Here is a 124,171-nt window from a genome sequence, read left to right as displayed (position 1 = left end):
AGATACATAGCTTTTATATTTAGATATGCACTATGTTTAGATATATAGTAAAAGCAATATAACTAGAAAAGCCAAAGTGTCTTCTAATTCGAAATAACGGTTAAGATGGATGATGGAATATGGCAGACATTTGGATTCGTTACGGGTTCAAGGAATTTAGTAACCTTATAGGTATGGATAGAAAGGGCATTTTTACTTATGTATGCATGGATACCATGAAACCCTAGACTATTTGATGATAACAAGGCACAACAACATGAGCTGCCACATAAGCGAGAGATGAGATTAATTAAAAAAGAGTTGAATTCATCAGCAACCCTTAAACTTATAAGGGTGTCACACTTAAAGTCCATGAACTTTAAAAATACATTTCTTGGTCCCTAAGCTTATTAAGGGGTGCACTCCATGTCCATGTCAGCCACATAGGCATTTCATGTTGATGTGATACGCTAGCGTGACATATTTTTTTACATTTAACACCTCCCCTTCGCTCTTTTCCCTACTACAAGATTGAGCATCACCGACCATAATCTAGAGACCATATGTAATTTGTGGTCATCGGGTTCTATCGTGCGTCTAACCATGCGTTGTACAAGGATACCCGACGACTGATGCCCTGTTCTGCAGCACTACTTCAGCAATACTTTTCAGTGAACGAACGGTGTTTTCCTCTCACAACAAATCAGCATAAGGCTGTCTCCAACAGAAGATCCATTGCAGAACCCAAACCCAAAATAGGTCTCCAACACAATACCTATAGCATCCAACAGAGTATCTATATGGAAGACTCATTTTAGGTGCTAGGAGAGGCATAACCCAAATCTGAGTATCCTCGCTCCTGGAGACTTATTTGCAGAAAAGGTTGTCGTTTGGGTCTTGTTGTTGAAGAAGACAAAAAATAGATATTGAACCCTTTGCCTGTAGCTCTACCCAAAAAACGAATGGATCTTGTATTTTGGATCACGGTTGTTGAAGACCGTCTAAGCAGCAGCATAAGCCAAATTTCCGCACCTAAATTTTTGCCGGTCATTATCTAGCGCTTTGTCATCGTCGCTAACCTACTCGATCTATTTTACTGCTCCCCTCTCCAATAACTCTTTTGTTCCCCTTCACGATCTATTCTCCCCCACAAAGCCAAGGTCATTTCTCCATGCCAAGATCCATCGATTCTCTGCACAAATGTACTGATTTCGCCATGTGAAAAACGATCTGTTTCCTACTAGGTTTCTCAGACCACCACCTGACATAGAACCCTTGATTTCCTCTTGCCTAGCAGCCCTCACCCCCTGGCCTCTGCAATTTCGAATCCCCTCCGCCCTCAACGCCCATGCGCCTAGGTAAATCCCATGCCTGCACTGTGCCTACTCTCATATGCAAGAGCACGGTGGGTTCACAAGATTAGCAACATGGCACCTGTCATATGTAGTTTGTTGTGGATGGTGCAGGTATAAATTGTTAGAATGTTTTTTCATTTTTGTTTTGTATTCTCCAAATTATTCTTTCTTTGTTAGACATTTTTCCTTTATTATTTCTTGGTGTATTTTCAATTCATTCAACACACGTAGCAACACACGAGGATGTGTGTATTGGTCGCGATTTTTTTTTCCAAAAACATTCGGCTGATCTTTTTGTTAATTTAAATCTAATGTTGACCCATTAGGCTTGGGCTTCTTCTATACTACAATTTGGTACGGTGAACATTTGGCTCATGTTGACAAACGGCATGTATAAACATCGGATAAATACAAATGAACTAGCCTGTATAAACAACTAGGTATAATCGTTACCCGTGCGGCCGTGCCACATAATGAACCGGCATTTTTTAACATAACAAAATAGAACATGATGCCATATACCAAAGCGGCCCGTATAGACATCCGGCCTGCCTATTGAACCGGGCCGCATGCTGGGAAGTCCAACCCAAAGCAGGTAGTAGTAGCTAGAAACACCCGATTTCCCCTATAAAAAAAGCTAGAAACACCCGATTTTGCTAAAAAAAAACTAGAAACACCCGATCTTCTCAAAAAAAAAAAAAAAAGAAGATAGAAACACCCGACGTGTACTATTTGTCGGTTGTTTTTTCTAGCTGTAGCAACCGGTTGTTGGTGGACCACAATACACGCGAATGACAGGTAGACAGCCCGCATGACAAATATCATGCCCATGCAAAATTGCTCTCCACATGCGTTTGAACTTTTCTTCCTTCCGGTTGCCACGTAAAATCACCATTTTGGCAAGTAGTGTGTGCTTCCCTTTGCTTAGCCGTGTCGTGTTCGTGTGTCCATTTAGTCTCCGGTCTACTCCTGTCTCCTGGTCATCAAGCGCCCAGCCTGCAAGGCCTTGTTACACAAGGTGATGTCTGTGAAACCCATCCATCCTTAATGTTTAATTAGGTCTAGTCAACTTATTATTAGGCCACCTTTGCCAGTATATTTTATGGGCACCGATAACTTATTATTAGGCCACCTTTGCCGGTATATTTTATGGGCACCAATAGACACTACGCTAGATCTGAACATCACTGTCGGTTCAAAAACCCCCTTCACTGCCGGATTTTGAACCGACAGTGGTATATCGGCAATGATGAGGGGTTGACATCACTGCCGGTTTTTAAAAAACGACACCGATCATCAGGCAACAATGTTGGTTCCTAGCTTCACCCAACAGTGTCCAGTTGAACAACACTGTCGGTTTGTAGTCCCAACCGACAGTGATGGTTGCTTCAAGAGTGTCGGTTCTTGGCTTAAGCCAGCAGTATTGAGCAAGCCTACAGTGTCGGTTCATGGCTCAAACCGACAGTGTTATCGTAACCATCACTGTCGATTTATGGTTCAAGCAGGTAATGTTGATCAAGCCAACACTGTCGGTTTGTTTCTAACTGGTAGTGATGGTTACGACAACACTGTCGGTTTGTTTCTAACCGGTAGTAATGGTTACGACAACATTGTCGGTTTGTTGCTAACCGGCAGTGATGGCCCGTTCGCATTTTATTGTTTTATAATTTATTTTAATTTATATTTTTTGTGAAATCGGGTTTCGCTTTATATACGCTACGTAGACGACATATCTATCAATATTAAACATTACAAATGTTACGGTTACAGTTCAAATGTTCTTATCAAGATCTCGATCCCTCAAAATAAAAAAGAAATTATTCGATAAGATGAAGCATGCTTCTTGGACTTCTTAGAATAATCTAGCGAGCTGCTCTGGGCTATACTAGTCCTTGAACTTCACGGATTGTGCAATGGAAAATACTCCATCTTTTTCAAATACCTCGGCTAAGATGAATTTTGCCACCTCCGATTGCAGTGCGATGATCTCCATGTCTAACAGCCTTTCGTGGTTATATTTCTTACGCTGTTGTTCAAAAAAGATGATATCCAAAGAGGAATCAGTAAATCATTTTGTTAAATTATTAACAGACATAAATGAAATGGGGATTATACACACCAACTTATCGGCTTCTTCCAATTTTCCGCCGATGTAGCGAAGCATTGCCCACATTACATAAAACCCGCATTCATTGTTTTCTGCCGGCTATTTTAGGTACTTTTCCTCCATTTCGACAACCTTAAATGGGACCCGTGTCCCATCGATATGTCTTCTTCGGACACTGTACAACATTAAAAGGAGAAACATTAGAAAGCGGTATGTGTGACTAGAAAATAATATATTATTAGGATCACTTACTAATTCAGCACTGCCACCGGTGCATCCAGATGATGAAATTGTTTTTTCTTCGAGCCCCACACCTCGATCAGATTTTTAGCAAGATTGACATAAATGAAGACGAAATGGTTGCTGCAATCACAGAATCCTAATTATCGAATAATCTTAACGAAAAAAGAAGCATACAATTAAGTACGTTATCTTTTTCATTTCTTTCGAATACCTCCGACTAGCTCAACGGTTAAGACCCCGCAACTTAGCCACCAAGTCCCAGGTGGCTCAATCTTTTTGGTTTAATTTTATAATTTATTAAGCAGTCTAAAGGTCAAAAAGAAAAAATAAATTAGTCTTGGCACATATCCTATACTAGCGCAACGGTTAAGTCTCAGAACTCTACAGCTCGAACTTGAGGGCTGGCATAATTTTTTTTAATTTTTTATATATCACTACCGGTTTTAAAAATAAACCGACAGTGATAACCAACATCACTGTCAGTTTTTTAAAACCGAAAACCGACAGTGATGTTTATATATAATAAAAAAATTCTTTTATATACTGAATAAATAGAAGCATGTGTATTCCTATGTCGAAATGGCTTAAACTTTTTTTGGCAAGCTTGTACACCCAAATTAAGACCCCACACAGGATCTTAGGTTTTTCTGATTAGTTTTTTTATTTATTATATTTTTATGTGTGCTGAATGAGACAAAAGAGGGTGAATTTCATCTTGGACCCAATAGATTTTTTCATCGACCTCCACAAAATTCTTATCCCTAGGACACATTAGATCCTATATAAAAGTTTGGCAATATTCTGAATCTTTTCATGGGTAGACTCAGTTCAACCTATAATTAAATGGTGTCGTCGCGCGAAAATTCAATTAAACCTCAGAAAGTAGCAAACCATCTTCGGAAAATTCCAAACTAGGTGTTTTCTTCACATGTGGCACGTGCAAGCCTAAGAAAAAGTTTGAGACCAATACAACATCGGAATACGTATAAACCACAGAAACCTTGATAACCTATGTGTATAGTTATGGTTCGATGAAATGGCTCATGTACCTCTGTGAAAAATGTATACTCTGTCTATGTCGAAATGGCTTGAATTTTTTTTGTAAGCATGTACACCCAAATTAAGACCCCACACAGGATCTGTGGTTTTTCTGATCAGTTTTTTATTTATTATATTTTTCTCTGTGCTGAATGTAATAAAAGAGGGCAAATTTTATCTTGAACCCAATAGATTTTTTCATCGACCTCCACAAAATTCTTATCCCTAAGATACATTAGAGCCTATATAAAAGTTTGGCACCATTCCAGATCTTTTCATGGGTAGACTCAGTTCAGCCTATAATTAAATGGTATCGTCGTGTGGAAATTTAATTAAACCTCAGAAAGTAGGAAATCATCTCCGCAAAATCCTAAACTAGGTGTTTTCTTTACATGTGGCACGTGCAAGTCTAATAAAAAGTTTGAGACCAACACGACACCGGAATGCGTATGAACCACATAAACCTTGATAATCTATGTGTATAGTCATGGTTCGATGAAAGGGCTCATGTATCTCTATGAAGAATGTATACTCCGTCTATGTTAAAATGGCTTGAAATTTTTTTGGCAAGCATGTATACCCAAATTAAGGCCCAAAACAAGATCTGAGTTTTTTCTGATGATTTTTTATAAATATATTTTTCTCTGTGCTGAATGAGACAAAAGAGGGTGAATTACTTCTTGGACCCAATAAATTTTTTCATCGACCTCCACAAAATTCTTATCCCTAAGGCACATTAGAGCCTGTGTAAAAGTTTGACACTATTCTGAATCTTTTCGTGGGTAGACTCAGTTTAATCTATAATTAATCGGTGTCGTCACGCGAAAATTCAATTAAACCTCAGAAAGTAGCAAACCATCTTCGAAAAATCCTAAACTTGGTGTTTCCTTCACCTGTATCACGTGCAAGCCTGAGAATAATTTTGAGACCAATATGACACCGAAATATATATTTCTAGTTGTCCAACAAATATTACACGAATTACATGCATGATAATAATTAAACACACAAAGCCGTATATATTAAAATTAGAACCCAATTAAACCACGACCTTGAAAACCTAGATAAATAAACATTAATTACTATTGAAATCACTATCGGGATCAATCGGACCACACACACTAACATGCCTATGTAGCCATATATGGTAATTGATGTCACAGATTATGTATCCGCTTGTATCGATGAAAGTCAATGTCCGTATGAGTGTACTCTCTCGTGCTTCATAATACCGAAAGAATGGTCGGTCAAAGATGTAACCTACTGAACGACCACTGCCTCTGTTAGTAATCATTATGCAGTACTGGCGTCCTTCTATAGTGAGCTGGTCGAGGTTTTCATTGCAGAAGTCCCAATCGTACCCGAGTTGCTCCGTAGCTTAGTCTAGAACGGCCCAAAAGCCACATGCAGCATAGGTAAGGTCCTGGAGCGCAATCTGCATGCAGAGAAAAAGAAAAAATAGAGAATGTTATTACAATAATAAACAATAAATAACCACAACTCAGGCATCCACACGGTTGTAGCTCGAAACTATTCACTTGCTTACGGGACGAGGATATCACCAGCATTTAAAGAAAGTGCTTTGAAGTGCGAGAAATTAGGCACATCATAGCACATACGTCGAAGTGCCTCTAAACAGATGCGCATGGCACTAAATTGGGCGTCCAGGCTTTATCTTCCCGTCTCGTAGATATGGTTCCGATGATTTGCACCCCTCAAAGGGATGGAAAAACCGAGTTCACACGTCCATAGCCGACCACTTGCATTAGATGCCGTGTTCTCGACGATGTCCGAGATAAAGGACCAGCTAAGTGTTGTTCGCAGCCAATTTATTGGGGATATAGTTTGCGACATATATGTATGCAATAATGATATTAAACTAATTACACTTATTTGTTAGCATCAAAAAACAAAAGTTGTTGAAAAACATTTCATACAATATTGGAATAGGAAACTGTGGAATGATCATATTAGGAGCGAATGGCTCATCGCCAGGGTGGAAACCTAGTTCTTGTGGTGGGGGAGGTCCGTTGTTCATACCACCTAATCGATAAAATGCAAAAAAATATGAACATAAAATATATGCACAAAAAATTCTTCCAAGTAAAATGTGGCAACATAATTAAATATAGATCGAATGCAAGGAATAAGAATATATATAAATATAGAATGCAAAGAGACATGAATATAATATATAGATCAAATGAATATAAATAGAATATTGAAGAAGACAACATATCAATACCATTAAAAAATGCAGGAGCTATGACCAAATCACGTAGAGAGAGAGAGTGTGTGTTTTTTAAGAAGTGAGAGTAAAATATGAGAAATGAGACTGTGAGAGTTCGTGGATAGGTGGAATCGATGTATGTGGCCAACATTTTGTTTTATATAGAGGGCATGGACATCACTGCCGGTTTTTAAATAGAACCGACAGTGAAAGTGAATATCACTGCCGGTTTGTAAGTAGAACCAATAGTGAAGGTGCATATATGTAAATGATATATTTATTTAGATAGTATATTGGGAAAGTTTTAACAACAACGATATATTTATTTAGATAGTAATGAAACACATCAAAAAATAACAAAAATATTAGAAATAAATTACATATACGATAATAAAGACCTTACACTAAAATTCCATATACGATAACAAAGACCTTTTTGCGTACAGGTCAATGTTACAATCAATGTGCATCAACACATTATAATTTAACCACCTCAGTAGCATTCTTCTAGCACCCACTAGGGTCAAACAGCATCACCAAGGTGGTCTACGAGCTATACCGGTTGAAGATGATAAGGTGGCATCCATAAATCCACGCCTTGTCTGTACATGACCTTTTTCCAGATGCGCACCACAGCGGATGGTTCTATGAACCTCGTGGCATATCTAATCTTCAGCGTTGCCCTATCTTCAGTAGCATTCTTCTAGTACCTCTCGTGTGCACCATTTTGGTGGACTACGATGTATAATGATATCTGTGGTTTGTTGTGAGAGAAAAACACCGTTTCATAGTTGATAAGCCCTGACTGAAACCAACATGCATGGAGAGGCTCCCTAGGAGGGCGCCGTTTTATAGGCTAGCTGTCACGGTAGGTGAGAGCAGTGCTCCTGCTGTGGTGATCAGCGGGAGCACTGCTGGCCTATGAGGGAATATTCATATCACTGTCGGTTTTGTTAAAAAACCGACAGTGATAGGGATCATTAGTGTCGGTTTTTAGAACCGGCAGTGATTCCATATATCACTGTCGCGATAGGCCTGACAAACCGACAGCTTTTATTTTTTTGAAATCAGAGCCACGGTCATATCACCGCCGATTCAAATTCGGAGATAGGTCTTTCACTGATGTAAATGTGAATATTTTTCAAAAAAAAGTTTAAAAAAATCGGGTGACCAACCTCACTGGCTCACTATCCACGATACCGGCCATATTATTTAAAATCGTTTCCTCGCTGTTATGAAAGATAATATAAGTCACATGTTTTAATTTGTATCTAAATTATCCACCTCTGTTGCTATAAAAAATACCTTCCAAAACTAAATGTAAATACTACTCTAAGCTATTAGAAATAATAGTTAAATATCAAATTACACGTTTCATCACTGTTAAGTAAAAAGTAAGCATACTGCAATGCACAATGTAGACCAAATAAACATGTATACATTATGGTAGTTGCTGCCATCTAGTGCAAGCTCGGCATAGTCTTTCTTCACGATGTTCAACATGTCTTCACCATTATTAATTTATAGGATTAGTAAATATCAGTTATTCGTAATCTTGAGGATTACGACTATATGTAGTCGTCTTACTACCCTACAGGTTTCCTGGGTGTAATTAATCTTCTATAAATAGATGGAATAAATAATTTGCGATGAATAAAATGCAATAATTTGCAACGCGCTTTACGTTGAGGATATCAGACCAACATTATTTTTACGTACATTAGGTCATGTGTTTGTATGGCAGAGTAGACTTCGAGCCACTATTTTACATACTCAAGGGCTTTGTGTAGCAAAAATTCGCAGTAGGCCTAATGGAGCCCAGTTCGGCGATTCATGGGTGAGCCTGTTCGGCCCGAATGAGACCTGGCCATCCATGGACGTCCATCAGGATGGATTGTTCACGTTGTTCCTCACACAGATATAAAAAAGCTCTTCAAAATTCGGCCATCAGTTTGGTGATTCATGGGTGAGCCTGTTCGGCCCTAATCTTTCAAAGGCTTGTGCGGCGTCGGGGCTGGTGCACGTACGCATGTGGCCTGCTCAATCGTAGCGGCAACCTGCGCGGCAAGGTGACGGTGCAACAACGGCTCCGTAAATGTGTGCTTGAATAGGTGTGTGGAAGAATTGATTGGTTTTTTCAACTTTCGTACGCTTATCTTGGTAGGCAGAACATTTTATTAACGGGCAATGCTAAGGTACAAACTTTACTTCTGAGGAGGTAATATTTCAAACCAATCGGAGCCATTAATTTTGCACATTTTATATACTACAATAAATTAAAAATCCAGGAAAACAAAATAAAATCTTGCGACATCCCCTAATGACGGGAGGGAAATGCAGGAGATGCATGCCGATTCCCCACATGCAAGCCGATCCCCTAATCACCGACTAATCACGCGGCAGCGATTCTTTCCCTCTCCGTCCTCGCAGTACACACGCTAGCTAGCCGCGTCTACACACGCTGACCACGTACACGCTAGCTAGCCCCTTCCTTCCGTGGAGGTGTTTTAAATTTGAACATGCACAATTATTTATTCTAATAAAATAATAGATAAAGTAAGTGGATATTTGTTGTCTTCGAAATCAAGTTGATATCCAAATATAAATTTAAATTTGAACTGTTCGATTCATATACACATAATACGTGTGATGTTTCCAGTGAAATATCAATAAATTAATATAGTTTTTTATCAGTATTAGAGCTTGCAGCAATTAAACAAAATGTCACTAAATTAATATATAACATAGAAACTTTTATCAAATCCTAAAGTTACAAACATATTTTTTATCAAATTCTAAAGTTGCAAATGAAATTACGATACATGCACTAACACGTTACCCACTCACCTAACACGCATACACAGGCTAATAATATGCATGCATGTCACGTATCCACTCACCTAAAATGCATACACACGCTAACACAAGCACGCACGTGCAAATCATATTGCATATAAAACTTTAATGTGTCACACTAAAAAATTTGCATACACACCATAAAAATCATGTCACGTATCCACTATCACCTAAAATGCATACACACGCTAAAAATTTAATGCAAATCAAAACATATCAAGTCCAAAGTTATAAAATAAAAAAGATTTACCATATTAGTAAGAGATCACGCATGCATCAATCAAATCTAGAAAAAGGATTTTTATATCTAAAACTCTCCTTATTTATCCTATTTTATAAAATAAAAAACTAATAAATATATATTTCATCTATTACCTAGTTCATGGTGATCGTCCGATCAAAATCAATGAACGGCTCCTAGGAGGTAATAGTTCATCGTGACCGTCCGATTGAATTCTTCGCATACACTCAACTAGGTCTGGAACAGAGAATGGAGAGTAAGTGGGAGCCCGTTTGTATTTCACTTTTCTTGTGTTACATCTAATGAAAGCGACCTCCTATTTATAATGAGAAACTGTAGGAGGAGTCTAGTATGAACATAACACTTTCCCAATGTCAATGCTTAGACTTTCATCTCCATCTCGTTAATTTGGTAACTCTGAAAGTGTCCTTTTCATATCTCTTCAAAACTTTGATTTAACAATACCAACAATGTGTGGTTGGGCCAGGGTGGCTTCTTTTATGAGGCTTTGTGGTTTCTTGCGGCGCGAGTGGTATTGGCCTTTGATCTCCGAAATAATTTTATAGAGATGGTGCCATTAAAACGCCATCCCAGAAGTTAAAATTCATTGGCTCCTGAAATTGTTTTTTAAAGATGTATATTGAATTTGGCACGTTAAAAAAAAAGATGAGGTAACACTTTTCCTTGTAACACATTAAAAAATTGTAATTCTTTTCATATGAGCTCATAAAGTGATTAACTTTATATGAACACTGTAGATCTCAACGTCATCCATAATTTGTAGAGGCGTACACCTATATATATATAATATAGCCGCCTGCTGTATGCGTTGAAATGCATGTGCCCTGTTGTTCTGATCTGGTAGTGGTGTGCCCTGGATGTCCTCAGCACCCAGCTGGCAGGCATCTTCATACAGAAATGTATATGTAGTTGCCACCGCTACCAGAGCAGCAGCAGGTGAACGCTTCTTTCTCATTTTATAAAGTACTGTGCACTGTTAACGATGACGACTATCTACCCAAAGCACGTTAACGATGGTTGTATTGTATGCCTGCCATTTCACTACCCAGAATCTTTAACATCACTGTCGGTTCAAAAACCCTCTTTACTGTCGGATTTTGAACCGACAGTGGTATACCGAAAGTGATGAGGGGTTGACATTATTGTTGGTTCTTATAAACCGACACTGATGTGAAACCGGCAGTGATGTAGAAAGCCAAAAAATACACTGAAAAAATAGAATTTTTTTTAATATCGGGAGAGGTACCACCGGGCAGCAGCAGCAGGTCAACGTTTCTTTCTCATTTTATAAAAAATGTGCACTGGGTAAGATGACGACTAGCTACCCAAAGCACGTTTGCGAGCCTGACAGAGATCCACACTTAGGGCCTCTTTGGCACGGCTTCGGCTTCATCTATTTTACGTAAATTGAGGCACTGTAGCGTGAGGCCGTTTTGTAAGCCGGGGTTAAAATGAACTAGAAGTCGAAAAAAGCCAGTTTTTCTGGCTTTACCGGCTTTGGCTTCACCGGTGAAGCCGTTTTAGATGAGCCATGCCAAAGGGAGCCTTAACGGCAATACCACATGCGCCGATGGTTTAAAATTTGTTTCGTAATGTAAGTACATATGATGCATTATTAGATATGATTTTTTTATGGGAGCCAAGAGTTGACTTGTCGGGTAGATGTGCTGGGAATTTTTTTTATTTTTAACATATTTTTTAAACTAATTTTAAAACTAACATTGTTTTTTTAAATCTAACACTTTTGGCCGCGCATAATCGCACGGCGTGGCGAATTAATGCTGCCGCGCCATGCATGGATTCTATGTGTGGTATCTCAAGAAGCCCTACACAAGATACAAGTAGTACGAGTTACAAGTGGTGTCATTCCAACAATCAAGTGATGTCCATAAAAAATACAAGATTCAAGCCTCAACCATCTACCCCGAATGCATACCTTTGCATCAATGAGAAGCTCACCTTTTATGGAATTTGATGACAAAGAGGGAGAGATTGTACAAAGATATAAAATCTTTGAGATTGAGATTGTACAAGGGGGAGAGATAAGATATAAAAGCTCAAAGAAGTAGAGGTTGGACATGGACAAAGAGGGAGCAACATTGAAGAAAAGAGATAGATCAAAATTCTTGGACAAGAGAAGCACACAAGTAGGGGGAGCAAGCTCATGAACTTTGATTGATTGCATTTGATATGTGCACATTCATGTGCTTGCTTGCATTGTATAAGCTTTCAAATTCAATATGCATGCTTGTGTGGTGTATGCTAGTTGTAGAACTTGAATGATGATTTAATAACTAGCATGTATAGGATGATAGTTAGACACTTGGTATGCTTTTCAAGTAATGCTAGTACCTTGCTTTTAATGTTGATCTCACAATGTATCTAGTGCTTTTATTTCCAAGTGATATCTAGCTAACCATGGTGCTAAGGATGAACTTAAAGGTGCAACTCCGATTGGTACACGCTTCAAAGGTTTATTCTATACACCTTAACATCATTTAGTAGTAATTACTCTCCCACAATTTTAATCTATGCATATGTGCGAGCTTCAAATCAAATACTCTAGCACATATATAGGGGGAGCTAATACTACCATCTCGGGTTTGTGGTACTTGTCCGAAATCATTTTCACATGTTAAAATTGCTTGGGCAAGCAACATGAATCCAAAAGAGCTTAATTTCCACATCTTTGTAGAGTTGTCATTAATTACCAAAAAGGAGGAGATTTAAAGGTCCTTGTGTGGTTTTGATAATTGAGTGACAACCTAGGTGGACTAATTGTGTTTATATGAGATACACAGGTGATTAGTCCACATGTACATATGTGTGAGCAACATATGCCGTGAAGGTGAAAATAGTTTGGAGATGTTGCAAAGCTCATACATGTGATGATGAAGGAGCTTATTGCACATGAGACATGATATTGAGTCATGTGATCAAGGTGGAGAAGATCAAGATAAGACTTAGTTTGATGGACCGGTTGCAAGCGTGAAGGACAAGTCAGAGGCTTTGGAGCGATGGACCGCGTGGCGGTGAAGCTTGAGCAAGACTTGGCGCCGATGGATGAAGGCAACGGTGAAAAGTAAGTGAAGTCAAGATCGATGAACCAATATGAACACGTGATGATATAAAGTGGATCATATCATTGTTGATCATGTTGGTGCATGTGTTGCATCGATATTGGAGGAGATGGAATGGAATGCGCAAGGCAAAGGCATAACTTAAGGCATTTTATTCCACCGATCATAGGTGTGTAGAGAAGTTGATGACCGAATTTAGAATAGATGGTCGTACTATCAAGAGGGGCAAACTTGTTTACATATCGGTCATCTAGTGCCACTCGAGTGATCTAACTTTGCATCATCGCTAGGATTGAGTGGCGTGGCAAGTTGAGTGGCTAATCCTTTGGAAAATGATTGTGAAAATACTAACACACATACACATGATGGTGTACACTTGGTGGTGTTGGCACATTTATAAAGAAGATGAAGTTGGAGTTGATGTGGATCAACTCGGCGATGAAACGGAGGCGAGAAGGGTTAGGAACTCCACCGACAGAGTGTCCGCTCGTAGAGTACGGACAGTCCGATGGTGCCATCGGTGCCCTATATAGAAAAGATAGGGTCTCATAGAGTGAACCGGACGCTGGGGTCCTACGTCTGGTCAGTGGCGGCAGAGAGCGTGCAGGCGTCGGTCTTCGACTAGACGCTGGCAGGGTGCGTCCGATCAGGCTAATGTATGGTGACATAGGCGACGCAGAAAAGGTGGAGAAGGACCGGACGCTGATGTTGCGTTCGATCATGATCGACCGGACGCATCCAGTCGCGACTGATACCTTACTAGAAACGACCGGACGCTGGGGTTGCTGCGTCCGGTCAGTTTGAGCAGCTACGTCCGGTCATCACTTGACCATTGAGATCAAGTGACTGAGGTTGAATGGAGGCGACACATGTCGAGCATCCATTGACCGGACGCTGAGGTCCTACGTCCGGTCGATACAACCGGAGCGTCCGGTCGTCCCGAGTTTTGCCCAGTGAAGGGGTAATGGCTATTTTAGCCCGTGGGGCTATAAATAGAAGGGGGTCTCGGCCATGGCTGGTGCTGAGCACCTTGGGGGACTTTGTGTCCATGCTTGAGAGTGCTTGGGAGCCCTCCATCTCACATATGCTTGATAGTGATCATCCGATTGTGTGAGAGAGCGATTCTAGTGCGATTGCATCGTGAGGTTGCATCGAGTGGCACTAGGTGATCGAGTTGCAAGTCGGTGGTGCTTATTACTCTTGGAGGTTGCCACCTCCTAGATGGCTTGGTGGTGGTCTCCATCGAAGCCCGCAAGAAGCTTGTGCGGTGCTTCGGAGAAGAGCTTTGTGAGGGGCATTGTGCTCGCCCCGCAGGAGCCACGAAGAGCAACTCTAGTAAAGCGTGTCATTGAGATACCCTCACTTCTGGGGTAGGTTCTTGCGGTGCCCAACGTGCGGGCTTGGCGGGTGATGCGAATTAGCCGCCGAACCACCAAGTGAGCGGTTGACACAACAGGGACTAGCGTGTTGGCAAGCACGTGAACCTCGGGAGAAAAATCACCATGTCAACCTTGTTCTTCCCGTTGGGTTGCAATCCCCTTTCACAAGCTTGTATTTATATTTCATATACATTGTGCTTGTGTAGTTGCTCTTGTAATTAGTTAGCTTGTGTAGCTTACTTGTTACCTTCTTGCTTGTGTAGCATAGAAGTAGCTCCCTTGCGTGGCTAATTTGGTTTGTGTAATCTTATTAGTCACATTGCTTAGTTTGTGTAGCTAAGTAATTGCGCTCTTTAATTTGGCATTGGTTGCCTTGTTGTTGAGTATTGCTAGTGAACTTAGGTGGCTTTGTGCTTTTGCTTACTAGCTTATGTAGGAGCTCTTGTGTTGCTTGAAGTACTAGTGGCATAGGTTTGTGTCACCTTGCTTCTAGAATTGGTTATGTGATCTCTAGCTAGCCCGACACCTTTGTTGCTTAATTAGTATCTTTGGAAGATGCTAAAGAACATGGATAGACGGGTGTAGTCCTGGCTAGACCGATAGTTTTAATTTCGCACTTGTTTCAGTTAGCCAACGTGATTAATTTTAGAAAGGACTATTTACCCCCCCCTCTAGTCCGCCATCTCGACCTTACACTTACCTCTCCACCAATGTCCTTATAGAACATAGTATTGACAGTCCTCCAGTTATGCTCATCGGTGGGGTGCCTCATCATTGTATCTTTCTTATGCTCTTTCCCATGCCAGCGCAATTGCTTGGCTAACTTTGCACATGCAAACAACCTATGCATCCAGGGAGCTATAGGGAAATACCAAATGACCTTTATGGGACCTCCTCTGGTCTTGGTACCCTCATCTGACGGCCCTTCCTTGTACCATGGAGCTTCACACTTGGGGCACTTGTCCAAGTCTTTGTATTTTTCTCCATGGTACAATATGCAATCATTGGAACACGTGTAGATTTTTTCAACCTCGAGGCCAATGGGACATATCATTTGCTTGGCCAAGTATGTCTTTTCTGGCAACTCGTTTTTTCTGGGAGCATTTTCCTTATTATACCTCACAACTGATTGAAGCCTTTATCGCTTAATTCGTTTGTTGATTTGAACTCTAATAGCATGATATCGGCTTTCAGTTGCTTATTGGACAATTCCTATACAATGGTGTTTTGCCATCTTGTCTCATTTTCTCTAGCTTTCTTAGCTGTCTTTCACTAAGACATCTGGTCTCTATATTACGCAGCATCTGAGAAATGCCATCGTTATCCTTGGTGTCGTCAGCTAGCGTGTTCCTAAACACATTATTAACTGTGGCCATAGATTCCGTGTTGATACCGGGTTCCTCGTCAGCATCGTGGATGGCTACGTCAGGCATGTCCACATCATCATCGTTTTCCTGCAGAACATTCACACCAACCTCGCCTTGCATAGTCCATATCATATAGTTTGGCATGAACCCCCTGGTAATCAAGTACAATCGTATAGACTCAATTTGATGAAAGTTCCTTTGATTCTTGCAACCTTTGCATGGGTAGAAGATAAGGTTCCCATTCCCAGCATGGGCTTTGGCATCGGTGATAAACTGGCTGACGCCATGCATGTACCGCTTGTCTGTTTGGGACAGATGCATTCACTCTCGATCCATCTCTGCACAAAAAAATACTAAGATAGTAATTACAAAGAATTAATAAGAAATCGAGCTTCATGAATAATAATTGTAGCTCGAATGTATCATTTTTGGAAAACATTATTGTACACTAATTATTGGAAAATTGAAATTGGTAGCCCCGGCCCTATAAATTGAAAATCGTAGTAAAAAACAATTATTGCACAATAATGAAGAACATCTATTCTACTCTACTTCTAAGAACTAATTATAGCATCACATACTAACAATGATGATCTTGACCACCATGGAATAATTAGCTAGGAATTTAAATGTGTTCATAGACACCAACTTTTTGGATGATGGATTCACCACAATTTAAGCCTTGCACAAATGTCTAATTAGAAAAGTGCTCTCTAGAATGGAGAAAGAACTAGAATGAGAATCAAGCAATGTAGCCATCAAAACGAAGCTAATTAAGCAACAAAATCAAAGGAGTGGATGTTTGTTACTAACCTTAAAGCAAAAGGATCAAGCCATTCTTCAAAATCCAAGCGCTAGCTTCATGGTGAAGAGTAGACGCAACAATGGAGGGAAGGGCCCAAGCGCGCGCCTCTGTTCTCGGGATGGAAGAGAGGAGGAAGAAGAGGACGGCTACAGCCTTTTGTGCTGTAGGCTTATCACCGTCGGTTCTTAGCTAGAACCGATAGTGATAGATCCAAATCATTGTTGGCTCTTGGCTTAAACCGACAGTGATGAGTGACCGCCAAAACACTGCCGGTTTAAGCCACAAACCAGCATCCTTCACTGTCGGTTTTAGCCCAGCTCCAATCATTTTTTCATTTTCAAGCTCATAACCGACAGTGAAGGTACATCACTGTCGGTTGTCACAAATCCGGCAGTGATGTGCAAATTTGGGGTAGTGAGAGCTTCCCCACCAAGCTTGAGATATATATAATCATCTTGTGACAAACATTAGCCTTCAACAACAACATCTCTACTGGCATGGTTCAACCAGCAATATCGTATTGAGGACCATGAGAGATAGAGCGAGGCAGCTCGGTGTCGGGGCCCTACTCCTGCTACTACTCTGTGTGGCCGCGTGCTTCCAAGGCGCTCACTGCATTGGGGGCAGCGTCGGTGGAGGAGGCGGTGCTGGGGCCGATGCAAGGGGTTGTGGTGGAGGAGGAGGTGGTGGTGGTGGGGCTGGCACAAGGGGTGGCAGTGGAGGAGGTAACAGTGGGGCTAGCGCATGGGGCAACACCAGAGGCGGATGGGGGAGCGTTGGAGGGTCCGGAGCCATGGGAGGAAGGAACCCATCCTCTGGTCCTCCACACAACTCTACCGGTGGGTCTAGAGGGGTGGGCTCCGACGGCTGGAACAACGACTACTACGATGGATATGAAGCAGGAGGAGCGCAAGGGCACCAAAATGGCCGCAGTGGAGTTTGGATGGTCTTAGGTGCTGCTGTCGCCCTTGTGGCTGCCACACTCTTTTAGTCTGATCCCGATGATCGGTGGTGTAAGAGCTCCTAAATGCTATTCCTAATGCATGTTTATATCTATCGGGGACCAATACTAGGGTACCCAAAGAGGAGCTAATAACCATCAACATTGATTCGTCTGAGCAGTCAAAAACACGACTATAGCTCCCACCGACCCCTGAGGGTTGGCTCCGCCTCGCCCGATCCCTGAGGGCAGCCTCCGTCTCGCCCAACCTCTAGGGGTGGGCTCCGCCTCACCCGACTCTTGAGGGTGGCTCCGCCTCGCCCGACCCCTGAGGGCGGGCTCCGTCTCACCCAACACCAAGGCCACGGGCTCTGCCTCGTCTGACCTCTAAGGGCTGGCTCCGCCTCATCCGACCCTTGGGTTTGGGTTCTGTCTCGCTCGAGCCTTGGGTTTGCACTCCGCCTCGCTTGGCCTCTGGGGAGGAACTCCGCCTTGCCCGACCCCGAGGCCGGAGGCTCTGTCTCGCCCGACGGAGATCCATACCGTCGTCAACCACTCCAGGTCCAAGCATATGGCCCTGGGTCAAAGCTCTGACGTCAGGGAAGAGATTGGCATGCCTCGATGTAGCCCGCGACCCACAACGGGCCATACCTAGGGGTTCACGTCAGGAATAGCGTCGGGCGTATCGGTGCTGTTCTGTCTAACCCCCATACGAATACTGACGGGTGCGTCAGTTCGCCACGACGTCCGCCAAGATGGAGTGGAGGGCCATGACCGGCAGACAACGCCTGCACATGGCGCCAGTGACAGATAGGGCTGCGATGAGAAGCTGACCCTGTTGACGTCTACAGGGTTGGCTGGACTTCTGCTCGTTCTCTTCTCTTCCTCCACTGTAACTCGTGCTCTCCCTTGACCTATAAAAGAGAAAGCAGGGCGTCCCACAAAGGGGACTCGAATCGATCAGAACCCATCACACCACACCACAAGAGACTTGGGACCTATCCCTCTCTCGACCGTTTGTAACCCCTACTACGAACTTTCAGTGCTAGTAACACGAGCAGCAGCAACGAACTGGACGTAGGGACATTCTGGCCGAACCAGTATAAACCTCGTGTCCTCTAAGCACACAATTCAAGGCAGACGCGCAATATTAGAAATTTACTTGTTGGTGGTAACTCGAAACACCGACAATATCCACCTTTCGAATTTGCTGCCATTATTTAGATTTTTAGCCATGGTATATAACTACTATGTTTATATTATATAAGAAACTACAAAGAAAAAATAATAGAGAACAGAATTATCATGTCACCAAGTGGCATAGCATTCTGTATTTGGCTTTGCACCATTCATCTGGTACGCCGTGTGATGACAAGGTAGTGCAAGAACGGACGGACTCCGGAGTTTCTAGCGGTGTTTTACTGTTCACGTTTTTCTACACTTATTTGTTTCTGTTCACACAGTTGGAATAGTTTGGTGCATGCCACTGGCATCAACATCCAAACTATCACGTCCGTATACTGGATGCAATTGAGCGGAGCCAATCTGAGACAAAAGAAACAAAAAAGGTCACATAATTTTATTTTTTTGATTGATGAACTAGTGAACAAACGTACGATGGACACATTTTTTGTAAGATATATTGATTCATAGGGAAAAATACTAACAATAAAATTTTCGGAAAACAACAATGTACGCACATGTGCGAGTGCGACTAAGGAAAATTTCATATACAGTGGGCAGCGCGTTGCGAAGACCACGCGTATGCCACAGTGGCGCGGTGGTTGCGTGGAGGCTGCCTGCGAACAACGGCGGCGCGCAGGCCGCACGCGTGCTATGGTGGCGCGGCAGGGCAATGCAGAGACAATGCGTGTGCAACGGCGGTGCCGCTTGGGCAGGGTGGCGCGGAGGTGGCTCGGCAACGGTGCGGGGGCTGTACATGGGTGGTGGCGCGTGGTTCGCTTGTGCTCGTGCGAGGGACAGCTCGTGGCGTGGAATGGAGGCGGCGGTTTAGGAGATGCCGCAGCGTGGCACGGTGGTAGCTGCGCGAGATGGTGATGCAGGTGCGGGTAGCGTTCTCGTCTAGCCGTGTGGCAGGGTTGCTTTAATTAGTTGGCCGCGTGGTGGCGCCCACGGCAAGAAGGCACAAACAACATTCACGCACAATGGTGAGTCTGGTGGATCGGTTGAGCTGAGAGAGCTGGCATCGGTGGAGGTGGAGGTGGAAGGCCACCTCGACGAGGTCAGGGGGTGTTTGATCCCCGGCTAGAGTTGAACCCTTGTCACATCAGATATTCGAATGCTAATTAAAAGTATTAAATATAAGATAATAATAAAACTAATTGCAGAGGTCGTGACTAATTCGCGAGACGAATCTATTAAGCCCAATTAATCCATCATTTGCACATGTACTGTAGCATCATGTTGTCAAATCATGGACTAATTAGGCTTAATGGATTGGTCTCGCGAATTAGCCCTCATTTATGTAATTAGTTTTATAATTAACCTACGTTTAACACTTCTAATCAGCACACAAACATCCGATGTGACGGGGCTAAACTTTAGCCCCCTAGAGTGACAGATATTGGATGATTGTAGGATGGTGTCGTGTGTTAGAAGCACCCGCAAAGTTGGCAAGAGGACGGTGGAGTACGTTTATGGCGGTCAACACAAGTACATTATTATTGTGGTTTTGCGTAGGGACCTATTGACGCCGGAACATACACTAGCAAGGGATCGCACATCCGGAGGTTGCAAACATCCTATCACGCAGCAAGAAGCTTCTAGAATCAGCAAAACCGATCTAAAAATCAACTAGGCCGATTTAGAGCTCGTTCTTTGCCGCAAAGACTCAAGAAACACCTCTCGGGAGTACCTGTCGCAAGATACACGCCGGAGGTTGTCCTAGGGTCAGCAAGGACACCTAGAACGCCATAGGATCTCGTGGAGAGATGCAGCGAACAACAAGAGATTTGGAAAATAGGGTAAAAGGGGTAATAGATGTAAAAAAGACGATTGAGTGTTTGATCATTCAACTGGTCGTGATCCTCTAATATATATACACTACCAAATCGCCAAGGAAATAGTTATTGGTAGTCAGCCGTCAAGCATGAACCGCCAAGGATGGATGGCAAGGAAAATAGAATTTCCTTGGCGACTAGCCCTCAAGGAAGCTTTCCTTGACCGTCAACCACTAAGAAAAATATGGACATACACTAGATTGCCAAGACGATAAGGAAATGAGTCGGCGGTCAAGAAAATTCATTTTCTTGGGGGTGACTAACCACCAAGGAAATATGTCAACCACCAAGAAAATATGTCAAAAAAAGTTCAAAAATCTCAAAACCCTGCAGCTACTAAGTTTCGAACTCATCACAACCTAAACCTTCACATAATTACTTCCTTATCACTGCACCTCAAAATCATTTGTAACTGAATAGCTAATGCAATGCTTTTGTATTTAGTCTAGTGAACTTTGTAATGTATATTTGACACCCTAAATTAATTCAAATAAAAAACATTTGAACAGGAAAGTTTTAGATCTTTTTGAGTACTATAACTTTGGTTTAGGCCATTTCTCCATCCAAGATCATTTGAAAAAGTCATAAAAAATATTGATTTTTTTAAAAGATGTTTTGCTTGATGGTTTGCAACAGCACTCAAGGAAATGGTGTTTTCCTTGGCGGTTCACAACAACACTCAAGAAAAGTTGCATATTTCCTTGGAGGCCAAGTGGAACTGCTAAGGATGCACATTTCCTTGACGGTTTACTACAACCCCCAAGGAAATGATAAATTCCTTGGCGTTTGGATATTGGCACTCAATGAAATCCTGGACCCCTAAGGAGTTCCATTTTGGTGTAGTGTATAGAGGGGGTGGTCTTATCTCAGTAGTAAACAAGTCCAAATCATAATCTCCACATTTCCTACGGCACAACGTGTCCAAAAAACCGATTTGGAAAGTGATCGGTTGAATTCAGCAGGGAAAGCGGTCTAGCCAAGTCCCAAACTGGCCAGCCAATTTTGTTGGGCCAGAGGAGATCAACAGGGCACGCAGTGAAACCGGCCAGGCCGGTTTTGTCGGGGGCTTGACCGGTTTGGCAAGGTGAGTGTCTCCCTTTTTCATTATTTTGCCTCCGAGCTCCAAATGCAATTCTCCAATATATTTTCCATGATTATTTTATTACCAGAAACATGGTCACAAGACCTTTCACGCCTTGGTCATTTTTTATAACCAACATATGATCCCCTGTTTTTAGGCGAGGTTTATACAAACCTAAAAACACAAAAGCACTAAAATAACAACAATGTCTAACTCATCGATCAGCTATCACACCCGATTTTAAGGATAAAATCGAATGCACAACATATGTATGCTAGGATCAGTTTATTCATACATTCAACGATAATATAGTAATACATTGCAGTGTTTATTACATAAGCGATAACTTTATTACAAAATGGTCAGAGGGTCTAAAACAAAATTACACAGAATTACACAAATGACTATAGCGGAGTAGAGTCTTCCATTATCTACAGGCAGCCGATCGGGGTACACCAGCCTTGCTCAAGCACTGCCTTCGCGAAGCTGCGTCTTCAAGTTCTAACAGCTGGGTGGGATAGAAGGGGGACATAAGGGAAGGATGAGTATATCAAAATATACTCCGCAAGTGTAGGAAAGTATGTTCCTTCAAAAAAGTGTAGGAAAGTATGACATGGGGCTTCAAACAAAGAAACGCTTCTGAGGTTTTGACACCGGTCCTTAAACGACACATCCTAGTTACCTTAAATCCTTAGTACCTATTTACTAGGTGAAAACCACAATCTCCTCATAGAACCAAACCACACCAACACTTAGATTTCATCCCAGATCTCATTTGAACCAACCACAAGGTCCACCCATATGTATTAGACCTCACGAAGCACGCATAGAAGCCATCTTCTGTTCCCATGTCACCATGAGACTAATATCCATACAAGGATTCCCAAAGATCCTTTAATCACAAAGAAGTTCAGGCCGCTATTGACCGTGAGCACAGCTGATATATCAGTTTTACACTCTGCAAAGGTTGCACCCTTTCACCACGAATCATGTTTCTTAATCACACTAAAAACTGCCCGGATGCTCAACAGGGTCACACTCCAAGGCCTTTACAAAGCTGTGGTTCCTAACTCTATGTATTTCCTAAGGATTGGCCGATTTAGGCTCGTGCCATGCTTGCTAATTAATCAGCCGAATGTAAACATATTTTCATTCGGTTATTTATTACTATTATTATATCTTTGATTGAAGCAGAGTGCAGGTCGTGTAAACTTATTTTCATACGGAATACGTTGTAAGACTAGGGCCGCATAGCTTTGAGTATCGGCGGGTCAGCGTAGGGCCCGTAGAGCCACCCCTCGGCGACGTATCGGTTGACGGCCTCCGTGAAGTGCACCCCGTCCCAGTTTACGTACGCCGACGGGTTGGCGCAGTCGGCCACCCCCGGCATCCCGCACACGGCGCTGGCGTTCCAGTTGTAGGCGCCGCCGGTACCGCAGCACGCCTTGAGAACGTCACTCACCACACCTGCACGTACGTCACAGAATCAATTATTTCACACGACGAGTTCATCAGTGGCCGCAGGAGGTCAAGTGTGTGCACGAATTCTACACCGAAGCTGAGACTACTTCAAGTAGTCTTACCGAATTGGCTGGGGTTTTCGAGGATTTGCCGGACCGGGGTGTAGAAGTCGGCGAAGATGATGGTGGCCTTGGGGTGCTTCGCCCTGAGCCCGCCCACGGCCGCGTGGAGCAGCGCGTTGTGGTGCCTGGCCACGTCGTTGACGCCGCGCAGGCAGCCGATGCGGTCGTAGTCCGCCGCCGCGCTGGGGCTCCTCGGCCGGAGCAGGGTGAGGAGCGCGGGCGAGCACCCGATCGGCGGGTTCCCCGGCACCACCACGTGCGCCGCGCCGTCGCGGACGATGAGCCTCTGTCACGGTCACGGTCACGGTCACGCATCAAAGCTCTCGCTCCATTATCACTCGATCGACGCGGAGAAGGAATGTGCGTGCTGGCTGGTACCTACCTCGACGGCCGAGGCGATGGTTCTCACAACTTTCGGCACGAACGCCATCACTTGGGATTTGGTCTTGTTCGCCATCAGAATGAAGGTGTAGTCGTTCACTCCAAACTCCCCGACGACGAAGAGCGATTTGCTGAAACATTCCCCACAAGACCCTGCAGCGATCGTCGATCAGTTTCTATCAATGCAGCCTCCTGCCTCTCATACTAGTATTACAAATATTTAGAGCGCGTGGCAGCATGCATACTTTCCGTGGTGTTGCAAATGGACGGCCTGAGGTCCTCGAACCAGCCCAGCTGCACGTCCAGCGAGTTGTTCAGCAGCTTGAACGGCACCAGCTTGTTCCTCTCGAAGAAGCCCACGTCGATCGCCGTCGCGCCGCCCACGGCGAAGTTGACGCCCCGCGAGACGTCCGAGCTGTTCCCAAGTGAAGCCGGGAGGAACGGGAGCCCAAACGCCTTGGCTAAAAGAACAAACCGTCAGCGTACAAATTTCAATTCAGGTAACTATTTGCGCACGCATTTAACCATTTAATTTACCCATGAAATCTATGATGGCCCTTCCGTCGCTGGTGCGCCCTGTGGGGCGGCCGAAGAAGGTCATGCCGTAGGGAGGCTTGTCGATCCACACCGGGATCACCGGTGCCGCCATGATCACGAAGTTGCCGGTGTCGATGTACGAGTCCCCAAGGGTGAACATGGAGGTGAAGTTGAGGCGTGGCGAGCCTGCAGATGAGCTGCTCACCACGCTTGAGAGACACAATGCCAGGAGGAAGATGACAGGCGTGAGCGCCATGGCTGCTGTGCTGCACCGTGCATTTTTTCGGCGTCGTTGTATTTATCTAAGGAGAGGAGTGGTGAGGGGGTATGTACCTAATAACCTGTTGCGTTCTGGCGCAAGGCATTCAGTTCTCAATTTCTCATCTGGCGTTGACGAATAGTAACTATATACGTACAAGAGCACGCGATAATGATCCGTTCTGAATTCCAGATGCAACTGCAACTCAGCGAGGGACTGGTTGACTCTGGTGTATATGCCGGCCACCCCACAATCAGTACGGCCTGAGGTCTAATCGTGAACGTAGCTATTATTAGATCGTGCTCTCTCGTCTGGACCTTCAAGACTTGATTGCAAATTCCTATTGGCCTTATCCTGAACCGGACTTCGGACCGTATGCAAGAGCACTACTACTGCCTGAATTAACGGCCTGAACGATCTGCGTCTGGTAACATTTTTGGTTTATTTCGAAGCCGACGTCGATCGCCGTAGCACCTACTGTTGGACAGTGAAGCTGGGAGGAACGTGGAGTCAAACGCTTCTGAAACCATGGGAAACAAAGAAGCGTTATTAGTGGTACTCAGTTCGCTGAAACCGCACGAGGTGAAGTGGCGTGTGCTCAAGGCAAATCTGTCGCCGAAGACTCGGCATGTCGGCATGGATCGGTAATGGGCGGCAACCTACGGGTACCACGGTTGCAACAATGGTCAGTCTCAGTCGGCTCATGAGAAACACGGCTCTGTTTCTGTTAGCTAGACAATTTTATTCAACACAAACAAATGGTGCTACATCTGTTAGCACGTAGGATTAGGAATTGGGAATGCGTAAACAAATGAGTTTCTGATCGATGCATTCTGTAACCTTTCGTTCTTATTCGTTTTGATTTTGAGATATTGATGAAGACGACTCCAGACCATGCACAGGGAGACTGCGTAAGTTGGGTGAAATACTCTGCGCCAGCATTTTTTGGATCGCTGTTTATTGGAGCTTCAGTTTCCGGCACTTACGGCATACGCTATGCAAAGCTAGACCCGTAGAGTGGATAACCAAAGATCAGAATCGGGCGATGATAAGAGTAGATTCAGTGTTACCGGCTTAAAAACGTTACAACAAAACCAGCACGTAGCCTCAAACAGGATGGAGCAAAGGCATCTAATTACTGACAGCACTAGGTAACATTTAACTGGTCACAAGCCATGTTCTTTTAGTTTAGAGTACGCATAGCCAAAATAACTGATTCGAACTAGACACACGCACCGACACAGTTCACACAGCACGGGCACATTATTTACATTAGTCAACGCCAATAAGGCGCAAGCTTATTTTGGCGAAAGTTTTTACCATCCACCACTGCCAGTATCAATACCCTTGTTGCCGTTCCATGCACCATCTGCCGCTTTATCCGCCGCTTTATCCCAGGAACTGCCACCACCCCCTCCTTGGCTCTCGCTCCCCTGGCCACCTTTGCCCCATGGATCGACCTCAGCTTCTGACCCACCACCCCATGAAGGCTTCTCTTTGGCTGATCCTCCCGATGAGTTCCAGTTATCCTCGTTGCTCTTTCCCCAAGAACCTCCGCCGCCAGCTCCTCCACTGGGAGCACCCCAAGCGCTTGACTTGTTAGCATCACCACTTGGCTTACCCAGGATAGATGGAGATGATCTGTTCTGACTCCAGGAGTTGTTTGCATCACTCTTTCCTGCCTGATCATCTCCATCAGAGGTGTTTTGCGCTTCCCAGCTGGGCTTGCTTTTCGAATCACTTGGCTGACCCAGGATAGATGGAGATCTGTTCTGACTCCAGGAGTTGTTTGCATCACTCTTTCCTGCCCGATCATCTCCACCAGAGGTGTTTTGTGCTTCCCAGCTGGGCTTGCTTTTCGAGAAAGCTTTGTTGGCATTCCAGTCGGAAGACTGAGACCAGCCACCACCTTGACCAAAGGGCTTTCTTTCATTGTTGTCGTTCCAGTTCCTGTAACCACCGCGGCCACCATCTCCCCTGCCAGAGCCCCAGCTGCCACCATCTCCTGACCCAAAGTTGTTGTCTTGATTACGGTCACCTCGCCCAAAGCGACCTCTGCCTCTTCCTCTGCCACCATCAAAATCCCTTCTGTTCCATAGCTCTCCAGACCTTCCACCACCTGATTCATCATTTCTATTGCCTTCATTCCATGATGATCCACCACCATCCCCAAAATTCCTTCCTCTCCCTCTGCCTCGATTTCCACGTCCAAATCCACCTCTATTATTTCCATTGTCATCATCACCAAACCTTGGGTTGTTCCAAGTAGGTTCCTGATCACCCAAAGAGAAATTAGGTTTGCTCCAAGAAGATTCCTGATTCCCACCTGACGATCCAGCACCCCAGGTGTCAGTTTTCTTGCTGTCATCATTACCCCCCTTACTATTCCAGGGATCATCAGCCTTTTCCTTAGATGGAGTGTCCTTTGATGTCGTGTTCCAGCTACCATTCTTGTCATCAGCACCCACAGTAGAAGACATCTTGCTGGCCCAAGGATCATTTTCTTGTTCTTTACCTACAAAAATAAATAAAAGCTCAACAAGAGACCCAGAACAGATAACACTGCTGTTCAGCTTAAAATGGTCCAGCCGAGTGACCAATGCCAACCATTCAGATAGTCTCTTGAGTACCTTCATTAGAACCAATCTTGTTTGCCCATGGATCATTCTGTAGTCCTTCACCTACACATGACAATGTAAATAAGATCTATGTAATAACTACATCTACAAGTACGTAGAATAAGAAATTTGCTTGGCTCAACGCTACCAGCATTTTCCCACTTACCCCCATCATTGCAGGAAGAGTCTTTCACCTTGGTGTCCCAGCCACCACTGGTATCCTCAGCACCACCAGAAGTCATCTTACTTGACCAAGGATCATTCTGTTGTTCTTTACCTGCAAAGAGCCCCCAAGACAGCAAGTGAATTACGAAGCTCAGAGGAAAACTACAGATAGAACCACTAAACAGAGAGGGGAAAAAATTTCTCTGATTGCTTCTCAATCACCTTCAGTAGAAGACACCTTGCTTGCCCAAGGATCACCTTGTTCACCTACACAAGAGTAATACAAATAAATGCTATGTAGCATAAAATGGACGGTGAGAATGACAATTATTTGATTATAATATTGATAGCTCTCAGCTTGGAGGACCAGTTTGTGCTTTGCACAAATTTAAAATGTAATAAAAGAAGCAGCTGGAGCCTTAGGCAAATCAAGAAATTTGAGAAGCATGTTCGAGTTGCCATTTAGAAATAGTCGCTTGAAGCTTTAACAGGGAAACTAGAGGTACAAATTAAACAGGTTTACTGACCTACAGATGGTTTGTTATCCTCTGAATTATTCCAAGTCGAAGGCTGATTTTGACCATATGACTTGGTGCCTCCACTGCTACTCCAGGGCTGGTTACTTGGTGGATTTATAGCGTTCCACTTACCTCCACCACCCCATTTTGGTCCATCACCACTGTTCTGTTCCCTTCCAAACACAGAATCGCTTCTATCACCATTTCTCCAACCATTGTCTCTCCCTCTCCCTCGTCCTCCATATTGCCCCCTTCCTCCTCTTCCCCTTCCCCTATATCCACCAGAATCTCCAGCTTCATTGTCTACCTGATTATCAGACCTCCAAGAGGGTCTTTCAGCATTGTCACCACCCCATGAATTCTTCCAACTTCCTTGATCATTTCTGCCATTGAAATCTCCAGATTCCTGGCCCCTACCTCTCCCTCGTCCTCGCCCAAAGCCACATCCACCTCCAAAATTTCCAGGCCTGTTCCAACTGCTATTCTGATCATCACCCTTGTTCCAACCATCACCACCAAAAGATTTCGGTTTATCCCAACTGCTGTCACCAGCTTGGTCTGAAGCTCCGGCTTTGTTCCAATTTCCAATTTCATTGTTTGTTTCTTCAGATTTAGCAGATGACCAGTTTCCTTTGCCCCAGCCTTCATCATGTGCATCAGCCACAACAGATGATTTATTCCAGTTGGCAGCAGAAGCATCCCAACCTCCTGCGCCACCTGCTCCATCACAAGTGCTGTCTTTTGACTTGCCCCAGGTACCATCTTCAGTGACAGGCAAAGAACTGCCCCAAGCCCTATTGTTGTCCACATCTTTAGAAACATTGTCTTTTGTTTGGTCTTCAGTTGAGTTGCCCTTAGGTCGGCCCCATCCTTGACTGACATCCTCCAGCTTACTGTCTGGAGGCACTGTAGCCTTTTCCCAGCTATTTGGTCCTTCCATATCTACTGCCTTGACCTTGCTTCCCCAAGGGTCTGTGTCAGCTCCAGTTCCCATGTCCATAACCCTGCAAGACTCTCCCCAGTTGTCACTCTTTTCACTCTCCTTATTGACAACCGCTCTGTCCCAGGAGCTGCCAGCAGCATCAGATCCACCAACTACAGCTTGTTTGTCCCATGCATTGCCACTAGAACCTTCCTCTTGAGTGGCACTAGTGTTCCAAACTTCAACAGCTGATGATGTTGCTTTCTTACCCCATGGATCAGAATCACCATCAGCAGAAGACAACACTTTCTTACCCCATGGATCAGAATCACCAGCAGCAGCAGATACCACTTCCTTACCCCACGGATCAGAATCACCATCCGTTTTCTTACCGTATGGATCAGAATCATCTTCAGCAGAAGTTTTCTTACACCATGGGTCAGCTTCTGATTCTCCACCTGAAAATTCAAAAGTTTCACACCCAGCTAAACTGTGAAAACCTCAAATACTGGCAAATGCACTTAGCCTATTTAATAAGCATAAATGCAAATATCTGCAATAGTGCAAGAATCATCGACCTAAATTTCTTTTACTACCTCTGTTTCGTGATGTATGTCCAGGGCCTCGGGAGCATCCATTTCGCAATTTAGGTCCATGTATGATGACTGCTTTCATGGTGCGAGTTCTGGAGGGTATAACTAATCTAAGTAGGACATTTAATTTACATTTGGAGTTGTGGATTGACTTATTGTTTCCTTTGCATCAATGTTCGGTTTCCTTGGTCTGTTCGCAATGGTGGGCATGGACAACTGAACATAACATTGATATCAGTAGAATTAAATCAATAACTTATAATTTTGCGATACTTTTTGGTTAATGTGGGCACTTGTTGGGTCTCATCTCTAACCTATCCCAATTTGTTTGGGTAAGGATTCGTTGTTGTTTTTACAATAAACCTTTACTGAATCCAGAAATGAAAAGATGCAAAAGTCACCTATTTCAACAAGTTGCAAGCTATACGTGCAGCAAATGTCTAAACCAAACCCACAAGAAAAGTCTGAACCACGTTAAAAGTTATCATTTGTATACACTCTTTATAAAAGAAATTCAAAAGCTTGTAAGAATTCTTGATTAATAGACCACGCCTCTTTTTAATCCCACATTACTTCAATCCTCACCATCACCAATAAATAGAGTTGTTCCATCGTTTCTTTCCTAGTAGCATGATCCACTAAAGCAGTTTTTTTTTTTTTTTTTGCAGATTTCACATAGCAAGCTTCTGAACAGATAGTAATGCAATGCCTTTCCCTAAAAAATGATGAAACAAAAAATACCATTGCGATAAAGGCGCAAAAAAAGAATGGTGACACAAATAAATAACTAATTATTACCTGCATTCTGGACTGGTACCGTGGAACTTGAAAAGGGTTGCCAAGAGTCACTGCAGCCCATCAAACAATTTGGTGAATAACAAGATATATAATAACAATAAAGAGTAGTTCAGAACATCTATTCCTCCAAGTAAGGGGAATGAGACAAATAAGAAAGAATTTAGCATCTTTGTTCTGTTCAGAAATTGTACCAGATACAAGAAAGGAGTTAAAACGGAACTTATAAAAAGAATTCCAAAGCCTGGCTGTTTTATAAAAAGAAGTCCTAATCTTATGTAAGACATAATCTGCTGCTAATCTCTCTCTCTCCTGATGCAGCAGAGTTGGCATTTGGTCAGCTCGGTTGTCCAGTCTCTACTGCTGTAGCAGAATGGCAATAGGCCACCTCTGGAAAATTAGTTGGTAGCTATTACATCAGCCATGTCTTGGTAGTGGGCTGATCTAAACTTTGTACTGCTAGTACTAGGAGTAGTTGGTGTACCTTAGGAGTAGATAGTTGGTGTACTCACCAACAACTATGTACCTGGTAGAGGTACTAGCGCTTGTATATATATCACATCTAAGGCAATGCAAAAGAGCATTTTAATTTGCCACATCCAGAAGCAGAGCTTTCGGCCAGCGCTGGGCTTGTGCTGTGTGTGTGTGAGCTGTTCTCAATATCTTCTTCTACCTCTAGCCATAGTGAGTGAGTGTGCTGGTAAGCTTACTGCTTACCTGTGCAGGGCAGTCGAGGGACCATCAAGTGGTATCAGAGCCGTACAAGCGCCGTCGCCGGACTAACAGCAGGCGATGATGGACGGTTCGGAGATGGACGACAGCAGCGGCGTTGTTGTGGCTGCCCAGCCACGACAGGAGGTCGTCGTGCGCACGGTGCGGAAGGTCAGCGGCACCAGTTAGCCGACGCTGACTCACACCAACTATGGCGAGTGGACGGTGACCATGAAGGTCAAGCTCAGAGCCCGACGGCTCTGGAATGCCATTGACTCACCGACAACGAAGAAGACGACATGTCAGCGTTGAAGGCTATCCTCGCTGCTATGCCAGCGTAGTACAGGCAGCTGCTGGGGGAGAAGAACTCTGCTGAGAAGGCGTGGGAGGCCATTGCAGCGATGCGCGTCGGCTCCGACCGCGCAAAGGCGGCGACGGCCTAGCACGCCAACCTCAAGTTCAAGGTTGGTGAGTCGGTGGAGGACTTCTCCCTTCGCCTGCAGTCGCTCATCAGCAAGCTGAGGAGCCACGGTGTCACCATCAACGAAGAAGAGACGGTCTCCAAGTACCTCCACTCCATGCCGGTGAAGTACATTCAGATCGCTCTCTCCATAGAGCCGATGCTGGACTTGTCCACCCTCACAATTGAGGATGTGACAGGCCGTCTGCGAGCGGTGGACGAGCGCATGGAGCAGGCCACAGCAACGACATACAGCGGCAAGCTGCTGCTGACAGAGGAGTGGGCTGCCCGGATGAAGAAGTCCGAGGAAGCCTCCTCGAGCTGCGGTGGCGATGGCAAGCGCCGCGGCAAGGCTTCTTCGGAGAAGAAGGTCGACCCCAACGCCTGCCGGCGCTGCGGAAAGACGGGCCATTGGGCAAAGGAGTGCCCAAATCGCAAGCAGGAGAAGAAGGCTGAGGCTCATTTGGCGCAGGCTGATGATGATGATGAGGCCACTCTTATGATGACGACGTTCTGTGCACTACACGACGTTGAGGCCAAAGAGAAGGGAGAGGTGATGGCGGTGGAAGGGCACGGGAAGGCTCTGAAGGCTGTCAACCTCAACGAACCGTGCACCCAAATCCACCTCGGACGTGCGGGCGGCGAGCAGGAGCAGCGGTGATACTTGGACTTCGGCGCCAGCAACCACATGACAGGCTCCAAGGCAGCCTTCTCCGAGCTCGACGACAACGTGACCGGCACGGTGAAGTTCGGTGACGGCTCAAGGGTGGCGATCCGAGGGCGCGGCACCATCATTTTCAGGTGCCCGAATGGCGAGCACTACGCGCTGACGGATGTATATTACATCTCGCAGCTGCGTTCAAGTATCATCAGCATTGGCCAGCTGGATGAGCGCGGCAGCGAGATACTAATCAAGGACAGCGTCCTCAGGATCAAGGACCGAGAGCAGCGGCTTCTTGCCAAGGTGAAGAGGTCCCGGAACCAGCTGTACCTGCTCGACTTAAAGGTGGAGCAGTCCATTTACTTGGCTGCACGGCACACGGAGGAGCCGTGGCTGTGGCATGCCCGGTATGGCCATCTCAGCTTCGACGCTCTTGGTCGGCTGGAAAAGATGGTAAGTGGGCTGCCTCATATCGAGCACGCAGGCAAGCTGAATGACAGCTGCCTGGTCGGGAAGCAAAGAAGGCTGCCGTTCCCGAAGACGGCGAAGTACTACGCGGCAGAGGCCCTCGAGCTGGTACATGGTGACCTTTGCGGGCCGATCATACCGGCGACGCACGGTGGGCGCAAGTACTTCATCTTGCTGGTGGATGACTGCAGCCGGTTCATGTGGCTGCAGCTTCTGACCAGCAAGACCGAGGCAACGGAAGCGGTCAAGAAGTTCATGGCGCGCGCGGAGGCGGAGCGGCAAGAAGCTGCGCGTGCTGCGGACTGATCGCGGCGGTAAATTCATCAGGGTGTGGTGCGACACCACACCGCGCACTTCGGTGGAGTTCGCTGCGTACTGCGCGGATCAGGGTGTGGTGCGACACCACACCGCGCCGTACTCGCCACAGCAGAATGGCCTTTTCCCTCTTGCTCTCCTGTATTTTGATTGACACCACACCTCTTCACGCCGCGAAGCTGTCCAATCTGGTATGCTCCCCTCTTTTTATTCCGTGTCCTTTTCCCTCTTGCTCTCCTGTATTTTGATTTTGACAGCTACAGCCTCCTGTTCCACGCCCGACGACTGTAGTGGTGAGCGGATGGAGCGATTCGACTGGTACGCCCTCATTCCCCCGGTAGGGAAAAAGGCCGTGGGCCGGTGTCGCGACGCGGAGCTTTCCGCCTGTTGAACGGCGGCGGTTTCCACCAGCGCCCAGAGGTTCCGGTGGATCGCCTGCTCCTAGGGGTCGACAGGCTCGGGAAGGCCGTGCAGAAGCATCGCCGCAGCGACGATGTTCTGGTCAGCCCAAGCAAACTGTGGGGGTCGTTTTCTCCGTCCATGATGTTGCGATGGACCTGATGGGCGCGACCCCAGGCACCGCTCGCCGGGTTACGCGCGCGTGGCGCAGCGTGCTGCACTGAGCGCATCGGCGCAAGTGGCGGCTAGCTCTACCGCCTTTGTCGTAACTCCTCGCCGTGCTCCTACGAGCGCGAGAAGGCCTCAGCACGAGGGTCCGGAGGGGTGTGAATCTGTAGAGACTCCGCTATCACCGATGGCTGTCCCGAAGCATCCGCCATAGCGCACTTCCGGGACAGAGGGGGGCTAGGTGCCACGACGTCGCCGATGCTGGAGCCATCGCTTTCAACCTCGTCATCCACGAAGTCGTGAAAAGAGGCGGGAGCGTAGCCCGCCATCCCCACGAATTCGGATGTGAGGGGGCGGCGTTAGCATCTTTCGGAGGCCCCGCACGTACACGTTTGCGGGGGACGCGAGGCCGTAGGGGAACTGGTCGCACGACGGTTGCGGTGAGGACAACAGGGTCCCTCCGGAGAGTCGGCAGAAGATAGTAAATAGAGAGTAAAGAACAATATGTACGTTACTCATAGTGGGGTTTGAGCCCAGCGTGGGCTTGGAGCGGAGCGCAGGTGTCTCGTCGTTGAGGTCGCCGGGTGGCCCGGATCCAACGGAGGGCTCTCCTCCGACGGGCACCGGGACAAGTGCCTCCTCGCGGAGACAAAGCATGCCGAGCTGGTCGGCGATGAAGTACACGGCTCAAAGATAGGAGGAACCCACATCCCAACAGGCGAGAGCGTGGGAAACTCCAGCGAGCCGAAGCGAATCGTATCGCTTGAGCCCGTCATGCCGAAGATAGCGGAAAGGTGGGCCATCCGATGACCAAAAGCGTGAACGTATGACATTCTCCCCACGGACGACGCCAACTGTCGGTGCGAAAAGTGACCAACAAGTAAATATTTGTAGTTTTACCGTACGTTGTGATCGGATGTGGCCTAGCACTTAATGACACAGGGTTTATACCGATTCAGGCAACGTGCCCTACGTCCAGTTTTAGTCGGTCGGTGACTTTATTCCTGAGATCAGGTGCTCGAAGTTTGCAGTGGGGTTACAAACGAGTGGGAATGAGAACGAGGGTGTTAAAGGTCCAGTCAAGCTCCGAACCGAAGGGCCAAGAGTGACGGAAGCTTCAACATGCGCTAAGAATTGAAACGTACGCTCTGTGTAGCTTTAGAGTTCTAAAATTATGGAGTTGCTCGAGTGCTCAAAATGTCTAAGCTAAGTGGAGAAAGAGTCGGAAAAATGACCGTCCCTCTTTTAGGAGAGAGTGCATCCCCTTTTATAGGTGAAGGGGGCGGCCTTACAAGTTAAGAGAGAGAGAGAGAAAGAGAGTGTGTCCTAGTCTTGTTGCCCACGCCGTTGGGTACAAGACAGTTTGTCGGCGCCCACAATACTGTTGACGCCCAGACGCATGTGGTAGGCTCCATCGTGTTCTTCTGGTATGGCAAATGTCGGCACCTACCATACTGACATACTGTAGGACAAATGTCGGCGCCAACAACACTGTACGTGTTCTGACATGTCTGAAAGATTGCAAAGCACCCTTCTGACATGGCCTAGCGGTACTGTCCTACAGGTGTGCAGGGTACAGTCCTCGGTATTGCGGTTGACTTAAGCACCTTGCCTTATCTGCTCCGTTTGATTCTTAGGTCCTTACCGAGCGGGCATCCCTGATTGGTCGTTCCCAGTCGGCTCCGACCGCGCCGGTCGGAGAAGAGACGTAAGCAAAGGTTCGGTGTATTCCCGGTCGGAAAAACGGGTCGGAGTCGGAAGCGAGTGTCGTCCCCTCCTTGGCCAGGCCTTCCGGTCGACCTGTCGTTAGGTATCTGGGCCGACCCAGGAGTCGCGCGTCGTTGTGATGCCGTTTGCTGGGCCGAGTTTATGATGGGAAGCGGGCCCATCGGGGACCCCGGGTTTATGAACCCGACAAGTAGACTACCCCAACTTGATTGGGACTAAGAGACTTTATTGTTGTTGTACCTGTGTAGTAGGAAATCCGCCCCAGTGGTTCGATGGGTAGGAGGGAGTGGACACCAGCAAGGGAAAAACAAGGATTCTATATGTACGAGTAAACAGCAAAAAGGTGAAGTATATAAAACAAACCTGCCAAACGATGGCAACCCATTGTCCCATGAAGTTTTGCCAGCTTCTGAACCTAATAATCAATGAAAGTAACAAATCCAATAAGTTTAAACATCAATCCAGCAGTATAAGAGAACAAAGAACTCGAATGTTGTAACGTATGAACTTTCTAAATTCAGCTTTTCCATTAAAAGATAGCAACTCATCCCTCAATGGAGCACATGGCTTTTTAATATACAGCAGTCAGCAGGCAAGCAGTAAAATATTTGGAGACTTTCCCGTTTATACTATAGAGACTGATCCAAGAACGAAAAGCCCAAAACTCTACTCCAAAAAATTTGTGCAAACATAGTCAAATTTGGAGTATTAATCTCACACTTACCAAAGAAGGATGTATCTTGACTTCCAAATTTACTAGCTGGAGCACCAGACAAGTTATCCCTGGTAGGGCATGTAACATAATAAGAAGCTAATATGGAAGTGATACCATGCTTTGGCATAATGATGGTGCAATTGCATTACAGGATTTACAGCATAAGTGGCAAAGAAAACAAAACTAAAACATGCTTCAGTTGCTTACCCCCTATTAGCTGGGACAGAGAGAAGATCAGCTTGTACTGCACACATGGAGAAGTCAGTCATTGTTCAAACAACAGCTCCAACAATATGTAAGCTAACCAACCTGTAACAATTTTCAGTAGAGAATCTAGCTTAACGGTCACATCATTCCGAAATAACCGAACTACTCGACAGAGGTAGCCCTTCAAAGGACCCTTTCTAATACGCAGCATCTGCCCAATAGAGAAAAGTTGTTCTCTGGTGCTCCTGTAAGGCCTTTCTGCTGTATTACGAAGGAAATCAGAACGATAAACTTACATGCAGGAAATATTACAGAAGAAACCAAGAAACACTTACTGTCCCCATGCTCATTTTGCTCATAAGTAGGTTCAGAAAACATGGGAGTTGGAAAGTCCTGATACATAGAAAGCAAAGTGACACAAAGAACATTCTCAATTCATTGACAAGTAGATAGCCATATCTACGTACCGAACTTTCAGTAGTAGAGCTTCCCAGACCCTTCCGTATCTTTTCGCATGACCCGCTTTGAGCACAGAAAAACCCACAGTTCTCACTTTCACTCTCATTATAAATGAACAGTATTCCCAAGTACAAGTGTTTAACGACCCCTTGCTTACCCTGCAAATATATTTAATCAAACAAGTGTGCTAAATGGAAGAAATGGTATTCTTGAATACTCCAAAAAGACAAAAAAAATATTGGAATTCAAAAGCATGCTACATGTTACTGCAATAACAGTGCAAATGTGCAATGTCTCTTAGATAAGAACAATGTAGCACAGTAGCAATACTAGTACATGCACAATGTTAAAACTATCATATCATTGCCAATACTCAGTGAAAGAATCCACACCACGTTTTTTAAAATATCTCAAATGAATGTTTCCTTGAAATAAAAGCAAAAAACAAAACACATAAATTCTCATACTGCTTACAAAATGAGAGACCAACAGCAGATTCCTGTCAGATTAATAGTTCCATTTTCACCTGAAATGGCCCTTCCACAACATTAACAGTGTCGTTAATGGATATTGTCTTCTTTTGATGATCGACAGCTGTAAACATTTTATCTACGCAGACTTTCTTAATATCCTGCTTTCTCACTGTCACCGCAGATCCTTCAGGACCACCCTTTAGTATCTACACGGAACCCATTCTTCTTAGACAAAATTAAGGATACAAAATTGAAGTGTGCATTATAAGATTATTACCCTAAATCCACCTTTCTCAACAGCAATGATCACACCAAAATCTTTTCGCCTGCTCATTAGGAAATAAAATATAAGGATGAAATCCGTAGTTAGTGGACAGCGATTATAAACCATATAACACACACTCACCCATAGAGTACAAGATCATGAAGGTTGAATTCATCGTTATCATCATAATTTTCAGTAGAAGTTGACGCTTTAAGGTCCGATGTTTTGGAGGATTTTATTTTAGAAGATGATGACTTCATATCTCGTTCTGCTGGAAGGTTCCTTTTCTTAGAACCATACATGCCGGAGAGCCAATCCAAGTCATCAGCAGAAGCTCTATTGGTTGGACTAGAAGAGAACTTCAAAAGCTCCGTTTCTGTCGGTTGTATCCCCCAATAAATTAAAGAACTAAGTGCAACCTTTTTATACAGAAATCCATCTTTGAACATCAGACCATCAAGTACTTCAAAAACTTCACCAGTCTGACGATCGCGCTTTATTTCAATATGAGGCCTGAAGAACCTGCATGACAAATGACATTTTGGAAATTGTGTCAACTGTTAAAATAAAATAAAAGTTTAATGGATGTAGGACAAGGAAGCTTCAGAAGTAAGAAAAAATTACTCTAGTTCTTGGGAGCTGATCAACCGTGGAGCAGGAACTGCAGCTTCTTTTAGTGAAACTGCACCACCCTGCAAAGACCAAAGCGTGAGATAAGTTAAGTAGTTAGCAATCAGGCTGCTGCCAAAACAAGAACTGTGAAAGGAGAAAGGTGGAAACAAATGGTTGTTCACAAGCACATGGGAGCCAAACAATATTGTGGGCTGACAAACAAGCAGTTATATAATCAGTTGATCAGTCAAGGGAATATACATTCAGTAAATAGAACCCCACTAGCATTCTATCCCGACATGCAAGCTGTTCACCTCAGCAGTCCACTATCACATGCAATTACAGCTCATTAGCACATGCAATTATGATATCCACGTCAGCGAGACACATCATCCACTAACATGCTTTTGGTTGCCCACATCAGCGTGCCATGTCATTCACTAACATTATTTATAATAGTTTATCGTTTCATATAAGTAATTATATGTATTCTAATTTCATATTCCTGCAGCAACGCGTGGGGTTTGCTTCTAGTTATAGCTACTGTAGAACACAATACTATATCTAGATTCCAGAGATGTCTCACAGACAGACAAAAGTCCCCCAGATACCAGATATCTATATCCTACTTAATCATGGCCAGGAACAAAATAAATTCGAGTAGCTTGGATAAATAGAGAAAGCAAATCAATTCAATAACAGTCATTTTTAATGCGGGAGTATAAGAGCATTACAAATTTTTTCGAAATAGCATGGAGGTCAACTCTGGGTATAATTTTTATCATCACTTTTTTGCGTCCATCATCCAAATTAACGACCTAAAAAGTCACAGGAAAATAGTGATGTAAGAACATAGAAAATGAAAATATATGAAGAGGGGCATCATATGAAGAGGGACGATGCCCCCAGAAAAGAAAAAGGCACAAACACATCATACCATACCTGTGCCAGATCACCTTTATAGTTTCCATTCTTCATGCGGACCCATGTACCACGAGAGATTACAAATGGTTTCGTACGGCTGGATAACAAGCTAGGAACTTCAGCTGCAGGAACAGAAGTAATTCTGCTCACGTACACACTACAAAACCCTTTGCAAGCCTGTAACATGGGATGTCTATGGTCAGTGAGCCATTTTACAGCCAAAATACAAAGCATATACATAGAGATATTAATAGAAAAGAAAACATTCTGTTTACTAAAAATAGTTTTTACAAATTCATTAAAAGGTTCCTCTCTTTCCTATGAAGTAGTAAAACTTGGAGTGCGTACAAAATGAGAAAAGCAAAGCTAAATTATGCCACATAAAAATATAAGGTTTTTTAATCTAAAATATTACATTATACTCCCTCCATTCCAAATTATAAGATGCTTTGGTTTTTCTAGATATATGTAGTTTTTGCTGTGCACTTAGATATACGTCTTGATACATAGTAAAAGGAATGTATCTAGAAAAGAAAAAACACCTTATAATTTGGAATGGTGAGAATATATTACACAAAACAGCTATAGCATAATAAGCACTGCCCTACATGTCAACCAGCATGCTCTTTCTAGTATGCATGAAATTTTTTTCTCTTGCTGTAAAAGGAACAGATTGTGTACCTCTGTAACATCACAGGCCTTCTCCGCTTCAACAAAAACAAACCCTCTTATGTGATCAAGTGCAAATGCTGTGATAATTGGCACTTTGGTACCAATTTTTCGCAGGTCAACAAATTTTTGCATGAAGCAGAAGGCCATTTGGCGCTCACGCCCAACCTGGAAAGCAGTTAAACAAATCAGCACATGCACAACAAATGCTAGTCGAGCAATGTCAAGTCAAGGGCTTGATAATCACAAACCATGCATTTAACTCTCCAAATAGTAGGCTCTTTGAGTGCACAATCATTGGGGAAAATGTCATCGTCTTCTCTAGAATAGCTCCGATCAGCAGCGTATTTCCCACGATTACTGTATCGGTTCTTGATGAATTCCTCAAGTTCATCGCCGCTAAGCTCCTCTTCCTTTACAAGAAATGGAAGAGGGTGTGACCTTTCTGTTCTTTTGTGACTCAGATTTTGTACATGTTCCCCACCAGTAAAGAAACCTGCAATTGACATAAACAAGATCACATGAGCAGAAGATTGTGAGAATCACTAGGCAATAAAACCTTCATATACATTTATGGCCAAAGAGTATGGGATGAAATGACATTAGTGCAATGATGAGTATAGAACATAGACCCTAGGCATCCAGATAATTGATGACAACATGAAGTCAAAGTGCAATGGCAGTTTGCTGTAAGGCGTAACTCGTTGATGACACTGACAAAGGTCAAAAAAAGAAACAAAAAAAAAACTGGAGATTGCTCATGGAAAAGTAGAACAGCACATGATGGAACAGGCAAGAAGAACAAACAGCTTACATCCAGCATTGCATGGACATGGATGTTTGTTTAGGAGACACACCAAATAGCCCTTGGAATCCAAGAGAGGTGTAGGAATCTGATGCCGTTGCGGGGGTATCAGACTCAGAAAAAAATTAGGACACGTGTCCAGGTAACACTGCTTATATCCGAATTGCACAATAAATGAGACAAAAGAGCATAAGGCAAAGCTGATTTTGGATGGCATGAGTTCTGATTTCATAAAGATAGAGGTAACAATAAAAGACCTTGTCATTGATGTAGGAGAGGAAATTTACAGGACTAATTCATTTTGTGCAAAACGTGTTCTTGAAAAAAAAACCAACAACTGTTCTGAAGGTTATGTAGTTTGCTAGTGCGTCACACTAAATGCACCACATTGTAAAGATGTATTGTAATAATAATAATAATGATAATAATAACCACATAAAAGCACGACCTTGGGTAACAAAGGTCAATCATCACATTTTGCCCAAGGACTCACTCCAAAACCAAAACCAACAAAATCGAGTTTCTATCTATTAGCACATAGGGATGATTTCGTCCTCGTGCAACTAGCAAACTAATAGAATATCGGATTCTACAACTTTTAGTGAAGAGGTGAAATTTCTACAGTGCTGTATAAGGGTTCCTGTCGTTAATCCCCCTAAAACCCCCATCAATCAACACAGATCAAAACCTAGATAACAGATACAAGGTAAAAAAATATGTATCCCGAAATCATCCGCCCAATCCGCATTGCGGAAAACACAAACCCCAGATGGATCCCCTCGACCCATCCACGTCTCACGCAAGCCTCGGGGACCGAACCGGATCCGTACTCACCATCATCGGGGTCATCCTCGGACTCGAGCTCGAGCTCGTCCTCTTCCTCCTCATAGTCGTCGTCAACGCCGGCTACGTCGTCGACGAACTGGAGGACCCCGGCGCGACGGCGGCGCTTCGCGGCGGAGGACGACGAGGGCCCCGCCCCCGCTTCGCCAGTTGCCTTCCGCCGCTTCCCGCCGGACCCGGAGGCTCCTCCGGCGCCTGGGCCAGGGGATTCGGTGGCCACCTGCTTGCCCTTCCCCTTCACCGCCATGGCGAAGGGAGCAGCAGCTAGTGGCGGAGTGGGATGGAGCGGGGAATGGAATAGAGGGAATGGCTTGTGAGCCATTAAAAAAAAAACGTGACACCAAAAAAAAGTTCAGCGTACTTGAGTGTTACTGTTTTAACTTTTTTTTCCCCTCTATACCACTACAGTTAGATTGAGGTCTAACAGTGTTAGACTACAGATGTGAAAAGTCGAATATACCCTTAGGTCTAAATATACCATTAATTTTTCTAATATCTTAACGACTTTAAATAGAAAAACTCAAAACTAGAAACTTATAAATCTCGTCGAGATTTATAATTTTTATATAAAAATTATCTTCATTTAATATCGAAAAAATATATGATTTTTCTAAGATATATTAATCATATTAAATCATATCTTTTTTGCATATTAAATTATAGTAACATTAAAGTTCACTAAACTTTTTTTTAGTACATAAAAAATTATGATCTTTTGTAATGGCTCACGAGCAATTTGCCCAATGCAATACGACGCGACTCGCCCGGGGTGGAGGCGGCCTTTAACCACTCCCGGCCAGGGCCTTCCGAGGAGGCGAGGAGCCGAGGACGCAGAGGGGCGTTTGCAGATGCCCCCTTAAAGTAGTATGGAATTACTTTTACTTTATTTTTTTTACCACCGAACGCAATGAAACGAGCGGTGTGTGCCAGTGTGGCGATACAGGCATCTGGCATGGCCCGATGGCCGCATCCGCACATGGTTTCGGGGGCGGAAGTGAGAATTTTCGTCTTTCCAAGGGTTTGATTTCGAAAGGTGCGAGTGGGTTGGGCAGCTGGAATCTGAGTAGAATGGGCTAGAATCACACTATGCTGACATGAAAAAAATAATTTACGGCATGTTTGATGCTCCCTGTCAAAAAAAAAATGCACATGTAGGTTAGGCCCTGCTCGCTTGAACTTATCAGTCGTACCATTTCAGCGAAATAACAGTGTTTCAGCGAAATAACAGTGTTTTTCTTTCACAACAAATCAACATCAGCATCAGCCGTTTTCCAGCCATCCAAACAGGACCTACGAGCGTTCATAGCCAAATTTTAATTAGCAAAACAAATTTAGGCAAACTAAAATTTTCACAGCCATTTAGTTTGCTATTAAAACTTACCAACATCTCACAATTAGCATCCAAATCAATGGCAAAAAAATTTGCATTAGTTTTTGGCAATTTTTTTTTATCAAATCTTTGGCATAGCAACTTTAGGTAGCCAACCAAGCAAGCCCTATGTGCTATTTAAGTGGTTTACGTTTAACCAAATTTATAGTGAATGGTATTCGTACGACGCTAAACCAATTTGTATAGAATGATATTAAATCAATTTATTTATGACACCCAAACCCTGAGCAGCCCGTCAGTCAATTTATTTATGACACCCAAACCCTGAGCAGCCCGTCAGTGGCAAGGAGGTGGAGGATTTGGCACCTTTTTCCCTTTCTCTTCTTCCCATAAATCTTTTAGGCTTCCTTTGGACCAAAGAAAACTTTTCTGTTTTCTACGTTTTTCCTATAAAAATGAACTGATTCCTATGAAAATCTTGTACAAATCCCGCGAAATTCTTGCGTACTAAAGGAGCCCTTAGATGTTCTATTTTTTATCTCTTAGCTTGAATGCTGTAACTATGATGTTGAACTAATTGACCAAGGAAGTTGAATAATAGATGTGCATTGAAGTTTAATCTCCGATTTCAATGTTTACTATTTTCTTTGTGCTGAAGCTACTTTTAATTTTGATAATAGAGCCAAGATACCATGACGAATTCTGTGCTACAAGCCATGTTTCATCAGGAAATTTGTCTAGGTTTCTTTAGCATATCTTTTTCGAAGTAGTATTTACTTACTGATGCATAGTAAATTTACCATTCTAGCTCGCACACTGCATGATATCACAACAATAACATGTTAGAGAAAATTTCCTATTTGACATCAGAAATAATGATGCTTTTCTATTTGACACCGAAATTAAAATTCTTTTCTATATGTCCTCCACTTAAGTTTTTCTTTCCTATTTGACATTTCCGTCAGTTCTGTTAGCAACTAACGTTAGTTGTCCAAGTGAGGCAATGGGAAAAGACCGTTATGCCCTTTGATGGAAGCAAATGAACTCGTAGTCTCCAGGAGTCGTGGCTATTTGTCCTTAGGGCTGGCCGTCGTGGACACGTAGGCGGGCGCCGCGACCTCGAGGCCGGCCATCGCGGACATGGTTGCGGCCAGCGCGACCAAGGCCTGCGCGAGCAGGGCCGGCGCGCCGAGGACACAGCACCAACTCACAGCAGGCCGCCACGGGAGAGGCCGCCATGACCGCGTGCCTGCGAACCCTGAACATCGGCCGCGAGCTGTGCTCTGTTTTGCCCCGGTGTTTCTTTGCTTGATGTCATCATGACGTCATACGCGTTATATGGCTGTTTTCCTTTAGAAAAATAATCTCATAAATTCATTATATATTATGAATACACGTACGTGTCTCACACCAGCAGCAAAACTGAGCCATCCATCTCGTGATCTACGGCTAAGATTAAACGGATTGATATTGAACTGATATAATTATAAGTAATTATATAAGATTATGTTCATTCCTTTATTTATTTTATAAAAGCAAAAAGAAAAATATAGCAGTTCGAGATAAAAACATTCAAAAAGAAGATAGCAATGTCAACCATGGAATGTCATGACTGGTAAAAAAAACTCCAGGGGTAAAACGGACTTTTCTCCTAGGACTTAACACCATTAGCGGTCCAAACTGACGGAAATGTCAAATGGGAAAGAAAAACTCGAGTGAAGGACAGATAGGAAAGAATTTCAGTTTCAGTGTCAAATAAGAAAGCAGCATTATTTTCTGGTGTTAAATAGGAAATTTTCTCAACATGTTATTGTAAATTGTCTCAACAGGTCTCTAATAATTTTGTTCCTAGAAGAATGTATAATTGTTGGTAAAGGGAGTGAATGGCTCCATGAACACGCTATCAACAATTGGGCTGCCCCTTTGCATCAAAGCTTGCCGCTTCATGGGGACTCGAGACCTACGTGCTTTACTGATGTGTATCTGCTCTATAAATACAAAGAGATTTGTTTTGTCAATTTATAGTCATGCATTGCCACGGCACAATCTCTTTTATTCAACACGCTTTAAATTTATTCAGGAATCAGGCATCAATGATGTCCTCGTCACTCGTCACTCGTCACTCGTCACCGGAGAATGCTTTAGCATGCTCTTGAAAGGTCCTTGTTTGGTTTTGGTAATTGAGTGACAACCTAGGTGGACTAATTGTGTTTATGTGAGATACACAGGTGATTAGTCCACAGGTACATGTGTGTGAGCAACATATGCCATGAAGGTGAAAATGGCTTGAAGACGTTGCAAAGCTCACACATGTGATGATGAAGGAGCTTAAATGCACATGAGACATGACATTGAGTCATGTGATCAAGGTAGAGAAGATCAAGACAAGACTTAGCTTGATGGACCAGTTGCAAGCGTGAAGGGCAAGTCGAAGGCTTTGGAGTGATGGACCACGTGGCGGTGAAGCTTGAGCAAGACTTGGCGCCGATGGACGATGGCAACGGTGAAGAGCAAGTAGAGTCAAGATCGATGAACCAATATGATCATGTGATGATATGAAGTGGATCATATCATTGTTGATCGTGTTGGTGCATATGTTGCATCGACATTGAAGGAGATGGAATGGAATACGCAAGGCAAAGGTATAACCTAGGGCATTTTATTTCACCGGTCATAGGTGTGTAGAGAAGTTTATGACCGGGTTTAGGATAGATGGCCGTACTATCAAGAGGGGCAAACTTGTTTGTATATCGGTCATCTAGTGCCACTCGAGTGATCTAACTTTACATTGTCGCTAGGATCGAGTGGCGTGGCAAGTTGAGTGGCTAACATCCTTTGAGAAATGATTGTGAAAATGCTAACACACTTACACATGGTGGTGTACACTTGGTGGTGTTGGCACATTTACAAAGGCGGTGGTGTTTGCAGGGTTGAGATGGGTTTGGGTCCCTCTCTCCCTCCCGCCGAGCTTGCGAGGTGGGATTCGACGCTTTCGGGAAAATGGAATGTCTATTTTCTATTGCACCAGATGCAAATTCTTGTGGTTAGCACACTTGAGCAAGGGTGAAGAGAATGGAGAAGATACTGGCGTCGGTCAACTGACCGGACGCTGGATCTGAATGCACCGGACGCTGGAAGGCTGCGTCCGGTCAGGCTGACGTACGGTGACGCAGTAGCTGGAGAGTGACCGGACGCTGGCTGTGTCCGATCGCGTTCGACCGGACGCGTCCGGTCATGCTCGGGAGCTTACTGGAAACGACCGGACGCTGGGGGTTCAGCGTCCGGTCAGTTGAAGCTGGAGCGTCCGGTCAGGTCAAGTGACCGTTGGAACCGAGACACGTGGTCGTCTGCGAGCGACCGGACGCTGAGGTCCAGCGTCCGGTCAACACAACCGGAGCGTCCGGTCGGCCCGACCGTTGCCCAGTGAAGGGGTAACGGCTAGTTTAGCCCTTGGGGCTATAAATAGAAGTGGCCCTCGGCCATGGCTGGTGTGGAGCACCTCAAGGGACTTAGTGTCCATGCTTGTGAGTGTTTGGGAGCCCTCCATCACACACATACTTGATAGTGATCATTCGATTGTGTGAGTGAGCGATTCTAGTGCGATTGCATCGTGAGGTTGCATCGAGTGGCACTAGGTGATCGAGTTGCAAGCCGGTGGTGCTTGTTACTCTTGGAGGTTGCCACCTCCTAGACGGCTTGGTGGTGGTCTCCGTCGAAGCGCGCAAGAAGCTTGTGCGGCGCTCCGGAGAAGTGCTTGTGAGGGGCATTGTGCTCGCCCCGCGGGAGCCGCGAAGAGCAACTCTAGTAAAGCGTGTCATTGAGCTACCCTCACTATCGGGGTGGGTTCTTGCGGCGCCCGACGTGCGGGCTTAGCGGGTGATGCTAATTAGCCGTCGAACCACCAAGTGAGCGGTCGACACAACGGGGACTAGCGTGTTGGCAAACACGTGAACCTCGGGAGAAAAATCATCGTGTCAACCTTGTTCTTCCCGTTGGTTTGCATCCCCATTACACAAGCTTGCAATTACTTTTATACATATTAAGCTTGTGTAGTTGCTCTTGTAATTAGATAGCTTGTGTAGCTTGCTAATTACCTTCTTGCTTGTGTGGCATAGAAGTAGCTCCCTTGCGTGGCTAATTTGGTTTTAGTAACCTTGTTAGTCACATTGCTTAGTTTGTGTAGCTAAGTATTTGTGCTCTCTAATTAGGCATTGGTTGCCTTGTTATTGAGCATTGCTAGTGAGCTTGTTAGCTTTGTGCTTTTGCTTACTAGCATGTGTAGGAGCTCCCTTGTCACTTAAAGTACTAGTGGCATAGGTTTGTGTAACCTTGCTCCTAGAATTGTTTAGGAGAGCTCTAGCTAGCCCGGCACCTTTATTGCTTAATTGTTATCTTTGCAAGGTGCTAGTGAACATATATAGTGGGGTGTAGTCTTGGCTAGACCGTTAGTTTAAATTCCGCATTTGTATCGGTTAGCCGACGCGATTAAGTTTTAGAAAAGACTATTCACCCCCCCTCTAGTCGCCATCTCGACCCTTCAGCTCTTAAAGATGAATTTCATAATATACATAGTGCGAAGACATCTCCATACATTGGATGACTTTTATTATTGTTGATGATATTGTTGTACTCCCTCATCCCTATTTAAATGTGGTCATGGCAGTCAATTTTAACTAAGTTTATAGAAAATATTAATAATATTTTTATCTACGAATAAATTTATTATGAAAATAGATCCAATGATCTATCTAATGATACTAATTAGTTACTATAAATATCAATATTTTATTTTATAAATCTAGTCAAAGTTAAGTAAGTTTAACTTCTCGGGAACTAAGAACGACAGATAAAAGAAACAGAGGGAGTACATCACATCTTCATGAGGAATTATATAGAATTTTTTTTGCGTGCACTATGAATTTTTGATATGCAATTTACAATTTGCAGGATTTGAGCAATCAAACGGGCATTGGACTGGGGCCAGAATGAGTATTTTTTGGGCTCGTAATATGTGACGATGGAATTCACTTGAAAGTTGTCTAAAAAAGAAGCCTCAATCGCATGGGAGAAAAGTTTTACATGTGTGCCCCGCCACTGTGTGCGGAGTGTCGCCTGATGACAAGCATCTTGACTTTGCAAACATCATCACGAAAAGTACACGTGCAGATTCAAATTATCGTGAGATTATTTTTTTCCGTTACAACACGGGCATGATCCTAGTTAATTTTAAAATAAGGAGTATATGAACTAATATAATTACCACAAAATTATGGTTCCAATCGTGGTTTGATGGTTTGTTATTGTAACTGTTGTTTGGACTTTACTGGCCTCATTGCTTTTTTTATCTTTCTTGAATATGGGTATATTGAAGCATGAGAAGTGTTTCAAGTTGTGTATTTATAAACACAAGTATATTGTAATTTCTATGACAATATTACCTGATTATGATTTGAACACATGTATTGATCGTGATTATATACAGATAGAACACTATTTAATTCAAAACACCACATGCATGAAGAAAATTATTTAAATACAGATTATACGTGGTATAATTATTTTTCAATCTAGACCTAGGCCAACATAAAATCTAATTTTCTAACTAATCCTATATTTTTCTAGTAGATCTAAATCATTAGTCATCATAATAGCGTATTTTTTTATTAATCTTGTATTTTCTACATTCTATTGATGCCATTTTAACACGATTATAGAGGTGGTGGATCAGGATTTTTTTTTTAAACAAAATCCTAGCCATCGACCGTATATATGTCCAACGACCAAGGCCCGTTGGCCCAGTGATAAAAAAAAGGCCCGTTGGCCTCTCGACCAAAAACCCCAACCGCTTTGCTACCTCCCGCCTAAACAAGAACCTCCTCCGCGTTCCCCTTCCCTTAGCTCACCAAATCAAGAAACGCCACACCGTTCTTGGATTCCTGATCAGTCCACCGCGCGCACGCAGACGCCGCAATGGAGTTGTTTGCGAACGCGCGCAACGTGCGGCTGAAGAGTCACCTCGGCGCATACCTCTGCGCCGCCGACGACGCGGAGGCCGTCTCCCACGGCTACCGCCGCAACTCCCGCGGCACCGTTTGGGCCGTGGAGCCCGCCGGTGACGAGTACGTCCGGCTGCAGGGCCAGCGCGGGCTCTACCTAGGCGCCGCGGACCCCGCCGCGGCGCTCGACGCCGCAACGCCCCGCTGTAGGGTCGTCCAGGGCGTGCCGTCCACCCCCAACGACAGCGCCTTCCTCTGGACGCCGCGGCGGGAGGACGCGGAGCGCGGCGGCGCCGGGTGCCTCACCCTGTCCGGGCCACTCGGCCGACTCCTCCGCGCCAGCTTCGGGGATACGCCGCGGGACAACGCCGTCACCCTCGACTTCGAGGTCGGCCCGGAGAAGAGCGCGTGGGTGGCCGAGGCCGTCCCCGCGGAGCAGGCGGCGCGCCCGCCGCCCTGCCGCTCCCAATCCTGCGACGCTCGGATGCAGGCGACCGAGGCGACGTCGGACACCGCGTCCAGCTCCTTCGTCAGGTTCTACTCCGCCAAGGTATCCGAACAGAAGCGTGACCCTGATTTGTTTCCTTGCTTCGTTCTTTCCATATCTGATGCTTCCGGTTCTTGCATTTTTCCAAGCGTGTTCCCGTCGGTTGATTTCTTAGAGAATGAACACCTCTTGTTGACTCGCTAAGATTCATTCTAGCATAATTGGCAGCTTGTTCGCGCAATTAGTTAATTGGAGGTAAAAAAGAACGCTAACTTGACTGGTATTTGGATAATCGAAGCTTGTTCTTGGTAGTTCTGTTCTGAACGAGCGCGTTCTGCTGAATTGGTTCATTTGCTGGTCATGTTATATGAGCTTTGTGGTTTTGATCAATTCGTATCCAATGCTAAGAAGAAATTCGTTATGATTTTTTTTTCCCAGGAATCCAAAACCAAGGTCGAGGAGCCGCCATCAATCGAGGAGCCTCTGCACATGCCGGCGCGGCGCACCATCTTCCACAACACGGCCAGGGAGGATGGCGCCGTGGACGACTTCGACGAGGGGACGTGGAGGTACTTCACGTTCGACGAGCAGAGCCTCTCAGCACCGAGCCGGAGGCTGCAAGAGGAGATCAAGCACAAGGACTTCGTCATCTGCCGCAAGAGCAGCGACGCCGCGCCGAGGCTGTTCCCCGTCGTCCTGGACCTGCCGCCCGGCAACGACGAGATGGAATTTGTCCTGGTCCTGGACTCCTGGTGCCATCTAGAGGTGCTACTATTACCACTACTGGAGCTCATGGCTCTCCTGAATATATTCCATGCATTTATGCTAATGTTGTGCATCACCTGTAACTGCAGCGGCAAATGATCTTCAGTGGCCACAGGGACGTGACCTGGTGGTACCTTTGACAAGGATGGAGAGTAATTTGTCAGTTTGGCAAGAACTGAACATTTTTGTTCTAGTGTATAGACTGTAGAAGTCTAGAGCAGTGCATAACGGAAACTGAACTTTCTTGTTAATGCTCTGAAATTTCAATCGCCTCGGGGGTTCAGGAAGCTCATTTTGGCTTCGTCCTCTAGTTCTGGACACTGAACTTGTAGTTAGCTTGAAACAGACTAGCAGATGGACAAAGGTTGTCAGGAAGGTGTGCTGAATTGTGTTCAGGAATGACCGTGGAGATTCTTTTAGTTAATACATCTCTTGTGAGTTGATATACTTTATTTCTGATGCAGTGATTTTAGTCTGTCTTTGTTGTCAGATTTGGCTTTGCCTCAGCTGAAATCGTAGTTAACGATGCTTGAAGCCGAGCCGTTTCAATCTTCATTTGAACAAGCCAAGATCAGAAGCGATCAGTTCACAACAGCCAACTGTATCCTGTACAAGTTCAGGACATGCACGAACATTTGTCCACTGTTTGAGGAAATCTGAACCATTAAATGATACAACATGAACCAAAACCACACTATCCTAGAGGGAACGCTTTGCGTCACCCCAGCTATATGATATCTACTGATATCTATTTCTCACTGTCACATCCCCATCCCCCGCACCCAGTATATGAACAAAAACTTCTACAAGGGTGACACTGACAAGATAAAACCATGCAGAATAATGCATCAACAAGCCATTTGGTCCCGGAAAGTTGCTATCTCCTCAAATACAGGCAGCCTCCTTGACCTGAATGGCGTCCACTCATTCATCACAAGGTCTAGTTTACCCATGATCTCTTCATGGACACCGAGGCCAACTTCGAATGGCGATGAAACACACTTCAATGGGTTTAGTTCGCGGAGAAGCTGCTCAGCACGGGCGACCACCTTTTCATCTTCTGATCCATAGATTCTACGTAGTCGAACATCCTCGAGTGCTTGCCGTGCCTCCTCATGCCTACCCTGCTTAATCAGGCACAGCCCAAGGTTGCACGCCCTGTTGGCATCAGGCTCAATAGTTTGTACCTTGCGGTACACCAATTCAGCGGCTTCGAAGTTGTTCTGCTGCACGTAAGCCCAGCCAAGATTGCCCTGTGACATAAACAGGAAAAAATTTCAGTGAGCTGACTAGCTGTGTGCAACTGAAAACTTGATCGACATGCAAATAAATTATCAGTATGGGTAACCAGGGAGCACAAATGGTACCAGAATGCGAGACGTCTCTTGTTGGATTGAGACCTGAAACTTCTTGCCATGGGATCGTGCTTTCTTTGTCGCCTTCCCATTGAAGGCCTCACCAAGGTATATCATCTTCAGCTTCTGTTTCAGAAGCTCAATCTGTTCCTCAACTTTCCCGCATTTCTGAAAGATGTGACCAATCAGATTAGAATGTAGGAACTCTTGAGCACTTGTGCAAGATTTGCAGTGGCAAAAAAAGCATACCTTGTAGAGATCGATGAGGAGGTTGTCGAGGGATTCCTGAGCCTGCTTGGAGCAAAGGTGCCTGAAGGATCTGATGGCCTCGATTGCCTCCTGTGAACGATCCTGCTGCTTCATCACCACGGCCATGTCCTTCAGGGCACTGTCCACCCTGTCCCCTGAGTTGATTGCCTTCCAGAACCACACAATTGCCATATCTGGTTGCTTCTCCACAAGCTGATTCATGCAATGAAATAAATATCGTTCAAATTAGCAATCAAGACTGTTTCAGATGGAATTGAGGAAAATCTTGTGTAGTAAGCATAATTTAGGCTGTCACGATTAAGTGCTTAAGTACTTAATTCTAATAATCAGTCATGAATCACATCATTTACTGGACCAGTGATTAACTTATACTATCCGTTAGACCACTCCCCAATCCCCATCTCAGACAACCATGTACTCGACGCCCAATATGGTAGTAGTACAATAGAGTGGGTCAATGAAACAGTGTATCTAAAAGCATAGAACCGAATAAAAAGGCAATCTAACGGTAAACTTCCAAATACACGATATCAAGTTTCTACTGACGAACAAAGCGAAGACGCTAAGATATTGTAATATAGTGATTATGAAGACATGGTTTATGGCAACAACAGCGTCTACTACAAAGGTGAATCGGCATGTAGTGCACTTTTACTCAAGGAGGCACCTAGAAACAAACATATGGCACTTGCTTTGATGCAAAATATATTGAGGCTTTTACATGTGTGCCATTATAAAAATTGGTAATTATCTACAAGCCATTAAAAAAGTTGAGTTCTGAACCGCGGTTGTGAAAAGTCCAAAATACCCTCAGATCTGAATATGCAATTATTTTTTTCGGGCATCTTAATGACCTCAAATAAAAAAACTCAAAACTAGAAAGTTGTAGATCTCGACAATATTTACAATTTTTGTATAAAAATTATCTTTATTTAATTATGTAAAAAATATAATTTGATATTATTAATGTCTTAGAAAAATCACATTTTTTGCATGGAATCAAATGAAGATAATTTTTATAAAAATATTGTAGATCTCGACGAGATCTACAACTTTCTAGTTTTGAGTTCTTTCATTTGAGATCATTAAGATGCTAAAAAAATTAATTACATATTTAGACATGAGTGTATTTTCAACTTTTCATAACCGCAGTTTGACATCGTTAAAGCCAAATCTGAAGTGACATGGAGGGCAAAAGAGTTTAGAGCCGTGGCCCATGTGAAAACTCCATTTTTTTAATGGCTCGTGAGTAATTGCTAACTTTTATAATGGGCACACAAGTAAAAGGCTCAAATATATTTGCAGTGTCATATATACATAAGCTAACAGTAAAGCTAGGGGTACTGCCATGACGATGCAGTTTTGTTATTCCAATCTAGACAGGGATAATTGGCAAGAGCAGTAAGGACTGTAACCTGGAGGTGCTTGGCTATGACGTACGGGCTGTCACCGGCGGGCACCTTGTGGACAACATGGAATAGATCCTTCTTGTCCCCGCCGGCAACACCTCCGCCTCTCCTCTTTGAAGAAGCCATGGTTGGCTGCGGGGCCGGGGTCGGCTTGGCGAGAGATGAGAGAGAGAGGAGCAGAGAGGTGAGCTGATAGGCGGTTTCTTGTCGCGGTTTGCGGGATCTGGGGGCAAGGAAGAGGGGACCGGGAGGAAGGAAGATGAGGGGGGTGGAGTGAACCTGGACGGGAGGGCGTCCAGATTCCGGAGACGGGGTGGATGGGGACATGGCACCCATCCAGCTGAGCCGCGGAGGCAGGCGGGTGACGTGTGATGATCCGAGGCCGGGTGCAACGACGTGCTTGCGGCGCCTTGAGGTTGATGGCGTGGGGGAGAACTGACCTGAGTGGTGATGGACAGAACAAGAAGGTAAATTACTCCGCTCACATCAGCACTGAACACGTGCAAATGTGTTTGGATCTGCTGCATTTTCTAAATGCATGTTGTTTGATCAGCAGAGTTTAACTGGGAGTGTTCCATGTGGATTTTATTTGTTTACAATTCAATACCTCCTTATAATTAAACATATTTTAGGCATCAAATTTGACTTTTAATTAGCTATTATGGGTCATTTAGGGTTGTTTGGATCCATTACCACTAAACATTAATAGCTAAATTTAGTACTAGTGGATCTTAAAAGATCTACTAATTATTTATTAGGTAACTGCTAACTATTAGTTCCATTAGCTAGTATGGAGTTGCTAATAGATGCCAATAGTTCATATGCACCTTTAAGTCACTATCCAACCACATGTTAGCAGTTGGATCTAACGGCCTCAAAAACATTTTAGTACTAATAGATTCAAATAGGCCTTTACTTATGAACGTAGGCAGTATTTTCCTTCGAGGAGTCTTTTGTGTATTTATTTTATAGCAATTCTCCTAGTATTTGTTTGCAATACAAAATTTCAAACCTATACTTAACTTTATTCATGATGTGTGAATTGTCCTTTTGTATTTCTCTCTATACATACATAATTTTCTACTCCCTCCATTCCAAATTAAAATGTGTTATAGCTTTTCTAAATACATTGTTTTTACTATACATCTAGATATAATGTATATTTAACTACATGACTAAAACTACGTATCTAAAAAAAAAATCTGAAACATCTTATAGTTTGGAACAGAGGGAATAGTATATTTTTAGTTTTGTCTCTCTCATACAAGGTCAAGCTTGGTTGAATATTTGTACAGAAAAATAATACAACCATGTCTCTCTCGTACAAGATTGACCAGGACCTCCACCGGCTTTGCTCCTCCCATGCGTGAGCAGCGAGGGTGTCCGTGTGGAGAGTACCGTCGCCGACCGCGAGAAAATGAAACCGGATGGAACAACAAAATGGATCGGGTTACTAGATTAGTTTGGACTGGAATTTGCGCTGGGCATGGGCTGGTTGCAGGCTAAGGGCTATCCGCACTTGTTTACCTTTATTTTTATTTTTAAAAAGAAATATTCTATTTTAGTCATCAAGATTCTTTACTCTATACATATTTCTCCCACACCCGTGTTATCTCTATCCCATACTCTATATCTACTATTTCATATTTTATTTCCCTCCCTTCCTCTTTCTCTCTCACACCAACTCTCTCTCTCCACTACACCATGATCCACTTTTCCCTACAATCATGTGTTGGTAAATCAATGGTTTTCCCAACGAGTAATGTGTTGGCAATTCTTTACCTTTTTAGCGTCACTTAAAGTGTCGGCAATAGTAATATAAGGCTACAGCTTATATGTCGGCGTTTCTCCTTCCAACATATAAAGTGTCGGCGAAAGTTTTTAGACCAAAAAAGTGTCGTCCTAGCCTACCTAAACAACTGTCGAAGTGTTGGCGAAGGGGTACACGCCGTGGGCGGGAGACCGCGCGCCAAAACAGTACTGTGCGCGGGAGCTAAAAGGCTAAGCGTTTTTTTTATCGAGAAAACGCTTCATACGTCTCTTGCCCTTCCCCTTTCCACTCACGCAGGCACCGCACGCCACCATAGCTCCGCCGCCACCACAGCTCCGCCGCCGGGCGCCGCCAGCAGGGCTTCGCTGCTGGGCACCGCCAGGAGCCGCTACCTCCCAATCCCGCCAGGAGCCGCTGCCTCCCAATCCTGCCTCCCAACCCCTGACGCCCAAATCGCCGCCTCCCAATCCCGCCGGCGCCACCTCCCAATCCCGCCGCCCAAATCGCCGCCTCCCAATCTCGCCGGCGCCGAAGTCATCCATGGCCGGAGCCCTATAACCTACAGCAGTAGGCCCCCGCCGTCGAATCCAACGGACGGCGCCGCCCTAGCCCCCCGTCGCCCCAGCCCGCCGTCACCCTAGCCCACCGCCGACCAGCAAGAGCGGTGCCGCCGCTGCATCCCCATTCCCCTCCACATCCAAGTGCGTCATCTCCGCATCCCCTTCCTCTCATCCCCATTCCCCTGTGTGCTAGGGTTTCAACACAGCTTACTTTTTTTGTATGTTTTTCTTGGTTGCAGAATGGAGTAGACAAAGGTGAGAAAGGCTACAAAGATTCAAGGTTTGGGTTGCTTCTCTTGCCCGCCATCTCTTCCCCTCTTTGGAGAATCAATTTAGATGTGTTGTTTACTGCCTTAGTTGATTTTGCAGAGGAACCAGTAGGATTCAAGATCTTGTACACAACACAATCAAGATCTTCTACTATCATTGCTTGATTGGTATGCTTTCCTTTTCTTATGAACTTTGTCTCTGCATTTGGCTTAGAATTGCAGGTTGTGTGTGATCTGTGATGTGATGCTTGTGGTGAGATAATTTTTTAGCATCAAGTGTGGTGAAATTGATTTAATTTGGACAATTGTTTGGCATGATCTTTATTTTTTGTTGAACAACCCTATCTGAACTGAATGATTTTTTATTTTGGGAGTAATATTTCACTCTTTTGACACTGCATTTTGTAAAAGGTGCGTCATGGATAAAACATGGATGGATCAGCCTAGGTACATAATAAACCTGTGACCATATACTAGAATCTGCATGCATAGGGTGTTTGGTCTGATATCTTGATCATCATTTGTAGGCAAACCCTTGTGTATAGAGAAGGAGTGGATATGTTTTTAGAGTTTGCCTTTAGTAATTCAGCAAAAGGAAATCATATTTTGTGTCCCTGCAAGGCATGCAAGAACTCTTGTTGGAGGGTCCGTAGTATTGTACTTGAGCACTTGATATGTGAGGGATTTACAGATGGGTATATAACATGGGTGAATCATGGTGAACCTAGTTCCAATTTTTTCACAAATAGCAGCCAACATGAAAGGGTAGAAGTAGGGGACCCAAATGAAGAGGATGACATTTCTGGTTTACTTCAAGACATAGCTGGGGGTTTAGATGTCCAGGGGGACTTAGAAGTAGACAACACGAAGCAGCACGATGAGGATGTGGAAGCTTTTTACAAAATGGTAGAAGATGCTGGCAAGGAGCTATATCCAGGTTGCAAGTACTCGAAGCTACGTTTCATTGTAAGATTACTGCATATCAAATTCGTTGGGCGATGGAGTAACAAAAGCTTCGACATGCTATTAGAGTTACTTAAGGATGTCTTACCTGAAGAGTCATCACTTCCTAAAAACTTTAATGCTGCTAAAAAAATGGCAAAAGGTGTAGGACTTGGTTACGTGAAAATTCATGCATGTGAGAATGATTGCATATTGTTTTGGAAGGAGCATGCGAAGAAAGATGTATGTCCAAAATGTGATACTTCAAGATGGAAATCAGAAAACAGTAGTCCTAGTGGAAAACATGTGCATAGGGTTCCTAGGAAAGTTCTGCGTTACTTCCCTATAAAGAAAAGGCTGCAATGGTATTTTATGTGCTCAAAAACAGCAAGTGACACAAGGTGGCATGATGAAGGACGCACACAAGATGGTTTGTTGAGGCATCCTGCTGATGCTCCTTTCTGGAAAGATTTTGACTCTAAGCATCCAGTATTTTCATCAGAGAGTCGAAATCTTAGACTAGCTGTAGCTAGCGATGGCTTTAATCCTTTTAGGACCATGAAATCAACTTATAGCATTTGGCCTGTTATTTTGATCCCATACAACCTTCCACCTTGGAAGTGTATGAAGCAATCAAATTTCATCCTATCCTTGTTGATCCCTGGACCTAAGGCACCTTGTGGTGATATGGATGTCTTTCTTGAGCCGCTGGTTGATGATATGGTAGAAATGTTTGTTCATGGTGTAAGAACATATGATGCTTCTAAGCGTGAACCCTTCCAACTACGTGCTGCCATAGTTTGCACCATATCTGATTTTCCAGGTCTAGGTTATTTGGTGGCATGTGTCACTTCTGGCAAAGTTGCATGTCCTGAATGCCACTTAGATACATGTTCTTTCCAACTAAAAAAGGGAGGCAAGTGTGTCTACATGGGCCATCGTAGATTCTTAGATGCCGAACACAAGTTTCGGTTTGATGTAGATTCATTTGATGGTACCACAGAACTTAGGCCAGCACCTAGACCTCTTAGTGGAGAGGAAATATTGGAGCTGACAGCCAATATATGCACAACCTTCGGAAAGGACCCAGTAACCAAGAAGCCAACCAAGCGTCAGTGCAATCCAACTACAGAGGAGCCATCCAAGCGAAAACGCAAGAAAGTTAATGATCCACCAACTATTTGGAAAAGAAAATCCATTTGGTTTAAGTTGCCATATTGGAAAGACCTACTTCTACGGCATAATTTTGATGTTATGCACATAGAAAAGAATGTGTGTCAGAATATTATTGACACACTTTTGGACACCGATGGAAAATCCAAGGATAACTTAAATGCTCGCTTGGACATCCAAAAACTTGGCATTAGAAGTGATCTTCATCCTGTTAGTGTAGAAGATAACTTTTATTTACCTCCAGCACAGTTTACAATGAGTCCTGATGATAGAGAAGCATTTTGCCAAGTATTGAAGGATGTGAAGTTCCCAGACGGTTATGCATCTGATATGCGTCGTAATGTGCAAGTTAAGGAGAAGAAGATAATTGGATTAAAGAGCCATGACAACCACATATTGTTGCAGCACTTACTTCCCATTGCTGTTCGGAATATACTGCCAGAAAGAGTAAGTGCAGCACTAATTCGTGTGAGCAATTTCTTCAAGAAGATCTACTCACCCACTATTCATATCAGTGATATGCAAAAACTAGAGGCTGAAATAGCTGAGACACTAAGTGTCCTTGAGACTATATTTCTGCCATCTTTTTTTGATATCATGGTTCATTTGATGGTGCATCTGCCTGCTCAAGCAAGACTTGCTGGTCCTGTACACTATCATAGCATGTGGGCAGTAGAGAGGTATTTGATGAAGTTGAAGGGCTCTGTTCGTACTAAAAGTCATCCAGAGGGATCAATTTGTGAGGCCTACAAATTTGATGAGAGTCTTACTTTCTGCTCCAAATTTTTGAAAGGCTATGAGACTGGACAAGTAGGAAATGGTGAAAGTATGGACTGTGAAATTTGTACTACACCATTCTTCCAAAGCACAGGGCAAGCTTTGAGTGGCAAGTGCACTGTATCCATAGAATACAAGACTTGGGTTCAAGCACATAGATATGTATTGTTCAACTATGATAAGATAGAACCATACTTGAAGTAAGCAATCCACACAACTTGGCACATTGCATTTCTCGTGTTCTTATCTATAAATTTCTCAATGGGTACCACACCTTTGCAGTGAACATGTGGAGTACCTTTCCTCAATTGGTCGCCACAATCAGCGACAAATGACTCGTATCCATCATGAAATGTTTCATGATTGGTTTAGAAAGCATGTAAGTAAAGGCGTGATTAACATGTTCTATTCAGATCTAATACAGTTAAATTAACTAGACATAATGTGATATTTACAGGTGGAAGGGTTAGTTGAAAGTGGTGTAGAAGTACCAGAAGAGATACATATTTTGGCAAATGAACCTTTCATGATTGCAACAACATACAATAGCTATGCAATTAATGGATTTAAATTCCATACGTTCTCCTATGATGAGGGTAGACCAGTTCAAGGTAGTGGAGTAGCTTTGGTTGCCCAGACCTCTTGCTTTGAAAATGGAAACAATGTGGACCTAGTTATGAGAAACAAGATATACTATGGCATCATCAAAGAAATCATTGAGTTAAACTATCGCAACAAAGGAAACATAGTTTTGTTTAAATGTGATTGGGTGGACAATCGCATTCAAGATAAATGGGTAAAAAAAGATCAATTTGGGGTTACAAGTGTTAATTTAAAGCATTTATTCAATACTGGAGAAAATATGTTAGATGAACCTTTTATCTTGGCATCACAAGCTGTACAGGTTTACTATGTTAAGGAAGGTCCTGAATCAGATTGGTATGCTGTTGCCCAGTCAAAACCACGTGATCTTTATGATATGGCGGTTGAAAATGAAATACGTAACCCAATGCTTGATTTGGATGCAAATGTTGATCTCAGTGGTCTTTTTGGAGATGTTGTACATGTAAGGACTGATATAGATGGGGTCATTGTTGCTGAAAGAAAGAGGAAGTAAGTCTCAAACACCATCAATTGTTGCTGGTGCTATGCAGAATTTTCTTTGACATAATTGCTTTGTTGGTCTGAACTAATTGTTGATTGCTTACATACTTGAACTACTGTTTTATGAGAATCCTGTACTAATTCATTTTTGTTTTTTTCAGGATAAACAATGTCAAAAGCAAGGGGAAAAAGAAAATCCATGGAGCCAACTGATTATGAAAATGGCATGGAGCCAAATGTTTATGAATCTGAAAGGAATGAAAACATCAGGCTAAGGGTGCAGAAAATGCAAGAACTGAATATTCAAGCTACTGCACAACAACTTAGCTCAATGCATCAAACAAACAAAAATTTGCTTTGTTTGATGCATTGAGCTAAGTTGTTGTGCATCAAACAAACATCAGGCTAAGTGGTGTGATAAACCTGTACTTCAAGATGCAGAATCTATTTTTGCTTCCTGCAATAACCTAAAGGAGTTGCAAATCTATTTTTGCTTGCTGCAGAATGCACTTCAAGATGCAATTAGAGATAATCCTGTACTGAGAGACAAGAGTATCCAGGAAGGTGATGCTTATTCCTATGTTTGTGGGGGCAGAGAAGAATGGATATGTTCGTGTTGTGGGTTTGGGGCCAAGTCCAGTAGATTTGGAAATGCCTGGAGCTAGAAAATACACATCAACAAGGCTTCAAATGGAGATAGAAGCTCGTCGGCAATCTGATAAGAGAGTGGAAGATCTAACAAATCGTCTGGACATAATTCAAGAAACTCTAGATAGATTGCTGCAGCAACAGAATGCCAATAGCACTCCCCATGGATCTAATAGTGCACCACAGGTGGTAACTGTTAACCTTTATCTCTTACATTTTTCTCTTTGGCACTGCAATAATTGTTCAATGGTTTTTACTTTGATTTAGAGCTTGAGGGCTGCACCAACCTATCATGATGAAGAAGTACATGAAGAAGAACAAGAAGAAGATGCTAGATCATATGTAGGGGATGATATGGCTGATATGCACTTATATGATGATGATGACTTTCTGAGTAGACGAGTGGTCCTTCGAGAGGAGCAACATAATGAGGTAATTTCCTTTGTGTTCTTGCTACGCCTTTAAGCTGAATCAGACCATATTGCATTGGTATTGGTAATTTTACCCTACTAAAATATATTTTATGCTTTAGGGTGGTAGAGATGTGATACTATATAATGTAGTAAGGCCCTATGAAGTTGCTGTGGCAAAGGCTACCGTTCAAACAAAGAACCCAAGGGCTATTGTTGGGGGTACTGCTCTTGGCGTGTAGTTCTGTGAAGTGGTTGTTAACCATGTGTTTATGAGGAGCGCTGTACTGCCCTGTCCATACGAAGGTGTCACCACCATTCTAGAGGCTCGTGGGAGATGCATTGCTTGGCCACATGACAGAGTAATGGTCTAACCTCTTTATATTCTTGAAAAAACGATCATTATATTTTGGTGATTAGTAATATATTTGCAGATGAAGGATGACAAGAAGTCATTGCAGCAGTCAAAAGGTGGTGGCACAGCTTGAAGGTATTTTACTTGAACATTTTGATGTATATATTTAGCTAGCAGAGGAAGCCATAACTATTTGTTAATTGCATTGGTTAATTGCAACTGTTCTTGGAAGTTAAACATGGTTCTAGTAATCTGTTTTGTGTTGTATGAACATGGAACACCTTGAGAAATGGCAACTCGTAGTCTCACTGTAGTCTGTTTCATAGTAGTCTCATGTCAAAACTGTTATAAACACAGAAGTCCCAAATGAATATTCTTTGTTGCCTTACCCTAGTATAGAAATCTGGAGGCAAAAACGCATCGAAATGAGTCTTGCTGAAATCCATGTGCCACCCATCTCCCATATATACTTTTACCTGCTAGGACATCACAACAGATTTGATTTAGGTATATGCTGGACTAGCTCGATTGAGAAAACTCAGTTGTCAAAGTCTGGACTAGCTCGATTTAGGTATATGCTGGACTAGTTTTCTTCACTGGAAAACTACCTTTGGGGTCGAATACTTCCCCGTTTGGACCTGTCATTAGCAAGAAGTCAGGTTTTTTAACATACCCACAGCCCCCATTGGCTCTGAAAAATCCTTGCATCAACCGGAGCGCTTTATCATGCCCTTGATAAATGAAAGCCCAACGTAAGATACTGTAGTTCCTTTTTCCCCCATTTTTTCACTTTAGATACTGTAAGACTACAGCATAACTAACACAACCAAAGCACCACTTCTTCACACAACCATTAGCATATGTACCTCCTAATGAAATCCAAATACTAGCTAAGGTGCCAAATTGGTAGTGTTTTCTCCTGGGGAATCTGACAGAGGAAACTATTTCCGATCCTTTTGGTACCTAATTTATTTTGGCTCACTCTTTTGTATTGTATATGTCTCCCAAAGCAAAGGTTCCATGCCCTTTGCTTTAGCTAGATTTGTTTCAAAGAAAGAACACAGATCTCGGAATAATTATGTACCCAAGAATCAGCCCAGCGTCACCGGGGCAATTTGTTACATTTTTAAGAAAACTTTTCCATAGCAAATGAAGCCATCTTTTCCATTTTTAAGAAAACTTGCATGAACTGTACATAGAACATCAAACACAATTTGTTACAATGTTTTTTAGTACAATATTTCTGGCTCACAACTGTTGAATAATGCACTCAGCTTCCTATGACGGTCCCCAAGCAGTAAGCACACTAACTGGCAGTCAACAAAAACAAGACATGCACACAACAATCCAACTCATGCATGAGTGTCAGCTGTTCATCCAAATTATTCCTTATTATTAGACCAGCACTGCACAAATGTAAACAGCATGATTCAAAGTTTCAAGCGGCCGGGGCCACTGGCGTAAAACAGAATAAGTAGATGCTACAGCTATATGGTTACAGGCAACAACCTTGAGGTCACCGACAACTTTTTCTTCTTCTCCTTTTAGGATAGGATAACCGACAATAGTTTCCCTTTTTTATGCCTGTTCCCATTGGAAAGAAATTAAAGTTTTTATCTTCTTTTCGGACAAGTGTACAAAGAATTGCAACCTTGGTACTGATGTTGGTGCAGAACCAATCCAGTGCTCCAGTCCCTTGTAGATGCCTTCTCCTCCTGAGTCCTGAGGTTGCACTTGCTCAAGCACTCTGAATGTGAATCGGTAGGTTTCAGTTTCAGTTCAATGCTGGCTGGAGACAATAGTCAGGTTTCAGTTTCAGTTGGCTGGAGACAATAGTCAGGTTTCAGTTTCAGCTAGTCAGAAGCATGGCTTCCAATAAGTAAACGCAAAGCACAGAAAAAAGAAAAGAAGCTGTAATATTCATACAGAAAAAAATATATGCATTTGCAGAATGAGACAAGTTCAAGTACAACCTTAGACTCAAAGATCTGTACAACAACATAATATCTTGATTCTGTTGAATTGGATAACACATTTAGTTTATCCGAAAATCTGGGAGGCGGCAGCAACAACGAAACTTTGCTCTCATGCTGCAAAAGCTCAATAATGTTTTCACTGTCTTCCAATTTTTTCTTAAGATAAACATCACATCCTAATTTGTTCTCAAAAACCACTCTCTGGAAATCATCTTCATTCAATGCAGAGTATGAAGAATCATTAGCTTTTTTCATGTTTTCAACAGTGTCCTGTTACAGTGTCCTGCCATTTTGTTTATCCTTAACTTTGAGGAACTCCTTGTACTCTTGTGGGGGTTTAGTCCAGATGATTATCCTTAACCTTTGAGGAACAAAAGTTGATATTGTATTTTTGTAACTCCTTGTCATGTGTCTTAGATTCTATACCATATTGCTTTGATCCTTCTGTTTGTGAGTACAAGTTTTAACTAAATCTGCTGTCAACTAGCTTTTTTTCCCAATGGCTTGTTTGATCATGCAATCCATAGCTGATAATACAATGCATATATCATGCCCTGCATGTGGTTATATGGCTCAATGCCAATTCAGCTTCCTTCATACTGGCATCATTAATCTGGAGTGTTTGCACGGTTATTTTATTTTTAAATCATAATAATGCCATTATTTGGGAATTGGGACAAGGAAACTATATGATAGACTCCAAAAAAAATTAAGTTTTTCTGTGCACACATAATTTTGGAATTTTGCATACTGTGCATTTCATATTAGGAGTTAATGTACAGAGCACATTGCACTGACATTTCATATTTTTTTCATGTTAGGTACTATGTGGTGTTGCAAGTATTTTGGATTGTCAACCTTTTGAGGTTCGATCAAAGAGCTGTTACATGTTCTGTAGAGTGGCAGCAACCATATGTGCACGAAGCTGGTGTTCAAGTATTTTGGAGTGGCAGCAACCATATGTGCACGAAGCTAGTGTTCAAGCATTTTGGAGTGGCAACAAGTGTCCAAGAATTGCTGCAGGATGACATGAATTGCAGTCCTGGTCTATTGATCACCTAGCTTTAGTCATAACCAATTAATACAAGACTTGTACTATGTCTATACTGTCTGTAACTGATCACTAATCTATATGGCTCTATGCACTATGATCATCACTTGACCTGCTATATATATATATATCAAGTTGGTGTATGGACGAAAGATCTAATATATTATTTATACAAAAATCAAGTGAATTTGTTCAATGTGATGCTTTCTATATATGAGCAAAAGTGGATTTGTCAAATTGTTTTAATTGTAATTATATATATGCAGTTCTGTCGATAGTTTTTTTTGTAGGGTATGGTTTGGAAAATAATTTGGAAATGGTTTGGCCAACATATAAACTGTCGGCAAAGGTATTAACTGTCGGCGTAGGTCTTAACTGTCGGCAAAGGGTTAACTGTCGGCAAAGGTTTCAACTGTCGGCGTAGGTAGATCATTTGCCTACACATAAAGTGTCGGCGATTCTATTAACTGTCGGCAAAAGTTTCGCCGACGGCTTCTAGCGCGACTGTTTGCAAACTGTCGGCAAAACTTTTTGCAGCAGGTTATCTGTCGGCAAAGGTGCCCTTTGCCTACAATAGAAAGTGTCGGCAAAAGTATGTTGTGTTATAGTGCTCCTTCGCTACAGTGTTTAGCGTAGATCAACCAAAACGCCGTAGGTAGCGATGCGCTGTGCGGCCGATACGCTGCAGGTGCGTTTACAGGCGCGTGGTGCGGGCTATCCAGGCGCGCGCGCGTGCTGCCGTTCCGCTTGCAGGCGTGCGGTGCGGATAGCCTAAGGCTATCAGCACCGCTGCCCTGCAAACGTGCCTGCAAACGCACGCACGCGCCTGGACAGCCGCACCGCAGCCCTGCAAACGCGCCTGCAAACGCGCGCGCGTTCCGACCGCACAGCGCACCGCTACAGGTAGTGTTCAGGACGTACATCGCTAAACACTGTAGCCAGGAGAGAGAGTTGGTGAGAGAGAGAAAGGAGGAGGGAGGGGAATAAAATATGGAATAGTGAGTATAGAGTATGGGATAGAGATAACATGGGTGTAGAAAAAAATGAGTATAGAGTAGAGAATCTCGATGACTATGATAGAATATTCCTTTTTAGAGATACAAATAGAGGTGGACGAGTGCGGATAGCCTAACCGAGCCGAAACGTGACCTAGATGGAAAATAATTAAGAAACTATTTAATTGCCGCTTTGAGATCCGTGTATTTTTTAGAAAGAAGTATACCAGAGCAGTTCTCTTAAAAAAAAGGCTGTGACCAAAACATCTAAGGACGATATTGAATTGTGTTGGTTCACGCAGGGCTTGACTCGTTGGGGTCACTTGAGAAAGAGTGTAATTGGGATTTTAACTAAGGTTTAGCAGAAAAATTTGCCAACCTTGTCTTGGGTGGTTTTAGACTTAGGATCCATACTATCCTCTACCTTGGTACTATCTCTTTTTTTTTCCGTCTAACAGTGCGTTCTTCAATCTTCAACAGGCAATGACTGATCAAAGAAAGAAGATGACTGTTTTGAACTTCAATGTACTCTTATTTTTTAGAGGTCTTTTTGTGTCAAGTTGTCGTTTTATACAAGCTATTGTTTTCCTTGATATATATCAGATATGAGACACTCTCTTGAGTGGCTTCCTCAAAAAAAATGCGGCAAAGCTCTTGACGTTCATTTTAAAAAAAAACTATCATTTGCCTTGGATCTAGTTGGTCAAGCTACTTTGTCATTGCCCTTTTCTCTCGATCTGAGTATGAGTAAGCATTGCATTCCCTGCTTCCTTTTACCTGTGAGCTCTACACCAACCATGACAAACATCGAGTTCTTCATCAACTCTGTTGTTTGCCAGCGTTTCTCAAGTCTTACACAAGTGTTATGCATGTTGAGCATATGCCCTCCGCTAGCAAGCATCTACAACAAAATCCTCGAGCGAAGATGTTCTACATTGACGATATGATGGCTCTAACCCAACCTCCACTCAAGAAGCAATGGATGCCCTCCCACCCGGACGCTCATGGCATTATCCCCAATAGCGAGAAGCTCGCTGGCTCCAATGTGGTTGTTCCGGGCGGTGTTGTGGTGTCCATGTGTTCATGAGGGCATTATGTTAGTGTCCAAGAACGCGCATCTTGGCAGTCGGTGCTAGGCCCAGGATGTGTTTGCCATTAAAAAATATATGGTTTCCCTTCAATGCAATCGATTCTATCTTTTCTTACAGTGTCTAACAGCAAGTTCTGTAAACTAATTAAGTAATGTCTACCAAACTGTGAATCAAATTAAAGGTAGTGGGCACATAAGGAAAGGCAAAAATCTAAATTAATGACAATGAAGAGATTCAAGAGAAAAAATCTATATCGGTGGCAACGAAACGATCTCTAATATTTTTTAATGACACATAAATGATGGCTATAGTTTTGATAGAATCGAAGGAATTTTCAAGTTTTATTTAAAAACACTTTGTATGCTGCTCTGCTTGATATCAACATTTTTTTTAAAAAAAGAACAGGTTGGGCATGCCTGTACCAGTTGCCGGTTCAGAGCCCCAAAGGGCAGAGGGTATCGTATATACACGGATATGCAGCGTATCAGTTCTTTTACAAAAAGATTGGAAGAACCTCCATCATCATCTCGAAGTGCGTAGAGAGCAAAGGAAAAGACACCTGATTTGTAGACGGATCACATGCATCTGCCAGCAGGGATATACTCACATATACGCGCCTTTTTAAAGGAACTACTATCTACTACATCTCCATCCATGCACGACACGAGCTCGCAATGAGTAGATTACACGGGCAGCTAAAGATGGCTGTATTTGACCGGCCCTTTGCGGCGAAGATACATCATGGTATATCCCTTATGCTCCCAAAGGCTGTGAAAGAAGGAAAGTCCAGGGTCTCTTTCGAAAAATCTCTCGGAATTAGTGACGGGGGGGAAAAAAAGGAGCCTGCGTTCACGCCCATTAATCGAACCCCTTCGCGTGGCCGCATGATGCGGTGGCCGCTGCCAGTCCTGCTAAAGAGCCAAAGAGGCATTGCACCATTGGAAATTTTTGGCGGTGCCTCCTAAAGAAAATGGTTCATAGACGTGTCTAACTCAAGATGAACTATGCTTGTGAAGCCTAAATTTATACACGAACACAATACTTATGTCTCTTTTAGGGGCTGTCTTTTAGGGGCTGTTTGGATGTAGTCGTATTCATCTCAATCCACGTGTGTTGCAATGGATTATGGTGGAACTTAAACTATTTTTCACTACAATCCATTCCAACACATATGAATTAAGGTGGATAGGAGTGTATCTAAACAAGGCCTTAAAGTACCTCTTATAATTGCTAGCCTGAGCTCGAATTGATGGACTAGTTATACCCGATAGAATCCAATTGAGATATTTAATAAGATTAAAGAATTTATTAGATGAGAACTCACTGGCTTTCTGCTTTCTCGTGTCTCCGTCCTCACCAATAGTGGCCATGGGGTGTGATATCATGGTCCCTGCTAGGGATGAAAAAAAGACAATAATTTAAATCGAGCCATTTTATGAGACACTTTACTTACAACCATTTGGTTTATACAACAATTCAGAGAAGGCCCACTTAGGCAGTTAGGCCACCACCAACGCTCCATGCTGGATGTTGGTTTCGTCGGGGCATGTAGGATCGGACGAAAAAAAGGTAAGGAGATAGTGTCCTCACAGAGTCCGATAGTAACCTGCAGAAATCATATAGGTCTCTCACCTAGCAAAATGTATAAGGAACCGTCAAAGAACGCGATGTGAGGAAAAGAAGTGCTCCCAACAATTGCTTTTCACCTGGTAAACCTGAAAGTTTATAGAGAGAGAGAGTTGTGTCAATATAGCTTGCGATGGGAAGGTGGTGGCTTCAATCACTCTACTCGTACGTGTAGTTTAGCTTTTTACTGAGGCTAACGATGGTATACGCTTGCGATGCACTTGCTCTTACTAGTTTGCTTAAGGGATAGCTAATCTTTTTCCATATCAACTTGGGAAATTTGCGCCATTTGGCATGACCGAGTTTTTTTTCCTCTAGAGGAAACTACATCATGCGATTGCAGGCCTGAACTTTTATGTATGAATATGCAAAGAGCCAAAGACCAGTGCATACCGCATACAAGATTTGCAAAAGTGGAAGAAAAAGAACTGAGATCAATTTGCGTTCTAAAGACTCAAGCTAATTGTAGAGAATAGATCGACGAGCAAGGTTTCTAGCTCGATCGGTTTGACCTTGATGATCATGGTGGACTGAACTGAACTTGCCTGGGGGCGCCATTCAATTTTAGGGTTTAAGTTGTCCACAGATCTTCCACGAGTGGAATTGTCCAGGGTTTGGCTGAGGAAGTTAAAGATTAGTGAGGTCTAGTTACTTACTTGTCAGCAAGCTTCCTCCTTCATCTGACATGAAATCTGATGCCATGCTATTTCCTTTTCTTTTTTCTACGTATGTGTGTCTCCTCGGACCGGGGCTGATCTTAGCGGTAGTTGTCTAAGATTAATAAAGCTTCCCTTATAAAAGAAACGATAATGCTTGGATGAGGGCGTCCCAACGAATGGACAGACCAACGTCGCGCGCGTGACGCCCAAGAAAAAAAGAGCAGGCGTGCAGTTACAGTCAGGGGGCCGCACCCATCCTTTTTCTGTGGATTAGTGCATGGGAGCGTGTGCGGCCACTTGCTCGGAGTGCAGTTCGGGGTGCATACGGCGCGTGGGGAACTGTGCATACGCATGACCACGGAGAGAGGCTCCCTACCAGGCCCTAGCCGCAGGCCTCCCCTGTCATGCCTGCCCTCAGTTGCCTAGCACTTAGGCTTGCTGTTGCTTGCTGCCCAGGGCAAGCTGCCCCTGCCGCGTGTTGCCTGCAACGTTGCTGCTTTGGCCAACCGGATTAGCCAGCTGTAGGGCCAGCCAGGCTGCTTGCCTATTTGTGAGAGGAGCGTGGGCCCACATCTGTATGCGTCGTTTGCTGCTTCCGTGACGGTTGACCGTTGGCTGAGTGCCGTCCCAAAATTTTCCACCACTCTATGGCATTGTTGGTATTTATAAGTGCAAATAGAATATGAAAGATTCTGTAAGCGCACATAATACCATTGTAGCATTTTATCGGGAGTATTACATGTATCGTTATTTATATTTTACCACAGAAAATAATGGAGTAAAGACTTATTGAGTAATAAAGGAATATCTATCAGTCAACATACCAGCATAGCTAGAGTAAGGGGTAAATGTAATGATAGAAATTTATATATAATGATACTCAGGGGATAGATCACTAAGATAATATAAACTAGTTAACTCAGAAGAACAAAGGGTGAGGTAGATTCCTATGATATTCTTATTACAGGATCAAAGTATATATATACCCGACTATAGCTAAGACTAACTCTACTCTTGTGCACTTTGGGACGCCGCTTCGATGGTAGAGCTCCACAAAAGATAACTCTACTGACACGATTACGGTCCTATAATTTAAGAACCTACTCACATAGGGTGGACTACAAAGGATAGACAGGGCTATCACCTCCCGCTGCTACCACACGGCTAGGGAACAAGGTGCACTCACAGGCAGAGCATCATATAAGCACCATGCTTACACGAGGCTCGGCTACTTAGCCCAACCGGTAAACTAGCAGGCTAAGTGCTATATGAATCCATACACAAAAGTAATGATAACATTTAACTAAGTGAAATATATATTCAAAGTAAGTATAGCCACGTAGATATGAATATGATAAATTGATAATAAGTCTTACAAGATGTAGAAGTGAAGATACAAGGCTTTGTCGAGCCTCCAAGATTCGAAACTTGAGCATGAGCCCAACTCGATCCTCACTCCCGAGCTACTAATCTACTACATTGGAGAGTTCTAGACCTAATCCTCCTAGTGTGTGTTGATTCGAATGAGAGATATGAATTAGGGTTTTCAAGATAACTTCAGGGAAGGGGGTACAGGGCTGTATATATAGGGGTAGCGTCAATTCCGGACCTGAAAGGATCAAGATGTCCAATAGGGGAGAGGTGAATTGGGCTAATTCTAAAATTCTTTGCAATAATTAAACCCTACGCTTAGCCCACTTCACCCCTTGTGCCTAGAATATGTTCCTAGTGTTCTACCACACAAAAGTTTTGCACTCTATGTTTCAACCCTACTCTAGCATGGCAATTCTAAGAATGTAAAGACAAGAAATGAATTGCTCAAATATAAATACTTAAAGTAAAGAGAGGAGAAGGAACGCGATGATGTTTTGCCAAGGTATCAGAGAGTTGCCACTCCCCACAAGTCCTCATTGGAGCACCCGTGCAAGGGTGTAGCTCCCACTTGATCCGCGCAAGGATCAAGTGCTCTCTACGGGCTAATTCTTTGACACTCCATCGCGGTGAATCACCCACAACCGCTCACAACTTGAGTTGGGTCATCCACAAGCTCCGCCGGATGATCACCAAACTCCCAATCACCACCAAGCCGTCTAGATGATGGCGATCAGCAAGAGTAACAAGCACGAACTCTCACTTGACCACAACAAGCCTAATGAGAAGGGTGGATGCACACTTGCTACTCTCCTTGCACTAATGAGGCCTTAATCTTGGATTCTCAAATCTCAATCACCTCACTAGGCTCTTGCTCTCCTTAGCACTCTTAAGGGAATTTCTCAGCTGAACAAATGGGCAAGAGACCTCCCTTGGATGAATAGAGGAAGTATTTATACCCTCTCATTCAAAATGAACCGTTAGGAGGTTGAGTCAGCACTCTGCGGGGTGACCGGACGCTCCGGTCAAGGTGACTGGACGCTCCGATCAGTTATCTCCGCCATAGAGCCGTTAAGTTTTGACCGGACTTTGACCTGCTTCCGATCAGCACTGACCAGACATGTCCGGTCACGAAAACTGCTCTCTGGAACCTTACTGATGTTGACCGGACGCTGGCACCTAGAGTCCGATCACTTCGCTGTTCAGCGCCCGGTCAGTAACCAGATCCTGACCAGCGTCTGGTTAGCACTGACCGGACACGTCCAATCAGGAAACTCTCTCTCTGGAACCTCTCTGGAGTTGACCAGACTCTAACACCCAGCGTCCGATCACATTTCACTCAGCGTCTGATCGCAACCAGACGACTCTAGTTGATCAAATAAACTGACCGGACTCACCCTTCAGCGTCCGGTCACAACTAGATCTGCGTCCGATCAGTCATTTGACCCTCCATTCACTTCCAACTGGAAATCATATGTGAATGAAGTTTGCTCCAATTGATCTTAGGGATACTCCTGAGTTACCTAGTGCTAGATTTGATAAGTGTGCACCACACCTAACCCGCTAGACTCACCTAGGTCAAGCTACTTGTCCATACTCCCTTCATAGTACGACCAAAGAAAAAACAAAGTCCTAAACTACTCTAAGTGTCTCTTTAACACCAAATGACACTTAGAATTAGTCCATCATTAACCTTATCGTCCATTCTTTGAAAACCGAAATGATTTCCATCATAGGGGCATGACAACCATGATTGCATGTAAGAGATTAGGTTTTCAACATGCTTGGTTCATATAAGCTTTAGACAATAAGAGTAAAGGAGTTAGACATGCTTATATGACCCAAGCCAACATGGTGTACTCAATAGATATGAAATAAGCATGAGTACAAGAAACAAAGCTCATTTGAATCAGAGTAAAACGTGGAAGCAAAGTAAATGAGCATAATGAAGTGACATGACATATATATAGATCAAAGTAGAGAGTACACATATCACATATCACATAAATATCACAATCACACATATGTAGTTCAATGCATGAAAGTAAACATGAATGCATAATAATGTATCACACATAAAAAGCCAAAAGTAATAAATCATAAGCTCCCCCTAGATATAGCGCTCCCCCTAGATCTAGCATACTTGATCCCTCTCCTCCTTTGGTGTCAAGCACCAAAACCTAAGGGTCGATCGGTGGGGCAGGAGCAGATGAGTCGGGCGCTGAGGTGCGGTGAGCGATCTGAAACTGTGTAGCATCATCCTCTGATCCGAAGTTCTAAGCTGTCTGACCCTCTATCGCTGGAAGTGAAGCTAAAGCAGCCTAGGTCTGCTCTGAGACTAGCGCGGCCTATGACTCTGCAAGTATCACTGTAGTAGGTGGCTCTGATGATGCAATAGACGATGGGAGCGTCTCTGTAGTCCCAGTAACTGGAGCGACTGTGGAAGCTCACTGAAAGTAGCACCGAGGCTCCTGGAAACTAGGGTGTAGGCTGCCCTGTAAGCTCACTAAAAGTAGCACCGAGGCTCCTGGAAACTAGGGTGTCAGTCACAAGCATCGAAGAACTCTTAGCCGGTGTGAAGCCCATAATAATAGGTGTGAAGTGCAGACCCTAGGCTGTCACTAGCAAAGCAAACCACTATGTCACCTGCTCTGTAGGTGAAGCAAACTGAGTAGCTGGCTATCCTTGACTCTGAAGCCCATTAGGCTATACAACTAGAGTCACTGAAGTGGTGGCAGGCTGGCTGAGCTGAGGTGTAGACGGTGGTGGAGCAACCCCAATAGCAGTGACAACATGCTGCATAAATCCAAGTAACTGCTGCTGCATGGTCTGCTGCTACTGCTGTATGGCCTACTGCTGTCTCTAGAACTCATCCTATCTGGCCTAAACCTATGCTAGTGCAGCTACGGTCTCTTGGGCCTGGCGTGCCTGATCCTGCCTCATCCGCTCAAGAATAGCTAGAAGAGTAGGGTCTATCTACGGTGGCTGTGGAGCTGAGCTAGAACCACTGGCCTCTCTGTCAAGTGGTCATGGAGGCATATGAGAAATAGCCTAATAATCATCATCTAAGCTATCACTAGGATTGCTCTCGACCGTACCCTCCTACTGTGCATCTAGCTCCTCCTCCTCTGTCGCTGCAATGCTCCTAATGATCTCATCCTACTAGGCTGCTATCTCTAGGACCGCTGGGCGACGGCTCGGCTGGCTAGGTGTCCTTGCACTACTGTGGCGGAGCATCTTAGTCATGTTATATGGTGGAAACTTAGTAGTGGCACCAGTATACTCTGCCATCATCTTAGGAGACTTCACTATAACTGCCTTGCGAATCAGGAATGTGATCTAGTGACCATAAGGCAGCTGTCGGTGACCTCTGAAACCCTCTGCAAGTGTATCTTCCATCTCTAAAAGAATAATATCCCAAATATCAAATACTGTCTGTCGCACTAGAGAGTTCACCAACCATAACTGGATGTGAGTCAATCCCTCACGATAACCCATCCTCGGGAGCAGGGTCCTCCTCATGATAGCATCAAGAAGCCGAGTTATAGGAGTAAGGTCCCGTGGTGTCCTACTTGACCCCTCACCGAATGGCTCTATGAAGCAAGGTCAGGCCAGATCTGTGGGTGGCACAAGCCTACCATGAGGATGTCTGGGAGGCTCTGTCTGACTATAGCAAACCTCATGAAGGTGAATGGGTGACTTTGGAATCCTAAGGATCTCTCTGACCCTCGAGCTCTACAGCCTGTAGTCATGGCCTCTGAATGCGAAGTGTATGAATCTGTGCCCTAGGTCAATCCAAAGTGAAGAGTAGAACTCACAGACCCATGATGGAACATATTGACCAGTCCGTCCAAGTAAGTCTGTCAACCTTGGTAGATATGAGAGGTGAGGGTGGATCTGCTCGCCTACTGCTGCTACAAGTGACTTAATAGTACACACTCTCTGTGATCTAAAAGCAACTCCACTATTCAGATATGCATGATAGAAATCCTCCTACAGTGGTGTATAGCAGTGCTCAGAAGCACACTCATCTCGCCTCGACGGAAACCACTCCTCAAACTACACGAAATGGAGCTACTATACCTGCTTGGCTATGGCTACCCTCAAGTCAAGGTGAGTCACCGGAGGTGGACCCTATGGTCTGGGAGGCGGATGAGAACCCCTCCTCTGTGTCTCAGGCCTCTGCATCACCGGAGCACGAGTATGACCAGAGCGTCGTAGCTATGGCTAAGGTGCCTACTCTATCTCCTTGGTCTACTCTGCCTGCTTAGTCTGCTCAGCCTGCTGAGTATCCTCTGACTGCACTGGTGGCTGTGTCTACTGCTCTGGCTCCCCCTAAGGCTGACTCTCCTCTAAGGCAACACGCCGTCCTCCAAGCATGATAGTCCCAGCTGGACTACCATGAAGACTCTCAACCCTCTCGACGGTGGCCCTCTGAGCTGGTGATAGCTAATCTGCAATATAGACACCACTTTGAGCTCCTACTCTCTCTGCCCACTCTATGGCGGCTGCAACTGCTGCTACTCTCTTAGCATTAGCATCTGCAAACTTTCACTTCTTCATCATAGTCTTCTTTGCCTTGCCTTTCCCCTCAGTAGACAGGCGAGGTGGAGGCCTCGGATCCTCATCACCAGGACCACCTTCGGCATTCTTGACACGTGCCATTGTTGGAGCTAAAAAGAACTACTGCGATAGACGAGAATCAACTACCAACTGACACTTGCGAGGCTTGGCCTCGATCCATACTCGTGGGCTTGGCCCCGAGTTAAATGACAACTGCCAAAGCAACCTCAAAAACACCGACTCGCTGCATGTGGGGGATATACCCCCGGGTACCACAAGATGGTACATGGGCCGCACCATCCGAGGTGGCCTGGCCCGTGAGATCAAGGCATACATGGCAAGATTACAAGTTGTACTAGATATTATAATAGTACCAAATTGGATACTTTACTTGTAACCTTGTCTCTTCGGAGTATATAAGGAGAGACAAGGGTCCCCTAGAGGACATGTCAATCTATATACATCTCAATACAATACACCAAAGACACAGGACGTAGGGTATTACGTCAATCAGACGGCCCGAACCTATCTAAATCATTGTCTCTGCGCCTTGTGTCACCATCTGGTTCCTGATTACACGCATCCTACCGATAATCTACCACCACGGGCACCCCCCTCGGTGGACTGCCGACCATATTTCATCGACAGTGGCGCGCCAGGTAGGGGTCCCCCTTTAGGGGTTGTGCGTGCTAATCTTCCGGCGAATCAGATGGGAATCTTCAATATCAACGACATGTTCTCGACGACGACCTTGAACATCCAGACGCTCACATAAGCCGATCGTCGGGAAGGTGCTCCTATGCAAGCGGGCATACGAGCATCGTTCAATCTCGGGCGGGTGTACTGAGAAACCTGCTCGTGGCGGAATCCATCTATGACAGCGTTCGCTAACGACCGAGACAGCACCCTTCATCAACCCGACCTGCTATCGGCTGACTGCGGCAGCACCCTTCGTCAAAATCAACATTGTATTCCCGCTGGGATCAATCTACGGCACGGAGTCTTCTCTCCCGTGTGTTTTCCTGTTCCATGGTGAATAATCGGCTACTTGGCATTAAGTCGAAAGCAGAGTCAAGTTCTGATCAGATCAGATCGGATTGGCTACTCGGCGTTAAGCCCACATGAAGCCACATGTTGCAGGGCTGAGCAGAATCGATCGATTTGTTGTGCACATGAATCAACCCGGGAGACAGGGCTGCTATCGCAACTATGACGAAACCAAATCCGGCAGCAACGTACAACTACCAAAATCAAGCACTCGTCCTAACGTATAAAAAACAAGGACGGTTTGGAATTTTGGCAAATAGGAAGATCTACGTACAGCAACATGCAAGATGCAAGATCACGATGACGATCTTTTGTTGTGCTACATCATCAGCAAGCTAATTGCGTACATAGACAGGAAGATGCATGCACCCTAGACACGCGCCTACCGCCGGAGCTTTAAGGAAGTAGTGCATGGACACAGGAGCATAAGGCCGAGTACCGTGCCCGTGGTACAGCCGTCGAGTGAGCCGAGCGGTACTTTCCAGCCGCTAAGCGAACCGTCAGAGTCATCATGCGAGCTACATCATCAAGCAAGCCGCGTTGAGCCGTGTCGAGCCACTGATCGAGCCGTGTCGAGCCATGTCAAGCCCCGCCGAGTCGCTGAACACGCCGTGCTCCGACCATGTCGACCGCATCTAGAGCAGCCCCGCCGAGCTCCGACCACGTCGACCACGTCCCGAGCGGCTCCGCTGAGCTCCGACCACGTCGACCACGGACCACGTCGACCACGTCTCGAGTGGCTCCGCCGAGCTCCGACCACCTCGACCACCAGACCACGTCGCAATAATGATCGCCGCAAAGAACGGCGCTACGACAATCGCGACCACAGTCATGACGACAGGTCAAAAAGCTCAAGGACCGGACAACTTCATTGCCAACGACACGTCAAGCCATCTCTCAAACATCGCAACACGCCGACTACTCCCACCGGTCGTCAATAAAGCTAAGTATTATTTTTGATTGAAAATTTCTTCGATCATCGTACACCTCCGCCAACCACCCTAAGGGTGCGCTCCGCGTCGAATTTTCTCCATACATACAATCCAAAACATGTATAAGTTTTTACAACGGTTCGCCGATATGTTTTCCTTCCTGCTTGAGAATCCCAGAGCCGGCACTATCTCCGGCTCCACCCCACACATGCATGAGAGTCCGCCCTCTACGCTACGGGTAGTCGGCAGTCGCTCCCTGGTAACACTGGCACTCTACGCGCGGCAGCGTTCCGTACCTCGCGCTACGAGATGTTGGTCAGCCCAGGGCTGGCGCATTCTTCAGGACAGGTTAATACATCGCGCTACGCCTCTACATAACAAAAGGGCTAAAAACAGCTAATGTTATTTTTCGAATATTACACCAAGTATAATTCATCGCCAACCGAACACCAAGTGTTTACTTCACCTCCTATAGAGAGGTCAATATATTTCGTACATCATCATGTACTACCGTTCTCCGTGTTTATTTTTTAGGAACACAGTTCGGTCAACGAGCTCATGCTTCAGGGTTCGCCAAGACCACTACGGTGCTCGAGGACTCTGGCCAGACCACGCTCGTGCTCGGGGACTTGCCAGACCACTCCGTGCTCTAGGACTTCTCGCCAGACCACTCCATGCTCGGGATTCTACAACAATAGCAAAAGCAACAGTCTGTCATGTAGATCACCACGTCGGATTCCCAAGACGGTGCCCTGTCTCCACGAGACGACCAGATCCGATCTAAAGCCCAAGTATCAAAATCAGAGCACAAGTCGGACTACAACGCCGCCTCCATCTCCAACATGGCATTGACACTGGAATTTCCAAGTCAAGGTTTCATCGATCAAGACTTTCCTCTGATTACGAGCAAACTAGAAGCGTGTACAGGCCTTGCAATTTATTTAATCAAGGGGCAACTAGCGTATACGTGTGCATACATACACGACATGCTATATGCTTGAACCGCGCCCAAACACCAGGATGACAAGCAAGCAGAAAAGGAGTCCGTGTAATCTACAGAGCCATGACAGGCAAGACCGATTGCCAAAAGTCATGCGAAGCTAATTAAAGTAGTTAAGGTATGAAAGGCATCTACATGAAAGCCAACTCCAGATTGCTAAGGCACTTGCATGCGCGCATGCACGTACGCATCGTCTCCACGAGCATGCAAGGGTCAACTCCGCGCATACATGTACGCCAAACAAAGGAGGTTTCGGACTGCATCTCGCCTCGAACATCGCCGTGACAACCACGACCGCCGCCATAACGACAGGTCGAAAAGCTCGAGGACCGGACGACTTTATCACCGCCGACCAGATTTCTATCAAAGATAAGTAAACTTCTAATATTTATATTTAACACAATTTTCATTACGACGTTTCTCCACAACATCTTCGTCATGATTATTCTTCAAATAACGCTTGTCCATGTATACCATCTTAAAGATAACCTACATCTATACTTAATGCAAATCCTCGACCAATCATGTTGACGCTCGATGCCTCTAGAGACGGCCCTATCTCCGGCTCCTCCCTACACGTGCACAAGTGTCTGCCCTCTGTGTTATGGGTGGTCGGCAGCGGCTCCTTAGCGACGCTTTGTTCTTCCTACACGTGCACGGGCTCCGCGCCCCGCGTTATGGTTAACGGGCTAGCTAGGGCTGGAGACTCAGCTACATGCTAACTGGTCGGACGATTTATATTAAGTATAAACACAAACTTCATATTAACACTAATGTTTACAAAGCACCAACTACTTTATCACATCATGCTCATTTGCAAATGACTGCTGAGCGTCATACGTTGTTTCTTCATTGCTGATTTTTCTCCATAATTTATTATTTTGTACATCATGTACTACCGTTCTATGTATTTATATTGCAGTAATTTCGAGCTATGCTCGGGGACTTCGTTGCTCGCTTCTCGATCTGTGCTTGGGGACTGCCTCGATCACTCTCCGACCACTGCTCAGGGACTTCGTCGCTCGCTCCTCGACCTGTGCTCGGGGACTGCCTCGATCACTCTCCGACCACGGCTCGAGGACTTCGTCGCTCGCTCCTCGACCTATGCTTGGGGACTGCCTCGATCACTCTCCGACCATGGCTCGAGGACTTCGTCGCTCGCTCCTCGACCTATGCTTGGGGACTGCCTCGATCACTCTCCGACCATGGTTCGGGGACTTCGTCGCTCGCTTCTCGACCTGTGCTCGGGGACTGCCTCGAGCACTCTTCGACCACAGCTCGGGGACTTCGTCGCTCGCTCCTCGACTTGTGCTCGGGGACTGCATCGATCACTCTCCGACCACGGCTCAGGGACTTCGTCGCTCGCTCCTCGACCTGTGCTCGGGGACTGCCTCGATCACTCTCTGACCACGGCTCGGGGACTCTACGTCTCGACTACATGTGACTGGCAACTCGCATACAGTTGGGATATTTTTTCTCACTTAGACCTTGCTACAAGGCTCATACCTCGCCTTCCAGCAAGCTCGGGGACTACATTGGTACGATGCACCTACCGGTGCATCTCGTATCGCCTGTACGACGATTGGGTTCTCAACTTAACTGGGAATTCTTTTTAGACCCTGGCACCACGTGCCTATGTCACCTACTACCAGGCTCAGGGACTAAGTGGGCACACTTCACCTTACGGTGAATGTGTTTGTTTTTCAACCCCTACGCCTCTGATGATCAAGGACGCTACGCTTCAAGACGCACTTACATTTCTTTTTAGAAATACAAATGGGCACACTTCCCAGGACGGAAATCTTTTTCTTTCTTCTTAAGAGCACCATACATTCTTCGGACAACCTACTTCTCCAGCGACAACGATGGTCGGAGTTGTTAAGAACTCAAGCCTCACTGTTCGGAGAAGGTTAAAATGGCGTGTCACATCAGAATACATGACGCTCGGGGACTAGCTGTGGGGGATATACCCTCGGGTACCACAAGATGGTACATGGGCCGCACCATCCGAGGTGGCCCAGCCCATAAGATCAAGGCGTGCACATCAAGATTACAAGTTGTACTAGATATTGTAATAGTACCAAATTGGATACTTTACTTATAACCTTGTCTCTTCGGAGTATATAAGGAGAGACAAGGGTCCCCTAGAGGATAGGTCAATCTGTATACATCTCAATACAATACACCAAAGACACAGGACGTAGGGTATTACGTCAATCAGACGGCCCGAACCTGTCTAAATCGTTGTCTCTGCGCCTTGTGTCACCATCTGGTTCCTGATTACACGCATCCTACCGATAATCTACCACCACGGGCACCCGCCTCGGTGGACTGCCGACCATATTTCGTCGACACTACATGATAGAATAGATCAGATATACGAATAATTACAATATACATCTAGAGATATGAAACCCTAAGAAGCAAGCAATAGATACTAAATTAGAGGCGATGGCTTGCTACCTAATGAACCGGCGATGGATCAGCAGAGGAACATAACACAAGGGCACCACCAGGTCAGCAAGGGCTAGGGTTCCGGGGACGTGTGGACGTGAGCGTGACGATGCAATGGCGGAGGTAGTGAATGGTGGCATAGGCGCAAGCTAGGGCACAACGTGGAGCACGACGGGGGTAGTGTTGCGGCAAGGGCGACGCAGGCGACAGCGGATTTTGGTGGCTCAGGCACGGGCGATGTTGGCGCTAGGGAATGGGCACGTGGCGCTGTTGCGTGGCACGGTGGCACTAGTGCAAGGGCACGCGGCACTGCTGCATGGCGCGGCGGCGTGGAGCAAGGCGCGGCACGAGCGTGGATGTGGGTAGGCGGCACAGGCAAGTGGCATGGGCAAACGAAGACACGGCGGTGGAGGCACGTGCGATGGTGGAGGCTTGGCTAGAGCACGGGCGAAGGTGGTACGGGCGGCACAGGTGCGAAAACTATTTATGGTGGCCCCCACGTGATGGATAAGGAAAGGAGAATTACATCCACCCGATTTCTACTAACTGAACACTCCGGTGGCAACGACCAGACGCTGCCACCCAGAGTCTGGTCGACTACAGAGAGGTCCAAATCCCCTCAAGTCACGACCGGACGTGTCCGGTTACCCTTGACCGGACGCAGCCAGAGTTCGGTCGATCCTATGTACATCTTCTTCGCTTGACCAGACATAGAGACACCATCTGACCAGACCAAGTAAAGGTACTATTTCAACATCCGGTCACTCCTTTGTGCTTCTGTTCACCTCCTATGAATTGACCGGACGCTGGAATCTAGAGTCCGGTGCAGCGTCCAGTCGTCCTTTTTCAGCAAATCTTCAATGTTTCTTCACGCTACCTGTTCCCAATCAAGTTCCAACTTCAATAAGACCCAAATAAACACTAATTGGGACTGATGTGAGTGACCTCTCTTAAACCTTTAAAAATTTTAAAGTATTTTGCCTTAGGCTATAATTCTTTTTAAGAAAATAGGCAATAAAAGGGTAATCGAAAGGAAACAACAAAACAATACACATGCATATGCAATGCAATACTTGAAAGTAATTCTAGTTGCTTGTCAAATTTGATCCAAGGTTAAGCTTCTTCACACGCTTTTCGGCGGTTATCTTAACCATGTTAGACAAGCTCTAAATGCATTACAAAAAATGAAATATGTTGTATATTACAATGCAATGCAAGGGACAATACAAGCTCATTTTCTAGTGAAGTTACTAAAATCAAGCACATTGAGCTCATTCCTCAACCGATAAAATGTCGTCTCATCTAGCGGTTTAGTGAAGATATCCACCAATTGATCATCAGTTCTTACACCTTCTAGTGATATATCATTTTTAGCAACATGATCTCTAAGAAAGTGATGACGGATATCTATGTGCTTAGTGCGAGAGTGTTGAACCGGATTATTAGCAAGCTTTACCACACTCTCATTGTCACATAAAAGAGGTATCTTTTCTAGAACTACACCATAGTTTAGCAAAGTTTACTTCATATAAAGTATTTGTGCACAACAAGCACCCACGGCAATGTATTCCGCTTTGACGGTCGACAAAGCCACACTATTTTGCTTCTTGGAGGACCAAGACACTAGTGATCTACCAAGCAAATGACACCCTCCGGATGTGCTTTTTCTATCAATTTTACAACTGGCATAATCCGAATCGGAGTAGCCAACTAGTTGAAATCTAGCTTCTTTGGGATACCAAAGACCAATACTTGGTGTGTGCTTAAGGTACCTAAGGATTCTTTTAATAGCAACTAAATGAGCTTCCTTAGGATTAGCTTAAAATCTAGCACACATACACACACTAAACATGATGTTGGGCCTAGATGCTGTCAATTATAAAAAGCTACCAATCATAGAGCGGTAGAGAGTATGATCAACCGTTTCACCTCCCTCATCTAGGTCGAGATGTCCATTGGATAGCATTGGTGTCTTTATTGGCTTACATTCATCCATTTTGAACCTCTTGAGAAGATCATTTGTATATTTCTCTTGAGAGATGAAAATCCCTTCTCTCATTTGCTTGACTTGAAAACCAAGAAAGAATGTAAGCTCTTCAATCATTGACATCTCGAACTCCTTCGACATCAATTCACCAAACTCTTTGCAATAATCTTCATTTGATGATCCAAAGATGATATCATCAATATATACTTGACAAATGAAGATTTCTCTATCAAGCTTCTTGGTGAATAGTGTGGTGTCGACCTTTCCAATGGTGAAGTCCTTCTCAATGAGGAAATCCCGAAGGTGTTCATACCAAGCTCTTGGGGCTTGCTTAAGCCCATATAGTGCCTTGGACAACCTATAAACATGAATAGGATATCTAAGGTCTTCAAACCCAGGAGATTGATCAACATAGACTAGTTCATTTATGAAGCCATTTAAAAATACACTTTTAACATCCATTTGATATAATTTCATTTCATGATGTGATGCATATGCAAGGAGGATACGAATGGCTTCAAGTTTTACAACCGGTGCAAAGGTCTCTCCAAAATCCAACCCTTCAACTTGAGAGAACCCCTTTGCAACTAGTCTTGCCTTGTTCCTCACTACAATGCCTTGATCATCTTGCTTGTTGCGGAACACCCACTTTGTTCTAATGACTCTTGTACCTTGTGGCCGCTCTTCAAGAGTCCAAACTTTATTGCGAGTGAAGTTGTTCAACTCTTCATGCATGAAATTTATCCAATCCGAATCTTAAAGAGCTTCTTCTACATTCTTAAGTTCAACACAAGAAACAAAAGAGTGATGTTCCATGATTGAAGCAAGTTTTTGACATCGAGTTATTACACCCTTTGAAGGACTCCCTATGATAAAATCTTGTGGATGAGCTTGTAGTAGAGGTGAATTTCTTCTATCAACCACTTGAGGGGGAGGTTGTGGAGCATCAACATCTTGAGCTTGTGTCACCATTATCACCATCTTATGGCATATTTGATGAAGAAGATGGATCAATCACTTGTACATCATCTTGATCATCTTTAGGCTTGATGTCTCCAACCAGAATGTTCTTCATAGCCTCCCTCAATGGTTCATCACCTACATCATCAAGATTCTCATGTGCTCCTTAGAAGCCGTTAGATTCATTAAATTCTATATCATATGTTTCTTTAACCAAAACGGTGGCATGATTAAATACCCGATATGCTTTGGACTTTGATGAGTAACCAACAAGAAAGCCAATATCATAATGGCTTTGAAACTTCCCTAGGTGTTGCCGCTTCTTATAGATGTAGCATTTGCAACCAAATACCTGGAAGAATGAGACGTCCGGCTTCTTCCCATTGAGCAACTCATAAGGTGTCTTATCAAGAAACTTTTGAAGAAATAGGTGGTTGGATGCATGACATGCAGTGTTGATAGCTTTCGCCCATAGAGCTTTGGGTGTGTTGTACTCATCAAGCATTGTTTTTGCAAGTGTGATAAGTGTCCGGTTCTTTCTCTCAACTACACCATTTTGTTGAGGAGTATATGCTACAGAGACCTCATGCTTGATCCCAACTTCACCATAATAAGCTTCAATGTTTGTGTTGTCAAACTCTTTTCTATTATCAATTCTTATCTTCTTGAGCTTCACTTCAAACTCATTTTATGCTTTCTTGGCAAACTTCTTGAAACATGATGCAACTTCGGTCTTGTCATGAAGGAAGAACACCCATGTATATCTAGAGTAGTCATCAACAATCACAAGATAATAAAGATTTCCTCCCAAACTCTTGTAAGTTGTTGGCCCAAATAAGTTCATATGAAAGAGCTCTAGCACTCTTGTTGTTGACATGAAAGCTTTTGTAGGATGAGTGTTTGCAACTTGCTTGTCGGCTTGACATGCACCACAAAGCTTGTCTTTCTTAAATTTCATATCCTTCAACCCTCTCACCAATTCATTCTTCATATGCTTCTTGAGTGAGCTCATCCCAACATGAGCAAGTCTTCTATGCCATAGCCACCCAAGTGATGTTTTGGTGAATAGGCATGTCTTCAAGTTAGCATCTTCGGAGGTGAAATTTACTAGATATAGGTTGTTATATCTAAATCCCTTGAATATACCTTGGTCATCATCTTTCTTAGATACAACCACTTCCTTCTCGGTAAACAAGCATTGAAAGCCAAGATCACACAATTGACCAACGGATAACAAATTGAAGCTCAAAGAAGCAACATATAGCACATTTGAGATTGAATGATCAATTGATATTGCCACTTTGCCCAATTCTTTAACTTGCCCTTTGAATTATCATCAAATGTTATTCTTTCTTGACCATCAACTTCTTCAGTGAGGTGAACATACGAGGATCACCGGTCATATGTTGAGTGCAACCACTATCAATTACCCAATGACTTTCACTGGTCTTATAGTTCACCTACACACAAGAGATCAAGCTTGTTTAGGGACCCAAACTTATTGAGGGCCCTTGACTTTCTCAACAAGTGACTTTGCAACCCAAATTTTTTTAGGCCTATTCTTGTTGGGAGGTCCTAAGAACATGACTTTCATTTTTCCACTAGAATCCTTTCTAAGCATGTAATGAGCATTGAAAGCAAAAGGTCTAGCATACTTGGACAAGGGTTATGGTGGTGGAGTTTGACACTCATGGGCAAAGTGACCTTCTTGTCCACACTCAAAACACCTCTTTGGCTTTGGCTTTGGCTTTGACTTGTGTTGTTGTTGGTGTTGAGCTTGAGCCTTCTTCTCTTGATGTGCCAAATACCCAATTCCACTTCTATCCATCTTCATGATGGTGTTCATGAGTAGCTCACTTTGAAGATGTTGACCTCTTGTAAATTTGTTCAAGCTGGTCTTGAGATGTTCTTTTTCCATCTTGGGCTTTTTATTCTCTTCTTTGAGTTCATCATGATTTTTCTCCTTCTTTAGTCTCTTGTTCTCTTCTTTGAGCATCTCATTCTCAAGAGCTAGATCACTATCATGGTCAAGGTTCTCTATCACAATAGTGTTGGTGGTTGATAGCTTTTCAAGATCTTTCTTTAGCTTCTAATTCTCATTCTTGATCTGACATACTCATCATAGTTGTCGGACTCAACCACTTGCTTGCCTTTGCTGCTAGAACCTTGCTCAATGCTCTGAATAATCAAATCATCATATGATGTAGCTATATCACTCTTAACAACATGGTTAGTAGCATCATGTGCTCATTGGGTAATAGCTCATGAGAGACAACAAGATTATCATGATTGATCTTGAGATTTGTATATTCTTCTTTTAGCATATTGTAGCTAGTGATGAGCTCATTATTTATCCCCTCAAGTTTATCATGTTTTTCTTTAAGCTCTTTCTTAGAAGATTTGAGCTCCTTGAGTTTGGATGACATAGCTTCATTTGCTTCTCTAAACTCAACACTAGCCTTTTCCGCTATGTCACATTTAGCTAAAAGTGAGTCATTCTTAAGTTCTAGCTTTTCATTTTTAGCTCTTGTCTTTCTAATGATCTTAGTATATTGGTTAAGCAACTTGACAAGATCATCATAAGAAGGTGATTCAAATTCTTTATCACTATCACTATCATCATTGCTAGCATGATCATCACCACTACTTTCATGATCACTTTGTACCTTTCGTTCACCCTTGGCCATAAGGCATAGGTGTGTAGAGGATGATGGCGGTGGTGTCAGTGAAGATAGTGAAGAGTCAATCACAATAGCGGCCACCTTCTCATTCTCACTATCATCATTGGATGAGCAACTTGATGAATCAATATCCGTGAGCCAATCACCGACGATGTATGCCTTGCCATTTTTCTTTTTCTTATGGAAATCCTTCTTCTTGCCATCCTTCTTCTTGTATGGCTTATTTTTCTTCTTCTCATCATTATCTTCATTGCTTGAGTCATCTTTCTTACCCTTGTACTTCTTCTTGTATTTGTCTTTCTTTGGCTTAGGACATTGATGTGCGAGATGACCAAGTTCTCCACAATTATAGCAATCCATCTCCGAGATTGGCTTCCTTCTATTGCTAGTGAAGAACTTCTTCTTTTTGCCATCAAACTTGACACCATTCTTGTTGAGCTTATTAAGCATTTTGGCGATTCTTCTCACCATGAGAGCAAGACTTGTATCATCAATTTCATCATCACTTGAGCTCTCATATTCAACTCTTGATTTGCCCTTGCTCTCTTGGCTATCCTTGAATGCCAAGTCTTTTTTCTTGGTGGAGGAAAAGACATCTTGTGGTGTGATGTGCATATACATTTCATGTGCATTGATCTTTCCCAATATTTGTGTTGGTGTAGCGGTGGAAATATCACCTTGATGAAGCACGGTCACAATATGCCCATATTTGTCAATGAGGAGGACACTAAAGATCTTTCTTACAACATCGGATGGTTGCATTTGTGTGAGTCCAAACCCATTGACTTCCTCTACAAGAACATTCAAGCGTGAGTACATTTTATTAGCACTTTCTTTCAGAAGCATCTCAAAGGAATTAAGCTTTTTGATGACAAGATGATAGCGTTCCTCACGCTCACTCTTTGTTCCCTCATGGAGCGCACAAATATCCGACCATAGTGCATGGGCGTCCTTATGGTTCCACACATGATTAAACACATCTTTGCAAAGGCCTCTAAAGATGGTGTTTCTAGCCTTTACATTCCATTTTTTGTAATTTACTTCATCGCCTTGAAGGTTGGCGGGATCCTTAGGTTTTAGGAAACCTTGGGAGGCGGCTCTAATAATTCCAACATCTAGAGCTTCTAAATAAGCCTCCATGTGGATTTTCTAATAAGGAAAATCATCTCCCTCAAAGATAGGAGGAGGTCTATCCCTGTGGGACATCTTTCTCTAGGCGGTTAAGCCTAATTTCGTGAGCATGAGGCTCCGATACCAATTGAAAGGATTAAGATGCTCAAGAGGAGAGGGTGAATTGGGCTAATTATAAAATTCTTTGCAATAATTAAACCCTACGCTAAGCCCACTTCAACCCTTGTGCCTAGAATGTGTTCCTAGTGTTATACCGCACAAAAGTTTTGCACCCTATGTTCCAACCCTATTCTAGCATGGCAATTCTAAGAATGTAAACACAAGAAATGAATTGCTCAAATGTAAATGCTTAAAGTAAAGAGAGGAGAAGGAACGCGACGATGTTTTGCCGAGGTATCGAAGAGTCGTCACTCCCCACAAGTCCTCGTTGGAGCACTCACGCAAAGGTGTAGCTCCCCCTTGATCCGCGCAAGGATCAAGTGCTCTCTACGGGCTGATTCTTCAACACTCTGTTGCGGTGAATCGCCCACAACCGTTCACAACTTGAGTTGGGTCATCCACAAGTTCCGTCGGATGATCACCAAACTCTCAATCACCACCAAGCCATCTAGGTGATGGCGATCACCAAGAGTAACAAGCACGAACTCTCACTTGACCACAACAAGCCTAATAAAAAGGGTGGATGCATACTTGCTACTCTCCTTGCACTAATGAGGCCTTAATCTTGGATTCTCAAATCTCAATCACCTCACTAGGCTCTTGCTCTCCTTAGCACTCTCAAGGGTGTTTCTCAGCTGAACAAATGAGCAAGAGACCTCCCTTAGATGAATAGAGAAAGTATTTATACCCCCTCATTTAAAACGAACCATTAGGAGGTTGAGTTAGCACTCTACGGGGTGACCGGATGCTTCGGTCAAGGTGACCGTAGTTATCCCCGCCATAGAGCCATTAAGTTGTGATCGGACTCTGACCTACGTCCGGTCAGCACTGACCGGACGCGTCTGGTCACGAAAACTACTCTCTGAAACCTTACTGATGTTGACCGGACGCTGGCACCCAGAGTTCGGTCAGTAACCGGATCCTGACCAGCATTCGGTCCGCACTAACCGGACGCATCCGATCAGGAAACTCCATCTCTGGAACCTCTCTGGAGTTGACCGGACTCTAGCACCCAGCGTCCGGTCACATTTCACTCAGTGTCGAGTCGCAACCAGACAGCTCCAGTTGATCAAATGAACTGACCAAACTCACCCTTCAGCGTCTGGTCACAACTAGACCAACGTCCGGTCAGTCATTTGACCCTCCATTCACTTTCATCTGGAAATCATATGTGAATGAAGTTTTCTCCAATTGATCTTAGGACTACTCCTAAGCTACCTAGTGTTAGATTTGACAAGTGTGCACCACACCTAACCCACTAGACTTATCTAGGTCAAGCTACTAGTCCATACCCCCTTAATAGTACAGTCAAAGGAAAAACAAAGTCCTAAACTACTCTAAGTGTCTCTTCAACATCAAACGACACTTAGAACTAGTCCATCCTTAACCTTGTCGTCCATGGCCGCCCGTGCTCATCTCCGCGTAGCTCGCCGCTGCGGCTTCAAGCACCGTGGCTGCCACAGCTGCTCCTCCGCACGTCATGCTGCTCCTTGCGGCTAAGCCTAGACGCCCAGGCGAAGTGGGTTCGTCCGGTTTCTCCGACTCGGAGGAACAGGATGAACCCACATATAAGGAGCATATTCCCTTCAGGGGTGAACCCAACAAAGATGTTCTTCAAATCAAACAGCCCTAAAAACGGGTCCGACTTAACCCAACTCACTTCGACCTTCCATCCAAACACATGCTAATAGAGAAGGGTACGATCTTAGTCGGTAGAGTCTATGTTTCTATTATTATTATGTTTGTGATCTTAGGTAAAGCCTCCGAGTTTGATTTAGAATCTGATTTTGATAATCTTAGGTACCATAGCTTATCTATCTTGATTGCACTCTCTGTTTACCTTATCTATCTTCCAACCGTCAATCCACGAGTAGGCGCACCATTTCCATTGCCTCTGAAGCCGATCTCTGATTTTACCAACCTTCTATTATTTTTTTGAAAGGAATCAACCTTCTATTGTTACCACTCTCTGTACACAATAGAAGGTTCGTATCATTGTTGTTACCTTTCAGAATCAGTTCCTATCATTATTTTTTTTAAAAAAATCCAGTTGTCATTTTTTAAACCCAAATATTCTGAAGATCGAATAGACCAAACTGAATTACCCGAAAGCCGAAATGACTGAACGATGATGGAAATGAAATGGCAATGATACTCTGATTTGAATCCCTGCACGAAACTCGACAAGAATCTAGTAGACGCCGCCCGGCGCCGGGGCAGCTCGCCTCGCCATGTGGGCACACCGCACCGCACGGCCATCTTCTCTCTCGAACGATAAAAGAAGCGAAGCAAAGGAGGCATGTCCAGTGTCCAGGGGCCCCGCCACGGCCAGCTTCCAAAGGGAGCGAGGACTGAGCGGAGCAGCTCGAAGGGAAGGGAACCGAAGCAGCTGGAGCTGGTCACTCTCACTCACGTTGGGAAGGCAGCTCCCCCACCCAGCCCCATGCGTGGTCCTACAAAAGCGCGGCAGATTTACTTTGAACTCGCAAAGACAAAGAGCAAAGAGCAAAGCTATCAGGAAGTCATGGAGAGAGAGATTAAAGAAGAGCTAGCGAGAAAGGAAAGCGAAGCGAGCAAAGCGCCGAGCAACGAAAGAAGAGAAGCGAGCGAGGATGGAGGAGATAAGAATGTTTACAAAACCAACAAGCAGGATCCGATCCATGTCATGTCACAGTCTCACAGATACCCACACTCACACTCACACACTCCACGCCACGCCACGCCACGCACTGTGCATGTCTTCCTCCGATCCCTGGGATCATTGATCGCCACCTGTGTTGGCATCCTTCCTTCGTCATCATGCTGCTCTGAGTCTGCTCTGTTCTCCGCCCTTCCCTTCCCTCTGCTTTTTCTTTGCCACCGGCTTCTCCATCACATACCTCGGAGCTCCTCAGCGCTGGTAGTGCCTCTGCTTGGCATTGGCAGAGCGACAGGCGACGCCATTGCCAGCGTCTGTTCCTCCTTCCTCGTGAGAGCGAGAGCATTTGGTTTTGGATTTGCGGCGGTGCACTGTAGGGATCGGAGAAGAAGCGAAGCCACAGGGAGCGCGCGCTCTCTATATGGGAGCAAGGCCGGACAGGTCGCCGGGGGCTTTGGAGTGCTGCGGCAGGCTGCTAGCGTTCGTCTTCTTCTTGGTCTGCGCTTGCCTCGTCATGGCCATGGTGGCCACGGACGGCGGAGCGAGCTTAGTAGGGTCGTCGACGTCGAACGCCGCTACGTCTGCGGCTGCCATGGCGACGGGCTGCTCGCCGGCATGGCGTTCAGGCGGACGCGGCCGGACGGCAGGCGCAGACGCGTTCCGGAGCAGCGAGAGGAGGATCCCCAAGGGGCCTGACCCTATTCACAACAGGTACTGCTACTTCGATGCTTGCATATGCATCCATGCACTTTTGCAGTTTTTACAGTTTATCTGTCCATGTATTGGTACTACATAGAAAATGGAAAGTTATTTTAAGTACTAGTAGGTTTTATCTTAGTACTACATTACAGGTACTTCTGCCCAAACTGACAGTTGACTCATACAGTGAACATATAATCATGGTGAATCTATGTTTTCTCAGAGGAAAAAAAAATGTATATATGTCTCATAGAAACTCACAAATGCTTAGCACATTTATAATCCTAACAGAGAAATTCCTAACACAGTAAGACTAGAGGCTGGTAGTATGAGCTTTGTTGCTACTTCGTTCTCTTTTGCTTCTGCAGAAGAAGAGGAATACCTAACACAGTAACACCAGAGGCCAGCCCAATGGTTATACTTGTGTCTGCTGTTGCATTGAGCAGTTCTTGGCAAAGCAGACTGAATGAAGAACAAAACGAGTGTACTTCTACTTCTGAGCGAAGCAACCCACTGCAGAAGACACTTTACTGACAAGAGAAGCATGATTGTTAGTAATAGTAATACCCACACCTAAATAGGAGTAAGCTTCTAGCAGTGGGACCTTATCCACCTTGGCCTTGCTTTTGGGCTCAGCTAGCTTGACCAAATGACTAAGGGCCTCTTTGGCACGGCTTATGCCGGCTTCGACTTCATCTATTTTGCGCAAATCGAGGCACTGTAGCGTGAAACCGTTTTGTAAGTCGGGGTAAAATGAACTAGAAGACGGGAAAAGCCAGTTTTTCTGGCTTCACCGGCTTTGGCTTCACCGGTGAAGCCGTTTTGGATGAGCCATGCTAAAGGGGGCTTAACTAAGGGTGTGTGGCTTCTCCTCCTAAACTTTAGTCGCTGTCTCATCGGATGTTTGGACACATGTATGGAGTATTAAACATAGACTAATTACGAAATTAAATGCACAGATTGAAACTGTTTTGCGAGACGAATTTTTTAAGCCTAAGTAGTCCATGATTTGACACCGTGGTGCTACAGTAAACATATGCTAATGCTAGATTAATTAGGCTTAACAAATTCGTCTCGCGGATTACTGACTGATTCTGTAATTTAATTTTTTATTAGTATCCGAATACCCCATACGACACCACACCTCTAAACTTTAGTCGGATCAAACACCCCCTAAGAAGTACCAGGGACAAATGATTAGCAATGGCAAGGCAGTGCAGTCGTTACTGTACCTCACAAGGAAAGAACTGCCCTCCTATGTCAGTGGGTCTCACTCTCATCGGCCACAGTTCAGTGCACTCTTTTTTTTTTTTGGAAAGAAACACAGCTTAGTACTTTAGTAGTCTAGTAGATGATGACAGGCACACATAGTTAATCATGTAATGATGCAAACGTATTAGGCCCGCCCTGCTTCAACACCTGATGCTCACCTTCGCTCTCCCCGGTTGGGAATGTGCTGCCTGCAGGCGTGCCGGGAAGACGACAATCGCGCCGCAACGGAGAGACTAGCCGGAGGCCGGCGACGACCACAAAAGCTACCACCGGAAGGTTCCGCCGGTGATCGACTGATCATGGTCTTGCAGCGAGCGTTTTGGATGGGAAGGAGCTACCTGACATGCAGTTCGTTAGCCACGCTGAAGATGAGATTTGTGCAAAGAGGCCACACAGCACCCTCCTTCGATGGGGATTTTGGTGATTCTGGGGGGTATGTATAAATTAAACCTGCAATCTACCCTTGCAAGATTATTTTTGTGCTTTTCTTCTTTCACCTAGCTGGCGAGTGAGGTTGATCAACATTTATTTCGCAAATTCTTGTGAGATTTTGATTCGAATCTGTGTCCATTCCGTTTCCTCCTACTGTAACCATGTTGTGTGTGCGTGCGTGTAAGAAATTCAGAAAACCGAAGCTGCCGAATTGGGCAGTGCTGTCTCATATGATACCCCGATCATGCAGTGCTGCAATCTGTGTAAACCATGCTTTATTTGTGTTCCGAAATGAAGCGTGTAGCCACGAGCTAAACGCGCATTATGCGTAGTCGCTCGCATACTGGTGAAAGCGAAAGAGACCACCTGTATGCAGATACTAAAGCAAAGCATCGATGCGCACGGCTTGTGTTTGTGCGAGTGCGCGTGTGCCCTGCCGTACGTCAGTACGTGCTTTTGCCCCTTTTACTTCTTTTGTTGCAGGCAGGCAGGCTACTATACACCCGTTTTTTTTTTTTGAAGTGTTCGAGGAGCAAGAAAAGAGCTGAACACACCGTCGATTCCCGTCCCGGATGAGTTCGAAGCAGCCGCCAGCTTGTTGTTGGCTCCGACAGTACCACACCGTGTTATTTTAGAAGAAAAAAAAAATACAGAACCATCAGATCAGAATGTCGCCAAAAAACAAATGTCAGAAGCATGGTGCGTGCGTGTCCAACAGGCCAGAAGGCAGATCACCACGGCTAGGGACGAAAAGGATCGAGGCCAAATTACTTTCATTTTCATTTTTTTTCTCGAAAACGGAATTGATATGATATTGTCGGAAACGAATACGGCGTCGATATTTCAGTAATTTCGAAAATGATAGTAGTCAATCGAAAAATACATTTATAACGATCGAAACCTATGAGAACGATATTCTCAAAAACGATAAACACGCCAAAATGTAGAATATGAGAAGATCTATATAATTCGACCTATATCACTTGACAATAATAAATAAACCACAATTGACAAAACCACACAAGTTGAAACTACATAGTTCACACCATCTTAGGTCTCAAACAGTGGTGAGGGCGCTCGCCACCCCAGAGTCCGTTCGTGTACGTGGTGTAGAGTTACGGGTGCAGTACGTGATTGTTGGCTGATTGCCTTCTTGTTCCTATACGCATGAAATACTTGCCATATAGTTCTTTTCCAAAATAAATTACCTTATGTGCTTGCGTGTGTAGATGGATGGGCATGCTTAGATGTGGGCCGACTGGACCTAAAGTATGTGTTGTATCGGTAATTACAGAAGGTAAATTACTGGTTAAATATGGCAATCTTCGAAAACAATCGGAAGATGGCAAAATCGTTTTCAATTATTTTTACCGTTATTGTTTTCATTTTTCTGATTACCGCTACCATTTCCATTTAGGCCTAAAAATCAGAAAAAACTTGAAAACGATTTCTGAAAGTCGGAGATTATTATTTTTGTTTTCATCCCTAACCGCGGCAGAGTGCAGTGCAGACGCGTGCCCGGGCGGCCCGGCAGTACAGCGCAGGCCTCGTGGGATTGACGCGGTGGTGTGGCGGGCCGAGGCTGGTTTCGGCGTCCTGGGCTGTGAGTGTCTTGCGTTGCGTTCAGCGCCACACGAGAGTCGAGAGCGAGGCTAGGCCCGGGCCAGCCCTTGTCGAGGAAAACAGCAGTGCACGCGGGGCCCAAACCCAAGTCTTGTGCTAACAAACACAACTGCCCGCCCGCACGGGCGGCTACCAGTTTTAGGTCTCCTAGCAACAGTTACGCCCTCTAAAAAAAAAAGCAACAGTTACGCGATGTTTGGCAAATGGGTTACGAGAGCTGGGATTAGGACAGAGAAACGGATGAATGGTTAGGATTAAATGAGGTGTAAAGAATAGATAACTGGGATGCAATATTACTTTTGGAGTGTGGGATATCATTTCTCTATCCCGGGACTTTAGAATGCGATAATATTTTTTGTTTGGGCTTGCTAGCGCCCGGACGTCCGCGCCTGCAGCCGTCTGCCACGCCGTTTCGCATGCCCACGCGGGGTCCGTGCCGCCCCGAACGTCACTAGCATTGAGAAGATGGGGGAGGGGGAGGCGAATGCCCAGTCGACACTGGGAGGAGGAGGAGACACCGAGGCGTGGTAGCAGAAAGCGAGGAGGGAGATGCAACAGCCGATTTATTTTTGAAATATCAAGATGCAACACTTACAACATACGTTTGAAGACAGATGAAACACTTGCAACATGTATATAAAACACTTGTAAAAACACATGAAAACCAATGTAAAACATACGGAGCATCCAGATAAATACTTGCAACATATGTGTGAAATATATGCAATATAAAAATAAACACACTTGTAACATACGTTCGGAAAAAAATAGATGAAACATTGGAAACAAAATCTTGCAACATACGTGTACAACAATTACAAAATATGCAACATTCCGATCTGCTTTTGCAACATCCGCGTGAAACACTTGCAACATACCTCTGAAACATCTGAAACACTTGAAACATATGCTTGCAACATGCGATTTCAGCACAATGTCACCTTGCTGCTTGGACGAATGGACGTTCGTTGTTGCGGAGCTCGAAGCCGGCGCGGAGGTCTGCAGCGGTGCATGGAGCTCGCCGTTGCCGCAGCGGTGCGACCCTCCTGCGATTCTCCAACGCCTGCTCGTGGCCCAGGCTCGCGCTCGTCAGCGCGGCCCTATTGTTGCTACTCCAGCTCTGCTGCTCGCTTGACCGTAGTTGATCGGCGATGGGGTGCGGTGAGGTGGGGGGAAGGGCACGGCGTGACGCCGCGATGGGGACGGTGGGGGAAGGGGGCGCAGCGGGGCAGACAGACGAGCGGCCCGAAAATGGACAACCACACTGTGACGGGTGGACGAGCGGAGTGGGGAACTTTTTCTTTTTTTTTTGAGAGAGACCAGTGCTGCGCAAGAGGCAGGAATGGGAGCCGCGTCTGACAGGACAGAGGTCCGTTGCTGAGCACTTCCGTTTTTTTGTTACCTGTTCGTTTTTTAATGATCCACATTTTTGTATGATCCTGTGAAATTCCTATGCTCTGTAGGACCATTAGAGCATCACCACAGCTTGTGGCAAAGTTAGAACAAATTAGGAAGGGAGAAGGGGGTGTGCACTTGTAAGGGCTGAATTGGAAACTTGTCGGGGATTTTGCCCTGCCCAACAAATTTAGAGTAGCGGGCATGTTTATGTAGTCTACTGAGTATGCAATAGCATACCACTATACAAGGCCTTCGAACTCGTACCTAAAAAAACTTATTATCCCTTCTAGGCCTATTCCTTTCCATCCCCGATTAATCCCCCCATAAGCCATTACCATCAGCTCGTTCTGTTGTTGGTAAACTTCTCTATTAGAGCAGGATCCTTGTTACTATTCTATGATAATAGCTAAAATGCGCCCTTGATGACTAGCAAAACCCCACGCTACCATAAAACTCAGATATCATGAGGACAGAGAATTTTCTTGAGAGTTATAAACACACCACATGAAGACCCTGTTAGGCTACATTTAGCTGAGAATTTTCATGAGAGTTATAAACACACCACATGAAGACCCTATTAGGCTACATTTAGCTTCGGTACGGAGCGGGTGGAGCCCGAAAACCTTTGACTTTGATGGCTCCAGCCGGAGACCAACTAAATTTGAACGGAGCTAGAGCCACTGTACCATGCACCACAACACCAGGAGTAGAGGAGCCGGAGCCGGAGCCTGGCTAAACAAGAACGAAATATGTTCTTAACAGTTAACTACTCTACTAATAACGGATTACCGTGTGATGTTTGTTCATAAGGGTTCTTATGAGACGGTTGACTGCCATTATTTAGTTTCGTGGCAGTTTTGGGCAGTTTTGTGAACATTTTTGTCCCTCACAAAATTTCTGTTCTCTTCTGGTTCAAAATTGCTATGGGTAAGCATGATATATTGTACAATTCATAGAGGTACCCCTATGTAGGTATGGAAATAATCAACAACTATTATCTATACACACATAATATATTGTAGAATTCATAGACATACCGTAGTAATATCTATATATCTGGACAATGCCATCATGAGGAACGATGATATACGTACACGCATAAGTACCATACACGCGCAATTGCTGCTAGGAACCGACTGGCACGTCCTTAATTTTTGCTTAAGTACATATGCTGGCACGTCCTTAATTTTTGCTTAACAAGTGCAAGACTTCGTACTTAATTGCTTTGTGAGTAGTTGAGTATGGTATTTAAAGCTAAGACGTCCATTTGTATATTGTACATTTGCACTAGCTAGACCTGACCATGTTGGCAGTTAGGTGAATTGCAAAGGAACTACTATACATGCTGTAGTTAGTAGGACCACTACTAATCAGACAAAAACATCAACACGTCCTGAAACAACGCACAAAAACTAGAACTCGTTTTAATTTGGATTTGTCTCATGACTCATAGTACAGAGTTAATCAGGGAGTAGGCGTTGTTTTCATGTACGGCAGAAGATCCACGATGAGCTTAAACTTACGTTGATACAATGTGTTCACAGTCAACGCCAGAGATCCATTGGATCGTAACCAAGGAACCAACTGGATTGCCCAATGCTTCCCAATCCTAGCTTGCAGAAGATGCATTTTGACTGCTGTTGGGCATCCATGGTCCATAGACCCTTATCCTCATAGCTCAGATCACTGTCCTCTCATTTTAGCTCCCTCGATCGGTCGATGGAAAAGACACTTCTACACTAGTTCAACACGAGAGTATATATACACAGAAGTTGAGTGTTGATACACAGATTATGGAAGCCTATTTATGGCTGGGTGTCAATGCATTGAGCGCCTGGGCCACCCAATGCCCGTGACCATGTGTCATTCAACTTTATTTTAGGAAGTGCAACAAGCTTTACACCTACCTGTACTTTTATATTAAACGATGCAATGCATAGGGTCATAGGGATGCAAAGATTTGTGAAGTTGAGAGCAAGCAAGAGAGGGGTACAATGGCCATAACTTCACTGCATCAACCATAATGAAGTAGTACCAAGTTTAGGTTTTGAGTAAATTTCTTCAGTGTCGTTGAAAAAGTTATGATCCCTCTTCTATGCCTATTCTTTTTCATCCCTTAAAAGCCATTGAAGAACTTATGATTTCTTATGGCAATTTTCTCAATATGCCATTACTGTTAGAGCTAGGACCCTTCTTAGTATTATGCTCTTGTTTAGTTCGCGAAAAGTTTTTCTAAAAAGTGCTACAGTACTCATCACATCGAATCTTGCGATACATGCATAGAGCATTAAATGTAGACGAAAAAAACTAATTGCACAGTTTGGTTGGAAATTGCGAGACGAACATTTTGAGCCTAATTAGTCCACGATTGAACACTAATTGCCAAATAAAAGCAAAAGTGCTACAGTAGCAAAATTTCCAACTTTTCACCAACTAAACACGGGCTATGTGATAATGTCTAAAACGCCCCTTGACTAGGAGGACCACCTCTATTAATCAGGGATCCTGTCTTCTAAAATCTTCTTTTTATAGTGTCATGAAGGTTTCTTGCATGCGTTCAACTGTCATGATATAGTTTGGTGGCTGTGTTTGGGCACTTTTGTGACAGTTTTTTTACCCTCACAAAATTTCTGTTCAAAATTGCTATGGCTAGGCTACATCTAACTTCGGTACGGAGCTGGTGGAGCCCAAAAACCTTTGACTTTGATGGCTCCGGCCGGAGACCAACTAAATTTGAACGGAGCTAGAGCACTGTACAATGCACCACAATGCCAGGAGTAAGGAGCCGGAGCCTGGCTAAACAAGAACGAAATATGTTCCTAACAGTTAACTACTATGCTAATTGATTTTCGTGCCATTTGTTCATGAAGGTTCTTATGAGACGGTTGACTGCCATTATTAAGGCTCTGATCAGCTGGTCTATAAGCCGCTTGTGCTGATTTGTACGACTGATTTGTTGGGAGAGAACAATATTGTACCTTGCTGATAAGCCGGCTTATAAGCCGGCTTATAATGGCAGCCGAACAGAGCCTTAGTTTCATGGCAATTTTTGGCACTTTTGTGACAACTTTTGGCCCTTGCAAAAATTCTCTTCTCGTCTGGTTCAAAATTTCTATGGGTAAGCATAATATAATGTACGATTCATAGAGGTACCCCTATGTTGGTATGAAAATAATCAACAACTATTATCTATACACACATAATATATTGTACAATTCATAGACATACCGTAGTAACATATGCATGTGTGGATGTGGATAGTGTCATCATGAGGAACAATGATATACACGACAAGTACAATACGCAATTGCTGCTATGTAGGAGTATGCATGCTGGCATGTCCTTAATTTTTGCTTAACAAGTGTGAGACTTCGTACTTAATTGCTTTGTGAGTAACTGAGTATGGTACTATTCAAAGCTAAGAGGTCCATTTGTATATTGTACATTTGCACTAGCTAGACCTGACCATGTTGGGTGTTGGCAACTACTATACATGCTGTAGTTAGTAGGGCCACAGCTAATCAGACAAAAAACTTCAACACATCCCGCAACAGAGCACAGAAACTAGGATCAGTGATGCGTTTCACCCTTACAGAGTGAGTCAGGGTCTCAGGAACTAGGCAACGTGCACAAATCCCACAGCAGATTCACGATGAGCTTAAGCTTACGTTGCTCACACGGTGTTCTCAATAGTAGGTTCACAGTCAACACCATAGACCCGTTGGATCGTAACCAACAAACCAGCTGGATTGCCCAATGCCTCCCAAGCCCAGCTTACATAACACTAGTCTATATGCATTTTGACTGCTATTGGGCATCCATGCATGGTCCATAGACCTTATCCTCATCGCTCCGGTCACTGTCCTCCTCGATTCTCGTTCTCCCTCGATTAGCCAATGGAAAAGGCAGTTCTCGTTGGGCCCTGTTTAATTTCTCTCCAAAACACTAAATTTTTTAAGATTTTTTGTCATATCGAATCTTTGGACGCATGCATGAAACATTAAATATAAATAAAAAATAAAACTAATTACACAGTTTAGACGAAATCCACGAAACGAATCTTTTAAGTCTAATTAGACTATGATTAGATACTAATTGTCAAATAACAACGAAAACACTACAATAGCGTTTTGCCAATTTTTCCGCGAACCAAACTGGCCCTTGTACAACACTAGTTTCAACTTGGGAGTATATATACACAGAAGCTGAGTGTTGATACAAGGCACGCAATTAAGACTATTTATGGCTGGGTGTCAATGCGCTGAGCGCCTGAGCCACCCAATAATGCCTGTGACTATGTGTTATTTCAACTTTATTTTAGGAAGTACGGCAAGCATAGATATACTTGTACTCTATTTATGGCTGGGTGTCAATGCGCTGAGCGCCTGAGTACTTTTATATTAAACGATTCAGAGCACAGGGTCACAGGGTACAAATTAAAGATTTGTGAAGATGAGAGCAAGCAAGAGTAAGGATGGCAACGGGGATATACCCGTTGGGTATCGCCGGAACGTTTTCTTCCTCGCTACGGAGAATTCATCCCGTCTCCATCCCCATTAACTGTCTCGGGTATAGATTCTTGCACATCCCCATACCCGTCGGGTATCGGTCGGGTAATAGATACCCGACGGGTACTGCATACCCAATAAACAAGGACATTTGGGGTCGCAGCTTTGCAATCAGAGACGTTTCTTCTTCACCCGGGTATAAGTGTCGGAGTCTCGGAGATGCCGAGGAGAAGGAGCGAGGTTGCGAGGAGGACGAGCAAAGGTGACAGAGAGACCAAACTGAGGAAGCGAGGGGCACGAGCGCTCGTGAGACAGGCGTGCTTGTGCTGCTGGCGGAGATGGTGAGAATAAATTGAACGAGGGTTCCTAGAACACACAAACTATATATATGACTGTTCAGATTTGAACCAAAATACCTGAGTTTCTTTGGGCCTAATACTCGCATGACAGCTCAAATAGTCGGGTTCCCCAACGGGTAACGGGGACGGGTAAACAGGGAACGTTCCCGTACCCGCTATACCCGTCGGGTATGGATTTTTTCCCATTTAAATGCCCGCGGATAAAGATATGATCCCATCCCCGTCCCCTAATGGATCAAATACCCGTCGGATATCGGGTATCGGGGCCCGTTGCCATCTATAAGCAAGAGAGGGGTGCGATGGCCATAACTTCACTGCATCAACCATAATTAATGAAGTAGTACCAAGTTTAAGTTTTGAGTAAATTTGTCCAGTGCTGTTGAAAAACTTATGATCACTTCACTGCTAGGGTCCTTGTCAGTATTCTATGATAATGGCTAAAATGCCTTTGATGACAAGCAGGACCCCTCTCTGCCATAAAACTAAGATTTTGTGAGGGCAGAGAATTTTCATCGGAGTAATACACACACCCAAATGAAGACCTTATTTGGTTGGGCTACGCCTAGCTTCGACACCGTAGCGGAGCTGGTGGAGCTCAAAAACCTTGACTTCGATGGCTCTAGCTATCGACCAATTCAATTGAGCGAAGCTAGAGCCGCTGTACAATGCAGCACAAACAAGGGAAAAAATATATTCGTAACAGTTGACTACCATGCAAATGGAACATTCGTGATGTTTGGTCCCGAAGGTTCTTATGAGACGACAGGGACTGTCCCTATTTAGATTCGTGGCGGTTTCGGGCATTATTAGCATCCGATACACATCATACGTGAGTTTACAAAGTCAAATATCATATATAGCTACAAATAAGAGTAATATTAATAGACAATGCTCAATGATCCCGTTCGGCTTACCCAATATTCGGCTTGTTTTTTCAGTCGAAACAGTATTTTTCTCTCACAATAATTCAGCCAAAACAGTGTTTTGCAGCCAGTTTCAGCCAAGATTCAGACCAGCGAACGAGGCCAATATATAACGTACTTAGTATAAAGAATATAACCTTAAATAGCAAACAACGAAAAGACATCTCCGATTTTCGGGTGAAGACTCAAATTCCACAGGGACAACTGACTGGTTGATCACAAGCCTAATCTCCCCAAACTAGCAATCTGGTACCTATCCGAGATTTTTATCCAAATAATTGAAAAAATAAAGCAAGCGTAAGTACATGTCGTACTCAACAAATATAACATGGGGTTCATGAGGTTTAAAAGGCTGACACTGGTTTAACTGCTGTTGGTGTTTCGAACAAACACCGGCTAGTAAATTTGTGATTATTGCGCGTTAGGTCCGGATGGTGCACTAAAGGACACGAGAATTATACTGGTTCGGGCAGAATGTCCCTACGTCTAATTTGCTGCTGCTGCTCGTGTTATTAGTACCGAAAATTGTTCGTAGTAGGGGGTACAAAACAATCGAGAGAGGGACGAGTCCCAAGTCTCTGATGGAATGATCGAAAAGGTTGCCGAGAGCTTGGTCGCTGCTCAGCTGTGTCTGTCGTGTCGTGTGTGTTCAACTTATCCGTCAAGAGTCGGTCCCCTTTGTTGGAGGAAGCACATCCCCTTTTATAGATGAAGGAGACCGCTTTACAAGTGAGAGGGAAAGAGTGCGTATGCTACCGAGCTTTGTTGTCCACGTCTACCAAGCCTTGTTGCCCATACCGGCGGATATCAGATAATGGTAGACGCCTACAACAATGTCGATGCCACTGTAGGATGTTAGGATGGCTGCAGAGTACTGCTCCACGCAGGATATGGTCTCTGGTACAGTGGTTTTGACTTATGAGCCTTGTCCTGCCTTTCTCCGCACTCCTTCTGGTTCCTACGAGCCCCAATCGAAGAGACGCGGGGTCAGAGTCAGAAGTAGCACTTTGGGCAAAGCCTTCCGATCGGAGAGGGCGTCCGGAGGCCGAAGTGAGTGCTTCGATCTGGTGGACCCAAGGGGTGGTGGAGCGGGCACCGCTCCTTTGGGACCACGGCGTGGTGACAGCACATCTATCTTTGTAGAGGGCGCGAGTCTCTTTCTGGACCGTAGTGGTTGTCGTATGTCTATGCCGGGCTCCGTGTCTGAGGGCTGAAGGCGGCGCCTACAATACTGTTCGGACTCTACAATGTCGGAATGGTCTAAAGCACCCATCCTGTCATATCCTAGCGGTACTTTTTCCTGCCGTGGCGTAGGGCATGGTCCTTGGTGCTGTGTTTGACTCGAGTGTCATGTCGTACCCTGTGCTCATCCTTATGATGGAGCAAGGTGTTCTTGTAGGGCGGGGCGGAGTCTGCCCTCGGTAGTCGGGTGAGGCGGAGCCTAGCCCTCAAGGGTTGGGCGAGGCGGAGTCTAGCTCTCAGGAGTCGGGCGAGGCGGAGCCCAGCCCTCTGGGGTTGGGCGAGGTGGAGCCTAGTTAACGGGGGTCGGGCGAGGCGGAACCAGCCTTCCATCGTTTCAGACAAGAGACGCAGTGACGTTCTCGTCTGATCAAGAGTGTCAATGTTCGATGGTTATCAGTTTCACCTCATTGGGTACCCTAGTATTAGGTCCCTGACAGTAGCCCCTGAGCCCCTGGGTGATTCGAGCAGAATCGCCCGGGGGTATTTTGATTTGCTAGAGGGTGCGCGCGAGCGCACCCGTTGGGTGTAGCCCCCGAGCCCCCGGGTGATTTGGGCAGAATCGCTTGGGGGGTGCTTCGGACCCTTCGTGGGTAAGGCTATGAGGTTCGGTTTCGTACCCCGGAAAGCTTTAAGGGAACCCTAGTGTCCCATTCATAGGGATTTTGTCCAGGGTCAACCTGGCTAGGGCTCGACTTTGGATCGAGGCCCTACTGACACTCGTGTACCTAGGTCCCGGTTGCTTACGGGCCCATCTTCTGTTGGGTTGGTCATCGAGACCATTGGGCCGATCCCTAGACGTTCTAGGCCCAGGTGGGCTAGAGAAGAAGCATTTTGACCCATGTCCCATCTAGGGAAAGGAGTCCGGTCCGCTTGGGAAGGCGAACCGTCCAACGCGGTTTTAGTGGGAAAGGATAGGGATCACGGGCGCGTATCCCATGAGGTGATGCGGCGGTGCACGTGGCAGGCCCAGAGATCGAGGTGGACGGTTGCGCTTCTCGCATCCATCGCCCCTATAAAACCACGGGGTCCGCCCCCAGGGTTCCGTACTCTGCCTTTTTGCCTTCGCATCGCCAACCTCCACCGTGAATCGCTAGAGCCTCCGACACGCGCACTGCTCCCGCCGTTAAACTCATTGCTGCCTTCTTTCCCGTGCTGCTCTCGCCGTTGCATTGGACCCAGGGTACAAATCCAACATCTCCCCTCAGCGCTTAGATGGCCTCGTCCACTGTGGCCTCCTTCGCTCGTTGACCACCACCGAGGAGTGGTGGCTGCCCGGTGAAGAGGATGAACCATAGCCGCCCGAAGGGTATGTCGTGTCTTTCGCCCACTTCCACGAGCGTGGATTCACCACACCCACCCATCAGTTCCTTCGGGGACTACTGGACTATTACCAGGTGGAGCTTCAACACCTTACTCCCAATGAGATCCAGCACATTGCGGCGTTCATTGCCCTATGCGAGGGGTTCTTGGGGATCAGTCCCCACTTTGACCTGTGGCGGTATCTCTTTGCCGTCAATCTTCTAAAGAGGTGGGCCGGGAAGCAAGAGCTGCACGCGCCGGTGGGGTGCGCCGGCATTCACCTCCGCAACAACTAGGCAGGTGCGTACCCGCTAATGCGTCTGTCCACCTCCAACAAGGGGTGACATTCACAATGGTTCTATGTCAAGAATGACGCCGCCACCCCCTTGCCAGTTTTCACCGAGCGCTACATCGTGGAGACCCCGGGGTCGTGGGGGTGGGGTGTCACGGGCAAGGAGAAGAAGCACCTTAATGACCTTCTTGTCGCCCTCCGAACTCTGAAGGAGAGGGGCATGAAGGGATCAGGGATTATCGGTGCCTACCATGCGAGGAGGGTTGCGCCGCTGATGGTGCGTGCGCTTCCCCTGTATCAGATATTGCCTGGAGCGTTGTTCGAAGGGACAGTGCTTTCCAACGAAGCGCTCCCTCCCTCTAAAGTGGCGCAGCGCATCAAGGAGGCGATGGAGCCCATGAAGGACTCCATTGGCACCGTCCTTGACTTCGTGTATCTGGTGCCGGGGCATCCCCCAATGTGGCTAGAATCGGGGTTTGTTGAATTCGTAAGTTTCCTTTCCCCTTGCTTTTCTTTTCATTTGAATTTCTGGCCTCCTGATGCTAACCTCAGGATAGCGGGACCAGCCGGGGGGACTGTTCTTCAAAGGCAGCCCAGCTCCGCTGCCAAAGGACCCAACCTGGATGGCAGCGAACCGTGCCATGGCCGGTTGGGACAAGAGGACGAGGGAGCTCGTGAAGAAAAAGGCGATACGGAGGCAGCAAGCTCGAGATCAAGGGGAGGAGACTGGTAGTGAAGATGATGACGATGATGACGACGATGATGATAAGGTAGCTGCCGACGTGGATTGGGATGTCCTGGAGGACGAGGATATGCTGACAAGTGCCTGCCCATCCATGTAGGGGCCCTTCCTGTTCCACACGGAGGGAATCGAGTCCGTGAGGTCAGCTGAGGTGGGCTGAACCTCCAGCCCATCCTCGGGGCTGGAGGGAGTCGGAGAGTCCACCGCTTTGCGCGGGGTGCCGACGGAGGATCAGTGGGTGGGAGGAGGCGAACCTGCCACTGCCCTCGAGGTGCTAATGGAGGGAGGTGGCTACGTTGTCGTGCCCCTCGAGATGGTGGAGACGGGTGGTGCTACCGCCTTGCCTGAGGCATTGATGGAGAGGGACGGCTCCATTGCCGTGCCCTCAGAGATAAGGGAGATGAGCTCCCCTGCCTGGGAACATAGGGCAGGCTCGAAACAGGCCCACCTAGACGAGTCGAGGGGGGGGGGGGGCGAGGGGTTCGTCCCCAAAACATTCTCGCCGCCCAAAGGCGCTAGAGTAAGCCACTGATTCCCCTGTTTTTCCTCCTTTTTATTTTTCTGCTTTTGACCTTACGCCCTTCACCTTCGTGTAGATTCTTATGGATGGGCTGCTCTCTGGGGTTGGCACCCAAGAACAGCCTTGCCCTCCAGGCAGGACGAACCACGCTGCCCAACATCGCCCCTATTTCGAGCAGGAGCGGCGCTGACGCTGCGGCCTCGTTGGCCGAGCCGATGGCGCCCACGCCTTCGGTGGTTGCCGAGCAGGCGGCGTCTTCCATGGTAGGTGCAACCCTGCCAACTAGGAGTCTAGTATCGCCGACGGATGTGGTCATGACCATGCCCAGCCAGGAGCTTCCGGACGTAGCCATGGTGGCGTCTGAGGGGCCGACGCAGTCCGTGCCTCTGGTGGCTCAAACAACGGCGTTCGACGTGGGCTGGATGGAGAGGGACACGGCCGGACAGTCCCCAACCCCGATGAGCCAGGCGCATCTAGATGCAATCGTGATGGCATCTATGGGGGCAGCGCAGTTCGTGCCACCGGAGACCCAGGCGGTGGTGCCCATGACCGCCGTAAGCCTAGTGGGGCCGGACGTCGCCATGGCAGTGCCCGAGGGAGCGATGCAATCTGCGCCACCGGTGGTCCAGGCTGCGGAGCCCGAGGTGGGCCTGATGGAGGAAGACATGGCCGAAGGGTCTTCGGGCATTGTGACGGTGGTGGGGAGGACCAGAAGGGAGTCGCCTTTGGCCCTATTATCGAGAGGCAGCCGCTCCCCCACGCGGGGCGAGCCACCGGTCCAGTGGATGGCCGCTCAGGACCCACTGTCGGTTCTTTTTTTGCTTGACGACGCTGCCGAGAGCTTGGAGCAGGAGAATCTTGACATCGGGTTCTCGGCGGTGATGGGTGCCTTGAGGGAGGCTAGTGGTGCCTTGCGCGAAATCCTCGTTCCTTCTAGCTGGGTATCTGCTTGATCTTCTCCCTTGTTTTCTTCTTTCTTCACGCATTTTTGTGTTTTCATGTTTTTTGATACCGGTCTTCTTTTCAGAGTATTGTTGCTCGTAGCTAGAACAAGTCCTAGTTCCTCCGTGAGCAAAAGGCGGAATGGGACCGCCTCACCGAGGAGGCCCGGCTACAAGGAGATGTGGGAGCGCAGCTGGCTACCGCCCTACAACGGGAGGCCAAGGCGTGTCAGGACACGGAGGAGATTCATGGGATGTTTGAGGACCTGTCGGCGAAGGTGAAGCTAGATGGGGAGGAGGCCGCCAGGATTCGAAAGGAGCGGGATGAGCTACTCTAGAAGGACGCTACGGCTAGTGAGCAGGCCGTCGAGCTTCTGACGGAGCTGGAGATGGAGCGGGGCCTCAAGCTGAAGGCTGAGGAGAGGTCCGTGGTGTTGCAGCAGAGGGCAGACCAGGACACCAAGGTGATCGCCCAGTTGCGCAAGGAGCGGGATGAGCTACGCTAGACTGAGGAAAGACTTTGCTCAGAGCATGGCACAGCCCATGAGGACTGTGACTGGGCCATCTGAGAGCACAACGAGGAGCGTCAGGTGGTCGAGTCCCTCCGAGCGGATCTTGGAGCCGCGGTGAACCGAAGGTTGGAAGTCGAGAGCATCACTGCCAGGCTAGACAAGGAGCTTACTGAAGTGCGAGGGATCCTTCGGATCGAGAGCGACGAACACGACCTTCTACAAGCCGCTATCGGGGTGGCCATCGATGCCCTGAGGGTGGCGCAACCAGAAGGAACCAGCTCGCTTGTAGCTCGTGCCACAGGAATCACGACGTGGGTAGGCGAACTTGAGGAGGACGCCTTTCACGCCGGGATCACCCAGGCCTTCATCGTCGCCCGTTCCCATTATGACTAGGAGATCAACTTGGAGGTAATGAGTCAAGGCTACGCGCTTGTGTATGAAGATGCTAAGCTGGACAAGATGGAGAAGGAGGTGGTTCCCCTTGCACGAAACCTGGCAGATAGGCTAAAAGAAGAGGTTCTCCCTTCGTGGAAGTAGTTAGCTGAATAAGTTTGATAAACACTTATCTATAATATGTGAACAAGGGTCGGTACTTTTGTTTTATTTGTTTGATCTTACCTTCTTCCTTTTTTGCAATGAGAAAAATTTTACGCGATCCGACCCCTCTATTTGTTTAGACCGTAGGGCCCATGGTGTTTAGGGGAAATTTTGATTGTGCTAGTTGAGCAAAATTACCATAGCCGTCTAGGCGTGGGCCTTTTATAGTCTTACAAATCTGTTTCCTCAAACTTTGCCGCCTGTCTTGGTGCGAGGAAGAGGTTTGCCATAATGTCTTTTTCAAAAAAAAGAAAGGAGGTACCCATACCTTTATCAACCCCCGAGTGAGATCCGGCCCCTTGCATTTGCTAGGGTCGGATGTTACTAGAGACCGGAGCGAGGGAAGCGACGCGTGGTGGGGATTCAGCCAAGGGCTGGCTCGTTTTGTGACTGTCGCCCCATCAGCGGTTTTTCACAACTAGCGGGGTTAGGGCAACGTCGCTTGCCTTGATGGTTAGAGTGATGTGCTTCATGAGCTCGTTAACGGGGATGTTTGGGTGGAATCTGATCCCGTCGCTTTGCGACAGAGTCGGCAAAGCTCTTGGGTGGCATTCTGTTGCTCCTTGCCCCGCCTTCCAATAGATCCCCCTCAATGGGGTTTCTATGGGTTCAGCTAGGGGCTAGATTGAACTAGAAGGTTGAGATGACCCTATCCACCTCAATGCGGGTTGGGCAAAGGCTGTTGAGGCTCATCTGCGTTTTCTCCCCTGGCTCTTGTTCGACGCGGGGTGGCTCCGGACCCTTCGTGGGTCAGCCTTCGAACCTCGGTCTCTTGATCTGGCTCAAGCCCCCGAGCCCTTTAGGGTCTGATTGGGGTCGGCTATATTTTTGTGTGTTACCCTATCCTCGGTTTCCATAATCGGAGGGGTTGAGCTGACGACACTTACCTCGATGGCTCGAGTGTCGTGCTCAATGAGCTCGCTAACAGGTATGTTCGTGTGAAATCCGGGTCCATCATTTGCTGACAGGGTTGTTAGAGCCCTCATGTGGCATTTCACTACTTCTTAACCCGCCTCCCGACAGATGCCTGAGCTATTCGATAGGCTCAGGTGGCCCGTTGGCCTCTCCTCGATGGAGATTCTATGGGTTTGGCTCAGGGTTAGAATCGAATGAGAAAGGTCGAGACGTCCCTGTCCGCTTCTAAGTGGGGTCAGGCAAGGCCATTGAGGCTCATCTCTGTTTCTCTCCCCTGGCTCTGTTTGACACGAGGCGGCCTCGAGCCCTTCATGGGCCAGCCTTTGAACCTCGGTCGGTCGCCGCTCATATTGAATGAGGTGGCTATCGCTTCGTGACGCGACACGAAGCATTTGAGATGCAGAGTATGGTTCTAATGTATTACTTAATTGAAACGAAAGTGGGGTTTGGACCTAATGTTTGTGACGAGGTTGGCATAACCTGCATAAGAGTCGCTATTTTTGTTCTTGTCCCTCGGCGGTAATTCGAGCCGCTCGATTGATTTAGTCGACCTGACATCTTCTCCTTGAAGGAGGCACTGTAGGTGGACCCCTCTGAACCCTTCCCGGGAAGGCGGGAGCTGAGGCTTGTGGTGCGAGGGACTATGAGTTCAATTTATACTGGTGAACAAAAGACACCGTAGCCATCGAGGCATAGGGTCTGGCAGTTCGTCCAGTTGTATTCAAAGTTTTAAACCCACACACCGCGCTTCTGGTTTTAAACATAAGGAGGGGTCGGGCGAAGGGGATGTCTAAACAAATAGATGCCCTTGATAGCCCCCCCGAGCAATGTCCATGCCTCTGCTGTTGCTGGGGTCAGAGGCTCGGTAAAGAAATTAACACTGAAAGTAAGTAAATAGAGGTGCTTATCTTTCAATGGTTGTTCATTCGTTGTTTTGCCTAGGCCATCTGATTGACCCAGGCGGCCTGTTGGGCTCCCCCTAGAGGGGGATTCCATTGTTGGGTCATTCCACGGTCCTGCCTGGGGAAGCAGAAAGTTGCCTGCATACGAGCGTGCCCTGGTTCTTGTGCCTGAGGCACATTAGTGGTGGCCCACACCCAGACGATGTTTCGCCTAACTAGGCGACGTCTTGTCGACCAGAGCACATCCCTTCGGCTCCGTCGCGTCGCCTCAGATTTCTGTCAACATTGATTTCACATTTGCATTGAATAGGGGAAGGCAGATAGTTTTTTGTCCCAACCTTTCACCTTTCCTTTGTTGCTGAGCCCCTTCTTTAAATAGGGGGAAGAGTTCTCATCCAACCTCGTCACCAGCCTCTGAGCCGCCACCTCTTCTCCTTCCTTTGCACTGAATGCATCGGTTCCTAAGTAAGAGAGGGTAATGCCAGGGAGAGAACAACTCACAGATCCACTCGTGAATCTGAAGTGTGATGTTGAGCTAGAGGTCATCCAATGTAGATGAGATGGTGCGAGCCGCCCTTGCTGAGGAGGGGTCACTGATGCCGAAGGAGGGGGAGCGCTGGAGTGTGCCGAACATCGTCGACTGCCGTCGTTCATTGCGTAATTCCTTTAGCGGGAGGCGTTTCCTACCCTGACACCATTATCAGGGTAGCGGCTGATGATGATGGCGTAGTCCCTAGATGCCCTGGTGGAGGCGCTACTATCAGGGTTGCGGCTGATGACGATGGCGTAGTCCCTGGATGCCCCAGCGGAGGGACACCGTAGTCACCGGCGTGGTGCTCGACATTGCAGATGACGACACCTTTGAGGATCCCACGAAGCAGTAGGACATCACCGATGGAGAGCGTGGTGCGGCGGCCATAGTAGATGAACTAGCCTGTGTATATGGCTGGACGTTGCCAATGGAGAGCGTGGCGCGGTGGCCGCATTGGTACTCATAGCAAAGCTAGGTAGAGACTGTAATTGAATAAGCTTGTGGGAAGCCCCCGAGTGAACAGTCCTTTGAATTTGAGAGTACATTAATCTTTTTCATGATGAAATCACTTTGTAAGTGGCGAATTTGTGCAAAGAATGAACAAATTTTTATCTTTTATTACGGCAAATAGTTTTTCAGCTTCCTCTTTTCATAGAAGAGGTTTTGGTGCTCTCCGACCCTTCCCATGGCTCAAGTTGCAAAAAACTAGGAGTGCAGGTGAATTAATTCTGATTACACTAGTGAGCAAGGAGGTCATAGCCGCTAGGGCGTGGGATTCCCACAGTCCTACCAGTTATACTCAGAATTTGCTCCTAAAATCCTAGCCCTTAGGACTTGTTATGGGAAGAGTGGAAAACTTAGAGAACGTTTGCAAAGGTAACACAGGAAATGTCTGCACGATAAATGTACTTGTTCCATTTGTATCAGCCTCCGAGTGAGGTCCGACCCCTCATAGTTTGCAGGGGTCAGATGTCACTAAGGATCAGAGATTCGTAAAGATAAGAACTGATAAGAAGAAGTATGCATTCATTTCAGGGTAAAAATGACGTAGCTGCTCGATATTCCAGGCATTGGTGAAGACCTCACCGTTGATGGTTTTCAACTTGTAGGCGCCTAGGCGGAGTACTTTCGCGATGACGTACGACCCCTCCTAGGGTGGGGAGAGCTTGTGGCGGTCCTTGTTGCTCTATACGAGGCGGAGGACAAGGTCCCCGATGTTGAAGGCTTGGTCCCGCACTCGTCGGGTGTGGTACCATCACAACGCATGCTGGTACTTGACCGAACAGAGGAGGGCGATGTCGTGGGCTTCATCTAGCTGGTCCATGGCATCCTGGTGGGATGCTTCAGCCCCTTGTTCGTCGAATGCTCTGATTCTTGGTGCTCCATAGTCAAGGTTCATTGGGAGAACAACCTCAGAACCATAGACCATGAAGAAAGGTGTGTAGCCAGTGGCCCGGCTAGGAGTTGTCCTTAGGCTCCAAAGCACCACCGGGAGCCCGACAAGCCAGAGCACGCCAAACTTGTTCAACCAGTTGAAGATCCTGGGCTTAAGGCCCTGCAGGAGCATGCCGTTTGCGCGCTCGACCTGCCCGTTCGTTCGGGGGTGTGTGACGGCCGCCCAGTCGTTCCAAATGTGTTGTTCATCGTAGAATTGAATGAATTTCCTGCCGGTGAACTGCATGTCGTTGTCTGTGATGATGGAGTTCGGTACTCCAAAGCGATGGATGATGTCGAGGAAGAATAGTATAGCTTGCTCGGATTTGATCATGGAGATCGGTCGAGCTTTGATCCATTTCGTAAACTTGTCTATGGTGATAAGGAGGTGGGTGAAGCCCCTAGGTGCCTTTTTGAGTGGCCCAACCAGGTCAAGCCCCCAGACCACAAAGGGCCACGTGATGGGATCATCTGGAGTGCCTAGGCTAGGAGGTGAGTCTACCGAGCATAGTACTGACACCCTTCATAGGTGCGTACATTTTGCTCGGCGTCGGTTACTACAGTAGGCCAGTAGAAGCCCTATCGGAATGCATTTCCAACCAAGGTCTTTGGCGCAGCATGGTGACCGCAGACCCCACCGTGGATGTCGCTCAGCAAAAGTCTTCCCTATTCACTGGGGATGCAGAGCTGTAGGATCCTGGTGTGGCTCCGTCTGTAGAGTTCGCCCTCTACAAGGACAAAGGACTTGGCGCGATGTGTGAGCCATCGAGCTTTTGTCCTATCCGTTGGCAGTGTGTCATGGAGGAGGTAGTTGAGGTAGGGCATTCTCTAGTCATCTGGAGGGTTAGGCTCTGCAGCCAGATCATCTTCAAGCTCCATGACCTCGGGGTCGAACGGAACAGTTAGTGGGTCAGCCCTTGGGGCTAGATCAGACGGGCCATCCTCGGCCCAATCTGAGCCTTCGTAGCGCACCGAGGGTTTGTGTTGGTCGCTAGCGAAGATGCCCATTGGCACCAGCTCTTGACCGGATGCAGCCTTCGCAAGTGCGTCGGCCGCCTCGTTGAGGCGCCTCGGGACGTGATTAAGTTCGAGGCCGTAAAACTTGTCCTCTAGCCATTGGACTTCTTGGCAGTATGCAGCCATCTTGGCGTCATGGCAGCTAGACTCCTTCATGACTTGGTTAACGACTAGCTGAGAGTCACCCCAAATGTCGAGGCGTCGGATGCCCAGCTCGATGGCGATACGTAGGCCGTTAACGAGTGCCTTGTATTCGGCCACATTATTTGATGAGGGAAAATGGAGCTGAACCATGTACCTCATGCGGACCCCAAGGGGTGATATGAAGACCAGCCCCGCGCCGATGCCCTTCTTCATCAGCGACCCATCGAAATACATCATCTAGCACTCTTGATCGACGACCGCTAGTGGCATCTGGACCTTGATCCATTCTTCGATGAAGTCAGCCAGCACCTGGGACTTGATCGCCGTTCAGGGGGCATACCCGATGCCTTGATCCATCAGCTCTAGTGCCCACTTTGCGGTTCTTCCTATGGTGTCCTGGCTATGGATGACCTTACCGAGGGGGAACGACGTCACTACTGTCATAGGGTGTGACTCGAAGTAATGGTGTAGCTTCCTTTTGGTAATGAGGACGGCGTATAGGAGCTTCTAGATTTGGGAGTAGTGGGTTTTGGAATCGGATAGTACCTCGCTGATGAAGTACACCGAGCGCTGGACCTTGAGGGTGTGCCCCTCTTCCTCTTGTTCTACTACCAGGGCAGCGCTAACCACTTGCGTGGTGGCCGCTATGTATAGCAAGAGGGATTCCCCATTGCTTGGAGGGACTAGGACTGGGGGCTTTGTTAGAAGTAGCTTGACCATGTCAAGCACCTCCTAGGCCTCGGCTGTCCACTCTAAGCGGTCGGCTTTCTTCAGGAGTCGATAAAGGGGGAGTCCTAGTTCGCTGAGGCATGAGATGAATCGGATGAGGGCGGCGAGGCCCCTTGTGACCCGTTGAACCCCCTTTTATGTTCTGGATCGGTCCCATCCTTGTGATGGCTAAGATTTTCTCTGGGTGGGCTTCGATGCCACGCTTAGAGATGATGAAGACAAGCAGCATGCCCCTCGAGACCCTGAAAATGCATTTCTTATGGTTGAGTTTGATGCAATTTGCCTAGAGTTTGGCGAAGGATTGCTTAAGATCGGCGACGAGGTGGTCAGCCCGTTTGGACTTAACTACGATGTCATCGACGTAGACCTCAATGATTCGCCCGATGAGGTCCCTGAAGCAATTGAGCATACAACGCTGGTAAGTGGCTCTAGTGTTTTTTAGACTGAACGACATTGAGACATAGCAGAACGGTCCGAAAGGGGTGATAAAAGATGTCGCGAGTTGGTTGGACTCTTTCATCGTGATTTGGTGGTAGCCGGAGTACGCGTCAAGGAAGTAGAGGGTTTCACACCCTGAGGTAGAATCAACTATTTGGTCGATGTGTGGTAAAGGAAATGGGTCTTTTGGTCATGCCTTGTTGAGACCTGTGTAGTTAACACACATCCTCCATTTCCTGCTCTTTTTTCGTACAAGAACATGATTTGCTAACCACTCTAGGTGGTGTACTTCCTTGATGAATCCGGTGGCAAGTAGTTTTGCTATCTCTTCACTGATGGCCCTATGCTTTTCCTCGTTGAAGCGGCGCAGGCGTTGTTTCATCGGCTTGGAGCCTGGGTGGATTTTCAAGGTATGCTCGGCGACCTCCCTCGGGATGCCTAGCATATCCGAGGGTTTCCATGTAAAGATGTCTTTGTTGTCGCGGAGGAAGTCAATGAGCGCACTTTCCTATTCGGAGGAGAGCATGGTACCTATGTGTACCGTTTTACCCTCGAAGTTGCTGGGGTCTATGAGGACATCTTTGGAGCTCTCTGCCGATTCAAATGACCCGGTCGATTTCTTTGCATCGAGCACTTCTTCAACGACCTCCTCCCTGAGGGCAGCGAGTTCCCTGGAGGCGACGATTGCTGTGGCGTGGCCGCAACACTCAACTTTGCACTCGTAAGCCTGCTGGAAGGAGGTGCCGATGGTGATGACCCTGTTTGGGCCTAGCATCTTCAGCTTGAGGTATGTGTAGTTGGGGACGGCCATGAACTTCGCGTAGCATGGTCGTCCCAAGATGGCATGGAAAGTTCTGGGGAACCCTACTACATCGAAAGTGAGGGTCTCAATCCTGTAATTGGACTGATCCTGAAAGGTAACAGGCAGATCGATCTGTCTGAGTGGCGTGGCCTACTTTCCAAGGATGACGCTGTGGAAAGGCGCTCGGACTGGGCGGAGGTGCGTTCGGTCGACGCCCATTACGTCGAGTGTCTTCGCGTACATGATGTTGAGGCCGCTGTCTCTATCCATCAGAACTTTGGTGAGGCGCTTTAGGTCGACGATCGGGTCGACGACAAGCGGATACCTTCCCGAATGCAGGATGGCATTCGGATGGTCGGTCCGATCGAAGGTTATGGCGGACTCCGACCATCGGAGGAAGAGAGGTGTGGTTGGTTGGGCTGTGTAGACTTGGCGGCATGCAACCTTCTAATGATGTTTGGAGACATAGGCCATTGATCCTCTGAAGATCATGAGACAGCCATCTGGCGTTGGAAAGCCATCATCCTTCTCCTCGGCGTCGTTGGTAGTGGGGGCAAGTTCCTTCCCCTGCTCCCCCTTGTTGGCGCTCTCAGCCAAGAACTTGCGCATGAGGCTGTAGTCCTTGAGCAAATGCTTTACGGGAAAGGCATGGTTTGGGCACGACCCCTCTAGCATTTTCTCGAAGTGGTTTGGGGCGCCCTCCGTGGGTTTTGACCACCCTTGCGGTCGGCGACAGCCATGAGTGGGTCCTCGCGCCATTGCTTCTTGTTTTTCCTTTTGGCGGAATGGTTGGAGGTGCCTTCATCGGCACCCTCGTCCTGCCTTGCCTTGCTGTTGGAACGGTCGAAGATTGCTCCGATCGTCTCTTCTCCTGAGGCGTGGCTAGTGGCGATGTCTAGGAGCTCCTTGGTGGTCCGTGGGCCCTTGCATCCTAGCTTATGGACCAAAGACTCGTAGGTCGTCCTAGACAGAAAGGCTCCTATCACGTCGGCATTAGCAACGTTAGGGAGCTCATTGCACTATCGGGAGAAGCATCGAATGTACCCGCGAAGGGTTTCACCGGCCTTCTGGCGATAGTTCTTGAGGTCCCAGGGGTTTTCAGGACGTTTGTACGTGCCCTAGAAGTTCCCCACAAAGATCTCCCTTAAGTCCGCCCAACCCTGGATGGTCTCGGACGAAAGGTGTTCCAACCACGCTCATGCTGAATCGGCAAGGAACAGTGGAAGGTTGCGGATTATGAAATCGTCATTATCCACACCACCGGCTTGACAGGCAAGCCGATAGTCTTCAAGCCAAAGTCCAGGGTTTGTCTCCCTGGAGTACTTAGGGATGTTGGTTGGTGGCCGATACCTTGGTGGGAACATAGCGTTGAGGATGTGACTGTAACACCTTAGGTGTTAGCCTTGCATAACTTGACTTGCATAGCATAAGCATGATCATAAAGCATTCATATATAAGCTTTGACACTTGAAACATTGGGTTGCAACATCTGCAACGTTTGCTTATTATCGCATGTTTCTTAAACATATGCTACTTTTCTCGTTATTTCATGTCTCCATGTGTCTATGCATATGATCATGAGTGGACATATGTACTTGGTGGATGTGAGTCACACAAACATGTAGCCACACCTAGGGTAGCAAATAGAACCTTGTTCAAGGTTGCATTTCATGAACCAACACTTAAGCTTTCTTGTGATTACACTAACTAGCTCAATGAGTGACTACTACATGAAATGATTGTGTGACCTTGCAAATAGCTTAAACATGTTTAGAATATCATCATGAACAACTTTGGTATTTAGGGCTAGGGCTAATTTGGTCATTATGTCATAGTTTGAGTATGTATCATCATTTGAATGTAGCTTGTTTGACCAAGTTTGAACTAGGTGTTAGAGACCTTACATGGAGGAGATCACTAAAGCAAAGTTGTAGTGTTTGACTTAAGGAACAACTTTTATTTTTAGGTCATTGACTGATTCAGTTCCTAGCATGCTTGAATGGGTCCCACAAAAATCAGCAAAATCAAGCTTTCAACACTTAACAAAATTTTTCTAAGTCTTGATCACTGACAGTGCTGTCAGCCCGACTTTAGATTGATTTTACTCGAGATTGGTTGGGAGTTTGGGCATGAGTTCTAAACAAGAAATGAAGATGGTACATTGGTCTACAAGTTCCATTTAGATGGTTTACGCAATAGAGCTACGGGTTAGCCATTAAATCATTGTCAAAACGTGCTGTCAGGCATCACCGTTCAGGTCTGAATCGACTGAATCGAGATCTTCAGTGGCCGACACTGGCAGAAACCGCGTGCCGTGTGGAGGTCGCGGTGGCCGCGTGTCGCCGTTGCCCTGACCGAGCAGGCCATGACGCGCCGGAGCGCGGCATTATCACGCAACACCCGCCCGCTCCTGTCCGCGCCCTCATTTCGCATTTCCCGGCCCTCCTTCATCCTCGCGCGCAGCCGTCGAGCTCCTGCAGCACCGAGTAGCTCCGCTGTCGCAGTAGCCAGCGCCAGCTCACCCTCATCGCTTCTCCACCACCGCAACCTCTCCACCCTCGTCTCAGCAACTCACCGTGCCCGCACTAGCTCACTAAGAGCGCTTGGTAAGCCACAGCAGCGCACACGCTCTCGCCGGAGCTTCACCGCCGTGTTCCGTCATCGTGGCCACGTCGTTATAGTCTACCATTCCACGCGATAGCTGATGCGCTAGGTTCGCCGTAGGACACTGGTGCTCGTCCGAGCTTTAGGTCGAGCCGCTGAGGTCATCACCGGCGTAGCGCCGTCGTCCAGCGCCACCGATCCGCCATGGCTGCCGCCGTCGTCACTAGAGTCGATGTTAGGGCCGGGCAAGTAGTGCAAACGATATGCCTCGTCGAGTAGAACGTCTGGTGAAGATGTCACCGCCGGTGAACTCGCCGCTGTCGAGTTCTAGCCGCGCCCATAGAGTAGCGTCGCCGGCTCTGTTTCCGTCTCAATGACAGGTGGGGTCAACTGACCAGTGGGTCCCGCTTGTCAGCGACTCCCTGTATTAAAGCTAGTTCAGTTTGAATGCAGATTTCATATATTTTGTAATTTTTGTATATTCAGTTTGATAGCTCCAAAAATTGTGAAATAAATTTGTTAGTGTTCCTTAGGAAGTGTAGTATTTAGGAAAAATATGTTCTTGACATTTACAGTAGAATTTTCTGGAGATTTAAATGGGGATTTGAAATGTGCTTTTCAATGTATTCAAATTTGTTTATTTTATATCTAGAGTTTATGTGCTCCAAAATTTATGAAATTTTTGTGGTAAGCTAGTATTAGCATATATGAACTCTGGTAAAAATTTGAGGACCAGTGCATGTGTAGATTTGTAGTTATAGATTTTTCTTTTATGAATAGTTAATCCTTACATGAATTTTTATAAATTATTTAGGAATTCAAAATTTATGAAATTTGTTGGAAGTAATCCTAGTACCATATGGATGCTAGGAAAAATAGGAAATCTGTTGCTTGACACTTTTCAATAGGGTTTTCCATTTATGCTATTTCAAGCCTTGCTGCCTTATCATTATTGTATAGGATGTTCTACTTGGTAAAATGACATGAAAATTTTATAGTAGTCCTTTGATAGCATTAGTAAGGCACTGTAAATTTTTGAGAATTTATGTAGCACATCTGGTATATGTTTATTATTTAACCTAGATATCGAAATAAAATAATAAAGGCATTTAAATAAATAGTTTGGGCTTCACCATTATATTATCTTAAATGTAATTGGTATGCTTAAACTGTTGGTAGATATTATGTTGTCAAATTTTGAATGATTACCTGAAGTAGAAGTATTATTACTTTGTATTGCATATTGAATAGTTTCCAGACAGATTCTGGAGTTTGATGAGTTGCATGTTGAAAATGATGTGTACTGTAAAAATGGTTAATAACAAAGTTGTAGAGAATTTGATAAGCTTTCCAGAAAGTCCAGGATCACTATATTTAGATTAGTAGAACTTCAGTTATGAGTGAAACAAGTAGCTACTGTTTTGTGGCATAATCAATGCATTGTGAAAGTAGATGATTAAATAATCGAGAAGAGATATGCACCTACTCAATAAACATGATGCACTTGTTAACATATATGCATTCGTAATACTTATGCCATACTCATGCATCTAGGATCGGAGGAAGAGATAACGTTGCTGGACTTTGAAGAAGCAGAGGAAGGGAATCAGCAGGAGGATCCGCAAGCCACAGCTCCCGAAGGCATGGAGCAGAACCCTAAAGAGCTTTCGGAGTGTCCTGACCACCGCCCTACTTCCTTTCTACGAGGCAAGCCCCAGAGCATTCTAAGTCTCCCAGTAATTTACAAATGTTTACTTAAGTACTTATGATTGATGCATTAGGTTATAAGAGTTGAATGGAACCACTTGATGCATGTAAATTCCTTGTCCAGATATTAACCCTTTAACCGGTATAGGTCCAGGATCGAATATGCTTAGCCATGCTTAGACCGGTAGAAGTCGGGTGATGTCCTGTCACCTACGAGATATAGGTGGATACCGGAGCACGGTTAGCTATATTTGCTATCGTGAAACAAAACCCTGGGGTAAAATAAAATCGAGACCGGACGGGAAGTCGATAGAGAAGCAATAAGACATGGAGGTCTTGGGTGTGGATCTATCCCCGTCTATGTCGATTAAGGACCGTACCGTTGTTGGCGCTTTTGACAAGATTGAACGCATGCCTCTCACTTAGCTGGCCGGATAACTCGTTCCGACCGTGAAGTCGAGTAATTCAACTCAGGCCGGGAACCGTTCTGTTGTACGCTCCTTCCAGGGAACGATCAGACTGAGCCCAAGGGTAGGCTTGGCCTGAGCATCCTGGCATCTGGTGTTCCAGATTGTGCAGCGCAGTACGGACCCGCGAAATGTGTACCTGAGTTGTACCAAAGGTGACCTAAGGCTATCGTGGCTGGTAGACCTGGGTTTGTGTTAGGAATAAATTCCTAGCTGGTTGAAATCGATTCGAATCGCCGTCTCTCCCAGATAGTGAGAAACTTGGCTAGTCCCAACATCATAGCAACTGTGTTATGAAACATGATGGTTCGGATGAATATAGAATTACAATACCTGCTATGGTTACTATTGTATGCTTCTAAATGATATACCACATGTTTGGCATAGGATAGTTGCTAATCTAGAAGTGGATAGCTATAATTAACTTGATAAAGAAATTGTAACTGTACCATGATTCAATTGCTTTTACGCAAAAATGTTGTCGAGTTACGTCCACTTATACAGCCTTGCATAATCCTTGGAGTCATTTTATTTCTGGTTCATGACGGGTAAGTCTGGCTAAGTACCTTCTCGTACTCAGGGTTTTATTTCCTATTGTTGCAGATGGCACTGTGTATCATGGTTATTGCAAGAGTTGCTTCTATCCCGCTGTGGATGAGGAGTAAGCCTTGGGCAGGCTTCTTTATTAATTCCTATCCTTGCTTTTGTGGACCATGATCTTACTTGGCACTGTATCAAACTATGTTGGAAACTTTATTTTCGAACTTAATTGCTTCCGCTTTATTTATCAAACTTGGTTTGTAATAACTTTTATTCGTACTCTGATGACGAAATGCATCTATGAACTTTATGTAATATGTGGCATGTATGTTGAATCCTATACGATCTTGGTTGTTGTAAATCGTTTATCGAGACCCGTCATGGTACTCGATGGACTACCGAGTTTATATGGGTTCAAGTATGACAGCGCGACCGCTTGTGGGCTGCCATTATACTTGTATTCTTATAAATTGGTCAGTTTTGCGACAGTGACGACCGAAGGCCTAAGGGCCTGGCAGGCCGAGGCTCGGACTCTAGTCCTCGCCACTGTCGTAGCGTCTACCGCATCGAGGATGATAGCCATGGCAGGCTCCTTCCCCTAGGTCACCGTGGGTGCATCTACGGGCGTCGAGGGTGCTATGTGCATCACGGTTGTGGCCGAGACGTTGATGTACTAGGACTGCAGTATGCTGCCCGTTGCCCCACGGCACTTGGTGGACGGACGCGTCCCTATGAGATGCGCCGAGGGGGTACGGTGGCTGGCGTCGGGCTTGTGTCGTCGAGACATCGAGCTCTCCACCTGCTGCACTACCGCGCGCTCAAGTAGCGTGCGAATCTCACGGTGGACCCAGCGATCCTCGGGCGTTGTGGCCTCTAGAAGGCCATGAAGCAGGGCCATCGCGACGGCGATGTTCTGGCTCGCACGAGCAAAGTGGGGAAGGGTTTCATCATTGGCAATGATCCTTCGGTTCACGTTGCGGGCCATGGCGCGCGTGTGCCCTCCATCTCCACGACGCCTGATCTCCTCGTCGATCTTCTTGTACTCCCGAACAAGCTGCTATCCGGTTTTGTCTATTTCCCGCTTTCAGGCTTCTAGCTGCTCCACCCCCAATTTGAGGTGGGGATGCCGCTCCTCCTTTGGCTCCATTGCCGAGGTTGCCTACGAGGGTGGCCTCCTCCTCGGAGGCACTTTCGACGTGTCCCTCGGAGCTTTCTGCCATGAAGCATTCCTAGGAGGGATGATGGCTTCCCCTCCTGGAGTCAGACCCAGAGTCGGACCCTGGGCCCTCCGCGAGGAGGCCATGGAGGGATTTAGTGATGCTTTCGACCATCCCCATGAACTCACTATTCGCGGGAAACTGGATCGCGTGCTGGGCCACAAGGTGGCTTATGGTCGCCGTGGCGTTGTGGAGACTGAACGGAAACGTCATCGAGGCGCACCGAGTGGAGCATTCCAGAGAGAGGGTGATGTGACATGGGGCCTCCCTGGATGGCTGGGGTCCAAGGGAGACACCCGGCTGGCCCTCAAGCCTCCAGTAGTTAAAGTTGGCGGATGGGGAAGATTGGACAGCCGCATGGGCCAGCGCCAATTCTCCTCCTAGTGTGACAATGAAGTACAAGTCACCAAAATGCACGTGTGCGCCCGGGACCCAGCTGATTGCGTGGTTGGCCATCCAAGGCTTGATTTGGAACGCGCAAAGGGCCCCTACCTGGCGTACCAACTGTTGATGTTTCGAACAAACACCGGCTAGTAAATTGTGATTATTGCGTGTTGGGCCCAGATGGTGCACTAAAGGACATGAGGATTATACTGGTTCAGGCAGAATGTCCCTATGTCTAGTTTGCTGCTACTGCTCATGTTATTAGTACTGAAAATGGTTTGTAGTAGGGGGTACAAAACAATCAAGAGAGGGACGAGTTCTAAGTCTCTGATGGAATGATCGAAAAGGTTGCTGAGAGCTTGGTCGCTGCTCAGCTTTGTCTGTCGTGTCATGTGTGTTCAACTTATCCGTCAAGAGTCGGTCCCCTTTGTTGGAGGAAGCACATCCCCTTTTATAGATGAAGGGGACCGCTTTACAAGTGAGAGGGAAAGAGTGCGTATGCTACCAAGCCTTGTTGTCCACGTCTACCAAGCCTTGTTGCCCATATCGACGGATATTAGATAATGGTAGGCGCCTACAACACTGTCGATGCCACTGTAGGATGTCAGGATGGCTGTAGAGTACTGCTCCATGTAGGATATGGTCTCTGGTACAATGGTTTTGACTTATGAGCCTTGCCCTACCTTTCTCCACATGCCTGCTGGTTCCTACGAGCCCCGGTCGAAGGGACGCGGAGTCAGAGTCCGAAGTAGCACTTTGGGCAAAGCCTTTCGATCGGAGAGGGCGTCCGAAGGTCGAAGCGAGTGCTTCGATCTGGTGGACCCAAGGGGTAGTGGGGCGGGTGCCACTCCTTTGGGACCACGGCGTGGTGACAGCACATCCATCTTTGTAGAGGGCATGAGTCTCTTCGTAGACCATAGTGGTTCTCATATGTCTATGTCGGGTTCTGTATCTGAGGGCTAAAGGCAGCGCCTACAATACTGTTTGGACTCTGCAATGCCGGAATGGTCTAAAGCGCCCATCCCGTCATAACCTGGCGGTACTTTTCCTATCGCGGCGTAGGGCATGGTCCTTGGTGCTATGTTTGACTCGAGTGTCATGTCATACCCTGTGCTCATCCTTATGATGGAGTAGGGTGTTCTTGTAGGGCGGGGTGGAGTTTGCCCTCGGCAGTCGGGTGAGGCGGAGCATAGCCCTCGGGGTCGGGCGAGGTGGAGTCTAGCTCTCGGGGGTCAGGCGAGGCGGAGCCTAGCCCTCGTGGGTTGGGCGAGGCAGAGCCTGACCACCAAGGGTCGGGCGAGGCTAAGCCCAGCCCCCTGGGGTTGGGCGAGGCGGAGTCTAGTTAACGGGGGTCAGGTGAGGCGGAACCAGCCTTCCGTCGTTTCGGACAAGAGATGCAGTGACGTTCTTGTCTGATCGAGAGTGTCAATGTTCGATGGTTATCAGTTTCACCTCATTGGGTACCCTAGTATTAGGTCCCCAACAACTGCGATTAGCTTTTAATGAGTCATCTTTTAGCAATTGGGTGACAACAAGTTTATCACAAGCCCATAAACACATGATCAGGTAAACATGAATAATGAATAGCATAAACAATAATCATTAGTGAGCATCTTCATTATCAGTATCATCAATGTTCATCATCTATTCCGTAAATGTTCCAAGGCCGCTCGTGACCGTGAGCACGGCTGATATACCAGTTTTACACTCTACAGAGGTTGTACATTTTTACTATGAGTCGTGATTTACCCTTTCGCCCGAGGTGATCTGCCTCTTGACCCACTACCAAGAAAGGTCGGCAGGGTTCACTATGAAGCCTTTCAAAGATTCGTCTAACAAGTTAGGGCCGCTAGGTTTCTGTGGCCTGCGAATGTAGGGCTCCCCTTCCGACAGGCACAATGACGAGCAGCCTATACACTGACGGATAGAGGCCGCACTATATCCAACCCGGAACACACCCCTCTTGCACCATAAAGGTAACCACTAACAAGCTAGAAAAGGTCCTCATATTGAGCTAAAGCCAGAGCCATATAGCCCTCACAGTTGTACTGTAAGTCCCAGATGATCACTTACAGATAAATCCTTAGGTAGAGGAATCTAGAGCCCATAAAAATAGCCCAATGCTCTAGCCCTCTTGTTCCATGTTGCTAAAAAGCATATTTTAATATTTATTGCATATTCCATTAGTCAAGTTACAAGATCATGGTTGTAGTGGAGCACTAGCATCATACTACCCAATGCAATAACCTAAAGGTATCAAGATATAGGGTAACAAGGTATTAGGAAATCCTTAGTGGCAGTCAAGGTAGACACATGCAATATGAATTAAATAATTAAAGGTGTATAGGACAACAAGGAAGAACCCATGCTATACTTACCTTAAAACACCGATCCTTCGGTAAGCTTTAATCTTCAACGTTCTTCTTCTTCTTGATCACCACGTATATCTCACCGACTGGACAAAATCATAAAGCACCACACAAGCATCCATACAATCATACACGAAGAAAATAATAGATCTAAATTAGAATAGTACACCAATCATAGAAAAATAAGTCAAAGAGTTTGAAACACGATTCTATGCATCGCTACGAACACACAGTCGCGAGAGGCACGCTAATCGGAGCTACGGTTAAAAAGATACAACTACCGAAAGATTTACTTTATACACGGAAAAGAAAACTATAGGCTTCATTTATTTTAACTATATAAAAGCTTATATAAATTGAATTAAATCAAATTTAGATTTGAATTATAAAACTAAAGTAAAACAAACCATATTTTATCTATAAAATCCAGTTGCATAATTATTAATCAAGATATGATTTAAATCATGAAATTCTAGAAATAGTGACATGGTAACCACTGTTACTAACGCGTAGATCTCGTCGCTATGAATCTAACGCAACTTGAACAGGTCAAATCAGAACTAAAACATAGAAGATACGAATTAAACAAAATTTCCTTTCATAAAATAATAGATTAAATCTAACCTCAGATTTTAAAAGTTGAAAACATATCTAACAGTAGCATAAACATGTAGGTTATCAAATTACGAACCTATCGCAAGTTGAACGGGTCAAATCGGAGTTAAAACGGAGAAGTTATGGCCTAAAGAAAATAGTGGCAAATCTGTAAATAAGTGAAAGCGTATTTTGGATCTAAACTGAAGAAACTACCTTTCAAAACAAGAAAACAAAGTCTAGAAAGGCGCTAGGGACCGCGGGTTAAGTCTCAAGTAATTATAAGGGTCTTTATGCAAAATTCACAGCGAAGGGGTATCCTTCGATATTAGCCATCGGATTAGATTTGGACGGCCAAGATGTAGTCGGGCGGATGAGATCGGCCGGCGGTGAGGTAAATGGCGGTAGCGCCATGGCCGAACATAAAAAGCTCACCGGCGACGTGAGTTAAGGGCCTACGGCACTCGGTTTTTTGAACGGGAAAGTCCGGGAGAGAGGGGGGGGGGGGGCGATGGCAGTCTTACCTAGGGGTACCTCGGCGGCGTAGGAGGAGCAAGACGGGCGCGGGGTTCGACGAGGCGGCGGTGGCAATCCAAGCTTGCGGCGGCGCTAGGGTTGGCTACTTTGGCTCGAGTAGGGCGGCGCTTGCTATTGGGTTGGAAGCGGCGCAGGCTCGGGCGTCATTTAAAGGGGCGCGGGGACTTAGGCGGCACGACACCGAGGCGTGGCGGAACCGGAGTCGGACGGCGTTGGCGCGGTCGTGTTCAAGGCAGACTCGGCGCGGAGAGGAAGAAGACGCCTGACAGGCGGGCCAACGCTATCAGCGGGATGGAGGGAAGACGTGTGGCGCGGCGTGACCTAGGCCAGGTGCTCGGCTGGGCCCCTGCGAAGGAGCGGGCGCGGGAGATGGGCTAGCTCGGCAGCCGGGCCGACGTGGGGAAGGAGGGAGCTGGGCTGTGCGGAGGGGAGAGAGCGGGCCGGTGCTGGGCTGCGGCGGGGGAAATGGGTAGGAGCAGGTTGTGAACGGAGGCGCGGGGGAAGAGAAAAAGGCCAGCTGGGAAGAAAGCAGCTAGGCCGGTC

General features: G+C 45.6%; 7 protein-coding genes across 9 annotated transcripts; 2 read left to right on the top strand and 5 right to left on the bottom strand.

Moving 5' to 3' along the window:
• Positions 1-22,632: 22,632 nt before the first annotated feature.
• LOC136514277 (GDSL esterase/lipase At5g45910-like) lies at positions 22,633-24,847 on the bottom strand. 2 transcript variants are annotated; one of them, XM_066508266.1, is made up of 5 exons: positions 24,244-24,844; positions 23,952-24,167; positions 23,708-23,859; positions 23,326-23,611; positions 22,633-23,209 (listed from the first exon to the last, which is right to left on the bottom strand). In XM_066508266.1, exons 1-5 carry the CDS (start codon positions 24,497-24,499, stop codon positions 22,983-22,985), a joined length of 1,137 nt encoding a protein of 378 aa, XP_066364363.1. In that variant the 5' UTR covers positions 24,500-24,844; the 3' UTR covers positions 22,633-22,982. The 2 variants fall into 2 exon arrangements, with proteins under 2 accessions (XP_066364363.1, XP_066364364.1); XM_066508267.1 differs by having other exon boundaries at positions 23,099-23,209; positions 23,704-23,859; positions 24,244-24,847.
• A 738-nt stretch (positions 24,848-25,585) lies between these two features.
• Positions 25,586-41,290, bottom strand: LOC136514134 (protein RNA-directed DNA methylation 3-like). 2 transcript variants are annotated; one of them, XM_066508123.1, is made up of 21 exons: positions 40,987-41,290; positions 39,599-39,843; positions 39,360-39,515; positions 38,697-38,855; positions 38,489-38,572; positions 37,767-37,834; positions 37,284-37,664; positions 37,155-37,203; positions 36,931-37,083; positions 36,413-36,562; positions 36,281-36,338; positions 36,048-36,206; positions 35,946-35,982; positions 35,748-35,806; positions 35,387-35,438; positions 30,117-30,166; positions 27,813-29,183; positions 27,508-27,552; positions 27,287-27,397; positions 27,133-27,183; positions 25,586-27,017 (listed from the first exon to the last, which is right to left on the bottom strand). In XM_066508123.1, exons 1-21 carry the CDS (start codon positions 41,240-41,242, stop codon positions 25,819-25,821), a joined length of 4,893 nt encoding a protein of 1,630 aa, XP_066364220.1. In that variant the 5' UTR covers positions 41,243-41,290; the 3' UTR covers positions 25,586-25,818. The 2 variants fall into 2 exon arrangements, with proteins under 2 accessions (XP_066364220.1, XP_066364221.1); XM_066508124.1 differs by having other exon boundaries at positions 36,048-36,203.
• A 6,897-nt stretch (positions 41,291-48,187) lies between these two features.
• On the top strand, positions 48,188-49,672 carry LOC136511165 (uncharacterized). Its single transcript, XM_066505346.1, has 2 exons — positions 48,188-48,871; positions 49,247-49,672. Exons 1-2 carry the CDS (start codon positions 48,296-48,298, stop codon positions 49,670-49,672), a joined length of 1,002 nt encoding a protein of 333 aa, XP_066361443.1. The 5' UTR covers positions 48,188-48,295.
• Positions 49,673-50,146: 474 nt separating this feature from the next.
• LOC136512967 (protein SULFUR DEFICIENCY-INDUCED 1-like) lies at positions 50,147-52,857 on the bottom strand. Its single transcript, XM_066506966.1, has 4 exons — positions 52,614-52,857; positions 51,178-51,390; positions 50,941-51,096; positions 50,147-50,826 (listed from the first exon to the last, which is right to left on the bottom strand). The coding sequence occupies exons 1-4, from the start codon at positions 52,731-52,733 to the stop codon at positions 50,422-50,424; spliced, it is 894 nt and encodes a 297-aa protein (XP_066363063.1). The 5' UTR covers positions 52,734-52,857; the 3' UTR covers positions 50,147-50,421.
• Positions 52,858-55,625: 2,768 nt separating this feature from the next.
• Positions 55,626-103,826, top strand: LOC136511163 (uncharacterized). The gene is made up of 10 exons (XM_066505345.1): positions 55,626-55,654; positions 55,735-58,299; positions 58,382-58,478; positions 58,557-58,895; positions 59,004-59,212; positions 59,365-59,374; positions 59,707-59,784; positions 60,119-60,283; positions 103,061-103,471; positions 103,542-103,826. The coding sequence occupies exons 1-10, from the start codon at positions 55,626-55,628 to the stop codon at positions 103,824-103,826; spliced, it is 4,188 nt and encodes a 1,395-aa protein (XP_066361442.1).
• A 6,074-nt stretch (positions 103,827-109,900) lies between these two features.
• On the bottom strand, positions 109,901-110,326 carry LOC136511162 (uncharacterized). Its single transcript, XM_066505344.1, has one exon. It carries the CDS (start codon positions 110,324-110,326, stop codon positions 109,901-109,903), a length of 426 nt encoding a protein of 141 aa, XP_066361441.1.
• A 2,589-nt stretch (positions 110,327-112,915) lies between these two features.
• Positions 112,916-113,818, bottom strand: LOC136511161 (uncharacterized). Its single transcript, XM_066505343.1, has 2 exons — positions 113,675-113,818; positions 112,916-113,317 (listed from the first exon to the last, which is right to left on the bottom strand). The coding sequence occupies exons 1-2, from the start codon at positions 113,816-113,818 to the stop codon at positions 112,916-112,918; spliced, it is 546 nt and encodes a 181-aa protein (XP_066361440.1).
• Positions 113,819-124,171: the final 10,353 nt, after the last annotated feature.

This window comes from Miscanthus floridulus, chromosome 16, assembly GCF_019320115.1.
Source record: "Miscanthus floridulus cultivar M001 chromosome 16, ASM1932011v1, whole genome shotgun sequence".
Classification (NCBI taxonomy): Eukaryota; Viridiplantae; Streptophyta; class Magnoliopsida; order Poales; family Poaceae; genus Miscanthus; species Miscanthus floridulus.
The sequence above is the reverse complement of the archived record's forward strand: the minus strand, read 5'-3'. Positions and strand labels throughout refer to the sequence as shown.

What these genes read in the sequence shown, in the direction of transcription:
- LOC136511163 (XM_066505345.1), top strand. Translation starts at nt 55,626, where the DNA reads ATGGATAAAACATGGATGGATCAGCCTAG. An exon ending in ATGATTGGTTTAGAAAGCAT is followed by an intron (nt 58,479 to 58,556) that starts GTAAGTAAAGGC and finishes TGATATTTACAG; the next exon opens with GTGGAAGGGTTAGTTGAAAG. An exon ending in ATCGCATTCAAGATAAATGG is followed by an intron (nt 58,896 to 59,003) that starts GTAAAAAAAGAT and finishes CAAGCTGTACAG; the next exon opens with GTTTACTATGTTAAGGAAGG.
- LOC136514277 (XM_066508266.1), bottom strand. Translation starts at nt 24,499, where the DNA reads ATGGCGCTCACGCCTGTCATCTTCCTCCTGGCATTGTGTCTCTCAAGC. An exon ending in GGCCATCATAGATTTCATGG is followed by an intron (nt 24,168 to 24,243) that starts GTAAATTAAATG and finishes TTGTTCTTTTAG; the next exon opens with CCAAGGCGTTTGGGCTCCCG. An exon ending in CATTTGCAACACCACGGAAA is followed by an intron (nt 23,860 to 23,951) that starts GTATGCATGCTG and finishes CGATCGCTGCAG; the next exon opens with GGTCTTGTGGGGAATGTTTC.
- LOC136514134 (XM_066508123.1), bottom strand. Translation starts at nt 41,242, where the DNA reads ATGGCGGTGAAGGGGAAGGGCAAGCAGGTGGCCACCGAATCCCCTGGC. An exon ending in ATCAGCTCCCAAGAACTAGA is followed by an intron (nt 37,665 to 37,766) that starts GTAATTTTTTCT and finishes TTTGTCATGCAG; the next exon opens with GTTCTTCAGGCCTCATATTG. An exon ending in TCTGTCCCAGCTAATAGGGG is followed by an intron (nt 35,807 to 35,945) that starts GTAAGCAACTGA and finishes ATGCCCTACCAG; the next exon opens with GGATAACTTGTCTGGTGCTC.
- LOC136511161 (XM_066505343.1), bottom strand. Translation starts at nt 113,818, where the DNA reads ATGCGCAAGTTCTTGGCTGAGAGCGCCAACAAGGGGGAGCAGGGGAAG. An exon ending in TCAGAGGATCAATGGCCTAT is followed by an intron (nt 113,318 to 113,674) that starts GTCTCCAAACAT and finishes GTTACCTTTCAG; the next exon opens with GATCAGTCCAATTACAGGAT.
- LOC136511165 (XM_066505346.1), top strand. Translation starts at nt 48,296, where the DNA reads ATGGAGTTGTTTGCGAACGCGCGCAACGTGCGGCTGAAGAGTCACCTC. An exon ending in TCAGGTTCTACTCCGCCAAG is followed by an intron (nt 48,872 to 49,246) that starts GTATCCGAACAG and finishes TTTTTTTCCCAG; the next exon opens with GAATCCAAAACCAAGGTCGA.
- LOC136511162 (XM_066505344.1), bottom strand. Translation starts at nt 110,326, where the DNA reads ATGCAGTTCACCGGCAGGAAATTCATTCAATTCTACGATGAACAACAC.
- LOC136512967 (XM_066506966.1), bottom strand. Translation starts at nt 52,733, where the DNA reads ATGGCTTCTTCAAAGAGGAGAGGCGGAGGTGTTGCCGGCGGGGACAAG. An exon ending in TCATAGCCAAGCACCTCCAG is followed by an intron (nt 51,391 to 52,613) that starts GTTACAGTCCTT and finishes TGCATGAATCAG; the next exon opens with CTTGTGGAGAAGCAACCAGA. An exon ending in TCCTCATCGATCTCTACAAG is followed by an intron (nt 51,097 to 51,177) that starts GTATGCTTTTTT and finishes CACATCTTTCAG; the next exon opens with AAATGCGGGAAAGTTGAGGA.